The sequence below is a fragment of the Rhinopithecus roxellana genome, chromosome 6 (assembly GCF_007565055.1).
Source record: "Rhinopithecus roxellana isolate Shanxi Qingling chromosome 6, ASM756505v1, whole genome shotgun sequence".
Taxonomy (NCBI): Eukaryota; Metazoa; Chordata; class Mammalia; order Primates; family Cercopithecidae; genus Rhinopithecus; species Rhinopithecus roxellana.
The window spans coordinates 79582429-79701438 of NC_044554.1; the positions used below are offsets into that span (position 1 = coordinate 79582429).

General features: G+C 51.5%; 5 protein-coding genes across 11 annotated transcripts in view; 2 read left to right on the forward strand and 3 right to left on the reverse strand.

The window, feature by feature from the left end:
* Positions 1-11364: 11364 nt before the first annotated feature.
* On the forward strand, positions 11365-21696 carry AEBP1 (AE binding protein 1). Its single transcript, XM_010374554.2, has 21 exons — positions 11365-12001; positions 13723-14064; positions 14614-14685; positions 14804-14875; positions 14984-15106; positions 15183-15260; positions 16071-16148; positions 16269-16346; positions 16450-16503; positions 17165-17274; positions 17356-17495; positions 17876-17960; positions 18064-18208; positions 18305-18390; positions 18654-18777; positions 19001-19197; positions 19288-19467; positions 19704-20055; positions 20137-20276; positions 20398-20497; positions 20732-21696. The coding sequence occupies exons 1-21, from the start codon at positions 11749-11751 to the stop codon at positions 21394-21396; spliced, it is 3474 nt and encodes a 1157-aa protein (XP_010372856.2). The 5' UTR covers positions 11365-11748; the 3' UTR covers positions 21397-21696.
* A 132-nt stretch (positions 21697-21828) lies between these two features.
* POLD2 (DNA polymerase delta 2, accessory subunit) lies at positions 21829-30684 on the reverse strand. 2 transcript variants are annotated; one of them, XM_010374555.2, is made up of 11 exons: positions 30595-30684; positions 28922-29197; positions 25097-25218; positions 24773-24896; positions 24285-24399; positions 23969-24167; positions 23582-23662; positions 23259-23416; positions 22910-23037; positions 22445-22546; positions 21829-22084 (listed from the first exon to the last, which is right to left on the reverse strand). In XM_010374555.2, the coding sequence occupies exons 1-11, from the start codon at positions 30641-30643 to the stop codon at positions 21924-21926; spliced, it is 1515 nt and encodes a 504-aa protein (XP_010372857.1). In that variant the 5' UTR covers positions 30644-30684; the 3' UTR covers positions 21829-21923. The 2 variants fall into 2 exon arrangements, with proteins under 2 accessions (XP_010372857.1, XP_010372859.1); XM_010374557.2 differs by lacking the exon at positions 30595-30684 and adding an exon at positions 30074-30543.
* Positions 30685-46734: 16050 nt separating this feature from the next.
* Positions 46735-49192, reverse strand: MYL7 (myosin light chain 7). Of its 2 annotated transcripts, XM_010374558.1 has the most exons (7): positions 49161-49192; positions 48819-48932; positions 48569-48644; positions 48169-48273; positions 47651-47729; positions 47388-47436; positions 46735-46893 (listed from the first exon to the last, which is right to left on the reverse strand). In XM_010374558.1, the coding sequence occupies exons 1-7, from the start codon at positions 49161-49163 to the stop codon at positions 46792-46794; spliced, it is 528 nt and encodes a 175-aa protein (XP_010372860.1). In that variant the 5' UTR covers positions 49164-49192; the 3' UTR covers positions 46735-46791. The 2 variants fall into 2 exon arrangements, with proteins under 2 accessions (XP_010372860.1, XP_030789249.1); XM_030933389.1 differs by lacking the exon at positions 49161-49192 and having other exon boundaries at positions 48169-48644; positions 48819-48928.
* Positions 49193-51075: 1883 nt separating this feature from the next.
* On the reverse strand, positions 51076-98921 carry GCK (glucokinase). Of its 5 annotated transcripts, XM_030932872.1 has the most exons (11): positions 98391-98921; positions 61340-61502; positions 60020-60174; positions 58711-58830; positions 57722-57817; positions 57513-57612; positions 55423-55606; positions 54241-54396; positions 53375-53608; positions 53043-53158; positions 51076-52112 (listed from the first exon to the last, which is right to left on the reverse strand). In XM_030932872.1, coding segments are annotated over exons 1-11 (1371 nt in total). In that variant the 5' UTR covers positions 98436-98921; the 3' UTR covers positions 51076-52110. The 5 variants fall into 5 exon arrangements, with proteins under 5 accessions (XP_030788732.1, XP_030788734.1, XP_030788733.1 ...); XM_010374559.2 differs by lacking the exons at positions 51076-52112; positions 98391-98921 and adding an exon at positions 67141-67351 and having other exon boundaries at positions 52151-53158; XM_010374560.2 differs by lacking the exon at positions 51076-52112 and having other exon boundaries at positions 52154-53158.
* A 9181-nt stretch (positions 98922-108102) lies between these two features.
* YKT6 (YKT6 v-SNARE homolog) overlaps positions 108103-119010 on the forward strand; it is a 13917-nt gene continuing 3009 nt past the window's right edge. The window contains exons 1-6 of the mRNA XM_010374562.2: positions 108103-108418; positions 111727-111809; positions 113852-113952; positions 114850-114954; positions 115594-115659; positions 118752-118853. Of these exons, the coding sequence (XP_010372864.1) occupies positions 108315-108418; positions 111727-111809; positions 113852-113952; positions 114850-114954; positions 115594-115659; positions 118752-118853 (561 nt within the window). The 5' untranslated portion in view covers positions 108103-108314. The remainder of the gene's footprint in view (positions 108419-111726; positions 111810-113851; positions 113953-114849; positions 114955-115593; positions 115660-118751; positions 118854-119010) is intronic.

A 119010-nucleotide genomic window follows, 5' to 3' on the forward strand; every position in this document is an offset into this window, starting at 1 on the left:
CTGCAGCTATAAATGAGGAGACTGTCAGGGGCAAGGAGGTCACCAAAGGAGGAGGGCCCTGCAGAGGATGTGCAAGAACTGAGCCCAGAGCCTCCCAGAAATTGAGAGGATGGAGACTGAGAGGGACGGGGGGAAACCTGGGTCAGGATGGTGTCTTAGAGACCAAGTGGAAAGGCTTCTAAAGAGGAAGGTGTAAGCAACTGTATCAGATGTTTGATGGGTCACCTAAGACAAGGACTGAGAAGTGACTGGTCCCTGGAGGCTTGACCCGACAGTTCTGTTAGCTGGGGGCTGGAAGGAGCCTCCTGCCCTCAAGGTGTCCTTAGGAGCATGGCACTCCTTCTAACCTCTTATTTTTTTTTTTTTTTTTTTCTTGAGACAGAGTTTCACTCCTGTTGACCACCCAGGCTGGAGTGCAATGGCATGATCTTGGCTCATCGCAACCTCTGCCTCCCAGTCAAGCAATTCTCCTGCCTCAGCCTCCCAAGTAGCTGGGATGAAAGACATGTGCTGCCACGCCTGGCTAATTTTATATTTTTAGCAGAGATGGGGTTTCTCCATGTTGGTCAGGCTGGTCTCGAACTCCTGACCTCAGGTGATCCACCCACCTTGGCCTCCCAAAGTGCTGGGATTACAGGCGTGAGCCACCGTGCCCAACCAATCTTCTCGCTTCTTGAATGTGTTGCTTGGCTTCTGTCATCAGTTGTTCAAGTGACCTTACCAACCCAAACCCCCATTTCCTTATTTGTAAAATAAAAATAATGAGGCTCCTGCCAAACTGGACCCTCTGTGCTACCTGGGCATCTTTTGGTTACTAACGGTGGCTCTGCAGTCAGATTTGGATGACTAGCCAGGTGCCTGAGTATGCAGGTGACCTCAGGACCAGATGCTCCAGCCCCAACCCCAACCTCCCTTCCTGATGCTCTGGAAGACCTGGGAAAAGGGAAGAAGGAACCCCACATGATTGCGGTGGAACGGGGTGCTCAAAATGGAAATGAAACCACTCAAGGAAAAAGTAAGTTGCATTTCTGGCATTCTGAGTTTTTGGACTGAATTCACACACACACACACACACACACACTAAAATAATCATTTCATTTAAGTTTAAAATATTTAGCACAGAATGCTATCAGCAAAATCCAGACCACGGGAAACTCCAAAGGACAAATAGTCTAGTTTCAACAAACAAGTTGCCAGAACGAGAGAGAGAGAGAGATTGAGACAGAGCCTGTGTGCTAAAACAGATTTAATAGATGGATCAATCACAGCACATGGGCCTTTCTTGGATCCTAATTCAAATAAACAAACTATAAAAAATAAAATGTGTGAAGCAATAGAGGAAATGTGCACTCTGGATATTGGATATTAAGGAATTATAGTTGAGATCTGCACAAGTGATAGTAGGTTAAGAGAGAAGAGAGAGGGAGAGAGGGGAGGGAGAGAGGGAAGGGGAGGCAGATGGGGAGAGAGTCCTCTTTTGAGAAATGCACAATAAAGTATTTCCTGGTAAAATCATATGATGTCTGGGACTTGCTTCCAACTTATCTTGGAGAGGAGGCAAGGGTGGAACACAGATAACACAAGACAGTCTGAAAGTTGAACTGCAGGAGCGGGTGACAGGGCAGGCTGCTCAGGATGTCATCTTTCTGCTTTTGCATATTTGAAATTTTCCATAATAAAGTGTTTTTTAAGCAAATGCATGAGGCCAAACCTTGCTCCATGCTCTCTGCCAGACTGTTCTAAGCACTTGACACATGTCAACTCTTTGATGCCCAGGACATCCCCTGATGTCAGGGGATGACACTCCTCCCCATCTTGCTGGGGAGGAGATGGGGGCACAGAAAGGGCAAGCAACTTGCCCAAGCTTGCACAGCTGGTGAACAGCAGTGTTGGGTTGTGAACCTAGGCTGCTTCCATCAGGCTTCTCCAGGTCTATGTGCTTCCAAAAAAAATGTCTGGAAGATTATGTAACAAACTGTGATTATTCTCTCTGGGAGGTGGGACAGTGGAGTTTAATGAAACTTGTCATAATAGTTTTGTTATTTTGCCTGTGTTTTCTTATTTTTCTGCAAAGAATGTTTAAAAAGGAAGAGGAGTCAACAGACCCACAGTCAGTGACCATGAGCAGCATGGGCCGTGGAGGGGCTTGTGCTAGGTGGGAATTCTGAGCCCAAGGTCCCACCAGCTTGGAAGGGTGCAGGTGAGTGTGGCCATCAGTGGAGGCAGGCAGAAGTGAGGCTTGGATCCCACAGTGGGGAAAATGCTTTGCTCCTGGCAGAGCCTACTCTGGCGGGTCACAGCCAGAAGGATTCAGACCCTGCAGGGAAGTCAGCAGCATCGCCTGGCGTCCAGCCTAGTGCTGGGCACCTGGAGCCACTCAGGCATACAGGGTGTAAGTGCCTGTGACCCTGCAGGTCCCAATAGCACAAACTCATTTGGGGATGGGGGTGATGAGGGTAGGGCACAGTGGCCCCTCAAGGGGTGGGGGTAGGGCAAAGTGGGGGGAACCGCCTCACCTCTGATTCTTCCATCAAACTTGGATGGGCTGGGGTCACAACCCCACCCCCATCAGAGTTTTGGGGAATGTGTGCCAAGTGTTGCAGGCAGGCCCCAAACAGGTCCACCTCACCTCACTCCTGTGACTGCTCTTCTCTGGGCCTCTCTTGGATCCCCACCCACCTGTTCCCAACCAGACACCTCACTGGCTCCTTCCTCAGCTCTGGGGCCCAGGTCTTGTGGGCTCTGCCCCAGCATTGGCCCCAGTTGGTCCCACCCTCTTCTCAGCGCAGGCCACCCCACTCCTCCCTCTGCCCACAGGTTGGAACCCAAGCTCAAGGTGGCCCCTAAGGCCCTGCTCATCTTCTCAGGCCTCGCACGTGCCCAGCCCCAGCCCCCACAGTGTGCCCCTCCTTGTGCAGTCTGTCCCTGCCCTCTGGGGATTCGCCTGCTTCATCCCACTTACCCTTCCCTCCAGGAGGTCTGTGCTGGGCCCCAAGCCTGGACTGGGCCCCTTGTGAGCCCCCAGACCACTGAGCTATAGCTGTCTGTCTCTTCTGCTGGAGAGAAGGTCCCAGGCGCAAGGCCCTCTCTGTGTGGGCTGGGGTGGTCGCCCTGCACGCATCTCTGAATGTTTGCCGCCTAAGCAAGTCATCCTCATGGTCAGTGCATACGTTGGATGCTTGCTGCCCTCAGGAAGTGCTTCTACCAGGAGATGGCCCTCTTCCCTGTCCCCAGACCACAGCCATATCCTCCCAGGAGGGCTGAGGGTCTATCTTGGATGCACAGGGAATGGTGATCTCCCAGAATGTGAGTTCTTTTTAGGTTCTAGATAGTGAGCTCCAACCTTATGGACACAGTAACTGAGTCTGACTTCCTCACCCTTTGGGAAGGTGTTTTCCTGTAGGACTATGAGTGGGTGATTTTAAAGAGGGGGCAGGGGGACAGGCCTGCCATGGGCGAGGGTCAGCCATGTTATGGAGTGAGAAGGAACTAGCATTGCTAAGGCCCAGAAGTGAGGTGTCAGACCCTTGGGGTTCCAGGCTCACCCCAGGGCTGGAGGGAGGAGGGGAAGGTGGAGAGAGTGCAGGGTCTTAGGGGCCATGCAGAGGGTGGGATTTCCTCCTTGAGGAACACAGGGAGCCCTCCAGGCCCTCAGGGGTGGCCTGTGGATGGTGGACTAGAGGTGTGAAGAGAAACAAAACCCCCAGGCGTGTAGAAGGCCAGCAGGCCCAGCCCCTGCGGATGCTCGTGGTGACAGGGCAGCTAGACATGGTCCAGGCTAGAGGCAGGGATGTCGGAATCATTGGCAGGTGGGGATCTCTGCAGCAGGGGTTCATCCAGCTCCCAGGGAGAGAAGGCAGAGTGAGAAGAGAGAGGTGCCACCCCTGGGACCCCCACCAGGGAAGCGGGGGAGGAAGAAGAGAAGCCAACATGGAAGTGTGAGCAACCCTAACCCTAACCCTAACCCTAACCTTGGCAAGGGGAGGCGGTCACAAAGGGAGCTGCGGTGGCTGGCAAGGCCCGTTGGTCTTGGGTGATCCCTGGGGCCCTAGTCAGAGTGCCAGGTACAGAAACAGCTGCCTAGGGCTGAGGAAGTGGAAACTTTGAATGTGAACAACTCCTTTGAGAAGCTTGGCAGTTAAAAATGAGGTCAGAGATAGACACTGGGCAGGTACACATTCTTTTAGCATGAAGAACTCTGGGTTCACAGTGGCCTTGGGAGCATTCTGGCACTCCTCTGTAATGGCTGGAGCTGGGGCGCTGGAGGTGGGTGCCTGCCAGGAGCCCCTTCCTCTCACGCAGCTGGCTGCCCTCCTCTCCTTTTCCTTGGCTGGGCTTCCGATGGGGCCCACAGACAAACATGCAATAACGTGAATACCTCACACAGAAACTGGCCACGAAACTGCTGATACCATGATCCATGATTGCTTACTTATTCTTGTATTTTCCTGCTTTCCAGCTTTTACATCTCTCTTTACCAGACACTGATTTTTTTTTTTTACACCGTCCTAATACTTTAGTACTATTACCAGACATAAAAGCAAGTGATTCGGCCGGGCGCGGTGGCTCAAGCCTGTAATCCCAGCACTTTGGGAGGCCGAGACGGGCGGATCACGAGGTCAGGAGATCGAGACCATCCTGGCTAATACGGTGAAACCCCGTCTCTACTAAAAAAAATACAAAAAACTAGCCGGGCGAGGTGGCGGGCGCCTGTAGTCCCAGCTACTCGGGAGGCTGAGACAGGAGAATGGCGTGAACCCGGGAGGCGGAGCTTGCAGTGAGCTGAGATCCGGCCACTGCACTCCAGCACTCCAGCCTGGGCGGCAGAGCAAGACTCCGTCTCAAAAAAAAAAAAAAAAAAAAAAAAAGCAAGTGATTCTCCCACCTTACTCAGCCTCCCCAGTAGCTGGGATTACGGGCGTCTGCCACCAGTCCTGGCTAATTTTTATATTTTTAGTGGAGACAGGGTTTCACCATGTTGGCCAGGTTGATCTCAAAATCCTGACCTCAAGTAATCTGCCTTTCTTGGCCTCCCAAAGTGCTGGGATTACAGGCATGAGCAACCATGCCCAGCCCTACAAAGTGTTTTTAAAGGAATAGATTGTGTTCTACTATTCTCTTTCCTCCTTTCTGCTGACCGGGATGATGCAATGATGGCTGGATCTCAAGCGGCTATTTTGTGTCACAAGATAGAAGCTATACATTGAGGCTAGGGGAGCAATAAAATGGAAAGCCAGATGCTTACATTTGGATTTTGTTTATATGAGCAAGAAATACACTTCCTTTAAAAATATTATTATTTTTAGAGACAGGGTCTTGCTCTGTTGTCTATGATAGAGACAGGATCTTGCTCTGTTGTCTAGGATGGAGTGAAGTGTTGCAATCATAGCTCACTGCAGCCTTGAACTCTTGGGATCAGGTGAGCCTCCTGCGTCAGCCTTCTGAGTAGCTAGGACTACAAGCGTGTACCACCATGCCCAGCTAATTTTTAAGTTTTTTGTGGTGACAGGGTCTCACTATGTTGCCCAGGCTGGTCTCAAACTCCTGGGCTCAAGCAATTTTCCCATCTTGGCCTCCCAAAGTGCTGGGATTGCAGGCATGAGCCACTACAGCTGGCAAGAAATAAATTTCTATCTTATTTGAGTCATTGTTCCATTGGTTTTTCTATGAGTGCATGGCAGGATGCCTTATTGGGGCTCGGCTGCTTTAATGGGCTTCTCTTCTTTGCAGCCATGTGACCTTGAATGAGATGCCTGAATGGTGTGGAGCTCCTTGCCACTAGTTGCTTTCAGAGGGTGATCTCCCAGTAACACCTACACTGGAAGGTTTTTAATTTTTGAGACATTGACATAGAAAAAGTTGTACTCAGTATATTTTATTTACATTTCTATAACTTTTAATGAGGCCAGACATTTTTGTATCTATTGGCCACTTATGTATCTTCTTTTGTGAATTGCCTATTTATTTACTTAGTTCACTTTTAAAAGTGGAAACAAAGTTAAATTATTGATAGCTTTATTATTTAATTAATTAATTAATTTTTTTTGAGGCAGAGTCTTGCTCTGTCGCCCAGGCTGGAGTGCAATGGTGCACTCTCGGCTCACTACAACCTCTGCCTCCTAGGTTCCAGTGATTCTCCTGCCTCAGCCTCCGGAGTAGCTGGGATTACAGGTACGTGCCACCACCTCGGCTAAATTTGGTATTTTTCATAGAGGCGGAGTTTCGCCATGTTGGCCAGGCTGGTCTTGAACTCCTGACCCCAGGTGATCCACCTGCCTCAACCTCCCAAAGTGCTGGGATTAGGCGTGAGCCACCGCGACTGGCCTATTAATAGCTTTAAAAATGTAAAAAACTAGCCAGGCATGGTGGTGCACACCTGTAGTCCCAGCTACTTAGGATGCTGAGGTAGGAGGATTGCTTGAACCCAGGAAGCAGAGGTTGCAGTGAGCCGAGATTGCATCACTGCACTCCAGCCTAGGTGCCAGAGTGAGACTCCATCTCAAAAAAAAAAAAAAGGAAAAAGTTTTATTAATAGCAGCTTCCCTTTATCAAAGACTTACTATTTTTCAGGCATGACTCTCCAGATTTATCTCAGTGAATCCTTGTGGCATTTTTGCAAGGCATGGTAGTGTCATTATTATCCTATTGTTACAGAGGAGAGAAACTGAGGCTCACAGAGAGAAAGTACAGTGAGTATGGAGTGGAGGTTCATAGCAGATGGGTCTGAGGCCACAGCTGCTTCCTAAAACTACAGGAGGCCAGGAATGTTCACTCTCTTAGCGCTGCATTCTTTCCCAGTATTTTGTTTGCTCTTTATTTTCATTTTCAGTGCATTTTGATGTACAGAAGGTAAAAACTTTTATGCAACCAAAGTTCTCTGTCTTTCCTTGAGAGACTTCCCCATCAAGAATGTAAATACAGGCTGGGCGTGGCGGCTTCCGCCTGTAATCCCAGCACTTTGGGAGGCCAAGGCGGGTGGATTACGAGGTCAGGAGATCAAGACTATCCTGGCTAACGTGGTGAAACCCTGTCTCTACTAAAAATACAAAAACATTAGCTGGGCGTGGTGGTGGATGCCTGTAGCCCCAGCTTCTCGGGAGGCTGAGGCAGAAGAATGGCGTGAACCCGGGAGGTGGAGCTTACAGTGAGCCGAGATTGTGCCACTGCACTTCAGCCTGGGTGACAGAGCAAGACTCCGTCTCAAAAAAAAAAAAAAAAAAAAGAATGTAAATACAGGCCAGGCACACAGGCCTGGCCGGGTGGTGCATGCCTGTAACCCCAGCACTTTGGGAGGCCGAGGCGGGCGGATCACTTGAGGTCAGGAGTTTGAGATCAGCCTGGCCAACATGGTGAAACCACATCTCTACTAAAAATACAACAACAACAACAACAAAAATAGCCGGGCATGGTGGCGTGGGCCTGTAATCCCAGCTACTTGGGAGGCTGAGGCAGGAGAATCACTTGAAGTTGGGAGGTGGAGGTTGCAGTGAGCCGGGATCACACCACTGCACTCCAGCCTGGGTGACAGAGTGAGACTCCATATCAAAAACAAAAAAATAAATAAAACCTAAAAGAAACCTCACGATGTAAATAAAGACTCCATATTTTCTTGTAGTCCTTCCCTGGTTCTTCTTCTAACATCTACCTCATTAATCTGGAGTTAATTTTGAGGGAGGTGTGAGGTGGGGCCAAACATTATTTTTGCCACCAGACTCCATTTTGAGCGACCGCTCCTTCCTTCTGACCTAACACTGGGTAGATTGCTGCACCAAGTTGTCACATGCCCTATTCCCAGATCTTCGGGCTGCAGAATTACTCATCAGTGCTGGAAGCCTGCCCCTCCGCGCCTCGCTGTGGTGACCCCCACCCCAGCTGAGTCTCCCCACAGCTGGGCTTGCTGTCTGCCCTGTGGTGAGTGGAAGGAATTCAGCATGAACTCTGCTCACTCAGCAGCCAGGCCTGGGGAGCACCGGACTGTGGAAAATCACATATGTTTTTCAAGTTGTTGAAAACCAAGGAAATTGTTCTGCCAGTTGTGAAGGTGGCTAGACACTGTCTGGGAGGCCTCAGGTCCCATGGCTCTGGGAGCCATCCCATCTTGTGGGCCCAAACAAGCTAATCCCACTGGTAATATCCAGGCACTTGGGCGGCAGAGAAGGGGAAGTTTCTAGGAGCCTTCCCCAAGAGGGAAGAACAAAAAGGAAGGAGCCTAGCCTGGTCCTTTCTCCTTTGGTCCCTGGAGGCAGATCCAGGACTCCAGGGGAGACATGGAGGGGCTGACACCTGTGATCCCAATAGCCTACTGGCCAGAGCCCAGGCCTCCCAGACCTTCTATTGAGCCCCCTCCCCCAGATACACATGCTGGTGCTGGACAGCTAGGCTGTGGCAGAAGTTTATACAGAAAGGGTTTGCTGGGCCATCTCCGTACACGCAGCTTCACTTCCTTCTGAAGCCCAACCCATGTCTGAGCTGCAGCCATGGAGGTTCTGGGAGCCATGGAGGCCATGGGGCAGGTTGGGAGGGTCTGCTCCCAGCCTCCCAGACTCTGCCACTCCTGCCTGTCCCCAGGCCCTGCTGACCTCCCATCCTTCTGTGTCCTGCAGATCCCCACAGTCAGAACTCAGGCACACTGGGCCCTGCTGGCAGGTGAGTTTCCACCTCTGACCAGGCTGAGGTACCAGGCAGCTCTGGAGGGTCAGGAGCTACAGCCTGGGTCCCAGTGGGAGGAGGCTGGCCTGTCCCCCTCCTCAGCTGCACTACCAGGCCCCTGACCCAACCTCAACTTCTCTCTTGGGGTCTCAGCCTTCATGGCAGGGTTGATGGTCTTAGAGCTACATAGGGCCTACACACTGGGTCATGCTCCCTCTCTCCCTGTTCCCCGCAGGTCAGCTTCATCAGCTTCCACCCTTGGACAGTTCTGGCTCTCTCAACAACTCTCCTTCCCATTCCAGCAGCAGCAAGGGAGAGGGGACACCCTCCCCAGCGCAGGCCCCACCCTCCCCAGTCCAGTCCTGCTGCAGTGGCTGTCCCTTAGGGGAGGGAGATGCCAAAGCAGTTCCTGCCACATCCATGTGGGAAGCTGAAAGTGGATCACCAGAGTGTCTACCAGCCCCCCACTGTAGCCCAGGAGAACACTTGGATGCAGGTGCAGACCCTGCTGAGTGGCAGGGGTAAGGGACCCTGAAAGTCGCTAGGTGCTCTTGGCTACAAGCCTCCCATCCCCCTGACTGGCTTCCCTCTGGCAGCAGAGGGGAGAAGTCCCTTCACCAGCCCTGTAGCAGAGCCTGGGCACAGGGCTAAAGCACTTCCTGGTACAGGTCTTCAAGTGGAGTGGGAGTCCCAGCCCCACCACCCAAGGGGAGGCACATCAGCCTGGCATGGAGGGCAGCTGCCTCCCAGCCACCTGCCCAGACCCTTGGTGGCAGAGGGCCCCCAACCTCGTGGCCCTCCTTGCGGCCCAGCTCTCCATGAGGGCTTTTGCACATGTTTTTGTTGGTGACTCACTGTGACTGAGGAGAAACCTCCTTCTATTCCTTTTTTGTTTTCTTATGGCTTCTATTTTCCCTGGCAGAGGATGTTGGGCCTGAATCCAATCCATGTGTGAGTTGTTCCCAGGGAAGTGACGTGCCATGCCACTTCACCCAGCCTTGGGCCGCTGGGCTTGACGTGCTCAACTGGGGGCAATGGAGCAAATTCCCAGAACAAGTTTTGAGAAAGATGATTCAGAGGTTTGCAGAGGATGAGGAAAGGTGAGAGCTTGCGGATCCTTGCTGCCACCAGGACTGGCCTGGGGGCACGTGGCAGGTAGAGGCTGGCTCAGGTGCACAGGGAGGCCTGGGTGTTGGGGCTCAGGGGCTGCTCTGAGAGCCCCAATGGGTACAGCTCACGTTGATCTCTGAGGGCAAATGATGAGAGCTGAGAGGCAGCAGTGTGAGTGCTGAGAATGTGTGCTAGGCACAGCACATGCATGAGCCTGTGTGAGCCACAAGGAGAACAGGGACACAGATGGATGACACTGAGGCTATCTGCCGAGATGTGGTGCCTGGGAGATAGAGCTGGAACCTGACACAGTCCCACTGCCTTTTCAAGGAGATGCAGTGAGAAAGCAAAGGCAGGGTCTTGGCAGGACCAGGTGTGAGAGGAGGCTAGGCCTCCCTGTGGTCCTGCTCCCAGGGAGCAGCACGTATCCTGAGCCCAGCAGCCTCCACCGTGGCCTCCCTGGCTGCTGCCTGCTTCAACTCACGTGGGGCTGCTCTGGGGACCCAGGTGCTTCCTGACCTGCTTTTCCTCTTTCCTTTTGACCCCAGGTCCAAACTCTGCCCTGTCAATCATCCCAGGGGCTCCTAGGCTTCCCTACCTGACTACTTCACTGGGGCCAAATCCCCACAGACAATCGTGGCTTAGGGCTGTCTGCCTCTGCACTTGGCCCATGGGCTGCCTATGAGTCTTCTCTCGCTTCCTCATTCCTTTGAGGGAGAATGTTCTCGGAGCTCTGTCCTTAGCTGTGATGACTACTGCGGGGCAGCCAGCATTTGCTCTGGAGAAGCCTTACGGCAAACACCAGGCACCAAGGTGCACATCCCTGATGGATCCTGGGATCAGCTGACACTCAATCCACCTGCCCTCTGGGCCCTCTGGGTCCACACGGCAGCTGGAGGTATTGTAGACACTTTTTAAAAAATAGGTTCTGGTAAGAAGAAGGTGAGAAATGGCTATTTGTCCACATTGGGACTCAAAGGGGTGGGATGGCATGCCCTTACATGGGACTCCTACCCCCAGCGGGGCAGCTGGCCACTCTGAGGGCAGTTTTGCACCTGCCTCCCGGCTGGAAAGTGAGTTCCCCCTGTGCTGTCCTTCCCTGGGGCTCAGCACAGGGCCTGGCCCCACACAGACCTGAAAAGGTTGGTAGGATGACTGAATGAATTGACGCTGGGGTGCAGCAGGGCCCATGGGCAGAGGCTCCAGAGCCTGGGAAGGATGGGGTGGCCTTTCTGTGGCCCTCCAAATTGAGAGAGGTCTCAGACGCCTGACACTACGGCTTTCCAGCTTTCCATCCGGGTTTCCTAGTCACCCGCGGAGGGTTCAGCGCCCCGGTGGTCTTGGGGTCCCGCCTTAAGGGCGGTGCCTAGGGCAGAGGGAAGAGGGATGTCGGCCCCTTCAGAACCGCACCCCAGGCCCTCCCCACCACCTTTCCTTCCTTCAGGCCCTCTGCCTTCCCAGTGGCCCCGCCCCCTGCCCCTCTGTCCTAGGCGCAAGTCTCCGGGCGTGGGACGCTCGCCGCCAGCGCCCGCTCGCCCGCCCCGCCCCTCGCCCCCCGCCCCCCCGCAGCCCCTCCGTCCACTCTCGGCTCCTCCTTCTTTTCCTCCTTTTCCTCCCCGGGGGTGGGGAGCCGGCTCCGGAAGCCCTGGCGCCCACGCCCCGGCCCCCGCCAGCGCTTTGGAGACCGCTCTCCGCTCGCGAGTGCGCCACGCGGGGCCGGAGCGCCTATCGCCGCCAGGGCCTCGGAGCGCCCCGACCACCCCTGAGCCCCTCCGGCCTCGGAGCTCCCCAGCACCCCTTCCCGGGTCCCCTCGCCCACCCTAATCCACTCTCCCGCCCTTTCCCGGATTCCCTCGCTCACCCCATCCTGTCTCCCGCCCCTTCCTGGATTCCCTCACCCGTCTCGATCCCCTCTCCGCCCTTTCCCAGAGCCCCCAGAGCCCTTGACCCCTCGTGCCCTCCCCGGAGCCCCCCGCGCGTGCCGCGACCATGGCGGCCGTGCGCGGGGCGCCCCTGCTCAGCTGCCTCTTGGCGTTGCTGGCCCTGTGCCCCGGAGGGCGCCCGCAGACGGTGCTGACCGACGACGAGATCGAGGAGTTCCTCGAGGGCTTCCTGTCAGAGCTAGGACCTGAGCCCCGGGAAGACGACATGGAGGCCCCGCCGCCTCCCGAGCCCACCCCGCGGGTCCGAAAAGCCCAGGCGGGGGGCAAGCCAGGGGCGCGGCCGGGGGCGGCCGCAGAAGGTAAGAGCCCGGGGCAGGGCGGGGGCGTGGGGGTTGGCATCTCAGGTGGGAACAGGGGGATTCGGCAGGGTCTGGCCACTCCCCAGTCGTCCCAGGGAGGAATGGCTGGCTTACTAATGCGCACGCGAGCCCAGATGCCTGGAGGGACCCTGTGCCAGGCCGAGGTTAGCGCTGGCCTGTAGGCACATCCAGCACCCGGGCGGCAGAGCCACTTTTGGGGGCCGGTGGCTCTAGGGTTAGTGCTGTGGTTGTACAGGTCGCTCATCCCCATTCCTTCAGTATGCGACAGGGTCTAGGCTTGAGCCACAGGGGACTGTGCTGTGTCACCCCCTGCCATACTAATGGGTCCACTCTGCCTGTTGGTGGCACAGCTTCAGGTCGTCCCTTCCTCCTACCTTTGCCCTCCTACTCCAGGAGGACTCACATAGGTGAGAAGGTTGTTGAAGACCCCTTTTCCCACAGGGCTTCAGGTGGCGGTGAGCAGTGGGTGGTCCTGCATTAGTACTGGAATTAGATGAGGTGATGCATCACTGAAGCATTTAACCCATGGCCTCTTGCATAATCGGTTGTCAGTAAATCTTAGCTGTTTTCATCGTGGCCCTCTGGAAGGTGGCAGAGGGTCTTGTGATCCTTGTCTCCCAGGAGATTCCAAGGCACCATCCAACTTTCCTGATGTCAGCAGCCTCTCCTCTGCCACCCCAGCTCTAGATCTTTCCTGGCTGCTTCCCACACCCTGGGCTCCCTGTGCCCCTCCTGCCTCTGGCTCTCCTTCCAGGCTTGCTCTCCTGGCTCTGGGGAACCACTCTAGCAGCCCTGTGTCCCCTGGCTGTCTGCATTGGATAGCTTTCCTGTTTCTGCCAAACTTCCCTCATGCTCCCCACCTCTCATCAGGTTCTCAATAGCACTTCCAGCTCCTGCTTAGGGTCCTGATTCCCCATGGGAATCCTCACAACCAGTCCCCGCTCCCTCTCCCAGACTCTGAAATGAGTGAGCAGCCACAAGCTCCCTACCTGTCCTTTCTGTCCTGTGTGTGATCCCCGAACCACCCAGGACTCCCTATCCTTCTAACCAATTCCAAATCCCTTACTTCTCGAAAGGGGACCACTTCCTCTTCTTTGGGCTTCAATACTCAGCCAAGTCCAGGTCCCTGCCCAGATGTCCCTGGGCTCTGAGCCCATGGAGTTCCCCCCTGCCTTCTCCTGCTGGGGGCAGCTTTGTGGTAGGGCCTCCAGCAGCACAGTAGATGCTTTTCTCTGAAGCTTTTCTTGCCCCGTAGGAGACCCAGGGAAGGTCCTGGGTCCATGTCCCTTCCTTTGTATGGCAGTTGGCAGGGATGACCAAATGCTCCTCCAGGCCTGAATGGCTCAGTCATCTCTCTGCCCCTTCTGTGCCCAGCACAGAATAGTGGAGTGGATAGTAAGGAGCCCCTGTTGAGGTTTTGGCAGGTGGGGGGATGAGGGCCTCCCTCTGGGAACTGGGCACCCTATGCTCAGTCTTTAGAGAGGTTGAGATTGGTGGTCACAGACCCAGACTTGCAGACAGAAAACCCGGGTCCGGATCCCAGTTTGCCACTTGGGCAAGTGACTTAACCTCTCAGTTTGTTGATCCGCACCGGGAACTGACAAAAGTCCCTGTGCCCAGGTTCTGGGCATCTAGAGAGGGACCTCATGGGGGCACAGAGCTGGCTCTGTTCATTTGACACGAGTTTGCATCTTGGACAGTGCCTCCGGAAAAGACCAAAGACAAAGGGAAGAAAGGCAAGAAAGACAAAGGCCCCAAGGTGCCCAAGGAGTCCCTGGAGGGGTCCCCCAAGCCGCCCAAGAAGGGGAAGGAGAAGCCACCCAAGGCCACCAAGAAGCCAAAGGAGAAGCCACCTAAGGCCACCAAGAAGCCCAAGGAGAAGCCACCCAAGGCCACCAAGAAGCCCAAGGAAAAGCCACCTAAGGCCACCAAGAAGCCCCCATCAGGGAAGAGGCCCCCCACTCTGGCTCCCTCAGAAACCTTGGAGTGGCCACTGCCCCCACCCCCCAGCCCTGGCCCTGAGGAGCTCCCCCAGGAGGGAGGTTTGTGCCCGGCTCCTCTGGGGTGATGGGACTCTGACTGTCTGCTCTGGTGGAGGGAGGGAGTGGGAGGCAGGTTTCTGGGGCCCTGTTTCCTATAGACCTTCAGCTCCCCACTGATGGGACCTCACTTTTGCTGTAAATTTCACAATTTGATTGGTGGGCTCCCTCAGTGCTGTAGCCTCTTTTGGGTAGGGAGAGGGCTTGGCAGCCTTGTGGGTGGGACCTCTGTCCCCCAGGTCCCTGTCCAGATGTCCCTGGGCTCTGAGCCCATGGAGTTCCCCCCTGCCTTCTCCTGCTGGGGGCGGCTTTGTGGTAGGGCCTCCAGCAGCACCGTAGGTTCCCCAGAAGGTGGGCCCAGCTCTCTGGCCCCATGAGATGCCAGCAGGATGCTGAAGGCCAGAGGAGCTCAGTCCTCCTTGGAGTGAGCTTGGCCTCAGTAGGGTGTCCACAGGCTCTGTGTGGGCTCTGTGGGTGGCTGGTGGCCTGAGGTTCCCAAGGTGGTCAGAGCAGGCCTCCCGCCCACCTGCTTCTGGAACTCCTGTGTTGCAGGGGGGCCCCTCCCAAATAACTGGCAGAATCCAGGAGAGGAGACCCGTGTGGAGGCACGGGAGCACCAGCCTGGTGAGTGGCCATCATCTGCCTGGCCTCAGGGCCAGCTGCCCTGGCTGGTCGGACTGAGGGCTTCCCCAGAGTGGGCCTGGGTGGGGTTGTCAGGCAGCTACCAGCACTTTCCTCTCAGAGCCGGAGGAGGAGACCGAGCTACCCACACTGGACTACAATGACCAGATCGAGAGGGAGGACTATGAGGACTGTGAGTAGGGCCCTGCCAGCCCCGCCTGGGTCGGACCCCTGGCCTGGGGGATGCGCCGATGGGCCCATCCCAGCCTTGGGACCCACTCAGAGCCGGCCTCCCCCTCAGTTGAGTACATTCGGCGCCAGAAGCAGCCCAGGCCACCCCCAAGCAGAAGGAGGAGGCCGGAGCGGGTCTGGCCAGAGCCCCCTGAGGAGAAAGCCCCGGCCCCGGCCCCGGAGGAGAGGATTGGTAGGATGGGGGGCAGGAGAGGGGGTGCTGTGGCCACTGGTGCTCTGGCCCTCTCCTAACCTACCTGCCTCTCCAGAGCCGCCTGTGAAGCCTCTTCTGCCCCTGCCGCCCCCTGACTATGGTGATGGCTACGTGATCCCCAATTATGATGACAGTGAGTACCCAGCACCCCAGAGTCTGAGGGACATAGGCAGGTGGGAGCCGGGGGTGTGGTCAGGAGCCAGCTGGGGCGACTCATGCACCTTGCAACCCCACCTGTGCCTGTGGTTACCTCGCTGCCCTTGCTGTCCCCGGGTGCCCACCCCAGCCGCTGCCCAGTCTCCTCTGCCCTCAGGCTGGTCTTTCCTTGGCCATTTCCCTGGTTCCTGCTTGGCTGTGGCCCCCACTGGAGTGTCCCTAGGCACACACTCTGCCCTCTCACCCATGTGGGCTCCAGCCCTCCCAGTCCGGTGCTCTGGCTTCCCGCTGGCTCGTGGCCACCGCCCCGCTCTCTTCAGGGAGCCCAAGGGCTTTTACCTTCCCCTTGTTCATGCCCCTGCATCTCTGGAGCCCTCAGGTTCCCCTTTCTCCTGGGCGGTAGCCTGCGCATTGCCACTTCCTTGCCCCCAGATCCCCATCAGTGCCTCCAATGTCCCCCCATCTCACCCCCCAGCCTGCAATCCCAGGCACAGGTGCCAGTTGTCCCTCCAGGCCGTTCCCATGTCCTGGGCCTAGAGTCCTCCTTTCCCCGGGCCAGATGCTCCTGGGAGGCCTGGCTGGTGACTTCAGCAGGGTCTTGCTCAGCTGCCCCCGAGCTCGGGCTGCTCCTGACTCCTGCAGGACCCTCTCTCCCCACTCAGCTGTTCCCCATCTCCCGTCTTCCTCCCCTCTGGCGTGGTCCTGCCCTGCTGAGCTCCTGTGGACCCAGGAGCTGCGGCCCTGCAGCAGGGTCAGGGCGGCCTCAGCTGGCTCTCCCTTCCCGCAGTGGACTATTACTTTGGGCCTCCTCCGCCCCAGAAGCCCGATGCTGAGCGCCAGACAGACGAAGAGAAGGAGGAGCTGAGTGAGTGGGACCAAGGACTTCCTGCACCAGGCCTGCCCTGAAGGCCACCTGGGGCCTGCCTGACCCATCCTACGTGGCCCCCAAAGCCCTGACTGGGCCCTCCTACCTTGTACCTTCCAGAGAAACCCAAAAAGGAGGATGGCAGCCCCAAGGAGGAGACCGATAAGTGGGCAGTGGAGAAGGGCAAGGACCACAAAGGTGTGTGGCTGGGGCTCGGGGCCTGGGTCCCTGTGGGGCAACATCTGGACTCCTGATTGCCTCCCAGGCCCTTGGTGCCATGTCCTCCCTTCATTGTCCCTAGAGCCCCGAAAGGGCGAGGATGTGGAGGAGGAGTGGACGCCTACAGAGAAAGTCAGTAAGTGGGGGGCCCAGGGGGGTGAGAGTGGGGGCCACAGGATGGCGGTGCTGGGACAAGTGACTGGCTCAAGGCCACAAACAGGAGCCAGGCCCCTGAAACCCTTTCCTACTCTTAGATTCTTGGGACCCAGAAGGGAGGGGCCCCGGGAACCCAGGACAGCCTCGCTTGGCTGCCCTAGCCCTGGACCCCAGGCTGGCCTACTTCAGGAGGGTGGCAGCTCCCCAGGGCCCCTAGCGGCTGGGCGTGGTAGGGGGAGGACCTGAGGCCTTGGTGGGGAGTGAGGACCTCAGCTACCTTCACAGGTGTCCCTGCAGGGCCATTGTGCAGACAGTCCCCATCTGTAGCTGCACCCTGGGGGAGTTCTGTGATTTCACGTGTGTCCCCTGAGAGCTGGGCATGGTCAGCCCATTCTCCAGATGGGGCAGCTGAGGCCCAGGGAGGGGAAGCACAGGCTGGGATTGGAAGCAGCTCCTGGCCTGGCTTTGAGTCAATTCCAGGTGGGCTGGTGCAGGGCACCAGGGAGCCACCAGCCAACCAGAGCTGCCCTCTGACTGGTGTCCCCGATGTGCCAGGAGTGGGCTCTGGGCTCCTTGGTTCTGGGTTTGGTGGTGGGAAGGATGGAGCTAGTGAGCCACCAGTCTGGGGTACACGTCCTCAGAGTGTCCCCCCATTGGGATGGAGTCACACCGTATCGAGGACAACCAGATCCGAGCCTCCTCCATGCTGCGCCACGGCCTGGGGGCACAGCGCGGCCGGCTCAACATGCAGGTGGGCATTGGGTTGGGCCCATCTCCCAACTGGGATGATGACTCCTCCGCCCATGCTCAGCCTCCCCTGGCCCCTGGACAGGCCGGTGCCACTGAGGACGACTACTATGATGGCGCATGGTGTGCCGAGGACGATGCCAGGACCCAGTGGATAGAGGTGGACACCAGGAGGACTACCCGGTTCACAGGCGTCATCACCCAGGGCCGAGACTCCAGCATCCAGTGCGTGGCCAGGCTCATGGGTAGTTGGCAGGGGGGAGTGGCTCCATAGGCATGGCTCTGTGTCCTATTAAGGAGATTCCAGTGGGCCCTTCTTTGGCCCAGCCAAAGAAGGCCAAAAAGATCAGTGAGGGGCTGACCCTGCCCATCCCCACTCCTCAGCCATGGTCAGTCAGCTCCTGTGTCCTGATGAGCACATGAGTTTAGGGACAGACCACCTGCCCATGGCTATGTGACAGGCATAGGACCCAGGCTCAACACCTGGGCTGTGTGCCACTGCCCTGCTAGCTCTTAAATTCCTGGGGCTCAGAAGAGGGAGGCTCAGGCCACCTGAGGGCCTGGAAGGGGGAAGATCCTTGCTGTGACCACTGTCCACTCCACAGTGACGATTTTGTGACCACCTTCTTCGTGGGCTTCAGCAATGACAGCCAGACGTGGGTGATGTACACCAACGGCTATGAGGAAATGGTGGGCCCCATGCCCAGGCTCCTGCCTCTGCTCCCATTGTCTGGGCGGGGGGCGGGCTCTCAGAGGGGTTGGCAGTACTGCTCTGAGGCCTGCCCCTCCCCAGACCTTTCATGGGAACGTGGACAAGGACACACCTGTGCTGAGTGAGCTCCCAGAGCCGGTGGTGGCTCGTTTCATCCGCATCTACCCACTCACCTGGAATGGCAGCCTGTGCATGCGCCTGGAGGTGCTGGGGTGCCCTATGGCCCGTGAGTGTGGAGGGCTGGCAGGGGCTTGGAGGGGAGGTGGGGTGCTAGGGTGGGCCACCTGGCACCCGGCTAAAGACAACCCCCCCTCCCTTGCAGCTGTCTACAGCTACTACGCACAGAACGAGGTGGTGGCCACCGATGACCTGGATTTCCGGCACCACAGCTACAAGGACATGCGCCAGGTTGGGAACATCTATCCTGGGGCTGGGAGTGGGACCTATCTGTCTGACGGGAGTGTGTGCCTGGTGTCACAGGGCCCAGTCCCTACTGGTTCCAGGGACGCTGGCTGTCCCTCACCTTAGGAAGGAGGCCAGTACCTGGGGGCTGCCTGAAGGGGTCATGCCTGTCGCTTGCCATAGAGTAGGCCCTGGAAGTGGATGGAAGGGGCATGGTCAGCGGGGGGACGGATTGTGTGATTGATTCCATGTCCTCCCCTCTGCCCCAGCTCATGAAGGTGGTGAATGAGGAGTGCCCCACCATCACCCGCACTTACAGCCTGGGCAAAAGCTCGCGAGGCCTCAAGATCTATGCCATGGAGATCTCAGACAACCCTGGGGAGCATGAACTGGGTGAGGGTCTGTGGGGGCCAGCAGCTGGCCTGCGCTGCTGGTGAGCAGAGTTCACCGCCTCCCGCCTGTTCTGGAGCCCCTCTGGGGATTCTGGCTTGTCTTACAGGGCCCTAGGAGCCCCAGCTGTCCCCCAGACCCTCAGGTGTGAGGTGGGTCTGGGTCCTTCCTCAGCTCCCCTGGGCCTTGGGAGACTGAGTGCTCACTGAGGCTCCCGCCCTTGCAGGGGAGCCTGAGTTCCGCTACACTGCTGGGATCCATGGCAACGAGGTGCTGGGCCGAGAGCTGCTGCTGCTGCTCATGCAGTACCTGTGCCGCGAGTACCGCGATGGGAACCCGCGTGTGCGCAGCCTGGTGCAGGACACACGCATCCACCTGGTGCCCTCACTGAACCCTGATGGCTACGAGGTGGCAGCGCAGATGGTGGGTTGAGGGTGAGGCTGGCCAGGGGCCAGGCAGCCCGGGCTTGTGGGGGTGTGGGTGGCCCATGCCTACCCTGCTGGCTCTCAACAGGGCTCAGAGTTTGGGAACTGGGCGCTGGGATTGTGGACCGAGGAGGGCTTTGACATCTTTGAAGATTTCCCGGATCTCAACTCTGTGCTCTGGGGAGCTGAGGAGAGGAAATGGGTCCCCTACCGGGTCCCCAACAATAACTTGCCCATCCCTGAACGCTACCTTTCGCCAGATGCCACGGTGAGGCTGCAGCCTGGCTGAGACGGCAGGAGGGAGCAGCTGGACCCTGGGGTCCTGGTGTTCTGGGCTTGGGGGTGGGGCTGACGGTGCCTGAGCTCCAGACGCTGAGGCTCTGGGGGTTGGGTGACAGGGAAGCATGCGAGTACTGGTGTGAAGCTTCATGGAGGGTGATGGGCTAGGTTGGGGATGGTGGCTGGAGGCTGCAGCCCTGGCCTCACATGTGCTGGCCACTCCAGGTATCCACGGAGGTCCGGGCCATCATTGCCTGGATGGAAAAGAACCCCTTCGTGCTGGGAGCAAATCTGAACGGCGGTGAGCGGCTAGTATCCTACCCCTACGACATGGCCCGCACGCCTACTCAGGAGCAGCTGCTGGCCGCAGCCATGGCAGCCGCCCGCGGGGAGGATGAGGATGAGGTCTCTGAGGCTCAGGAGACCCCAGACCACGCCATCTTCCGCTGGCTCGCCATCTCCTTCGCCTCCGCCCACCTCACCTTGACCGAGCCCTATCGCGGAGGCTGCCAAGCCCAGGACTATACCGGCGGCATGGGCATCGTCAACGGGGCCAAGTGGAACCCCCGGTCCGGGAGTGAGTCAGCCTGGAAGGGGCTGTGGGCGGGGCCTGGTCCGGAGAGGGGCTGACTTTGGGTCTGTGTCTGTCCCCGGCCAGCTATCAATGACTTCAGTTATCTGCATACCAACTGCCTGGAGCTCTCCTTCTACCTGGGCTGTGACAAGTTCCCTCATGAGAGTGAGCTGCCGCGCGAGTGGGAGAACAACAAGGAGGCGCTGCTCACCTTCATGGAGCAGGTGGGGTGGCCAGGGCAATGTCTGGGGAGAGGAGGCTGCAGAGATTCCTGGACGGGCGGGAGAGAGCAGCGGACCACATTGGACCTTCCTCAGGACCAACAGCCCTCACCTGCTTCCCCAGGTGCACCGCGGCATTAAGGGGGTGGTGACGGACGAGCAAGGCATCCCCATTGCCAACGCCACCATCTCTGTGAGTGGCATTAATCACGGCGTGAAGACAGGTACCTAGTGTGCACATCTTTACCCCACCTTCCTGAGGGAGGACACTGCCAGAGAGGAGGGGGGCTTGGGGAACTCAGCGAGCAGGCTGAGTCTGGGGAGCCTGGGGGCGGAACCAGGGAGGCGGAGCCTAGGGGCAGGACTCGGGGAGGGCGGGGCCTAGGGGCAGGACTGAGTGGGAGGGTGGGGGCCTGCGAGGGGCGCTCTGGGGCAGCCGGATCGTCCTCCCTCCACAGCCAGTGGTGGTGATTACTGGCGAATCTTGAACCCGGGTGAGTACCGCGTGACAGCCCACGCGGAGGGCTACACCCCGAGTGCCAAGACCTGCAATGTTGACTATGACATCGGGGCCACTCAGTGCAACTTCATCCTGGCTCGCTCCAACTGGAAGCGCATCCGGGAGATCATGGCCATGAACGGGAACCGGCCTATCCCACACATAGACCCATCGCGCCCTATGACCCCCCAGCAGCGACGCCTGCAGCAGCGGCGCCTACAGCACCGTCTGCGGCTTCGGGCACAGATGCGGCTGCGGCGCCTCAACACCACCACCACCCTAGGCCCCCACACTGTGCCTTCCACGCTGCCCCCTGCCCCTGCCACCACCCTGAGCACTACCATAGAGCCCTGGGGCCTCGTACCCCCAACCACCGCTGGCTGGGAGGAGTCGGAGACTGAGACCTACACAGAGGTGGTGACAGAGTTTGGGACCGAGGTGGAGCCCGAGTTTGGGACCGAGGTGGAGCCCGAGTTTGAGACCCAGCTGGAGCCTGAGTTTGAGACCCAGCTGGAGCCTGAGTTTGAGGAAGAGGAGGAGGAAGAGGAAGAGGAGATAGCCACTGGCCAGGCATTCCCCTTCACAACAGTTGAGACCTACACAGTGAACTTTGGGGACTTCTGAGATCAGGGTCCTACCAAGGCCCCAGCCCAGCTCAAGCTACAGCAGTAGCACTTCCCAAGCCTGCTGACCACAGTCACATCACCCATCAGCACACAGAAGGCCCCTGGTGTGGACACTGAAAGGAAGGGCTGGTCCTGCCCCTTTGAGGGGGTGCCAACATGACTGGGACCTAAGAGCCAGAGGCTGTGTGGAGGCTCCTGCTCCACCTGCTAGTCTCGTAAGAGATGGGGTTGCTGCAGTGTTGGAGTAGTGGCAGAGGGAGGGGAGCCGAGGTCACTCCAATAAAACAAGCTCATGGCACAGACTGCTCACATTCTGAGGGGTCAGGGATGGGGAGGAGGAGGGAGACCGGCTGGTGAGTGCAGGGGCTATGGTCACTGTGGGTACCCCTGCAGGAGTCCTGTACCCAGAGTGCCCAGGGCTCAAGGCTCACATCAGCAAGTGCTCAGGCTTTATTTACAATGCCAACACTGCAGGGAATGAACAGCCTCCATCTGGGCCTCTCTGGTCAAAACCGCCTTTTTGAGTCAGGGGCCCAGCCCCACGCCTCCCAGGTCATCATCCTCTGCCCCGAAGCCCGAGAAGCTAATGGGCTGGCAGGCCAGGCTGCGCAGGTTCACAAGGCAGGCAGTCTGCGTGGCACTGAAGTCAGGGACAGTCACCAACAACACTCTCTGGTCCTCAGGACCTGCAAAGAAGTCACACAGGACCCACTGTAGGTTCCAAGTAAGTCCTGCCTCAAAGAGAAGCTGCCAGAAATAAACAGGAGTCCCCGTTGGCACACAGTGGGGCAGTGACAACAGGAGACCAGAGATTAGCCTTGAGGAGCACACAGGCTGGGAGCTGTTCCAGCCCCTGCCCAGCTGGCCAGGCAGCTTGGCTCCCACAGTGAAATAATGGCTGCACAGCAGACCTCAGCTGTCCATCCCACAAGAGCTGGGGGGACTCCACAATGCAGGTTTTCTTTTCTGTCTCCAGGTGAGAACCTTGTTCCCAGGTGAGAGTGAATCAGCAAATCAGGCCTGGGCCCCCAGAAGACAAAAATTACCTTGGATGATTTTGGAGCCAAAGCTGGGGGTGTTGCCACAGAAGTAGACATGTGGGCACTCTGGGAAGATGAATGGGTCGGTTTTGTAGAAGGGGTAACAACCTGGAGGAGAACAGGCAGCTCTGAGGAGGGTTCCAGCTTCAGCGCTAGCACTCTGCACAGGATGTGGGGCTGCAGCCCCTCCTCCCACTGCAGGCCAGTAGGAGACCCCCAGTGTGACAACAGGAGCACCTCCAGATACTGTCACAAGACCTTGGCCCTGCTGTTGCTGCCTGTCGGGGTGGGGAGCCATTGGCCTTAGAATTAAGATTCCAGAGTAGCTTCCAGAGCAGGTGCCAAGCCTCTGAACTCCTCAGCTCTCAGCAATGCTGGCAAGTGCAAACCCACAGGGGGACCCTGTGCACTTCAGGGTCCTGCCAGGCCTCCTGGCCCTCTGCTCCCACCCCGTATGGCTGAGCCTGTTACCTAGAGTGTCAGGTGCTGTGGGGCTGATGTGACGGACCCGCAGGGTCCACTCCAGAATCTCCAAGTGATCCTCCATGCTGCTATATCGGAAAATGTCACTCACGTTCTGTCCTGATGTCCCCAAGAATCTGCAAGGCAAAGCTCAGCTGACCCTTGGCTATGGGTGCCACCCATAGTGGTCAGCCCAGAGCTCATCTGGCGCGCTTGTGGGGATACCCCAGAGAGAAGGAACAGATGCCAGGTGGGCCTCTGCAGGCCTGCCACCTTCCTGGACCCTCCCTCCCCTCCCCTCTTTGTGCCTCCTGAGGCAAAAGGCTGGGTCAGACTGAAGTGTGGCTGTGCCAGCTACCTGACTCCATCAATGGTGGCCTGGTAGGGGTTGGTGACCAGCTGGAGCGTGGAGTAGGCAGTGGCCAGCGGGAACATGCAGGGGTGGAGGGGCTGCTGGGGGAGCGTGTAGTTGGTGGGATCAAACTCGCCTGGCATCACGTCCACGGGCACTGAGGCCTGGAAGGCACAGGGCAGGGAGAGCTCAACCCCAAAGAAGCCCCCTACCCCAACTCCAGCCAATCCCCCTGCCCTCCTGCCTGCCTTATGTTGCCCAGTGGCAGCTTTGAAGACTGCAATCCCCATCACCCCTCCAGCCATAAGAGTGGCCATAAGCTCACTCACACTCAGCTGCAGGAGGATCTCATCCAGCATCTTCACAGCCTCCACGCTGGCTGCCTGGGTTTTCTTGGTGAGGTATTTGGCCTGGAATAGAAGCCCAGGAAGCCATCAGGCCCAGGCGAGTCCCAGGCTCAGAGGAGAGCAGAGCCCCACCAGCTAGAAGATGCAGATGTTGTCCTATAGACCCTCATTCCCTTCTAGCCTCCCACCACCCTCAGCAAGGGCCTGGGCACGAGAAGCCCCAGTGCAGGAGGCCCCAGCGTCACTGCAGGGCGCTTCCCACCGACCTGCAAGACCCCACAGGGTACCCAACTCGCCATGGGGAAGGAGAGTCTTACAGGCTTGCAGCCTCCTGGGCTGGGGCTGAATGCAGCCAGGCGGGCTCCATACCTTATTGATAGAATCTCTGCTCTGGGTGCTGTGGCTGAGGAGGTTACCGGCGAGGATAACCCGGGAGACATGGGCGGCGCTGCACTGCTCCCCTTCGTCCCCAAGCTGCCCTGTCACCACATCCACCAGCAGCTGGGTGCCCAGCAGGCTCTCACCTCCACCTCCACCCAGGCCCAGGCCGGACACGAGCAGCACGAACCTATGGGAGAAGGTGGGGTCCTCCAGGGTGCCAAGAAGGGAGGCAGCCCCTCCTAGGTGCGACTCAAAGATTCCACTGACCATGAGCTGGTTCCGGCCCCCGAGAACTGCTGCTCACCTATCTGTGTCAAGTGAGGGTGTGGGCTTCTGGGGAGCAAGGTCAGCAAAGCAATGGTCCTCCACCAGAAACTTCCCATCGTCTCTCACGGAGCCAAACACAGCCAGGACAGTCCCTGGGGAGCAGTGGCATCAGGCCTGATCAGGGAGCCCCAGGTGCTACCACTCCTCCAGTCACCCCAACAGGCAAAACCAGTCAGTCCTCCACAACCACACTGGTGAATTCTCACCTAGGACTCCGGGAGGCATGTCTGCTTCCTGGGGTCACTGCCTTTGGATGGAGGTGGGGAGACCCATCTCCCAGCCAGGTCGCACCCAGTCTGACGGCCTCCGACCACCTGCAGCCTCACCTACCTCCTCAAGAACACATGTGTGCCCAGGCCACACCCCCCTCCACATCTCCCCAGGCTCCCCATTCACACCATCCCTAACACACTACTGCTGGGCTCTTCACCTGCATCACCCTCACCCCCTCATTGGGCTCCCTACCTGTAACCAGCTTTGACACATCAATGGTGCCTTTTAGTTTGATACGCTGCAGTTCATCTTCCAAGACCAGTTCATCATCTGGGTGTATGTATTTGCTCCGAGGAGGCTGGGGGAGCAGGTTGTGCTGGAATGCAGAGACAGGAGGTATAATCTTGAGGCCAGAGCCCATCAAGGCTCTGGTGTTAGTGAGCTGGCACCCCGGCCCCCACCCCTCTGGAGCCCATCATCTCTGAACCTGCTTCCCCACACCCCCACCCCCAGGGAGGTGTTCTAGGGGGAGGCCAGGTCTGCTTGGCGGCCCCGCCGTGTAGCGCCCTGCCTCACCTCCTCGCTGATCTCCCGCAGGATGGAGGGCTGCAGCGGCATGGCCTTGAACAGAGTGCCCACCACACAGCACTTCTCCCCAGGCTGTAGCTCACACAGCTTCTTCACCCCCACTCCACTGCCTAGGACACCAGGGGTACAGACTCAGAGATGAAGTAGCCCCACCCTGAGAGAGGCCATGGAGGCTCTGCCCAGCACTCCACGAGAGGCCAATCCCAGGGCCCTGGCTCTCGCCAGGAGAGAACATCAAGTGCAAGGACCCCCTGGACTTCAAGGTGACAGTAAAAGGTGAGTCAGCCACAGGAGACCAGGGACTCTAGGTGTGGTTGGGCCCTGGATGCCAAGTGTCCTCATGAGGAACAGAGAAACAGACACACAGACAAGAGGGAGTGTGAAGACGGGCAGAGTGGAGTGATGCGGCCACAAGCCCAGGAACGCCAGGGAAGAGGCCAGGAAGGACCCTCCCCTCGGGCCTTCAGAAGGAGCCAATCCTGTTGACATCTGGATTTCAACTTCTGGCCTTCAGAACTACCAGAGAGTAAATGTCTGTGTTTTTTTTTTTTTTTTTTTTTTTGAGACGGAGTCTTGCTCTGTCACCCAGGCTGGAGCGCAGTGGCACAATTTCAGCTCACTGCAAGCTCTGCCTCCGGGGTTAATTCCATTCTCCTGCCTCAGCCTCCCAAGTAGCTGGGACTATAGGCGTGTGCCACCACGCCCAGCTAATATTTTTTTTTTTTTTGTATTTTAGTAGAGATGGGGTTTCACCGTGTTAGCCAGTATGGTCTCAATCTCCTGACCTTGTGATCCGCCGGCCTCAGCCTCCCAAAGCGCTCGGAATAGTGGTGAGGCACCACGCCCCGCCATGTCTGTTGTTTTAAGTCAACCAGTTTGTGGTGCTTTGTTACGGTGCCTACAGGAAACTAATACAAAGTACTGCTTCACTTATACCTAAATTACAACACTGGTTCTTAAAAAGAAGCATGCCAAGTCTCAACGCGGCCCTGCCCTACAAATAACTGCCATTTTCTTTAAGACTTTAGATTCTTCCACCCCACCCTCCACCCCTACCAAATGCTTCACCCTCTGAGAGCAGAGATACTCAAAATGCAGACCTCAGATCCCCTCCACCCATTCCATTCCCGTGGAGTCAGGTGGCCTTGTTTACCCAGGGCACCTGGGCACCGTCTTCCCCAGCCTCTTCTCAGGATTCTGAAGAGGCTGTGAACAAGAACACATGGGAGGGGCTCAGCACTCTCAAGAAGAAAGGTATGGAGAGTCAGTGTGGGCAGGAGGGAGGAATACAGGTCCCCACACAGCACAGATCCAGGCCTGGAGAAAACACTGAGGAGGTGATAGGGTAACGCAGATGCCAGACCAGCCCCTTAGCCTAGCTGACTCCAGCACAGCCTGAGCCCCTGCTGCCTGGGAAGAACCGGGAACATTCGTGAGCAGACAGAGGTGAGCAACTCAAAACAAGACAAGAAGGATGCCAGCTGCAGACAGCAATGCAACAGACTCCACATCCTCACCTATCCCACTCTTACTCTCTCCAGGTGGCCTAAGCACTGTACATGTAACTCAGTCAACCCTGAAAACATGCCAGGAGTAGATATCATCACCCCACTGATGCACAGAGCAACGTGTCCAAGGGCACACAACTGGGATCCAAGTGTGTGCCCCTGAGCACTGGGCAGAATGTCATCCCTGTAACTGACAGCAGGATAGCAGGATACTCAGGCAATGTGCTGGCACCAAGATCGAAACTGGATATAGAGGCCAACACTTGCTCCCACTGAGCCCACTGGGTCTAGGCCGGAGAGCGACAGCAGGCCATAAACAAGTAACTCGCCACAGTGACAAGTGCTGTGAACACATGGTGAGCTGAGGTAGAAAACGGAGGCCCTCATTGGTCAAGGTGGCTGTAAGTGGCCCCTCAAAGAATATAATACTTCAGCTGACAGTGGGGCTTAGATGGGGTCATGGGAAGACGAGGGAAAGAGTGTGCCAAATGAAGGGAAAAGCCTACGGCAGGAAGGGCTGGGCCGGTTTGGGGAACAGGTGAGTGGAGGGACCACTTTGGAGAGACAGGCTGAGCTTCAGTGAGGACATGCAGAAGCCACATGTAGGTATTCAGGGTGAGGGCCAGCCTCAACCACCAGGCCTGTGAGTGAGTGCTACTGCTGCTACACCGCTAGCAACACATTCATATTGGCAGCTGTTTGGTTACCTGCCCAGTCTGTGGGCACAGTGAAATTGCTGTCGTCCATCACTGGGGAGCTTTTTTGGCAGCTCCAATAACTGGGAGAGAAATGTGCAACCAGAGGAGGTGCTGCCAGAAAGAATCTAGAAGGTGGCATTGACATTGGGCCCGAGTAGTAACTGAGCTCTATAAAGAGCCAAGGAAGGTGTCCCGAGGGCTGAAAGGAAAGTGAGGAAAAGCTACCAGAGCCGCAGGAGGGAGCCCCCGATTATGTGGGAGAGGAGAGGTGACCAGCACTTTTGTCTCAGGTAAACAAAACAGAAAACATCCTGATACGGTTTGGCTCTGTGTCCCCACCCACACCTTATCTGTGTCCCCACCCACACCTTTTCTGGAATCATAATCCACACGGTGTTGACAGAGGGACCTGGTGGGAGGTGATTGGATCGTGGGGGTGGATTTCCCCCATGCTGTTCTTGTGATGGTGAGTGAGATCAAACCATCACGTGATCTGATGGTTTAAAAATGGTTGGCAGTTCCCCTCGCTCTCTCTCTCCTGCCATCATGTAAACGTGCCTTGCTTTCCCTTCACCTTCTGCCATGATTGTTAAGTTTCCTGAGGCCTCCCCAGCCATGCGGGACTGTGAGTCAATTAAACCTCTTTTCTTTATAAATTACCCTATCTCAGGTAGTTCTTTATAGCGATGTGAAAACAGACTAATACATATCCCTAATGAATTTGATGTTCTAGCTAGATGTCTGGGCCCAGTGTTCTCCTGGCTGCCTATAATAAGAGTTGATCTTGGCTTGGTGTGGGATGAGATGGGCTTCTCAAAGCTCCTCAGGAGATTCCAATGTGCAACTAGGGCTAAGATCCATTTCGCCTGGTGCCAAGGACAGTAAAAACAAGTAAGACTGGTCTCACCTACAAAATCCTCAGTTTAAAAAGATAATAGGAGATGGATTTGAAAACTACCAGGAAAGCCACTCTTATGTAAGTGGTAGGAATGGGGGAATGCGGAAGCACCCAAAACTCAAAGGGGGAGATAGGGGGCCCTACTTTACCACCAAGAATAATCCAACTGCAGGAGAGATCACCGAGGAAGAAAGGGGGGCAAAGAACAAGGGTTGTGTTGGCCAGGCCACTTTATTAGGAAAGACAGAGAGCCCAAGGGACAGGAAAATTCATGGCCAGCAAATATAGGGGCCAGGAGGAGAGGCAAACAGACATGAGTGAACAGAGGGGGTCCCCTCGAGACCAGAGAGTGCATCCTCACCAGTCTTGCCACACTGAGGGGCTCTCTGGCTACAGCACAGGCAAATACTTGAGTAATCTGCACTGAAGATAGGAAAACCATTTTCCTCTGCCAGTGAAATAATCACCATCACCGCCAGAACTAAGTCCTTATCTCCAACCAGCCTCTGAACTAAAACTAACTTCAAATCCACAAATTACTTAATTTAATCCTTGTTACTATCTTAAGAAGAAACTGAGGGAAAAAGAGGTTAATTTTCCCAAGGTAACAGGAGGTGGGATCAATTAGAGAAATGTTCCCGTTCTCTTGCAGAACATTTCTAAGTTCTGGGCTGGTGTGGGGGAAGCACCTTCCCAAACTCTCACTTACCCCAGTGCTGCTGGGCCCGGTTCTCCAGGAAGGGTCTCATTTGGATGAGGCGGGTGGCATAAATGTGGGCATACTGCCGGCTAAAGCTGCGCTCTCCTAGCCGGAAGGGTTGTGAGGAGTTGGTGTAGGTCGCCACTGGGACCCGGGCAAAGGTGGCATTGTTGGCTGATGGTGGGGACAGCAGAGTGTGGGTCCTCTGGGCAGCCTGCTCAGAAAACATGGCCACACTCCTGGCTTGCTTGGTCCACACAGCTTCGCCCAGGCCAAGGAGGGTCACTGTGAAAACACAAAGGCATTCCTGCTGCCCCGGCCCATCCCCAAAGCGGCAGCTCTCCTGCAGTCTCACTGCACCCAAAGGATGCTGGGAAAAGAAGGGGAACAGCTGTAGTTGACACTAGACATTGTGTACACTTGGAAATTTATCGTGTCTGGATACCGATGTCTCACCCTGTAGCAGTCATCCAAAAAGAGAAAAGGAAAGCTAGGAGTGTTTCTCTCATCTGCAGTTCTCCCCGAACCCCAGACTCAAGTGTCCTGTTCCATCTGGACAACTATCAGGGTCTCAATCAAGTTCAGCGTGCCCCAAATGGAATGCCTGATCTGCCTCCGTCCAGCTCTCCAGCACCTGCCTCATCTCCAGACATGAGGCCTGCCTTATTAAATAAGCCTCCTGTGAAATAATAAATCTATTACTAAATAATAAAATGAACTAAGCCAAAACCAAAACATAAATCAGTCACTGCTCTGCTCAAAACTCTCCAAAGTGTCCTCATTTCATTAAATAAGGCCCCAAGTCCTTACAACTGCCTATGAGATCTGCTCCACTGGTCCTCTACCCTCCTGGTTCCCACTCCTCCACCTTGGGTCCCTCCCCAGAGCAGGAGGCCTCTGAACTCTTGCTTGCCCCTCTCCCATATACCTATAGGGCTCACTTGCCCATTTCCTTCAAGTTCTTTCATCTTTACTCAAATGTTACCTTGTGTCCTGCCCATCTGATTTACAACTGCAACCCTTCCCAGTACTTCAACTGTTATTGTTGTTTACAGCATTTACCTTCTAACAAACTATATTTTAAACGTATTGTCTGCCTGCTGCAATTAAACCATAAGCTCCAGGAGGGCTGAGATTTTTGTGTCTTATGCCACTACCCACCTGGGGCTACGAAGTACAGATGCGGTGAGTCCAACTGTGACGTTTGGGTTGGACACACAACAGATTTCCAAGAATAGTACAAAGAATATCCCAATAATTTCTTCAAATACAACTGAAATAACAGTTTGGATATATTTATGGATTTACTCCAACTGATTTCTGTTTCGTTTTACTTTTTTCGTACACCTACTAGGAAGTTAAATTCCGTAGCAGCTTGCAATCTATCTACACGGGACAGCACTGGCCTGGGACACAGGCTCCGCACACGTGTCTAACGAGTGACTAGTTAAAGAGTTTTCGGCTGGAACCTGTTTGATGGCGGTAGCAGCCAGGCCGCGCTGCTTGGGATGGGGCCGAGGGCGCCCTAGGGGCTACCCCAGTCACGGCGGGTGCCCCCGGCTCGGATCCACGCGGCAGCTGCAGAACGTCCGCCAAGACACCAGCCCACCGCCCCAGGAGCCCGGTCTCGCGGCCTAGAACCGCCACCCACAGCTTACCCCGTTTCCCGGGACCCTACTCACCGCGCTGTGCGCCGCATCCCGCCAATCTCCGCGCGCCTGCCCCGCCCATCACCGCAACTCGCCAATCCCCGCGCGACTTCCCCGCCCATCGCCTCAAGTCACCAATCGCTGCCCTCCTCGCCCCGTCCGTCACCAGGCGCCGCATCCCGCCGACAACCTTTCAAGTACCTGGACGTACAGAGAACGCGGAGCCCCACCCTCGGTTTCCTGGGCAACGCGGTGCTGGGGCTGGCAAGTGGGCGCCGCGGGTCTTGGGTTGGCGGCCGCGCGTGCAAGGGTTGGGCTGGCGGGAGGTGTCGTCCTCCAGTGGGCTGACCGCGTCACCCCTCCAGGCCCTACCCAAACCTCCCAGTGGCCGTCACCCCGCCAGGCCCCCCAGTGGTCGCCCGCCGGCCTCCTTGGTGAAGCCCCCAGCGTCCCAGTTTTCCCCGCAGAGCTGCCCACTTGTAGCGATGGCGACACGCGAGGAGGATCCCAACAGAAAGAAGGCCCAAGGCCCACAAACCGGGCCGGGGAGAAGTAACCCTTCCTGAAGGGATGGCGCAGGGTGTCGGGGTTCCTCCCGTCCTGCCAGCGTCTGCGCCCGGGAAGTGCATTGGCGGTTTCGGGGTCCTCACGAGCCTGCCGATAGCTGCACAACAGCTTCCAGCTCAACACTCTCCGATCTCCAGTGTTCTCGTTGTCCCCGTTATTCGTACTCGTTCTTACCACCACGTCTTTCTTGAGTGCTGTCTGCCACTTTGGGAATACTTTTTTTTTTCCATCTCCACTAATTTATAGAATTCCTCACCCAATCAAGAGGCGCTTCCCCACTAAGCTTCCCGGGCTCCCCCCGCCGCGCGCTGATTCTCCCAGGCGTCCTTTAGAGCTACTGTTCTGCTCCTTCCCTGGGCCTGTTTCCTAAGTCCAGGTCTTGTCTGCACAACAAGTGGATATTAACACTCGTTAATTATCACTTAATATTTTAATTTTTTGTTTTTGTTTGTTTGTTTGAGGCAGCGTCTTGCTGTGTGGCCCAGGCTGGAGTGCAGTGGTGTGATCTCGGCTCATTGCAGCCTCGAACTCACAGGCTCCAGTGATTCTCCAGCCTCAACTTCCGGGTAGCTGGGACCACAGGCGCGTACCACCACTCCTGGCCACTTTAAGTTTTTGTATGTGTGTGCGTGTGTGTGTAGAGACAGGGTCTCCCAACGGTGTCCAGGCTAGTGTGGAACTCCTGGGCTCAAGTGATCCTCCCACCTCAGCCTCCCAAAGTGCTGGGATTACAGGCATGAGCCACCACGCCCGGCCTTATATTTTAATTTAAAATGTGATATTTTAATTATTAAAATAGTGACACATTAATTCACCTGCTCCTCAAATAATCTTTTGGGTCAGACACAGTGGCTCACGCCTGTGTCCCAGCACTTTGGGAGGCTGAGGTGGGAGGGTCACTTAAGCCCAGGAAGCTGAGGTTGCAGTGACCTAAGATTGCACCACTGCACTCCAGCCTGAGCGACAGAGCCAGATGCTGTTTCAAAGCAAACAAGCAAACAAACAAAAAATCTTTGAAGCATGAACTATTATTTTTCTTCCACTTTACATGTGAGGAAATTGAGGCAGAGTGGGCAAGAGAGATCAGTAGCTAGTGAGTAATAGGTGGGATTCACACAAAGACAGCAGGACTATTGCTGGTAAGGTTGTGCTGTTCTGACCCTTGACCTGAAACATTGTACATGTATTGGGCAAACAAATAATTTTACTTCTTCCTTTCCAATTCAGGTGTTTTTATTTCTTTTTCTTACCTGATTACTCTGGCTAGAACTTCCAATACTATGTTGAATAGGAGCAGTGAAAGTGGGCATTTTGTCTTATTCCTGATCTTAAAGGAGAAGCTTTCAGGCTTTCAGCATTGAATATGTTGTTAGCTGTGAGTTTTGGGATTTGGCATATGAATTTTATTATTGGAGATAGTTTCCTTCTATTCTTAGTCTGTTGAGCTTTTTCTTCTTTCAAAAGAGTGTTGAATTTTGCTAAATACTTTTTTGACATCAATTGAGATGACCATGTGGGTTTTTTTCTGTTAATGTAGTCTGTTACATTTATTGATTATTATGTTGAACCATTCTAGTATTTCAGGAACAAATTCCACTTGGTGGAATTACAAACCAAAGTTACAATAATACTAGCTTTTACTGTATTCTCTTTTATATAATTAATTTTACTTTAGTTGACCCTGAATTTTCCTTTACCGTAGATCGTTATTTTTCCCCTCCAAGTACTGACCAGGCCCAACTCTGCTTACCTTCTGAGACTGGACACATTCAGGGTGGTATGGCCGTAGATGAGATCTTTCTTCCTTTATTCAGCTTTTTTTTTTTTTTTTTTTTTTTTTTTTTTTTTAAGACAGGGTCTCAGTCTGTCACCCAGGCTGGAGTGCAGTGGCACAATCTCAGCTCACTGCAACCTCCGCCTCCTAGGTTCAAGTGATTTTCTTGCCTCAGCCTCCCAAGTAGCTGGGATTACAGGCATGTGCCACCACATCTGGCTAATTTTTGTAGTTTTTGTAGAGACGGGGTTTCACCATGTTGGCCAGGCTGGTCTCCAACTCCTCAGGTGATCCGCCCACCTCAGCCTCCCAAAGTGCTGAGTTTATAGGTGTGAGCCACCACGCCTGGCCTCTTTATTCAGCTTTGAGTCACTGTCTAGTATCCTTTCATTTCATCCTGAAAGGCTTTCTTTGGCTTTCTTTGCAGGGCAGATCTAGTGATAATGAACTCCCTAAGCTTGTGTTTATCTGGGAATGTCTTCATTTTCCACTTTCTTTAAAGAACAGTTATGTCAGATATAGGATTCTCAGCTGACAGATTTTTTTTTTTCTTTTGGCACTTTGAATATATCAATCTACTGCCTTTTGGCCTCTGAGGTTTCTGATGAGATATCTTATGATCCTTTTTTTTTTTTTTGAGACAAGGTCACACTGTGTCACCCAACTGGAGTGCAGTGGTGGCACGATCTTGGCTCGGTGCAACCTCTGCCTCCCAGGTTCAAACAATTATCTGGCTTCAGCCTCCCGAGTAGCTGGGATTACAGGCGTGCACCACCATGCCTGGCTAATCTTTGTATTTTTAGTGGAGATGGGTTTTTGCCATGTTGGCCAGGCTGAGTCTCAAACTCCTGACCTCAAGTGATCCAACTGCCTCGGCCTCCCAAAGTGCTAAGGTTACAGGTGTGAGCCACCATGCCCAGCCAAGATATCTGATACTCTTTTTGAAGATCCCTTGTATGTAATGAGTCACTTCTCTCTTGCAGCTTTTAATATTGTCTCCTTGTCTTTGGCTTTTAGCAGTTTGATTATAATGAACCTCAGTATGAGTATCTGAGTTTTTCCTACTTGGAGTTTGTTGAGCTTTTTGAATGTTTATATTCATGTCATTCATCAAATTTGAGAAGTTTTCAGCCATTATTTCTCCTAATAATCTCTCTAGTCCTTCACTCTCTTCTTTTTCTGGAATTTCCACAATTGGTATTAGTCTGCTTGATGCTGTCCCACAGGTCTCTTAGGCTCTGTTTATTTGTCTTCCATCTTTTTCCTTTCTGTTCCTCAAATTTGATAATTTCTTTTTTTTTTTTTTTTTTTTTTTGAGACGGAGTCTCGCTCTGTCGCCCGGGCTGGAGTGCAGTGGCCGGATCTCAGCTCACTGCACGCTCCGCCTCCCAGGTTTACGCCATTCTCCTGCCTCAGCCTCCCGAGTAGCTGGGACTACAGACGCCCGCCACCTCGCCCGGCTAGCTTTTTGTATTTTTTTTTTAGTAGAGACGGGGTTTCACCGTGTTAGCCAGGATGGTCTCGATCTCCTGACCTCATGATCCGCCCGTCTCGGCCTCCCAAAGTGCTGGGATTACAGGCTTGAGCCACTGCGCCCGGCCTCAAATTTGATAATTTCAATGTCCAGTCTTCAAGTTTGCTGATTCTTTTTTTATAAATTTTATAATTTTTAAATTATATATATATATATATACATACATATATATATATATTTATATTCGAGACGGAGTCTCGCTCTGTCATCCAGGCTGGAGTGCAGTGACGTGATCTCAGCTCGCTGCAACCTCCGCCTCTCAGGTTCAAGCAATTCTCCTGCCTCAGCCTCCTGAGTAGCTGGGACTACAGGCACATGCCACCACACCTGGCTAATTTTTTGTATTTTTAGTAGAGATGGGGTTTCACTGTGTTAGCCAGGATGGTCTCGATCTCTTGACCTCGTGATCTGCCCGCCTGGGCCTCCCAAAGTGCTGGGATTACAGGCGTGAGCCACCGCGCCCGGCCAGTTTTTTTAAAAGATAGGGCTTTTTTATGTTGCCCAGGCTGGTTTCGAACTCCTGGGCTCAAGCAATCCTCCTGCCTCAGCCTTCCAAAGTGCTGGATTACAGGCATGAGCCACTGTGCCTGGCCAAGTTTGCTTACATCTGCCTTTGAAGCCCTCTAGAGAATTTATTGTATCCTTCAGCTTCGTAATTTTTTGCTACCAAGAAAAAAAATCCCAAAAAGTTTTCTGTCACTTTATTGGAATTTCTATTTGTTCATACATCATTTTCTTGACTTTGTTCACATCTTCCTTTAGCTCTTCAAGCATCTTTAAGACAGTTGTTTTAAAGTATTTGTCTAGTAAGTCAGCCATCTGGTTTTCCTCTGGTATGGCTTCTACTTATTTATTCTTTTCCTTTGAGTGGGTCTTAGTTTCCTATTCCTTTGTATGCCTTGTGATTTTTGTTGTTGTTGTTGTTGTTGAAAACCGGACATTTGCATCTCATGATGTGGAAACTCTGGAAATCAGGTGCTTTCTCTTTCCCCAACTTTGCTGGGTTTTTCTTTTTTCTTTTTTCTTTTTCTTTCTTTTTTTTTAGAGCTAGTGTCTTGCTCTGTTGCCCAGGCTGGAGTGATATGTTGAGTTTATTTTTGATTATGAGAAATGTAGCTCAGGACACACGTGGGTATAAGATCAAGGTGGTGGCCATCCTCACATTGCAGGATGATGAACATTATTCAAGACAGGCTTGAGATGACATGTGGACCCTGAAGTTGGGCTAACCCAGCTGCAGTTCAGTAGTGGCTGAAGGGCAGGTGTATCATTTGGTTGTGACAAATGTAAATGAAAGGCAGTTGATCTATTAGATGTCGGGGATGCACAGAAATGGTGGGAGTTTGGAGGATCAGGTTTTGGGGCAGATGGGAAGTATGGTTTCTCTGGAGGGCCAAAAAGCTGGAAGCAGAGCAGTCACCTCCTGTCTGGGATTCTCTGCATACCAGTCCTGGGATGGACCATCTCCAGTGTTCCCACTGCTCTTGGATGATGCTGTCATGAAATAGAATCTGGGAGAGGTGGCCTAGCTGGCCAAACTTAGCTTGGGAGCCTGTTGCCTGTTGTGTTGCTGAGGGTCTGGGTTCCTACACCCTGTAGGGTTGGTTACAGGAATTACCCTCCCACCAAACCCATACATAGTCTGAGAAAAGCAGTTCCCCATGGGAATCAGTGCTATTGGGAAGGGGACAGATACTGGGCTGGTAACTGATCCCTATTCACTTTCAGGCACCATCCACATAGGATGGAAGCAGACAGCTGCAGGTCCCAGAAGCCAGGCCAGGGCAGAAGCTAGAGTCTGCCTGGAGGTGGCACAGATGAGGGCAAGGTGGGCTGACTCAGAGGCTGGGACCCTGGCAGGTACCAGGTGGACCCAGGCCAGGAAAAACAAGGGGCTACTCTCTAGAGCCTGGGTTGAGGTGGGTGTGGGTCTGGATTGCAAGCCACAGAAGCTAACTGGATCCAACTCAAGCGTAAAGTGGGTATCATTACAAGGATACATCCCTGTGGGACCCAAGGACAGGAAGGTGGCCCCTTTGCTGTCTTTCCTTCAGCCTCAGGGAGGAAGCAGAGAGTTCAAGGGGGGTCCTGAGAGAAGCATGGTGGAGGTGTTGCTGACAGCAAAGGGAGCAGCAGGTTAGATAATATTCTATTTTGGACCTGTGTGGCTCTTTGTGTCAGTGGCACATCCTGGGGGACATTCCACAGCTGGGAGGGGCAGGGCTGAAGTACCTTGGGAGATGGAAGGTTAGAGGCTGCTCCAGACACCTGGGACAGTGGAGACAGATCAACGAGTCCCAAGGAAAAAGACAGTGAAGGGTGGACAGTGTGTTGGCAGCAGGAGGGTGGGGGGCAGATAGGCCAGAAAGAGGAGGTCTTCTGCCATGCACACGCATGCATATGCACACACACACACATGCATGCACACCCCCACCACATGCACACACACACACACCCCTGCTACATACACACCCCCAACTTCCCACCTGCCATACCACCATGCACACCACACACTTGTGTCCACGCTCCCACCAGCATGGCAGCAGACAGCAGGCCAAGGACAGGCTCCTTCTCACTGCATCTGGCCTCTGCTGTGCACTGCCTCGGGTCAGCAGGGTGGGCCCTGTGCCGATGGCCTTTGGTGGGAGACACACCTTGCTACCCAGAGATAAACCTCCGGGCATGACCTGCTGCAGTTGGCAAACTCCTCGGTCCTACAGCATCTATAAAGGCTCTCAGCTTTTAGCCTCTACAGGGCTGGAGGTTTGTCATGTGCCTTCACTCACTCATGAGACATTTCCAGAGCTTCTGCTCTGTGCCAGGGACAGAGGTTTTCCTATCTTTGTGTTTGCTCAAAGAAAGCCATGGTGTGAGAGTGAGCAGGTAGGCCAGGCAAGGAAGAATGTCGGCCAGACTTGCACTGGGGGATGGCTTCCTGGAGGAGGTGACTCTGTACTGAGGCCTGAAGCCCATGGAGGTCCGGGAGGGGCTGGGGGCAAGGGGCCAGAATGCTGGGACAGCAATTCCCCTCACACAGCCACAGCAGCAAAGCCTGGAGGGGCCAGAGTTACTCCAGGGTAGGAGGTTCTTGGGGAGGCCACAGCCCTGACATCCTGGCCAGAGCTGCACTCCTTTCAGCCTGGACTGAGCTCGACTTGACCTCAGTACCCAGCACCCTCCACTCAGAAGGGCTGGCCTCAAGGTAACTCTCACTGAGACTCACAGGCACTCAGGGACCAGTGAGCAGTGAGTCTGGTGGGGTGGGGTTGGGTTGGCCTCCGTTTCTTGTAACGAAGGGTCAAAATGAAGAAAGGAACCCCAGTTTTTGGTGAACTTTTCTTAAAACTTTGTCAATGCTACTGTTTGTCTACATCAGAACACGGGCTAAGATGAGGTACTACTCATCTATTGCTGCAGAACAAACCTGTCGAATCTTACCGCCTCAAAAAATGCAGCGGTTTCTTATTTCTCAGATGCTGTGGGCTGAGCCGGTGGCTCTTTGTCCCTTCTTGCCTGAGCTTGGAAGTGGTCATTTGACTGGGTCTGGGGGTCCATCAGAGTCTCCTTCCCAGGGGTCCAGCCTCAGGCAGGGTGGCAGCAGGCCAAGCCTGTCTCTCCAAGTGATCTTTTATCCTGGGCTTTGTCTTATGGATGTCGCACGGTGGCATTCAGGTTCCAGGAAAGTGAGAACTACAAGGCTGAGGTCAACAAACCACAGGCCAGCCCAGATCTGGGGAGCAGAGAAACAGCCTCAGCCTTGTGATGGAAGCAGCTCCACATTAAATGATATACTGAACTCTTTTTTACTCTTTTTTTTTGAGACAGAGTCTTACTCTGTTCCCCAAGCTGGAGTGCAGCGTTGCAATCTCAGCTCACTGCAACCCCTGCTTCCCAGGCTCAAGCGATTTTCCAGTCTCAGCCTCCTGAGTAGCTGGGATTACAGGCACCCGCCCCCACGCCCAGATAATTTTTGTATTTTTAGTAGTGATGGGCTTTCCGCCTGTTGACCAGGGTGGTGTCTAACTCCTGACCTCAGGTGATCCGCCCGCTTCAGCCTCCCAAAGTGCTGGGATTACAGTCGTGAGCCACCTTGCCTTGAACTGAACTCTTGAAGTATCCTGTGATGACTCCCCAGTGGTGTACACACAGGGCTGTGGCCTCCAGGGGCTCTGCCACTCTGGGAGGTTGAGGGCATCTGGGGTACCAGCCCACCCCCAAGTCCATCTGCACATTTAATTGAGGGCTGCAGGGTCACTGCCCTGTGGGTATGTCCAGTGGTTCTGAGTTAAATCAGCTTTGCAAGGGGGCTTGCCCTGGGTTGACCTCAGACGAGGAGGCTAGGAGGGTTGGGTTGGTGCTATGAAAAAGTTGTATAAGTCAGACATCTTCATTTTAAGCTCCTGGATATGTGTGGGACACAGAAACTTCCAGGTGCAAGGACTCAGGTTGCCCATGGGCTCTCCGGGCTGTGTGCAGCCAGTTGATTCTCCTGGAGAGGGAGCCCCAGACCTACAGCCTCGCTGCCTTGTGCTCTGCTCTGAGGTCTGTCTGCACAAAGGTCGATAACAGGCTCAAACCCAGCTTCACTGCCTCCCAGCTGTGTGTGACCTTGGACAGCTTGCTTAAGCACGTGGGGCCGATACTCACACTGTATTGGTTGAGGTTAGTTTCTGTTGTGAGAATGAAAGACTTCAAATGACAGAAGCTTCCATCAGGTGGAGTTTGTTCTCTTCATGTAGCATCCGATGGGAGGTAGAGTTGGGGTGTGACGCCCCATATATCAGAGACGCAGCCAGACTCGGCTCACGGCTCCCCCATCCTGTGGCTGTGGCCCTCATCTTCATAGCCCTAGGAGGCTGTGTGCCAGCTAGGTGCTAGCCAGCAGGTTGGAGGGAGGCACAAACATCTGTCTCTTAAGGAGAAAACTGCCACCACACATAGTCATACCTGCCAGTGAGGGAGGATGAAAGTGTAGTCTTTATTCTGGGGTCGGGAGTATAACTACAAACATAGTCACCATGGAGCGTGAGAGGGCACCGGACTGCCACGTGTGCACTGTGCCCAGCAGCTGAGTGCCTGGGACAGAGGAGCTCAATGACCATCAGGTGCTGTCAATATCCAGCCCAGCCCTGCTTCACAGACAGGAAACCGAGTCCCAGGAAGGCACACACACAGGGAAACTGGGCCTACTCCTTGACTTTGCCCAAGGCCTCCCTGAGCTGTCCTATCCCTGTACCTCCACACCCCCAGCTTTTCCATCTAGAAGATTCAAGACAGTTCACTGCAAAGGAAGAGGTGAGTGTGTGCAGACCTACCTATTCCTTATGTTTCTCCAGCTTAACCAGGCCTTTGCAGTCTTGTGCAGGAAAATCAGAACATGGGGGAGTCCAGGTTCAGGCTGGGGAGGGTCAGGACTGAAGTGGGCTGTGGGCTGGCTGGCGCCCATCAGTCCCTGACAGTTACACTGGACAGTTAAGCTGGAGAAGCATGTGGGTCACATATTTCTCATGCCAGGGCAGAAATTTAAGAGCCTGTCTTTAACCTTATCAGTGGTGTTAACTCAGCTAAAGAAAGAATGTGCAGAGAGAGAGAGGGCTGGCAGGCTGGGACAGCGCAGGGACTGGGGCCCAGGTTGGGGGCTCAAGGGGTTGCAGGATAAGATCAGAAAATACAACACAAGGCTGGGCACAGTAATCCCAGCACTTTGGGAGGCTGAGACAAGAGGATCCCTTGAACTGGCGTTCAAGACCAGTCTGGACAACATAGCAGGACCCCCTTGAACTCTACAAAAAAGAGAGAAAGCAACACAACAGGGGCCTGACCCATGCTGACCGGGAGGAAGCCTTTGGGGAGCAGCCCTTGCTGTGCACCTGGGCCAACTTGGCCAGCACTGTCCATGGCAGAGGCCACTCACCCGCATGCCCTCCCTGGGCAAGGCTGAGGCTCTTGAGGGGTGGAACATCAGGTATGTTGGGGACATAATCAAAAACAAAAATCTCCTGCCAACGCAGAAAACCCTTCCACAAAAGAAGAGAAAAAAAAGTTTAATTACTGAATAGACATTAAACAGATGGCGATGCTCATCACAGACAATCTGCTAAGAAATTGCAAAGGCAGAAGGAAGTCTTGCGCTTGTATATAACCAGGTGCAACCCATCCCGTCCATGTTCTCAAGGGAAATGTTGCGGGTTCTCAGGTAAGCGGACTTGACAGCACCTGTGGTCACACACAGGTCTCTGTAAATCCCCAGGTAACTGGGGTGGCCACGTGGGTTTGCTAATTGCCTTTATCTAAAGGAAAAAAAAAAATAAACTCATTCCTTTAAGACTGGAAGTGTGTTTGCAACTTGAGCCAGGCACCGGGCTAAAGTTAGGCTCCCCGTTGCCCACGGAAACTGGGAGATAAAGATGTATCTCCCTTGGTGATTACACTTCAAATGGTGCCTCCTAGGTCCTTAAGGAGACATTCCTGGGATGTGAAACTTGAAAGAGGCTTATTTAGCTTTTTAACAGATCTACATAAAAAAAGTCCAGGAAGGAACTTGCAATTATAGATTTTCTAAAGAAAAAGGAGATGGGAAAGTCTGTTTTCTTTTTTTTTTTTTCCACCAAGGAGAATAAACTTATACTCATTTTAAATTTGCATTTGCCCTTCTGGTGCCTCAAAGCTGGGGCGAGGGCAATTGGGCAGCGCAGCGGACCCCTGCCCTGACTAGAGGCTGTCCTAGGGAATAAAATGCAGATTCTGACTTGAGCCCCAGGTGAGGCCTGCACTGCAGGGACAAGGCTCTCTCAGGCCTTTGTTTGCATCCAGGGTCTTCAGGGGTGTTGGGGCAGGGATGGAGGAGGGGAAGGTCGTACTAATGGGATAATGTTTTTTTTTTTGCCTTTTATTTTATACTTTTTTTAATGTTAAAAAGAAAAGCATAATTACCACAAATTGCAAAGGACTAAAGAAGTCTAGAATAATGAACGAATCACTTCAGTCTGGAAAGCAGATACTGTCAATCCTATTAATATTATAATACAAGCGCCTTCAAGTATTTTACATTTCTTTTTTTTTTTGTCCTTTTATTTTATTGTTTTTTGTTTGTTTGTTTGTTTGTTTGTTTTTTTGAGACGGAGTCTCGCTTTGTGGCCCAGGCTGGTGTGCAGTGGCATGATCTCAGTTCATGCATCCTCTGCCTCCTGGGTTCGAGCGATTCTCCTGCTTCAGTCTCCCAAGTAGCTGGGATTACAGGCACATGCCACGACACCCAGCTAATTTTTGTATTTTTCGTAGAGACGGGGTTTTGCCATGTTGGTCAGGCTGGTCTCGAACTCCTGGCCTCAGGTGATCCACCTGCCCCGGCCTCCCAAAGTGCTGGGATTATAAGCATGAGCCACCGCCTGGCCTTTTTTGTCCTTTTAAATGTGATATCCTAGCACATAATAAGGATAATGTACTACGAGCATAAGGTAGGGCCTTCTCTGCAGTGACAGATGACAAGTTCGCTTCTTCAGGGAAATGGGCTGGAAGTTCTTACCTTCTCTGCCATCAGCATGGCTGAAGGGCGAGAGAGTGGGGAAAATCCAGGTACCAGTCCACAAAGGAGGCACTCTGGGTTCCTTTCAGGAGGGTGCCAGATGATGCTTCTGCTATCAGACTTAATGTGAGTTCTTGGCAGAAGAGGAGAAGGGGCAGAAACTGACGGAAGTCCCTCCAGAGAGATGGGAAGGCTCTGGACAGTCCCAGTGAGGGCAAGAGGCCTCCTCATGCACAGTTAGGGGGCTTGAGCCAGAGCAGGGCTCCATGGGGAGACGTGTGGCAGGGACACCCAAGACCAGGAGCTCTGGGACATCTGGAGCGAGCGCCTTGGCTCAGATGGAGGTGTCCTTAAAGTGGCAAGGCTTCTGAGGCTTCTAAAAAGACAGGAAAGATGAGGGGCGGTGGGTTTATGAGCAGCCTTCTGGTGAGGCTCCCCTTGGGGGCCCCCAGGAACAAGTAGGGTGCAGGGTTGTGGTGGTGGGAGTGTGGAGGAGGCCGGTCCTGAGCCACACAGAATTTGGGCACAGTGGGGGCATTTAGGCCCTTTGGGTCCTGCATTCTTCCTCCCCTCTTCCCTCCCTCCCTCCCTCCCTCCCTCCCTCCCTCCCTCCCTCCCTCCCTCCCTCCTCCCTTCCTTCCTTCCTTCCTTCCTTCCTTCCTTCCTTCCTTCCTTCCTTCCTTCCTTCCCTTCTTTCTTTTCTTTCTCACAAGGTCTCGCTCTGTCACCCAGGCTGGAGTGCAGTGGCACAATCATGGCTCACTGTAGCCTGGATCTGGCTCAAGCTCCCTGAATATCTGGGGCTATAGGTGCGCACCACCACAACAGGCTAATTTTTGTATTTTTTGAAGAGATGGGTTTTTGCCATGTTGCCCAGGCTGGTCTTGAACTCCTGGTCTTAAGCAATCCTTTCTCCTCTGCCTCCCAAAGTGTTGGGATTACAGGTATGAGCCACCACGCCTGGCCCTGTTGCATTTCTTTCTTTCTCTCTGTTTTTTTTTTTTTTCTTTGAAATAGGATCTCGCTTTGTCACCCAGGCTGGAGTGCAATGGCAGAATCCTGGCTCACTGCTGCCTCAACCTCCCAGGCTCAAGCAATCCTCTGCCTTGGCCTCCCAAGTAGCTGGGATTTCAGGCATGAGCCATCATGCTTGGTTACCTGTTGTATTTCTTTTCTTTTCTTTTCTTTTCTTTTCTTTTCTTTTCTTTTCTTTTCTTTCTTTTCTTTCTTTCAAGGGAGACTTGCTCTGTTTTCCAACTGGGAGCTGTTGCCTGGCAATGGCTGGTGGGACCCAGGCCAGGACCACACAGAGCTCATAGTGAGCAGGGCCCTGCAGGCCTGGCCAGGGGGCATCCACCTCCCCCAGAAGGAGCTTTCCTTTCAGTGGGTGGACAACATGGAGCTGGTCTTCCCCCTCCTGGAGCTCTCCCCAGCTATGCCCACCTCACACCACCTTCTGTCCAACATCCTCAGGTGTAGACTGTTAGACACTCCACTTACAGGATGCCTGAGATTCACCTGAGGAAAAAGTTTAGTCTCACAAGTAATTCGTATGATCTCTGCTTTCTGGAAACAGCCTTCTCTCCTTTCTGTCTGTACTGCTAGAATACTCAGAGGCAACCCCACCCAAATGAAATTGGTTCCTTTTGAGGACATCAAAACTGCTACTCACTGCTGCAAGTACTCTCTGCAGAGACGGCTAATGCCTGCCTCAGAGTCTCCCAGAAACTGCAGTCTTTATTTATTTATTTATTTTTATTCTACTTTTTTTTTTTTTTTTTTTTGAGATGGAGTCTTGCTCTGTCATCCAGGCTGGAGTGCAGTGGCTTGATCTCTGCTCACTGCAACCTCCCCTTCTGGGTTCAAGAGATTCTCCTACCTCAGCCTCCCTAATAGCTGGGACTACAGGCATGCGCTACCACACCTGGCTAATTTCTGTATTTTTAGTGGAGACAGGGTTTCACCATGTTAGCCGGGCTGATCTTGAACTCCTGACCTCAGGTAATCTGCCCGCCTCGGCCTCCCAAAGTGCTGGGATTATAGGCACGAGCCACCATGTTCGGCCGGGAAACTGCAGTCTTAAATAGACATACTACACAGTCTAACTCAGTGCTTTCCAACAGGAGTGAAAGCCAGAAATGCAAGTCACTTATGGAATTCTAAATATTCTAGTAGCCACATTTAAAAAGTGAAAAGGAATGGGTAAAATTAATTTTAGTAATAATCCAATATCCAAAACATTATCATTTCAACATATGATATTACAATGATATTAATGATATTAATAACAAAAGTTATTAATGAGATTTTGCATTCTTTTTTGTATGAAATCTTCAAAATATTGTGTGCAGTTTACACTTGTAGCATATCCCAACTCACACCACATCTCAAGTGGCCAGTGGCTATCATATTGGTCAGTGTAGGCTAAACTGATGTCCTGAGTCGATGCCCATCTGTTTATCTCTATCCTTCTGTCTCTCTCTTTTGTCTCTCTCTCTCTCTCTGTCACACACACACACACACCACATACACATACCATATACATTCTACCCTCAGTTTATTCCAAACAACACTAATACAGGCAGTTTTGGTGTGGAAAGGGCTAACCTTATCAGACAACTACACTAGCAGTGTGAAAGGATTTTTAAAGCAAAATCTTGAATTGCATACTAAGTGAACAACTGCCAAATATTTTATTTACTTGTGAATTCACGTAGGAATCAATAAGATGTGACGGCCCAAGGAGCTGGGCAGTGCTCATCTTGTGGCTCATTCCTGGGCCTGGTTCAGAGAAGAATTCAAAGAGCCAGTGCATGTGTAGACTGTTAGGAATGCCCAGATGAATTTGCTTAATATAGGCAAAGTTGGCTTCTTCCACAAAGAAGGGAAAAATCAATTGTGCTTCCACTGGACAACACTTATTTGCATGTTTATAGAGAAGAATCATTGCCTTGCTATTAGTTATAATTTACAGAGTTGTGGCAGGGCGCGGTGGCTCACGCCTGTAATCCCAGCACTTTGGGAGGCAGAGGCGGGTGGATCAATGGAGGTCAGGAGTTCGAGACCAGCCTGGCTAACATGGTGAAACAGTGTCTCTATTAAAAATACAAAAATTAGCCTGGCGTGGTGTGCACATCTGTAATACTAGCTACTCAGGAGGCTGAGGCATGAGAATCACTTGGACCTGGAAGGCAAAGTTTGCAGTGAGCTGAGATCATGCCACTGCAGCCTGGGTGACAGAGATAGACTCTGTCAAAGAAAAAAAAAAAAAAAAAAGGAAAAAGAAAAAAAAGAAATAATAATAATTTACAGAGTTTTGAAGCAGCTCAAAGACAACGAAAGGTTCAGACACCCCATCAAATCAGATAACCGGACACCTATGATCTTTCTGGTTCGTTTCAGTCTTTCACAACTTACACCTGCAGAGCTTGGATTATAGCATGATCCCTTACTTTATGAAATCAGCTTGTTGAACAAGCAGACTCATGTGGTAGAATCCTAATGGTACTTGATTTTGTTCACCCAGTGTCCCAGCATGCTCAGTGGAGTGGGCTGGTGGCCTGCTATTGGGGTGGAAACTCAGGCAGTTTGTGACTTTTGTAATCTGTCTAAGCAACAGAAAATACCATAATTCCAGAAAGTCTCAAGTTTCCATTTAGTAATTAAACTGCCAGACCCCATAAAATCAAAACTGAACACCTGTCTGGGTGAAAATGCCTTTCTTCTTGGGGCCTTCAGGAAGAGGTGCCCCTCCTTTCTCACTCACCTCCTCCCCACCAACCCCCAGGTACAGGGATTGCAGCAGGGCTTGTGGGGAGGAAAGGAGGCAGGCTGAGAGCTCTTACTGGGCAGTCCTGTAGGCAGGAAACTTTGTACGCTCTGGATCTGGCTGAGGTTTGAGCTGTCACTGCCTGTCTCTCTGTCTCTGTCTCTGTCTCTCTCTCTCTCTCTCTGGTGCTTTGGATGTCCCCTGCTGCTCCTCTGGTACTCATGATGAGGCTCACTCTCTCCTCTAGCTCCTGGGTTCTCAGATGAAGGGTGACAGGAGCACTAACTATTGTCTCCTGAGAAGTCATCTCTCTACCCTCCAGCTGTTTGACCCTCTTACCCCTCACAGCGCATGAGGGGCTCAGGAGGCATGATGCCAGGTTCTGGGCATTTCATCTAAAAATGTGCATGTTCCCTGGCCCCTCGTTCGGTGTCCATGTTCCTTGTGTCTTAGTGCCTTGCCTGTAATTGCAATGAGAAGCTGATTGTGTTTCAAATGGGTACCTCTCTGCAGGGCCCATGTAGGGAGGCACCCAAGCCAGTGTATTGAGATGGGGTGCGAGCAGTGGGCCAGGGGAGGGTGTGTGGTTGCATGTGGGGGTACCAGGGCCACTGCCCACCTGCTGGGCTGTTGGGCAGAGTTTGCTGAGTGCCCAGCAAGCAGCCTCTTCTCTGCACAGCCCCAAGTAGCTGGGCAGTGCCCACTTTGTGACTCATTCCTGGGCTTGGTGGAGGTGGTGTAAATCCCACCCTCTCCTCTTCTAGATGGCTGGCCTTGGCGAGATGCTCACACTCTCTGGGCCTCAGTGTCCTCATCTGTGAACTAGGCATGATCATAGTTCACACTTCACTTGGCAGCATGGGAGTGAATCAAGGTGAGCTGGCAAGGGGCCAGCTCCCAGGAGGTAGATGGTGGCCATGATCATGGTGATGTGTGCACTGGGACCCTAGGATCCCCCTTGGCTGGTCCCCAGCCCATCTGTCACAGAAAAGACACCACAGCAATTCCAGTTTGGCAACAGAGTTTATTGAGGTGCCCCCCCGTGGGCCTGGCCCTGCCCCTCATTCCTCTTTCTCATCTCCATGGGTGATGATGTAGCATAGTGACTTGTAGTCGATGTTCCCCGCCAGGTCCATGGGTGTCAGGGCGAACATCTGCTCCACCTGCAGGGGGCGGTGGTGAGAGGCAGCCCCCTAGCTCCTGGCCCAGCCGGGCAGAGACCTCACCTGAGTCCTGTGGCCCTTCTGCCTGCCCCTGCATCTGTGCTTTGTGCCTTAGCTTTTCAACCCTAGACCCCAGACTCTGGGTTAATGTTTTTCTGTTGGCTGACTCTGGGCAGAGTGAGGAGTCGGTGCAAATGGGGGCCAAGGGGCAAAGGTCGCCCCTCCAGCCATAGGCACAGGCCCACCCCAAGTATATGAAACCTCTCCCTATCTGCTTTCCCCCGGGTCTGTGCACAGTCTCCCTGCCTGGCGCAACCTGCTCTTTTCTGACTCCACATCTTTACCCTCTAGGTCTCAACAGAGATGGCTCCTCCTCCAGAAAGGCCCCCAGCTCACCCTTCCAGCAACTGCCTCACTGGTACTGGGCTCTGGGTCATGGGTGAGGCCCAGAGAAGGTGCTGGGGATGGGTATTGGAGGGGCTGGGCAGCCTCACCTCAGCTGGAGAGAACTTGTCTGCCTGGGTCAGGAGAAGCTGCTTGAACCTGGGGGGAGTGAGGAGGGTCTGAGCAGGAGACTGCAGGGGAGTGGCTGCACAGGGAAGGTGGGTACGGAGGCTCTCATGGCGTAGGGAAGGGTTGGCCACACCCCAAAGAGTAGTGTAAGGCCCCGAAGTACAGGCAGCCCCCCTCACAAGGGGCCTCACCCCCCTCTCTGCTTCCACCACTGGGCCCCTCATCTGGCTGGGCCCACACTTACTCTTCCTTGTTCACCACCCCTTTGCCGCTGGGGTCAAACATGCGGAAGGCACTCAGGATGGCTTCCTCGGGGTCTGTCCCTGGGAGGCCGAGGCAGCCATGTGAGCATCTATGTCTCCAGCATCCCAGGTCCCCCCTAGCAGGAACTGGGCTGCATGAGGAGCCCCCCACATCCCAGAAGAGGTGGGGTATTCCCTAATATAAAGTGTTTCTCGAGGATCAGTGGGGCTGGGAATGGTCATCCTCCTGAGGCGGGCAGCCTGGCTGGGAGATTGGAATTTGGGGGTGGGGGCTGAAGGCACGTTTCCTGGCCCCAAGTCAGCACTGGGGTGACCAGTGCACATGGGATTCTGGGGCACAGGAGGTGCTTAGAATGGGCCATGGCCAGGAAGAGTCCAGGTGGGTCCAGATGGGGTGCAGTTAGGGTTCAGGTGGGGTTCAGGCAGGGTTCAGGTGGGGTTCAGGCAGGGTGCAGGCTCCCTGCCTGGCCAAGGGTGCCCAGCTCTGTCCCAGGCTCACCATTGAGCTTCTCCCCAAAGAGCGTGAGGAAGACCGTGAAGTTGATGGGACCCTTGCCCTCCTGCAGCATGGCATCCAGCTCCTCCTCTGGGACACTCACCTTCCCTGATGGGGGTGGGGCATGAGGTACACACCGGGACCCTGGGTGTCCCCCAGAAGGGCCTAGGCCACCCTCCCTCCATCCTGGCTGCAGGGGCTGGAGGGGCAGAGGCAGCTGTGGGTCGGGGAGGTGAAGTGGAAGGAAGGCGTGACAAGGGGGGAAGGGCAATGTGAGGAGATGGGGAGGAGGGGAAGCAGGGGAGCGAGGCGCTGTCCCCCCAGCCACTCCCATCCACCAAGCAGCTCAGGGCAGGGGCCCCAGTGTGCAGGATGGGGCTGGATGGGAGGTGGGTGCACGCACCCAGCTGGGAGTAGGTCTCCCTCAGGTCTGCCTTGCAGATGATGCCATCACGATTCTGGTCAATACAGCTGAAGGCCTGTGGGATGGGGGCCTTTAGTTGGGAGCAGCCCCCAGCTCTAGGGAAGGTGGGAGGAAGGGGAGAGGCCTGGGTGGTGTGAGGGGCAAGGTCAGGATAGAAGGGGGGTGTGTATGTGGGGTGGGGTTGGGCGGGCCGGGATGGGGTCTGAGGCTGCTGGGAGTGGGCACTCACTTCCTTGAACTCCTGGATCTGGGCTTGTTCAAACATGGAAAAGACGTTGGAAGAACCACGTTGGGCCTGCTTGGTGGCCGCCACCTTGCCCCGGGTCCCCGCCTTCCTGCTGGCCTGCAACACCATGAGTAGGGAGGGGTCCTCTCCCCACCTCCTCAAAGTCTCCCCACCCCACCCACCATGCACCATCCCAGAGCATTCCCAGGAGAGCCAGGGCCAGGATCCTCTTCCTCTCCCTGGGGACCACCCTCGACCTAACGCAAGCACAGAAAACTCTGTTCCCCCAGCCTAAAGGCCAGCACCTGGGAGACCGCCAGCCTTTCTTCCCCAGCAGGCACTCACCATTCTCTCTGCAGAGGTGTGGCTGCTGTCATGGTGGCAGGGCCCAGCCTTCTTTATGTCTCAGGCTTATCACCTGAAGGTCCAAATAAGGAAAGGAACAGAGGACAGGACCAAACTTGGCAGCCCCAGCCTGGGCTGGGGGAGGACGAAGGCCCTAACAGATTCCAGCCACATTCCTGATGACCTTCGTGTCCTCAACGTGTAACATCCTGCTGTCTATCCATCCTGGCAGGGCCAGGCGCAATGTCTGCCCAGAGCAGAGCAGGCTCAAAGCTCTCACCACCCTAGGTCCTGATGAAGGGATCCAGTTACTCCCATATCTGACCACCCCTCCTTGCCAGTCCAGCCAGAACCCTGACCAGTGCAAGAGGACAGCTGGGGAGGGTCAGGGGCAGTGGGTAGTTCTGAGAATGGTCTGTGGCCTGAGACCCCCCCTGGGCTGCCCAGAGGTTTTGGTGACCCTAGGCTCTGACCTTTTGCCCCTCTGAACAAGGGGCAGAAGGCATCCCTGAGCTAGCTGTGACCCCAAGCAGAACATTTTGCTTGGCTTTGGGGTAACTCTGGAGGGTGAGGGAGCTCCATCAGCTGCCCTCCCATGCAGTCTGCCTTGTCCGCAGTCTGCCCTGCTGTTTGGAACCTTGCCTTCCTCAAGCCCCATCTCAACCACACTACTTCAAAAAGCTCTCCCTAACATCCTCAGCGGGGAGCTTCTGGGGCACGTTTCCCATTTGCCTGGTGGCTGATGTGTTTGTATTCCTGGCTTCTGTGCCTCTCCTGAACACCCAGCCTGGTTGACATCTGGATCCCCTGAAGGCCTGGTGCACAGTGGGCCGATGGGCAGGCCTGCGTGATGCTGTTCCAGAGAAGCAGTCTTGCCAGCTTCTGGGGCCAAGGGCACAGCAGAGGGGCTGGGGAAACAGGGGACATCCTGGAGGCAGTGGGAGTGGGTCACCCCAGGCTGGGCTCACTGGCTGCTGCCCCACCACTGGAGCCAGGCCCATGTCTGTCAGTAGCTGACTGGTAGAGTGCAGGAGCTCTCATGTGTCACACCCAATACTCTTTTTATGTAACAAGAGTTTTCTTTTAAATTTCTTAAATTCCTTTTTTTTTTTTTTGAGATGGAGTCTCACTCTCGCACAGGCTGGAGTGCAGTGGCGCGTTCTCAGCTCACTGCAACCTCCGCCTCACAGGTTCAAGCGATTCTCGTTCCTCAACCTCCCAAGCAGCTGGGATTACAGGCATGCACCACCACACCCAGCTAATTTTTATATATATATACAATTATTATTATTTTTTTTAGTAGAGACAGGGTTTTATCATGTTGGCCAGGCCAGTCTCGAACTCCTGATCTTAGGTGATCTGCCTGCTTCAGCCTCCTAAAGTGCTGGGATTACAGGTGTGAGCCACTGAGCTCTGTCACCCAGGCTGAAGTGCAGAGGCATGAGTAGAGCTCACTGCAGACAACCCCTGGGCTCAAGTGCTTCTTCCTGCCTCAACCTCTGGAATAGTTGGGACTACAGGTGCACACCACCCTGCCCAGTGTTTTTTTTTACTTTCTTTTTTTAATTCATTCATTCATTCATTCATTCATTCATTCATTCATTTTTGAGACAGAGTCTTGCTCTGTTGCCCAGGCTGGAGTGCAGTGGTGCGATCTCTGCTCACTGCAACCTCCGCCTCCCGGGTTCAAGCAATTCTCTTGCCTCAGCCTCCCGAGTAGCTGGGATTACAGGCGCCTGCCATCATGTCCAGCTACTTTTTGTATTTTTAGTAGAGATGGGGTTTCACCATTTTGGCCAGGCTGCTCTCAAACTCCTGACCTTGTTATCCACCTGCTTCGGCCTCCCAAAGTGCTGGGATTACAGACGTGAGCCACTGCGCCCAGCAGCCCCCCACTTTTTTTTTTAAGAGATGGGGTCTTGCTATGTTGCCCCAGGCTGGTCTCAAATTCCTGGCCTCAAGCAATCCTCCACCTCAGCCTCTCAAAGCACTGAGATTATAGGCGTGAGCCATCACACTGTCCCATAACAAATGTTTTATGACACTCCCTTTGTTATCTAGAAAAGAAATTCATTTTATCTATTTCAATTCAGCCATTTCAATTCAGACATATAACCTACCTACATACAGAATTTTAAGAATTAATACAGTGCCCTGAACTGTAATATAAAGGAGAAATAGAAAGCAATTGATATTAAAATGTGTTCCACTATGTGAATGCTTGAACATAACAGTAATGATAACAAAGTAATCAGATGCTTGCACTAACTTATAAGGACTAATTTAGACTCGAGAGCTAAGAAGATTCAAAGCAGTTCCACATGAGAAGTAGCAGATAACAAGAAATCTGAAGGGGGACATGACTTTTCAAAATCACAACTTTGGGTTAAGATCTGAAGGAAACAAAACAGTTGTTCCTGATTAGCTGGTAGTATCTCTCATCGAAAAATGAATGTGCATGAAAATCACACAAATATGTATCTATGTCACTGTGTTTATGCTGCAGAAAGATGGCATTAGGCCTACGCTTGGCTAACTCTAAATAGGCATTCCACCAACAGGAGCATCTGGTGGGACCTTAGAAATCCAACATGTATCTGGGCCCCCACTCACTGGCAAACCTAAGTGGCTCTGACTGGACAGGACGGTGCTGAGACTGACATGCAGTAGGACCAGCTTCATTCTCCCACTTCCCCAGAGCAGCACCTGGCCTGGCACTCTCTCTGCACACATTCCATAGGCAGGCAAGCAGGGGCACCGGCCAGGCAGTGTATTGTCCACTACTCTGCCATCCCCTGTGATACCCCATTCCTGTTCCTACAGCCTGGTCTGTCACTCCTCACACTCCCCTGGGCACGGCTGGCTGGAAGGAGCTGTCTGGAGGGCATGGCCGAGATACTGAAGTATCTTCATGCATGTGACGCTGACTCTTTATAGATTGTCCCCATAGTCCTTATGCACAGAAGTCAAAGAACAGTGGACAGGCCATGTTTAAACTTTTAACATTTTTAATTAAAAAACTCACACAGTCTCAGGTTGGGCATGGAGAGGGTGGCATGTCATATGATGGGGTGGTCCCTTGGGGTGTGCTGAATGCTGCTTGGGGTTTCTTCCTGAGCCAGTGCTGCGGGAGCTGAAAATGCAGGGCTGGCCCTTCTCCCCTTTGTGGGCCCCTTGGGGCAGGGGCTTGGGGGCTCTGTCTCTTGCACCTGCTGTGAGGGTCCATCCCAGAATCACAAGTCACTCAGGGATGGGGGTACAGGACAGAAAAGGTCTCTGGGGGTATTCGCAGCTTGGGACACCTCCTCCATGGAGCCCTCTCCCATTGCTCCCTGGGCCTCTTGAGCCTCAAGCAAGAAAATGGCCAGGACTGGGTGATGAGCAGCCCCTGGCTGCCCTTTTGGCCCAGGTGTAGGTCTGGTCAAGCTGTTGGAGCTGCTTCCCCACACAGGATGAGTTCCCAGGGAAGAGAGGCCACAGCAGGATCCAGAGGGCACCCCCCTCCCAGAGCCTGGGCCCAGGCGACACCAACAGCTCTGACAGTGTGGAAATGCAACAAAGTCCTGAGTGAGCAACTCCCTTCTAGGAAGTTGATTCCAGTGAGAAAGGTGGGGGCTTCCAGAGTCTCTGTCCCTGCTCCTGCCGCACCCCTGTTAGGGCCCTGGGGCTGTCCCACCGAATGACTGAGGGAAGAGGCCCGCTGGGTTCCCCAGCGGGATGGCAGGCAGCCCAGGTCCTGACAAGGCCAGGGCTCCTGCCCCGCCAGGCTGCGAACAGGTGTAGGGAGCACTTTCCCGTGGAGCCTGGGTGCTGTGGGGCTGTGGCATCCTCCCTGTGCTGGCGGTCACTGCTGTCATTGGCCCAGCATGCAGGCCTTCTTACAGGCCACCGCCGAGACCAGGGCCGCGCCCCGGCCACTGCCCTCCTCCGACTCGATGAAGGTGATCTCGCAGCTGGGCGTCAGCCTGCGCACGCTAGCGTGGAACCGCTCCTTGAAGCTGGGCAGAAGAGAAGCAGGGCTGCCCTCCCTCCTCCCAGCCCATCCTCCACATTCATTACCGGGCATCCTGCACGAAGTCGACCCTTCCCCCAAATCTAGGCCAAGGGGGACGAGAAGAGGATTACAAAATCTTGGAGCTTGGGAGCCACAAGGAACCTTGGAGCACGCGCTTTTTGGGCCCCACTTTACCAGGGAGAGGGCGCCGCGGGCTCACCTGGGGTGCAGCTTGTACACGGAGCCATCCACGCCCACAGTGATGCGCATTATGTCCTCGCTGCGGCTCTCGCGCATGCGGTTGATCACGCCCGCCAGCCCCGCCGAGCACATGTGCGCAGCACGTGTAGACACGCTCTCGCAGGCGCGGCGCACGATGTCGCAGTCAGTGGCCGAGGGTCGTAGCCCCAGCGTGCTCAGGATGTTGAAGATCTGCTTGCGGTCGCCCGTGTCGCTGCGGGGCGGGAGGAGGTAGGGCAGTCGCTGAGGTTGGCTCCGACAGTCCATCCCCCTCCAGCGGCAGCCTCTCCTTCTCCAGGGAGGGGCCCCTGCTAGCCGTCCCCCCAGCGGCGGCCTCTTTCCCTGGCTGAGCTGGGGCCCCTCTCTGGAGAAATGGGGCGATCCTGCTCACCTCAACCAGCCAAAGCATTTCCGCCAGGGACCAGCAGTAACCTGGTTAGTACTGCTCCCTCTAATTAAGCCCAGGGTCTCCGCCAGGGAAGTGAGGCCACAGCAGGATCCAGAGGGCACCGCCACGGCGGGCAGGGAGCACGGAGAGGACTCACGGATGGGGACACTGCCCGGACGCGGGCTCGCCCCCAACCATGCTCCTGGCATCCCTGTCTGGACCCCACCTCCTGCCCCTGGACTCGTCCCTGCCCCGCCTCGGGCCCCGCCCACTCCCCGCCCCGCCCCCTGTGCCCCGCCCCAGGCCCCGCCCACGCCCGGAATCCCGCCCCAGGCCCTAGTTTCCTGTCCCTGCGCCACGGGCCTGGGACTTGGCCTCTCCCTGAGACCAAGTCTGCAGTGCCCGGACTGGACGTCCCCAGCCCCTGCCCTTTGCACCTGCCCTTCTCCTCCGCACACCTCTCCACCTGCGACACGAAGCGCGTCTCGAAGGCTCCGCGTGTGCGCAGCTGCTCGGAGGCCTCCCCGTGGAAGAGCAGGTTTTCGTCCACGAGCCTGAGCAGCACGAGCCGCACCAGCTCGCCCATGTACTTGCCACCTATGAGCTTCTCATACCTGGACACAGGGCAGTTCCATTACATCAGCAGGCACGAGGGAGGGCCCCTCGTGCAGGTGGAAGCCGGGAACCGCCCCACTTTTCCCCGTTGAGGTCACGAGGCGGCCACGTGGGGCACTGTGATCCCCACTGCCCCATCCGGTTCCTGTCTTTCCCTCGTTAATGAGCCAGAGTTTAGAAACGTCAGAGATTAGGAACGTGCACGTCCAACTCAATCACGGGAGCAAGTTTGGCCTGCCCCTGGGCCCACTGCAGTGAAGGGACAGACAGATAGTTCAAAGACCCCATCCAGTCCCTCCGAAACCTTCCTTGCAGGAGGCCCTGCGCCGAGCACGGGACCTAGAGCTTCAGTCCTTTAGCTGCATCCGGAGCTGCTGTTCATCGGCCATTTATGGTTGGGGAAACTAAGGCTTGGAGGGTTAGTGCCCAGTCGGAGGCACGCACCATGCTGCTGGCACTTTCTTGCTTAATCTATGACCTTCCGTATTTAATTTAAATAAATGGAATACTACTGACCTATAATAATAGAGGCCTGCGAGCGGCAGAGAGGACGCTAATAAAATAATTAGCATAGGCCTGGCGCAGTAGGTGGTTAACAAGTGATAGCCATGATTAATGATGAGCTCTCTCTGGGTTGGTTTCCAAGCTGTGACTGCCAACCCGCAGCATTCCACAAAAGACTAATATTCTTTCTGCGAATGTGGCCAAATACATACTTTGGGGAATGTTGGGTTAAACCCAGAAACCTTACTGGGGGCGTCTCAGAGCCTCCTCTACATGCAGGATCACCTGTCAGAAGGAGAGAGGTCTGGGCTTATCAAATCACAACTGGGACTAACCCTTCATCTCTCACAGGGGCAGGTCATGACTGAGCAGAAGGGATGGAGCTTATGAAAGGATTGTCAGTTTGCTTTTCCCCAGAGTTGTTTAAAAACAAGCCCATTATCGGCAGTGGCCCGGCTCCCATCTGCAGCTGCACCAGAGCGGCCCAGGGCCTGGGCTGTGGGGGAGGGGGGCATCCTTACAGCTGCTGACCGGGGTTTGCAGAGCTCTCGTCCACCAGGCGGTCATACTCCAGCAGGAACTCGTCCAGCTCGCCCGAGTCCCCGAAGGCGCCCCATTCGGTGTTGACGCACATGCGGCCCTCGTCCCCCTCCACCAGCTCCACATTCTGCATCTCCTCCATGTAGCAGGCATTGCAGCCAGTGCCTGGGATGGAGGTCCGGGGGGACTGTCAGCAAGAGCTGCACTGCCGTGGAGTACGGCCTGGTTCCTGCCCACAGGAGCCCTGCCTCTCCCACTCCCCCATGCCTGTCTCTGCTTTGCCTGGAACGATGGAAAGGCGGGTCTCCCTGGGGCTGGAAGACCTGGGTTGCTTCAGTGGCTAGGGACAGCTTTCTGGACTGTCCTCTTTCCTAACAGGCAACAATAACACCTTCCCTGCCTGTTACCTAGGTGGTTGAGAGGATTGAGAGAAACAGTGTATATCAAAGAAATGGTTGTGGCACATTATCATTTTATTTTGTCTATGCACCACCCTTGTTTTCTGGCACTGCCCATGCACATATTTGAGCTTCTCTGTCATGAGCCATGTTTGCATGGCAACCCAAAGTAAGGCATGGTGTGGGCCCTTGGGAGCAGCCCAGACGCTCCTGTAGACAAGACCGGATGTGGAATTTTGTAATTTGCTGGCTCCTGTGCGGAGTGACAACATGGAGTCTTTTGTTCACAAGTTATTAATAGTTTCAAACTGGTGACAGCAGAGCCTCAAGCTAGCATGACTGTGTGGGCTGCACACCCCTAAAGCTGTCAGGGACAGCAACTCAAATGTTGGTCCGTCGAGCTGCCACATAAGAATCAGGGCTCATTGATGCCTAGCCTTCCAGTTTTTATTTATTTATTTATTTATTTATTTATTTATTTATTTATTTATTTGGAGCCGGAGTTTCACTCACTCCATCGCCCAGGCTGGAGTGTGGTGGCGTGATCTTGGCTCGCTGCAACCTCTGCCTCCAGGGTTCAAGCAATTCTCCTGCCTCAGTCTCCTGAGTACTTGGGATTACAGGCATGTGCCATCACACCCAGCTAATTTTGGTCTTCAACTCCTGACCTCAAGTGACCCGCCTACTTTAGCCTCCCAAAGTGTTGGGATTACCAGCGTGAGCTACCTTGCCTGGCTGCCTTCTAGTTTTTTATGAACAAACAGAAATCCAGACTTTGATGTGAATTCTCCTAATTTTCAGATCTTGGTAATTGTTATAAGCATGTTTTTGAACACTGAGCAGAGTCAAGAGTGTATGTGGGGCAGATGTGAGCCATGGGTCACTCCTTGCCACCTCTGCCCCAGGAGGGGTTATGCCTGGGCTGAGCAGCTGCAGCTTGGGTTGGTGGGAATTCATATGGAAGTGTCTTGGGGAGCCCCAGGCAGCTCCGGAGGAGAGGGTGGAAAGGGCTGGGGGGATCACAGCAGGGATGGCTGGGGCTCACATTTAGATGCTGGATTTAAAGACAATGTTCCTTCTGAAAGGTGAGAATGGTAGAGAATTATAGAACCACACGCCCATGTGCACAGCAGATACCTGATCTGATTGGATTGCTCCTCAGTGAAGGCTCGTTATAATGACCTCCGGAACTTCTGAGAAACGTCTGAGTTGGTGTGGAAGACCCCTCTGCTGGGAGGGGCGGGCTGCTGCTCCCTTTCCTGGTACCTGCCTTCACTTTGGGTGGGGGCAGGGGCAGGGACAGGCCCATGGAAAGACCATTCGGGTAAGAATGGCACCACTTTTGCTTATCCTCTTCCACTTGGACAAATCTGTCCAGTTGGTCAATTTACCAGATAAAGTGTTTTAATTATAATCCTGATGGGCAAGGTGGATGTGCAGCTGGCATACCATCTGATGCAGGAATGTGGCATCACGGTGTTGAAATGCTTCCTGCTGTACACGGTGCTTCCATTTTGATACCCCAAGACCACCCAGGCTCCAGCGCCAGGCTCTGCTCTGACGTCACCGGTTGTTAAGTACTTTGGTCCTCACCCCACAGGGCCCCGTAAAGCCTGTTGTACACAGGGGTGACTCAGCAGTCTGGAAGGGGCAGGGGTGCAAGGAGCCCTTACCCACAATCATGCCGACCTCGCACTGATGGTCTTCGTAGTAGCAGGAGATCATCGTGGCCACCGTGTCATTCACCATTGCCACCACATCCATTTCGAAGTCCTGCCAAGAAGCACAGAGGCTGCAGTGCTGGGAGCCAAGGAGAAAGGCAGGCAGTGCTGGGGTGGGTGGCCCAGGGCAGCCCCCCCGGCAGGCACAGGTGCCCCCTCACCCCTCTCCGTTTGATGGCGTCTCGCAGAAGCCCCACGACATTGTTCCCTTCTGCTCCTGAGGCCTTGAAGCCCTTGGTCCAGTTGAGAAGGATGCCCTGTGGGGAGAGGGAGGCCTCATGGCTGCTTGACATATGTTGGAGGCAGGGTGCTAGGGCCTGTCACTACCTCCTGCCTAGGGCCACAAGCATATGCACCCTACTTTACAGCTGAGGAAACAGGCTCGGAGCAGCCCCATAGCTTTGAGAGGTGTTGGGAACGATTCTGCTTGAATATCTCATATTTCGGCAGGGCTGAGTCCCGGCCCATTTAAGAATGTTGTACTGCACAGCTCTGAGACATCATCCCAGAGTCAAGGCAGGGCCTGCAGGAAGCAGCTCGGTGTAAAATCAGGATTTCCTTCCTGCAAGGCACCCCACTGCATGCACAGGTGCCACCTGTCCCTCTTTGTGTCTCTGTAGGGACTGGGGCTGGGAAAACCACATGAGATGTTGCTCTGGCTGCTGCTTCTGCTGTGAGTGAGGAACTGGCTTTCTCCCTGACCCAAAGGTCTCATGTTTTATGTGTGTGCATAGATGACTGTGTGTGTGTGCATGCACAGATGTAACTGGCAGGCCACCTTGCTAGGTTGCAGGGAGGGTAGAATCTCAGTTCCCTCACATTTCTGACTCAGCTAGAGGCAGTGTGACATGACCGTGGCCTGCAGGTGACCCGGAGCCCGGCTGCCTGAGTTTGAGCCCCACTCCACTGCCAGCTGCTCTTTCCACTGGAGTGGGGTGATCACAGCTGGTGCCTCACAGGGTGCAGAGCCAGAATTAGCTAATGTGATGCTGCTTTTCCACAGCATTAGAGGTGGCAGGTGACATGGCCACAATTTGAATCCAGATCTCCCTTCTGAGCACAGGGTATTGGGGGCTGCATTTGAAGGCAGAGTTCCTCTGGGGCGCCTATGCCTCCCCTCATCTGCCTTCTGTCCCTCCACCTGGCCCACCTTATCGATGTCTTCATGCCTCACAGGAAAGGAGAAGGTGAAGCCCAGGGGCAGCTTCTTGTGCTTCATCTGATGCTTGTCCAGGAAGTCGGAGATGCACTCGGAGATGTAGTCGAAGAGCTGGAAGATGCATGCCACGGTCACCATCTGGCATGGGGGGGTGTGCCAGCCTGCAGCCCTCCCCAGGGCCTCATGCCAAGCTATTCCTCAGGGAACACTGCACCTCCTGGCCACTGCATGCCAGGCCTGTCCGCAGTTTCCCTCTCCTCTTCCGCTGCTGCTCATTGGGCTCAGGCCCTAAGCCTCCCCCATGCCAGAGACCTGCTGACAGTGGCCCCCAGGACAGGGCAACACAGGGCAGGCTGGTCCCCGGCCTGGCTGTGCTCTGTCAGCCTAGCCCTCCCAGCTGAACCTTGTAAAGTCCAGTCTCAGGCCTGGCCAGCTGTTCCTGAGGCTCCAGATGGAGGCACATCCTTGATTTCTGTCTCCAGCACCTGGAGTCTCCTTTCCTACTTCCAGGTGTCCTGGCCACCCATCCTTGCCGAAGGCCAGCCCTGACTCCCCTCACTCGGGCCTCTCCACGGAATTGGGTACTGCTGAATGCTCTGTGACTGACCAGGCTCCTCACTGGCTGCTGGGGCCAGGAAAGTCCCCACATCATCCCCACTGCCTTGATTCACGCCCAGCCCATAGACAGATTAGCAAGCCACAGGGGTGTGAGGACGGGCAACCACGGGCAGCCTCCTGCCTCGGAGCCCTGCCTCTCCAGGAACTGGCCTTGGCCACGTGCTTGGCTGCACCTGGGGCTCTGGCCTTGCCCAGCTTCCCCTAGGCCTCATTCTGCTTCTGTGTCCCCTGCACCCCAGTCCTCCCCATGGTCAGGGGTCTTTGCTGCCTGGGTCGACATTGTGATTGCTGTCACCCCACTTTCTGTGCATGCTGGTGGAGGGCGAGGGGTGGCCCTTGGAGAGGTGGGGAGTGCATTGGCTGCGGGGTCACATTTCTGTTCTTACACATTGGCTTTTCCTCTGGTAAACTGGACAAAGTGTGACTGGCTGGGGCTCCTCTTGCCACTAACCCCTCCTCAGCCCGTTCCCCCCTCAATGCTGGTCAGATGGTGACTGTGGGACTTGGGGACATGTTGGCCAGTCCTGTTCACCCAGACCTCCAGCTGCCTCTGAGGCTGGGTGGTCCTCCAGCCCCCGCTCTCCCCACCCCTGGTGGATGGGTGGGACCTCCTGTCAGGACTAGCTGGGCCCTGAGATCCTGCATGGCCTTGGCCCCCTGCCCTGGCCCCTGTGCTGCTCACCATCTCAGCAGTGCCGGTCATGGCGTCCTCGGGGATGGAGTACATCTGGTGTTTGGTCTTCACGCTCCACTGCCCCTCCTCACCTTCTCCCACCTTCACCAGCATCACCCTGAAGTTGGTGCCACCCAGGTCCAGGGAGAGGAAGTCCCCAACTTCTACAGGCACAGAGAGAAGTATGTCAGCCTCAGGGGCACCCACAGGCTGGCCTTGGGCTGGGTGGGCCCTGGGTGACTAGCCCAGATATTACAGAGAGGAGGAGGGAAGGCACAAGGGGACCAAGGGAGCTGGACAAGGGGCCACCAGACACCTGGGGACACCAGCGTCAACTGTGGAGGGGTCAAAGGTCAGCTGGGGAAAAGTCGATAGGAAACTCCTGCCCTAGACAGAGTCACCGAGAGCCCAGGGACCAACTGAGGACCTAGTGCAATGGCCAGTGCAGAGCCGGGCTGGGCGTTCCCTAAGTGCCCATGGGGAGCAGTGAGGTTTTTATTTTTTTTCTGAGACAGAGTCTCGCTCTGTCGCCCAGGCTGGAGTGTAGCGGTGCGATCTTGGCTCACTGCAAGCTCCGCCTCCCAGGTTCACGCCATTCTCCTGCCTCAGCCTCCTGAGTAGCTGGGACTACAGGCGCCTGCCACCACGCCTGGCTAATTTTTTTTTTGTATTTTTAGTAGAGACGGGGTTTCACTGCGTTAGCCAGGATGGTCTCTACCTCCTGACCTTGTGATCTGCCCACCTCAGCCTCCCAAAGTGCTGGGATTACAGGCGTGAGCCACTGTGCCGGCTTTTTTTTCTTTTTTTGAGATGGAGTCTCACTCTGTCACCCAGGCTGGAGTGCAGTGACGTGATTTTGGCTCACTGCAACCTCGGCCTCCCGGGTTCAAGCAATTCTCGTGCCTCAGCCTCCTGAGTAGCTGGGACTACAGGCATGCACCACCATGCCTGTATAATTTTTGTATGTTTAGTAGAGACGGGATTTCACCATGTTGGGCAGGCTGGTCTCAAACTCCTGACCTCGTGATCCGCCTGCCTCAGCCTCCAAAGTGTTGAAATTACAGGGGTGAGCCACTGCACTTGGCCAGGAGTGAGATTTAAAAAGTCAGTTTTCCTGAGGTTTGCCAGCTCCAGGGTGAGCGCGAGTGCCCCAGGGCCGGACCAGAGGCGCCAAGGGTAAGAACTGGCCTCACAATTCGAGGACTTCATTGCTCCCCAGGAGATTTTGTCTTGGACTGGCTGTGAGTCTGGGAGTGCCTGGGGTTCTTTTCCCAGCTAGCACTGAGCCTACAGCTGCTTCTGGATGAGGAGCCGGTTCCCATGTGGTACCTGAGCCTTCTGGGGTGGAGCGCACGTAGGTGGGCAGCATCTTCACACTGGCCTCTTCATGGGTCTCCAACCTCAGGCCACGGTCCATCTCCTTCTGCATCCGTCTCATCACCTTCTTCAGGTCCTCCTCCTGCAGCTGGAACTCCGCCAGGATCTGCTCTACCTGCACAAGGAGGGGGATGGGAGCAGTAGGGCTGGGGACTCAGGGTGGGGCTGTCACCAGGCACCCACACGCCGAGGGGCCTCACGGGCCATCTCCCCCACACGCCACTGGCCTCCTTCTGTCCTCTGACCCCGAGTTCAGGATGACCCATCATCTCAAACTTTACTATAGGTAAAACCAGCTGGCCAGTCAGAAGAGCAGAGTCTGGGACTAGCCACTCAACAAATGCAGCCCGGGGCGTGTTGGAGGGGTGAGCAGCAGAGGGCAGAGTGGCTTCTGTCCCTGACTATATCCCTGTGGCACAGCGTCCTGTAGCACCCTGCTTCGTCCCTCAGGTCAGAGCCACCAGGGAAAGGAGGGACTAACAGGGAGAGCTGGCGAGATGGGGTTTGAGCCGCCTGTCTGGAGGGCGCCAGGCAGCTGGCATTGCTGTCAGAGAGACCCAGTCCTCCTACTTCTGGGATTTACACCAGAAAATAAATGGGCCAGTCTGCACAGGTGTGCTAAGTGCCAGCCAGGAGTGAGCGTGAGTGTCTAGAAGGAGGTGTCTGCTGACTGAAGCCATCTGTGGCATGGGCACACTGGGCCACAGAAGGAAGAGGGTCCCTACGCACTGACATGAGAGACGCCTGGGCACACGAAGCTCAGATCCGATACTACCACTCCCGTGAGCATGGACGGCCCATGGTGTGGCTGCTGGCTCTCCACACGGCAGTGTGAGGATAGACTGTGAATGCAGATGTGACTCTGCCTATGCATACCCAGCAAGCTGGTGTGTGGACAGCTATGTGTCTGTCCCCTGGGCACCTTAGTGCTATTCATGGAGTAAAGGCCATGTTAATGTGCTGGTTATCTCTGGGCAGTGGTGAGAAAAATAATCATAAGGATATTTTCATCTTGAATCAAAAAGAAAAAGGAAAGATGCTCTGATAAAAGCTGTGGATCCATTCCACAAAAACTCACACACTTTTGCCCACAGTCTTACGCATAAGCTCAGGGGGTTGGGGATGATCTGAATCCCAGACAGGAGGCAACATGGCGATTTTCCTCTTCTTCCTCAGTTTTTAGAACTCAGATTTTGTTGGTGTGGGGAGCACATTGCGCCATGATTAGTCTAAGGTAGGCACAGCAATTCTCTACTTCTCTTACTGATGATTGGTTAGAGTTGGGCATGTCACCCAGTTCTGGCCAATGACAGGTGAAGGAAAGCCTGATTTTAGCAGGAGGAGGAGCTTCAGTGTCCCCCTAAATTTGTAGACACAGCTGTGTAACGATGTGATAACCAGCGCTGTGATAGCTACCCTGCAACGATGAAGAAACAAGCCCGGAGGTCATACTGCGAACGTAGGGAGGAGACAGTAATGCCAGATTCACCCTCCACGTGCGGCTTATGGGAGCAGACAGAAACCACTTATGCCACCGTGAGTCAGGTGTTTGGCTTCCTGTAGCCCAAAGCATTCCCAATAGATACAGATCTTTAGTTAAGAACCATGTCTCGTAATGAGGACCCACATGTGAATTTTAAACTCAGGCAAGGTCAGAAAGGGATGGGGCTGATAAAGTCTGTGACAAAAGACACAGAATCAACACCCATGTTGGCTGAGCAGGCACTGTTCCGAGGCTCCGAGAATGGGTGGGAGTGCACGCCCTCCCCGACCCCCAGCCCTCCAATCCAACTGCCCCTGCGGAGCACACCCCTGGAGATGTCCTCAGGGCTCTGTGGAACAATCCAGGCTGTCCTCAATGTCCCACAGCTACAACCTTTGCCTCCTCTGTCTTTCTTTCCTACACCCACCAATGTAGAGAATGCCAGGAACTAACTGTGAAGGCATCTGCCATTTGCTGAATTCCCCCATATGCCAGGCCCTGCATTAGGTGCCTCACATAGCAGCCTCACACACTATGCCCTGTCACCGCAGCACTGGGGAGGAGGTGCCAGCAGCACCCATCTTGCAGATGAAGAAAGGCTTACAGAAGTCATTTATGCAGGCACAGACAGCCAGTACACTGTGATGAGGCCAGCACGCAAATCCACGCACACAGTGGCTACTGGCAGGAAGTCCTGGGGAGCCTGCCTGGCATCTCCTGCCAGACAAGATTGTTCAGAGGGACCCAATTATAAGATACCTGCAGGCTCTCAACAAAAATGATGCTGCTCTTGCAAAGGTCCAGCCCTCACACCTGCCTGGTATCACCCTTGTGCCTCTCTCCAAGTGGCCCATCCTGGCGGCCACAGACCTGGACTCTGGTCCTTTGGCCCCAGGTTCTTCATAGGAGGAGCCAACATTTCAGTCTGAGGTCTTGGCAGAGGACAATGACATGGAGCCTGTGCCCAGGCAGCTGATCAGAGTGTGGCTGTATTGTGAGACAGTTAGGGCCCTTGAGTGATCCTCCCTTGCAGGGCTGTGGGGAGAACTGGCCCAGCCCTTGGAGAACAGGGAGAGCGAGGTACAAGGTGGCTGCTGTTTCTCTTATCACATGTTGGGAGGCTGGGCCCCGTAGGGTGTCGAGGAGGCCCAAGTCTTCCCCCTCTGTATCAAGGCCTGTGTGTGGCCCTGCCACTGACTGGGTGAAGTCCCGGCTCTACTGCCTTCTAGGCCAGAAAGTTCTCCCCGAGGAATCCCGGCATTGTGTGATGTCAAACTGATACCATCTGTTCAGAGGGCAATTTGGAGTTAGTTTCTCTAAGTTTAACTTTGATCTGACAGTTTCTCTCCTAAGAATCTGTTCTGCAGCAAAAGGGCTGCAGGCATTTCTAAGATACACAGGGATGTGTCCCCTTGCTGCAACAGTGAGGACCCCCATATTCACCGTCAGGGACTTTAAATCAACTCCAGGATGCTTACTGTAGGGCCTCCTGTGGCCTTTCCCGTGAAGGAGACACATAGGCATAAGTGAAAACGTGAGATGGGACCTGAGGTAGGACCTGATTCCATTTCTGTAAATAAAGTGACATCTGGCCTGCGAATCTGATTTGTCCTGTATAATATTCTCAAAAGCTTAAATTTGCTGCCACCACTTAAAATCTATTTAAAATAGAGACACTTTTACACAAAAATCTGGATTTCTGTAAAAGTAGGTCTGCATTCTCTGTGGGGCTGCAGGGAAGCGGGGGACATGGGGTGGGGAGCTTGTCTCCCCACAGTGGCAGAACCAGCCAGGGTCTCCTGGCCCAGGGCTCTCATCTGGGCCCTGCCCTAGCCAGATGCTGCAGGGTCCCTGCATTGTCCACATCGCAGGACCTATGAGGACCCCTCACACACTTCCCAGTGGGCATGGGTTGGAGGATAGATGCTGTCAGGTTCTGAGGCTGTAGTCACCAGTAGACCTGGGGGTTCACCTCTTACATGGGGAGCATCCTCCAAAGGTGAGCCTTGTTCTTGGTGGGAGCAAGACCCTTCCTCAGGGTGCACCTGGGCCTGCAGAAGTCCCCCTCCTGGCACTTGGTAAGCATGCAATCCTAGAGGAGGAAGCCCTGACCCAGCTTGGTCTCACAAGCCTGGGGGTCACGTTGTGGGGTAGAGGTCTGCCTCACAGACACCCAGGACAAGCCCAATGGCAGGGACTGAGGCTGATGCACACTTCCTGTGTGCCAGACCTGCTCTGGGCATGCTTCCCTATTATTGGTACAGCCACTCGGGGACATGGGTATGTTTATTATCTCCATTTTTTATAAGAGAGGAAACTGGACACAGAGGTACAAACCCTTCCCCAGGCCCACAGAACCACGGGCCATGGAGGGGTTTGAACCCAGGCACTGGCTCCAAACTTTCCTCTCACCCAGTCAGGCTGCATCCTGCCTGACTTCAGGCCCAGCACCGAGCTATTACTTGTGCCCAGACTCCAGCTACAAGTGTCTCTCTGGCTAGCCTCTTGCTGGGTGTCTATGCAAGCTTACAGGGCTTTCCCAAGCAGCCTAGGAAATGTGCTGATACCTGGGGAGCCCCGAGAAGCCTCCTGGCCCCCCAGGTGTAGCCTGGGGCACAGGCAGAGCCTGTCTGTGAGGCCAGAAGAGCACAGACAGAGCCTGTCCTTCCCCCTGGCAGCCTCTGGGAGGCAGCCCCAGCCGGCTTGCAGAGGTTTCTCTTACTGACCTCACCCGAGAGGTCACAGGACACATAATCGGGGCTCACCGTCAAATGTACAACTTTTTTCGCCTGAGGACGCCCCACACTCCCTGCAGGGCATCTGACCCTCATCTCTTCAAAAGATGCCCACTGAATGCCAGGTGTGGCGTGGGGCACAGAAGCAGAGTTGACAGCAGGACCAACTCCTCTGAAGGGTGGGGATCTGCAGGAAAGAATCTCAGTCAAACTGGGGACAGGTTGGGAGGTGAAGGAATGGGGACAGATGAAGCAGGGACGAGGTCGGGCAGCTCCTGTCAGAAAATGGGGGCAGGGGACCTGCACTGAGGCTGGAGCAGAGATGGGGAGGGAGGGAGGGAGGCTGAGCTGTGAGCAGCAGGAGGTGAGAAGCCTGGAGGCACCGGGCTGCAGAGCGGGGGCATCTTGGGGCAGGGTGGAAGCAGGGAGTCAGGCTGTCCTAACAACCCCTGCGCAGGGATGGTGGGTGCAGGCTTGGTGAGAGGGGTAAAAGTCTAGACTTACTCTGAAGGGAGGTGGGAGGGGCTGAGGAGAGGAACAGAAGGGCCTGGGAAGAAGAGGTTCCACCTGACCTGGGAGTTGGGTTGTGGGAGTCAGGATCTTGGTCTGGGCATGTTAACACATCTGTCAGCCAAGGGGCAATTTGTTCCAAGTAGCAGTTGGCCATGTGAGGCCAGAGTTCAGAGGAGGGTCTGGCTGGAGAGGTAGATGTGCAGCCTGGACATGGTCACCAGGGTGTACAGGTTGGATAGCAGGGGGAGAGGCAGAGCTGGTTGGGCAGGGCTGCCAGGAGCAGGATGCTGTCCCTTTTATGCAGCGAGCAGTGCGTTGTGGCCCCACCTCCAGAACGCAGTACAAAAGGCAGGATGCCTTCTAGGGCCGCCTTTGGCAGATGTGGACTGAGGAGCTGTCTATTCCAGCACTGGGAGGGCCTGGTGGAGGAGCTCTGGGTCCCCGAGGACACGGCCAAGGGCCAGGGAAGGGCCTGGGCAAGCGCTGCAGGCCTGGGGGCTCCAGAGCCCATCCCAGTGCCACATGCCCAGCTGTAGCCTGGTCACCCCCAGTCCCGGACCCTCAGGTGGCTAAGTCCACAGAAGTGAGCGACCTCAGGCTGGTGCCCACATTCTCCAGAGGGACCAAATCCCTGATCCACCAACCCCTGGAAATGCCATGCAGAGCCCCCAGACAGCCAGACAGCCCTGGGCAGCCAGCCAGCTCCCCCCATAAAAGCCTCAGGCCAAGCCCCAGACACCAGTGTCCTGGGTCACTGTTAGCTCCAGGAGCAAGTACCCTAGAACCCCTCGAGACTCTGGACAGTGGGCAGCCACAGTGAGGAGGGGTGGTGGGCGGGGGGGGGCAGTGGCAGGCACAGCTGCCCTAGCCAGGACCCCTGAGGCCCGTGTGCCTCCTTCCAAGGTGCCCAGAGCCTGCCTTCCCTGCCCCCAGCCTTGGTTTTGGTAATCTGCAAAACCAAGGGCCCTGCGCTGGGGGCTGTTCTCCCAATGCGAAGTCCCTAACTTTGGTGTGACCTTTACCAGAGTCAAGGCTCTCTGGGCCTGGCTCATCATGGCATCCATCGCCATCTCTCCGAGGGACTAAGAGGTAGATGCTTTGGGAAGCAGAGATGCTCCTGCCTGCCGAGGCCTAGCACATGCTGTAGCCTTGGAGCATAAGGCCCCCCCTGTGGCAGCAATCGCTGCCTGGATGGAGAGCTGCCTGAGGCTGGCAGCCCAGGGCTTCTGCACTGAAAGGGCTCAGCCTGGCAGCTGCTGAAATACTCTGCCCCTGCCATGGGGTCAGAGGCAGGGCCAGAAAGGGAGGGGAGGCCCATGTGGGGTAAGAGTTGACAGGGCCATGGGGAGAGAGCCATGGGGCAGCTGGCCACACTCTGTGAACATGGGGTTGGGATTGCTGCCCAGCAGGAGGGGGTGTGCAGAGCCAGCCTACCCACCTTCCACTCCCCAGCCTTGTGCTGGCAGAAAGTCACCAGGCTGCCTTGGGGACAGAACACTTATTGAAATGCCTTCGGACAAGGAGGGGGTCCTAAGGGGGCCTGGCCCTCGCCGGTGCAGGTCTGGACTTGCTCTTGGAGGCAAGGGGATCCCCAGTGGATTTTCATCTGCAGAGAGGTTTGATTTGCATTTCATACAATCCAGGGGTCTGTATGGCACTTGGGGAAGGGGTAGTGGAGGAAGGCGGCCAATTGACCAAAAACAAACAAAAAACTGGAGCTATCATTCTTAATTTTGTGACTGCAAAGTCCAGGCCTCCGGCTTGCTCTGGGTGCCTCCGTGGGCATAGACCATGACTCCCGGGCTCTGGCCCAGACCCCTCCTTGGGCTCACCTGGGAGTGACATCCACATGCCATGTACTTGCTGGCACCTGCCAAAGCCTGCTAAAATTAGCTGGAGCTGGCAAGTGGGCCAGAATGATCACTCCCAAGAAAGCCCTTGATACAATTGATCCCTTTCCCAAAAAAGAGCAGAGGTGGCCTCATCAGACCTCATGTGACAGGCCACTGACCCCCACAGCCCCCAGCTCTGAGCTACTGTTTGCTCATGGGGACAGGGCTCACACCCAGGTTTGGAGTGGCACTGGGGCGTTCTTCTGGTTCAGCCAGGCCAAGAAGCAGCTACCCAGCGAGACTTGCCCTTCTCCTGGGCCAAGCACACAGCACAGGGGAGGAGAATCTAAATTCAGTTCTCAAGAAAGGCTGAGGATGTGTACAAAGGCTGAATCTGAGGCAAGTGGGCCCCCTTTCTGGGTTGGCTGAACTGCAAGTGCCCTCTCTAGCCTGTATTTAGAGCCACAGGCATCACCTAGAGTTCCTTTCTGGGGGCCACCTGCTGATACTCATTGGCATCTGTGAGGCCAGAAAGGGACCCAACACCCCTACTTCCCCACACTGTCTAATTCTCCAGGACTAGATTCTCATGACTCATGCCAGCCCTCCTGGGCACCCACCCTTGTCCTGTCTCAATGCCCCGTCTTCAGGATAAGGGGTGACACCAACAGGTCTGTACTGCATTGAAGTTGAGGGTCAGTGTAGCAGGAACAGTTCCTGCTGCTTTCCAGGAATTTTGGAAGGGCAAGCCTGTCCAGAACCTGTCCAGAGAAGAGGGACCAAGAAGGGGAGGGAATCAGAGATGATGATTCATGGAGGATGTCCAGAACGTGCTTAGAATCTTCAGTAGCTCAAGGGCTATCCCGAGGAGGATGGATGAACATTGTTTCTGCTTAGAACTTTCTGAAAAGATAGAACTGTGCAGATGTGGGCTAGAATGTCTCAGTAGATAGTGAACTCTCCATTTAATGGGGAGAGAAAGAGAAGAGCAGAGTCAGAAGGGACCCTGCTCTATGTCCCAGTGGTATCCCCATTTCTTAGTTGCTCAGGCTTCTGATTGACAGGCATGACTTGATTTTCTTTTTCATTCATCACAAGAAAATAATATGACAAGTTTGGTGATGGATATTCAAAATGATTAATTCTAGTATCAAAAAATGAGACACAACCCACATATCCAACTGCAGGAGGTTGGTTAAACAAATTATGCTACGCTTATATGTGGTCATTAAAAATGTTAAGATTCATCTGCTCCTGTTGGCATGGAAAGATATTCATGACATACTGTTGAAAGGGAATGTGTAACCACCCTTGAAGCTGGCCTTTAATTAGCCCTGCTTCTGGTATTCACCCCATGGTATAGTCCCTTCCCATGCAGAATAGGTCTAGCCTGTGTAACTAATATGATAATGCAGAAATGGTGGAGTATGACTTCGGAGCCTAAGCCAGAAAGACACTGTGGCTTCTGCCTTGTCCTCTCCTGGACTGTTCCTTCTGGGGAAAGCCAACTGCTATGCTATGAGGATGCCTACAAGAACTCTGGGAAGATCCATTGAGAAGAAGTGGGGCCTCTTGCCAATAGGCAGCTCCAACTTGCCAGCCATGTGAGTGAACCACTTTGGAAGCAGCTCCTCCAGTCCCAGTCAAGCCTTCAGATGATGCAGCCCCAGCTAACACCTTGACTGCAGCCTCAGGAGAGACACCAAGCCAGACCACCCAGCTAGGCTGCTTCTGAATTCCTGACCTACAGAAACTGTGTGAGATAACAAAGGTTTGTTGTTTCAAGCTACTATGTTTTTTTAAAAAACATTTTATGAAATAAAATTTTGCTATTACAGGACAAATAAGTTTAGAAACCATTTTCTATCTTTTAGCATATGGTCCAGATATAGGACAGTGTTATATCACATTCTTGTCATCATAATACATGGAAAGGTGAAGCCACTAAGTTTTGAGGCAGTTTGTTATACAGCAATAGATGACTAACACAGGGGAAACATAGGAAACATAGTATGATCCATTTTTGTCATAATATGATATAGATAATATATGTATTTGGAGGAAATATACCAAAATGGTAACAGTAATTATCTTGCTGATGGTGGTATGAGTGATTTTAATTTATTTTCCTTTTTGCTTATCTGTATTTCCTACATTTTCTGCAGTAAATGTGTATTAATGGAATAACGTTTAACAATGAAGTTAAAAAAAGAAAGGTTGAGCCTTATCTGCCATTTTGCACAGAAGCAAGCCCGAAGACCCAGATTCTAAAGGATAGAGGTTCACAGTTAAATGAGCCAATCTGCTAGACCCCATATGCCATTGGGAAAGATATTGGGAGCCAGGAAGCCAGGGAACACAAAGTGTCCGCCCTTCCACCACTGGCCTGTTCCCTGATACCCTCGGTACCAGCTGGGAACCAAGTGTGGGCACGCTGATGCAACAGGGCCTGGAGGTCAGCATGATGTTGCAAGTGTTTGCTTACAGCAAGGTAGACTTGAGACTGGCTGTGCTCTCGTGCTAAGGGGCAGGCTAAGGGCTTGGTGAGTGGGAGGGTGTTAGGCAGTGGGTGATAGCCAGGATGTCAGGGAAAGAGGTAAGGGGAGAGGAGCCGAGAGACAGTAGGGTATGCCAGGATCAAACGACCACATGTGGCTTCCACATGCCAGGGGATGTGCTAGACCCTTTAGATGGATTGCAACTGGCCTGTGAGCTGAAGGCTGTCATTTTATATGCAGGGAAACTGAAGCCCATGGGAGTTAAGGAACTTACTAGGATGCAACAGCTATGAGCGACTTGGCTAAGATTCTCCCATGGTTCACTCTGACTCCGGGATTGTTAACAGTTTGGTCTTCTCGACTAGATGGGGAGGGCTTCAGGGTCAAGCATATGCTGGGGGACAGGAAATGTCCTTTGGGGCTTCTTCCATGCTGGAGATGTTCAGAGGCTTCAGCTGAAGCTGGTGGAGGTGGACACAGTGGTAGCCACAGAGGTCGGTTTTGTCCCAGTGTTTGCCTCTGTCAACAGATGGAACGGAGCCTGGGCTGGGTGTCGGGGATAAAGCCTAAAGCTAGCACTGTTGGGGAAGAAGGGCAGAGCATGAGTAAGGGTGCAGGGAGTAGTCCTGTGCATTGCCTAGTGAGGGGGTAGGAGAATCATCCAAGATTCCGTGCTGAGAGACAGGATAACACAGAACTGTAGGATCTCCAGCCTCAGTCTGAAGACTGCCTTTGCCACTCACTAGCTCTAGGGCCTTGGGCAAATTCCTTAATGTTTCTAGGCCTCAGTAAGGGGCAGGCAACAATTCTACTACCTCACAGAGCTGTTTAGAGGATTCAATGGGATCATGCAGATAAGGCTCTTGGCACATACAAGTTGTTCAATAGTTTGTAGCTGTTGTTGCTACCAAAGAATATTTTAGCCCTTGGGTCAGAGTTTAAGACATGGGCTGTCCCCAGCTCTTGATTTATGGCAGATCTAATGCCAAACTCCTACCTGAATGCGTACTGATTATTTCGGTGTTTTAAGGAGACAGACTAGGTGGCATAGTCTCTTTGATGCTAGTCCTACAGTAAGTCAATGAAACTTTTTGTCTGAAAAGAGAGTTATTAGGGAATGATGTCATGAAACTGGCAAAAATAGGAAACTTCAGGAATTGGTTCCTCGATCTAGACAATCATTAAGTTAGGAGATAAAAAAATCCTGTAAGAGTCAACTATTTCAGAATTCTGGAACCTGATTGGACACTTACAGCAACCATGGGAGTGCTCGATGAAGGGAGAGGCATGCTGATGGCTCATAAGTGAGTGGTGTGGCAAACCAGCTACCATCCTGCATTCTTCACCATTCCTGTGGCCATGGGAACAGTAATTGTGTTCCTAGAGCTGCTGGCTGGAGCTGGAGTGGGCAGAAAGGACCTTGTCTTCCAGAAATTTGGAGAATCAAATTTCTTTTGTTTATCTGGTGGTTCCCTGAGGGCTCAGAGTAGAGCTTGCCTTTGTTTCCGCCCCTTCAGGCAGCAGCAGCTTTCCAGGTGGCATCTATCAGAAGATTTTTAAAAAGGTACATGCTAGGTTTTTTGTTTCTTGGGTTTAAAAAAATCTAGGCATTTAAGGAATACTTCCAGGTCATAGGCTGACTGCAGAGACACCAGAACAGAAACATCAATGACCAGACACAGTGGAGAATACATACTTTGCAACAATAGTTTGGAAAAGTCACTATACGAATGGACAACTGCAGCCCTCAACAAACAACAAAACCAATCTCAAAGGAGGGGGAGAATCTGGCTTCCAGAATTACCACATTATACTACTCAAAATGTTAAGTTTTCAACAAAGTATTACAAAGCAAATAACGAGGAAGATATGGCTCTATAACAGGACAAAAATAATTTAAAAGAAGCTGTCCATAAGGAATTTTAGACATTGGAATTACTAGTCAAAGACATTAAGTCAACTGTCTTAAATATGCCTAATGAACTAAAGAAAACCATGGACTAAGAACTACAGGAAATTGGGAGAGCAATGTATGAACAGATGGGGAATGACAATAAAGATAATTTATTAAAGAGGAATCAAGTAGAAATTCTGGATCTGAAAAGTACAATACTGAAATGAAAAAGTCACTGGAGGGGTTAAATGGTCAATTTCAGCAGGCAGAAGAAAGAATCAGTGAACTTGAAGAAAAGGCAATTGAAGTTATCCAGTCTGCATAGCAGAAAAAAAGAAAGAAGAAAAATGAACAGAACCCAAGAGACCAGTAGGATGCCATCAAACATACCAATGTAAGTATATGGGAGCTCCAGAAGAAGAGAGATGGAAAGGGGAAGAAAAATATATTTGAGAAAAGGTGAAATAATTTCCCAGATTTGTTGAAAGACAAACACACACATCCAAGAAGCTCAATGAAATCCAAGTGGGATAAACTCTAAGAAATCCACACTGAAACACATTATAGTCAAATTGTCAAAAGACAAAGACAGAGAGAGAATCTTGGAAGCAGCAAGAGAGAAATAACACATAGCATACATACCAAGGATTTGCAATAAGTTTAACAGATGATTTCTCATTTAACCAAGGAGGCCAAATGGCAGCTGTAATAATAATTACATTTTAGGCCGGGCACGGTAGCTCATGCCTGTAATCCCAGCACTTTGGGAGGCCAAGGTGAGTGTATCACTTGAGGTCAGGAGTTCGAGACCAGCCTGACCAACATGGTGAAACCCCATCTCTACTACAAATACAAAAATTAGCCGGGCATGGTGGCGGGCACCTGTAATCCCAGCTAACTCGGGAGGCTGAGGCAGGAGAATTGCTTGAACCTGGGAGGTGGAGGTTGCAGTGAGCAGAGATTGCGCCACTGCAATCCAGCCTGAGTGACAGAAGGAGACTCCATCTCAAAATAATAATAATAATAACAACACTTTAATAATAATTGAAGTGCTGAAAGAAAAAAAACTATTAACTAAGAATCTTAAAACCAGCAAAACTATTCTTCAAGAATAAAAAAGAAATTAGACATTTCAGATAAAAAAAACCAAAGGGAATTAATTACCAGCAGGCCTGCCCTGTAAGAAATGCTAAAGGAAAACATTGAGGCTAAACTGAAAAGACACTAAGTAGTAATTCAAAGACATCTGAAGACATAAAAGTACACTGTTAAATGTCACTATATAGGTAAATATAACAGTGAATATTAATGTAGTTTTTGTTTGTGATTCTCAGTTTCCTATATGATTTAAAAGGCAAATGTGGAAAATAATTATAAGTTTATGTTAGTGAGGATATAATGTATAAAAACACAATTTGTGGGAATAACAATATAAAGGAAGTAGGATGGAGATGTATAGGAGTATAGTGTTCATATACTATTGGAACTATTATTCAAACTAGCTTCTTATAAGTGTAAGATGTTAATTACCATCCCCTAGGCAATCACTGGGAAAATAACTGAAAAATATAAGAAAAGGAAAGTGACACAGGAGTTTTCCTTGGTCACTTTGCAAGCTGGGGACCTCAGTGATGCCCCGCCCAGGCCTCACTTGGCCATGCTACCTGCTGCAGGAGATGGCCCACCCACCCGTGCTGCCCAGACCAAGTCTGGTTTGTGCACTGGTTCCCAAGTTCTTGTCCTGCACCCAAGAAGAATGAGGATACACTGATAATCGAAGAGAGAGCAAGGTGAGAATTTCACTGAGTGTTGAAAACAGCTTTCAGCAGAGAGGGGATAGAGAGGTGGTCCCCCTACCTGAAGTTGGCAAAGTGCCCCCAGTGTGGCTGATTCCAGGGTTTTTATGAGCTCAGAATGGGGGAGGGGCAGGCCATAGGTAGTATTGGAAAAGGCAACATTTGATTGGTTAAAAGGGATTATTCAGAGGGCAGGCAAACAGGAATGGAAGTTCTCACTCTGGATTGTGGGTTTCATCTGGGACCAGCAGTCTGGTCTTTTAGCCTTGAGGCTATTTTTTGGCTCGAAGATGGAGTTTCATGGGGGACAGGCTCTTATCTGCCAGGCATCTGGTTGCCTCCTGTCACTATCAAAAGGAGAAAATAATCAAAATGTAACAACACACACACCAAATCAAGAATTAAAAAAAGAATTCAGTAATGGACGAATTGAGAAACTTAAAAATGTGTAAGACACACAGAAACAAATAGCTCAGTGGTGGAAGTCCTTCCTAATCAGTAATTATTTTATATATAAATAGATTAAACTCCAATTAAAAGGCGGAGATTGGCAGAGTGAATAAAGAGAACATTATCCACCTGTATGCTATCTACAAGAGGCTCACTTTAGATATAAAGATAGAAGAATTTGAAAGTAGGATGGAAGAAGATATTCTATAAAAATAACAACCAAAATGAGCGTTGTGGTGGCTGTATTATCAGCCCAAATAGATTTTAAGTAAAAAAATAAAAATAAAAATAAAAAGGTCTCAAGAGACAAAGAACATTATATGTTGATAAAAGTTTTGATCTATTAAGAAGATATAAAAATTATAAACAACAGAACACCAAAATACATGAAACAAAATTTTGCAAAATTGAAGGGAGAAATAGAGAGTTCTACAATAGTAGCTGGAGACTTTGGTACACTACTTTGTTTTTTTTTTTCTATTTGTTTGTTTTTGTTTTTTCTCGAGACAGCATCTTGCTCTGTTGCCCAGGCTGCAGTGCAATGGCGCGATCTGAACTCACTGCAACCTCCGCCTCCTGGGTTCAAGTGATTCTCCTGCCCCAACCTCCTGAGTAGCTGGGATTACAGGCATGCGCCACCGTGTCTGGCTAATTTTTTTGTATTTTTGGTAGAGACGGAGTTTCACCACGTTGGCCAGGCTGGTCTTAAACTCCTGACATTGTGATCCACCCTCCTTGGCCTCCCAATGTGCTGGGATTACAGGTGTGAGCCACCGTGACTGGCCACTACTTTGAATAATGGATTAAACAACTAGACAGAAGATCAATAAGGAAAGAGAGAACTAGAACAGTACTCTAAACCAATTAGACCTAACAGACATATACAGAACACTCTGTCCAACAACAGCAGAATGTGCATTTTTCTCAAATGTGCATAGGAATTCTCAAGGATATTTTAGGGATAAAACAAGTCTTAGTAAATTTTAAAAATTTGAAATCATATAAAGTATCTTTTTGGATCACATGAAATAAAACCAGAAGTGAATAACAAAGGGAAAACTGGAAAACTCACAGATATAAAAATTTAAACAAGACACTTTTAAACGACTCTCAATTGCAGGGAGAGGGAGAGAGAGAACTCAGATGATCAAAATCAGGAATGAAAAAATGAAAGAGTGAACGTTATTACTGACTTTACAGAAAAAAAGGATTATGAGAGAATACTATGAACAATTTAGTATTGTTTGTTGACTTAGACAAGTTAGATAAAATGGAATTTAACTTAGGTAAACTTGGATAACTTAGATGAAATGGAAAAATTCCACACAGGAGCTACTACAACTAACTCAGGAAGAAACAGAAAATCTCATTAGACTAATAACAAATAAGGAAATGGAATTAGTACTAAAAAACCCACCAACAAAGAAAATCCCGGGACCAGATGTCTACACTGGTAATTCTACCAACCATTTAAAGAAGAATTAACACCAATTCTCTCAAATTATTTCAAAAAAATAACAGAGGAAGTAACACTTCCTGATTCATTTCATGAGGCCAGCATTGCCTTGATACTGAAGCCAGACAAAGATGCTACCTACAGGAAAAGAAACTACAGAGTAATATTTCTTGTGAATGTAGATGCAAAATCCTCAACAAAATACCAGCAAATGAAATTCTTCAGTATTAAAAAATTGGTTTTTAGGCTGGGTGTGGTGGCTCACGCCTGTAATCCCAGCACTTTGGGAGGCCGAGACGGGTGGATCACAAGGTCAGGAGATTGAGACCATCCTGACTAACACGGTGAAACCCCGTCTCTACTAAAAAATACAAAAAACTAGCTGGGTGAGGTGGCGGGCACCTGTAGTCCCAGTTACTCGGGAGGCTGAGGCAGGAGAATGGCGTGAACCCGGGAGGTGGAGCTTGCAGTGAGCCAAGATCGGGCCACTGCACTCCAGCCCAGGCGACAGAGCGAGACTCCAGCTCAAAAAAAAACATTTGTTTTTAGAGATGAGGTCTTACTCTGTTGCTCAGGCTGGAGTGCAGTGGTGCGATCATGGCTCACTGCAGCCTCAATCTTCTGGGCTCAAACAATCCTCCTGCCTCAGCCTCCTGAATAGCTAGGACTAAAGGTACACAACCACCACATCGAGCTAATTTCCTTCCTTCCTTCCTTCTTTCCCTCCCTCCCTCCCTCCTTCCTTCCTTCCTTCCTTTCTTCCGTCCTCCCTCCCTCCCTTCCTTCTTGACGGAGTATTCCTCTGTCGCCCAGGCTGGAGCGCAGTGGCACTATCTCCGCTCACTGCAAGCTCTGCCACCTCCCGGGTTCACGCCATTCTCCTGCCTCAGCCTCTGGAGAAGCTGGGACTACAGGCGCCAACCACCACGCCTGGCTAATTTTATTTTTTGTATTTTTAGTAGAGACAGGGTTTCACCGTGTTTGCCAGGATGGTCTCAATCTCCTGACCTCGTGATCCACCCACCTCGGCCTCCCAAAGTGCTGGGATTACAGGCGTGAGCCACCGTGACCCGCCGATTCTTTTCTCTCCTCTCCTCTCCTCTCCTCTCCTCTCCTCTCCTCTCCTCTCCTCTCCTCTCCTCTCCTCTCCTCTCCTCTCCTCTCCTCTCCTCTCCTCTCTCTCTCTTTCTTTCTTTCAGATGGAGCTTTGCTCTTGCTGCCCAGGCTGGAGTGCAATGGCATGATCTTGGCTCACTGCAACCTCCATCTCCCGGGTTCAAGTGACTTTCCTGCCTCAGCCTCCTGAGTAGCTGGGATTACAGGCATGCACCACCATGCCTGGCTAATTTTGTATTTTCAGTAGAGACAGGGTCTCTCTCTGTTGGTCAGGCTGGTCTTGAACTCCTGACCTCAGGTGATGTGTCCACCTCAGCCTCTCAAAGTGCTGGGATTACAGGCGTGAGCTACCACGTCCAAAAAAATTTTCAATTTTTTTGTAGGGGTGGGATCTTGCTTACTTGCCCAGGCTTTTCTCAAACTCCTGGTTTCAGCCTCCCAGAGTGTTGGAATTACTGGCATGAGCCATTGCACCCAGCCTCTTCAGCATATCTTCAGGTTATGGTTATGGATTATATATAAAAGTGAAATTTATCCCAGGAATACAAGAATAGTTCAACATGCAAAAATTAATGTAATATACTACAACAATGGAATAAAACAAAGAAACTACATGATCATATTGATTGATGCAGAAAAAGCATCTGACAAAACTCAACACACTATCATCATCGAAACAAGAAGAAAATTTCCTCAACATGATAAAAGTCATATATGAAAACCGGGTAGCTAATGTCATACTCAATGGCAAAAGACTTAAACTTTCTTCCTAAGATAGAAACAAGACAAGAATGCCTACTTTTCCACTTCTTTCAACATAGTAGTGGAGCAGTTAGGGAAGAAATTTCTAACCAAAGCAATTAGAGAAGAAAAATAAATAAAAGGTATCCATATTGGAAAGTGCTATAGAAAATTCTTTGTGTCCCCCTCAGAATTCATATACTAAATCTGCTGTGTGGTGATATTAAGAGGTGGGGCCTTAGGAGGTGACTAGGTCATGAGGGTAGAGCCCACATAAAAAGAAAAAGAGCCCTTATAAAAAGAATCCCAGAGGCCGGGCATGGTAGCTCATGCCTGTAATCCCAGCACTTTGGGAGGACAAGGTGGGCAGATCATGAGATCAGGAGATCGAGACCATCCTGGCCAACATGGTGAAACTCTGTCTCTACTAAAAATACAAAAATCAGCTGAGCGTGGTAACAGGTGCCTGTAATCCCAGCTACTCAAGAGGCTGAGGCAGAAGAATCGTTTGAACCAGGGAGTCGGAGGTTGCAATGAGCCGAGATTGTGCCACTGCACTCCAGCCTGGTGACAGAGTAAGACTCTGTCTCAAACAAGCAAACAAAAACCAAACCAAACAAACAAACGGAATCCCAGAGAGCTACCTTGCTTTTTCCACCATGTGAGGACACAGCTAGAAGGTGCCATGTATGAACCAGAAAGCAGGACTTCATCAGACAGTGAATTAGCTGGTGCCTTGATCTCAGACTTCTCAGCCTCCAATTTATGGCATTTTGTTACAGCAGCCCAAGTGGACTAAGACAGAAAGAAGGAAATAAAACTATCTTTATTTCAGATGACATGATCTTATGTAGATAACCATAAATAAGCCACAAAAATATTTGAGCTAATATTTGAGATCAAATCGAGCTAATAAGCTAACTCGGCAAAGTTCCAGCACACAAATAACAACACACAAAAATCAGGATTTTTTTATACACTAGCAACAAATAACCCAAACAGGAAATTAAGAAACACTTAATTATGTGAAATTAGGGAACACTTCACACAGTCATTTAGGAATCCAGGGTTCTTCTACTTTATGGCTCCACCCACCCCCTAACGGTTAGCATCATTATCTGCAGCTAACCAACAGAAAAGTGAGAAAGAATGTGAAGAAGCCATCCTCTTCTTAGGAGCCTACACCTGGAAATGGAAATGGTATATGTTGCTCCACTGAAATTGCATGGAGACATCTCACTGCAAGGGAGGCTGAGAACTACAGAACAGCTGGCCAGCTGTTGCTAGCATTGTCATCACTGTGGAGAAAGAGGACATGGGTTTGGCTCTAGAACTAGGAAGCTCTGCCATGTTCACTGGATTCCTAAATGACTGTGTGGAGGAGAACCTCCCAGCTGATGAAGAACTGCATTTGACTATTATATGGGCAAGAAATACAATTCTACTATGTAACTCTATTTCATGTTTTGCTGTATTGGTTACTGCAGTGAAGTGTTCCCTAGTAACTACTCAGAATGATGGTATCAATGACCAAAAATATGTTGGGAAGGGGATACTGGATCACTCATTACTCAATGTTTCTTGAGAACCTAATTTGTGCTTAGTCTGAAGTTAGAAAAGTGATTAGTTTTTAGTTTCCAAGGAGCTTACCATCTAGCAGAAGAGACAAAAGAACAGCTTAATACAACCAGATAAACAGCGTCTTTGGGAACATAAAGAGACTGATAGGTTTGGTTTTGTTTTGTTTTCTGAAGGCAACAGGGCAGGATTTCTTTGATGCACTAGGGGGAACTGGCCAGGAAGGGAAAGACATTCCAGATAGAGAGACCAGCAGGACAGTGTCAGGGGTGTTTGGAGAAACACAAATATTTGAGTGGTTCAGACTTAAGGCACCCCAAGGGAACACCTAGCAAATGAGGCTGAGGCAGACGAGAAATAAACAGAGTGGAAACCAAAATATTCTGTCTGTTCAGAAAGAGAAAAGTGCTGCTGTAAATAGCATTTGGGCCAAAGGGGAAATCTGCATTGCATTACAGACCATTTATAAATGAATAACCATGAATGTACAAAATATTAAAAGTATGACTAATAGCCAAAGCTGTCTCAGAAGAACATTTACACCCATAAAGGCACTTACTATAAAGTAAATGGGGCTGGGCATGGTGGCTTACGCCTGTAATCCCAGTACTTTGGGAAGCTGAGGCGGGAGGATCACTTGAACCAAGGAGTTCGAAACCAGCCTGGGCAACATAGTGAGACCCCATCTCTACAAAAAAAATAATAAATAAAATATTAGCCAGCTGTGGTGGCGTGTGCCTGAGGTCCCAGCTACTCAGGAGGCTGAGGTGGGAGAATTGCTTGAGCCCAGGAGGTCAAGGCTGCAGTGAGCCATGATTGCACCACTGCACTTCAGCCTGGGCTATCAAGCGAGACCCTCTCTCAAAAAAATAAATAAAATAAATGGGAAATCAGTGAGCAAAGCATTTCTCTCAAGATGCTCAAAACCTCAATACACAGATAAAGTAAACAAAAGGAAAATCAGATTAAAGGAATTGATAGGCCGGGCATGGTGTCTTACGCCTGCAATCCCAGCACTTTGGGAGGCCGAGGCGGGCGGATCACAAGGTCAGGAGACCGAGACCATCCTGGCTAACATGGTGAAACCCCGTCTCTACTAAAAAAAAAAAAAAAAAAAAAAAAAAAAAAAAAAAAAAAATTAGCCGGGCGTGGTGGCGGGCGCCTGTAGTCCCAGTTACTCGGGAGGCTGAGGCAGGAGAATGGCATGAACCTGGGAGGCGGAGCTTGCAGTGAGCCGAGATTGTGCCACAGCACTCCAGCCTGGGTGACAGAGCGAGACTCCATCTCAAAAAAAAAAAAAAAGGAATTGATAGTGATAAAAGCAGAGACTAATTATACAGAAAACAAACAAAAGCCACAGTAAACTTGATTGACAAATCCCAAACCCAGTTTTTTAAAAAGGCTAACAAAATAAATGAACATTTTTTTTTTTTTTTTGAGACGGAGTCTCACTCTGTCATCCAGGCTGGAGTGCAGTGGCGAGATCTCAGCTCACTGCAAGCTCCACTTCCCAGGTTCACGCCATTCTCCTGCCTCAGTCTCCAGAGTAACTGGGACTACAGGCGCCCGCCACTATGCCCGGCTAATTTTTTTGTATTTTTAGTAGAGATGAGATTTCACCGTGTTAGCCAGGATGGTCTCGATCTCCTGACCTCGTGATCCACCACCTTGGCCTCCCAAAGTGCTGGGATTACAGGTGTGAGCCACCACGCCCGGCCCTAGATGAACATTTTTGACGAGATTTGGTAATCTGATCAAATATAACAAAGAAGACACTAATAAACAAATAGAGGAAATGTCTGATTTTCAACATATAATATATAAATTATCAAAATTGACTCAGGAGGACAGAAAAACCTGAACAGATGGATAACAATAGAAGAAAAGTTAACAGATGTGGAAAAATCTTCCTCTAACAAGAGTATCAAGTCCAGCTAGTTTTTTTTTGAGATGGAGTCTTGCTGTATTGCCCAGGCTGGAGTGCGGTGGTGCTGTATCAGCTCACTGCAACCTCTGCCTCTCAGGATCAAGCAATTCTCCTGCTTCAGCCTCCCAAGTAGCTGGGATTACAGGTGTGTGCCACCACGCCCGGCTAATTTTTGTATTTTTAGCAGAGATGAGGTTTCACCATGTTGGCCAGGGGCTGGTCTTGAACTCCTGACATCGTGATCCACCTGTCTCAGCCTCCTGAGTGCTGGGATTACAGATGTGAGTCACTGCGCCTGGCCAACAGCTAGTTTTTAAAAAACAAATATGGATACAGAAATGTCCAATGCAAGGCCCCAGTCAAGGACGAGGCAGAGTCATGGCTTATTGAATGAGGTGGTGACAGACAAGACCTGTGGGCTGTCAGGGAATGTATGTGAGGGACACAGAGCTGGGACACTGAGTCCTGCATTCATGTTTATGACAACACAGAAACGATGGGCTGGAAGAATAACATAATACTTTGTGCTCATGTATACTTTGTGCCAGGTGCTGTGCTGTCCTAAGCTCTTCTATGGATTAATTTATTGGATCCTCACAGCAGCGCTATGGAGAGATAAAGTAAATTTCCCTTGTGACCCTTGCTAATACAAGGTCCAAACCCTGGCACTCTCTCTTCAGGGCCCGCCCTGCGTCACTGAGCCATCTTGCCTCTGGCTAGCTGGAGGGAGGGACAGACAGGCTGAAATGTCATAGAAGGAGCTACAGTGATGGGTAAGGGGTACTGCTGGGTGGTAGGTAGTGGGAGGAAAGGGCTGCGGACTCAGCTCACAGACACAAACAGGGATGCAGGTCCAGGGTGCTTGTTAGGACCAGGGTAGAACCAGTCTCACCTCTTGGCAGACACATACCTGAATAAACATCCAGAATCTTCCAACTCAATAAGGAGGTAACAACCCAATTTTTAAAAACTCACAAAAAAAATGCCCACTAGGCATACAGAAATATGTGCAACATTATTATTAGTCAGTTGTAGAAATGCAAATTACAACCACACTAACATATCAGTACACAGTCACCAGAGTGGCTAACATTTAAAAGATGGATGAAACCGAGTGTGGGGAGGAGGATGTGGAGCAACTGGAATCCTCAAACACTGCTGATGGAAATGCAACACGATACAGGCCACATTGGAAAACAGTTTGGCAGTTTTTCTAAGTTTAAATGTACACTTAACCACACGATACTACTCCTAGGTATTTATCCCGCCAAATGAAAACTCCTGGCTACACAAAGACTTGTACTTGAATGTTCACAGCAGCTTCAGTCATCATAGCCAAAGCCTGGAAACAATCCAACTGCCCATCAGCTGGTGAATGAATAAATGAATGAACGCACTGTAGTACAGCCGTGCAGTGGAATACTCACGGCTCAGCAATGGCAAGGGAGGGAGGATTGACACACTGCTGAGCTAGGCATTACATTAAGTGAAAGAAGCCAGACACAGGAGACTATATTCTCAGTGATCTCATGTATAGAACATTCTAGAAAAGGCAAAACCAAGGGAACAGAAAACAGATGAGTGATTCCAGTGGCTAGGGTGGGAGAAGTGATTGACAGCAAGGGGTGGGGCTGAAGGAATTATTTGAGTGATGGGAAGATTCTGCCTTAATTGTGATGGTGGTTATATAACCATATACATTTGATAAAACTCATCAAACTGTATGCTTAAAAAGTAAATGTTATTGTATGTATATTATATGTTATTTTTATTTTTTTTGATGGAATCTCACTTTGTCATCCAGGCTGGAGTGCAGTCGTGTGATCTTGGCTCACTGCAACCTCTGCCTCCTGGGTTCAAGAGATTCTCATGCCTCAGCCTCCCGAGTAGCTGGGATTACAGGCACCTGCCACCACTCCCGGCAGGTGACAGTGAAGCCATTGTTCCAGCTCACTCAGTGGGACTTGGGGCAGGAAACAGGAGATCTGGGGAGCTGGTGGGACTCTTACTAGCTACCTGACCTTGGATGAGTGATTCATTCCTCCAGAGCTTCTGTTTCTTCATCTATGAAATGGGAGAAGATGCCACCTCATTCCAAGGAGCTGCATAGGGATTAAAGGAAAAATCTTGACACTCAAACCCAATTTTCTGTTGTTACAGGGCCAAGGAGATCTGGGCCTGAGAGGGGAAGAGTCTTTCTTCAGGTCAGCATTGCCCAGTATTATAGCTGGATGTTTGTCCATGCGAACCTCATGTTGAAATTTGATCCTCAGTGTTGGAGGTGGGGGCCTAATGGGAGATGTTTAGGTCATGGGGGCAGATCCTTCATAAATAGATTAATGCCCTTCCTTAGGAGCAGGGGGTGAGTTATTTCTCACTCTATTAGTTCCCAAAACAACTTATTAGGAAGAGCCTGGCACCTCCCTGCCCCCTCGTGCTTCCTCTCTCACTATGTGATATATGCACGTGCAGGCTCTGCTTCACCTTCCGCCATGAGTGGAAGTAGCCTGAGGTCCTCATCAGAAGCAGTTGTTGGTGCCATGCTTCTTGTACAGCCTGCAGAACTGTGAGCCAAATAAACCTCCTTTCTCTGTAAATTATCCAGCCTCAGGTTTGCCTTTATAGCAGCATAAATGGACTAAGACATCGGGGCTCCCTGAAAATCAGCAAGGTCATTGGCAAAAGCAAAGCTATCCAGCACGAGCCTCTGCTTCTCCTTTCTTCTTCCTTCTTTCTTTCTTTTTTTTTTTTTTTTTTTTTTTTTTTTTGAGGCGGAGTCTTGCTCTGTCTCCCAGGCTGGAGTGCAGTGGCCGGATCTCAGCTCACTGCAAGCTCCGCCTCCTGGGTTCCCGCCATGTCTCCTGCCTCAGCCTCCTCAAGTAGCTGGGAACTAAGGCGCCACGCCACCTCGCCGGCTAGATTTTTTGTATTTTTAGTAGAGACGGGGTTTCACTTGTGTTCGCCAGGTATGCGGTCTCGATCTCCGACATTGTGATACGACCGTCTCGGGCTCCCAAAGTGAGGGGTTAAAGGATGGAGGCACACAAGAGCCCGGCCTCGTCGGACTTATGTCATCTACCCTACCGCGCAGTACATTAAAGAACGAAAGCACTAGAGAAGGGAGGGGGAGGAAGGAGGGAAGGAGGGAAGGGGGAGGGAGGGAGGGAGGGAGGGAGGGAGGGAGGGAGGGAGGAGGGAGGGAGGGGAAGGGCGGGCGGGGGGAGGGAGGGGGGAGGGAGGAGGGAGGGTAGTAGACTTTATTTATTCACTTCTTTTAACCTTCCTTCTTTTTCTTCTTCCTCTCCTTCTCCACCTTCTTCCTTCTTTTTACTCCTCCTCCTCCTCCTCCTTCTTTTTCTCCTCCTCTTCCTCCTCTTCTTTTTCTTCTTCCTCTCCTTCTCCTTCTTTTCTTATTCTTCTTTCTTCTTTTTTGAGACAGGGTCTTGCTCTGTCACCCAAGCTGGAGTGCAGTGGTGTGAACATGACTCACTGCAGTCTCAACCTCCTGGGCTCAAAAGATGCTCCTGCCTCAGCCTTCCAAGTAGCTGGGACTACAGGTGTGCACCACCACACCTGGTCAATTACAAAATTTTTTTTTGTAGAGCCAGGGTCTTGCTACATGTTCCAAGCTGGTCTTCAACTCCTGGGCTCAAGCAGTCCTCCCACTTCAGCCTCCCAAAGTGCTGGGATTACAGGCACAACTATCACACCTGGCTGCTTCCCCGTCTTCTTCAGGTTTCAGCCCAAAGGTCACTTGGAGAGCATCACTGTATTAGGCTGTTCTTGTGCTGTTATAAAGAAATACCCGAGGCTGGATAAATTATAAAAAGAAGAGGTTTAATTGACTTACAGTTTTGCAGACAGAACAAGAAGCATGGCGTTGGCGTTTGCTTCTCGTGAGGCCTCTGGAATCTTAAAATCATGGCAGAAGGAGAAGGAGGAGCAGGTGTCTCATGCAAGAGTGGGAGCAGGAGAATGAGAGGGGGTCAGACTCTTTCAAACAACCAGCTCTCACGTGAACTCACCCATCACCAAGGGGATGGCACTAAACCAGGGATCTGCCCCCATGACCGAGACACCTCCTGCCAGGCCCCACCTCCAACATAAGGGACTACATTTCAACATGCGATTTGGAGAGAACAAATATCCAAAGTATATCAGTCACTATTGGAAACCACCTCATGTTCTATTTGTTTACTGTTAATTGTCTTTGCCCTCTAAGAGGCAACACCCAGGAGAGCAGGAGCCCAGTCTATCTCGTTCAGGTCTCCAAGACCCAGGGCCTGGTCCGTCGTGGGCTCTCACTGCTCAGCAGCTGCTCTATGACCTGCAGGCCAGTGCAGCCTTGAACTGTTCCCTGAGTCCAGGCTCTGGTCTCACTTTCCCAGCGTCCTGTTACTCAGCACTGGCAAGGTCTCTGGGCCAGCTCCTGGACAGCAATAGGGGCAAAAATGGGGCAGTTGTTCATGGGTGCTCCTAGGGGTGGGGTGGATACATTCTTGCCCTCCAACATCCAGTTCCCATTCCTTCTTGCTCATGGAGCCTCCGTTTTATTCAGGGGTCAAGTAGTAATGGACTCAGCACTGGGGGCTGAATGCCCCCGACAAATTCACCCTGCTCTCTTCTGCTAGAGCTGGCTTCAGGACAGTGAGATGTGAGAAGGGAGGCCTCTGGGGAGATATGGTGGGGGACCCCTTCCCCTCTTGTTTCCAGAACATTGTTGGGTTTGTTTGTACCTCCTGTGCTTGTGGCAGCATCTGGCAGATGTGGGGAAGGCTATGATAATCTGGAAAGCTGACCCAGAGCCTGATACCAGGCTGAGAGCTGCCTGCCTCTAGGCTCTTTCTTATGTGCTTTGACAACGCCTCTTGGTGAATTCAGGTTAGGGTATCTGGTACAGCCTAGACAACCCTAACAGACACGGTGGGCTTAACAGTTTGTTCTGTTCAGCTCCGTGTGAGAGGTGCTCCAAAGAGATGGAAATGAGGCGTGGTAGGTACAAAACGTAGTTACTGTTTACAGGGTGGGGTTCGGAAAAGCAGGTGAGGCAGCAGCTGGGGAGGTGGAGCTCCCAGCCAGGTGACCAAAATCCAGTGCTGTGCTAGAGAAGGGTTAGCAACTGGCTGTCCAGGGAAGCAGACCTGGCTGGCAGCGTTTGCTGCCTTCTGCGTTGTTGGCACTTCACCTGATGTCACTCCAGGGGGAGTGGAGCAGAGGCCGCACCAGGGCCCCTTCTGAACCACAGCTTGGAGCCCTGGGTCTGTCATAGAATCACCCGATGCTTCCCTGCTCTGCCTGCCTCCAATCCAAACATTTCCTCACATCTGATCCTCCTGACCTACCCAGGCCAACTTGCCACCTCTGAGAGGCTGCAGTTCTCATGGGGATTGGTTACAGATGCACCCACTGGCTTGACGTGGTGGGCTGGGCTGTGTCTGAAAGGACTGAGGGAAGCAAACCATTCCATGCATTGTCTTTGTCCAGCATTACCTGCCCAACCAGCCAAATTCAGGCCAACGCTGCCCTCCTGGATTTCCTGGGAGGGTGAACCACATGCATGTCCTTAGCAGCCACATTGAAAAGGTATTGGAGAGCTAATTTACTGATAGCAGGATCACTCTCTAAGATTACAATCTCTAGGGTTTTAAATGAAAAAAAGTATGATGCCCATCTGAAAACTCCATCTAGTCCCCCCAATATCACAAAACTCTCCAAATATAGCAATCCACAAAGGACTTTTGCATAATGCAATGCATTTAAAATACCAGCTACCTAATTATATAATCCCTGAAGAACTCAGCAGTGGGTACATTTGTATGTAGTACGTGATGACTCTGTTCATTTCAGATGCTGTAGGAGATGCTATGGGTGCCTGCTGGGCCCCTACGCCTACCCCTAGCTGCCCAGGGTTGAAGAGAAGAGCTGGACTTCTTTCCTGGGACTTACTCCTGATCTACAAAGTTACTTCACCTAGAAATAATTGGGAAGTTATGCCCTTCCTAGGGCTGGCAGAGAAAACACATTATGTTATGCACAATTTGGGACATATACTAAAAATTGATTTGTTGTTTATCGGAAATTCAAATTTAACTGAGTGCCCTAATTGTTTATTTGCTAAAGCTGGCAGCCCGAGCCTTTCCCCAGGGGCCTCCAGCCAGTGAGTGACTCATGTAGGGGCACAAAGGCTGGCCCCTGCCTCAGAGGGACAACCCTGTGATGTCATTTACATTTGAGAGCTCCCTGCTGGGTCAGACCGAGGCTCACCTGCTGCTGAATCTGTACCTTTGCCTATTTCTACCCCATCTCATCCTGAGAGCACCCTCCTACTCAATCACAGATGCCAGAATCCTTATCTCAGGCTCTGCTTCAAGAACCTAACACAGTCTACCAGGGGTGGTCCTAGAAATCAGCCTATGAGGGCAGGACTCTGGAGTTGGATCACTTCCAGCTGGATACCACCTCACTGGTGGTAGGAGTACCGGCAGTCCCTGACACATTGCAGCAGTGGATCACCAAGGCCCTGCCCGTGGGGAGTGGGGATGGAGGTGGACAGGGAGGTACTTGCTTACTCAGTGTCTCTGGCACCGAGGGTGTGGGGGAGATGCTAACCCGAAGGACTATGAGACCTGTTGATCAGTGGAGCGATGCATGGAAAAGAGAAAATGGCAGGCTCAGGTCTATCAATTTAAAGCCAAGTCTGAGAGCCAGAGGGTCTTCTCAGCTGTGTTTAAAGAGACGCTTGTCTCCTATAGTAAGGCAGGCAGAGCTGGAGACCAGGCACAGGACTCAACTGTAAGAGCAGCAGCAGAACTTCAGCAAGGTCTGAGTCCTCCACCAAGGCAAGCCAGGGCCCTGATGGGAAGGAGTATACACTGTGGTATGCTGGGAAATGGCTAACAATCTGTTGTCTAGAGATGCAGGATGCCCTGGTTTGTAGCATTTTCTGATTTTCATGGTTTAAATACACCCACCATGGCCCATTTCCAGCTACCGACATGGTGTCACTGAATGAAGATTTGGAAAGAGATGTGCACAACTGGTTTTCTAATGTGCTAGTGGGTGCGCTTGAGAATTTTGAATTCCCAGATTCCCACAAGCCACCTGCACCTACAGAAGTAGTCTTGCTGTGAGAAGGAGGCCTTTTCTCTCTTGAAAAGTATGCAGATGTCTGAAAGAGACAAGTGCCCCAGGAGACAATGCATGCCTTCCTCAAGATTGGCCCCCACCTTCCCTCCTGGCCACAAGGAGGGTCAAATCTCAGCATGGTCCAACTTGGACCTGTCAAGGAAGAAAAAAAATTGTATGCCAAAGGAACTTCAGTCTTTGGCTAACAAGTACTAGCAGGAAGTGGGAGACTAGATCCCAAAGGTGCTGGATCTTATGCTTGAGATGGTCCCAAAGGTGCTGGATCCTGTGCTTGAGACCAGATCCTGAAGGTGCTGACCGAGGCAGGTGGGATATCAAGAGGATAAGGGGACTTTGCTGATGTGGGGGCATTCTCCTATGATGCAGGATTTAACACCCTGGCACAGGTCCCAAGAGAGGGCTCTGATACATTGCTGGGGTGGCTCTTGGTAGCTTGGAAAAAGCAACAACTCGATTAAATGTAGTAGAGATGCTTGAGTTTATGTGGTGGACCAAGAGGAAGTGATCAAAAGGATAAAATAAATGGGGCAAAATATAATTGACCTACTCTATAAGATCAAAAAGCCTGTAAGCTGGCTATGTTCCCTGGAAAGGCGTGGAAGACACTCTGCTTCCCAGGTTGTAAAGAATCTGCTGGTGTAGGGCACATGGCTAAGGCTCAGTAGGGCTGTCCTCTGTAGACCAGAATTGATGGGAGACATTTTGCAGAGCTTCTCCCCCTGATGGCAGTGGGGATGATAGATCGCTTAAGGGCAGAGACCAGGGGCAGCACTTAGCAGCACATCAGAAGCAAAGTGGGACTAATTATCATATTGGGCACCAAGGTCAGCCTAACAACCAGAAGGGATTAGCCTACAGGGGTCTAAGGAGAAGGCTAATAGAATGTTGGGTTCTTAGGGGCCAGAAAGGATGAACAGAAGGTCAAGGTCAGTCACCCCAGTGGAAAGTTATGATGGAAAGGCACAGTTTCCAAACCTCAGCCAGTTCTCAGAATCAGAACCCATTGATTGAAAGAGGGACTGGGTTCCCGTGGGAAAGACTCTGTAGCACCACAGCACGTGTGTGTAATAGGAACCTATGGCTATTTATATTTGACCACACTGAGTAAGGGTAATACTCAGATCTTTTGATAGTGATTTCATAGCAATTCACACTTTTTTTTTTTTTTTTGAGATGGAGTCTCACTCTGTCACCCAGGCTGGAGTGCAGTGGTGTGATTTTGGCTCACTGCAACCTCTGCCTCCTGGGTTCAAGCAGTTCTTCCTGCCTTAGCCTCCTGAGTAGCTGGGATTACAGGCACCCACCACCACACCCAGCTAATTTTTGTATTTTTTAGTAGAGATGGGGTTTCACCATGTTGGCCAGGCTGGTCTTGAACTCCTGACCTCAGGTGATCCACCTGCCTCAGCCTCCCAAAATGCTAGGATTACAGGCATGAGACACTGCACCCGGCCAGCAATTCACACTTGTATCTAGTGTCCCAAAGTGCTATCATGGCTGTCCTAGTTGAATGCAGGCTTATTGGGGTAAGACGACAAATATAGTTCTGGCCCAGGTATGTCTCACGCTGGATCCACTAGTTCTATGTATTCACCCAGAAATCGTTTCCTTGGATCCTGAATAAATCATTGGAATGAATATACTTAACCATCAGAAGAGCCCTTACAATGGTTCCTTGATTTATAGAATAAGCAACATTTGTAATAGCAAAGGCAAAGTGAAAATGCTGCACTCCCGCCCAGTCAAAATAGAAAAACACAAATCTGGAGGGATGGCAGAAATTATTGCCATTCTCAAAGACTTAAAGGATGTATGTAGAGTGGTGGGTCACATCATATCAACCTTTCATTCTCCAGTCTGATCCCTGCAATAACTGGTTGGATTAGTCCTGACCCTTAGGCTATGTGATTGGCAAATCTAATGATACTCTGCATGGAATGTGAGATTAAGCCCCAATAGGAGTCACTGTCCAAACCCCTAGGGCTCTGGACCAAGGTCATGCCATCAGCAGCAGAGAACCAAACACCTCTTGTAAAGCATTTCCTGGCATGCCACCCAGCAGAGTATAGTGACCATGTGGCCATAACTGCCCATGATGAGTTTAGTGCTGTCAGACCCACTAGGTCATAAGCCATCCAACAAGATGGAACTGGTATATCTGGAATCAGGCTTGAGCAGGTCTAGATGACACAGATAAGCCGCAGGGACAGGTGGCCCAGACCCACCTGCCATCTACCACTGTTGCACGAATATTGGCCCCTGTGCCTCTCTTCACTCACATGCACACGTGGCCTCCTGGTGGGGGGTGTCTTTTGTCTAGCTGCTGGAGGAGGGAAAAATCCACCTACGCATTGATCATGGATAGGTTAGTTTGGCATGTTGACGCAAGCTGGAAATGGACTTCTGCTGTAGTTCAGTCCCACTCAAGGTGGCCCTGAAAGACACTGGGGAGAAGAAATCCTCTTAACAGAGTTTTGGAGGGTGCACCTGCTTATTCACTTTGTGTGGAGAGAGATGTGGCCTAAGGTAAAGATAGACTCATGGACATTAGTGAATAGCTTAGCTCGTTCTTCAGCAGCTTGGAAGGAGCAACATTAGAAGACTGGGGAAAAGCAGTGGCATGGGGGAAAGTTATAGAGATAAACCTGTGTGAGTGGGCACAGAGTATGAGACATTAATGACAGCCAGAAACCACTTCTTATGGAAGAGGCAATAATAACCCAGTGGATAGGACGGCCAGGCAGCTGAATGTTGGCCACCATGAACTCAGAAACAGATAATCATGGGGTCAGAGAAGGAAGCTATGCCTGTGCCCAGAGCATACATTCCCTCTCATCAAAAAGTGACCTAGTTTTGCTGCTGTTGGATGTAGGAACTGCCAGCAAGAGTGACTGGTGCTGAATCCCTGGTATGACACTGCTCCTGGAGGAGACCAACCAGCCACTACTGGGTGACAAGTTGACTAAATCGGGGCCCTTCCAACCTGGAAAGGGCAGCATTGTCTCTTGACTTGGATTGACATGTATTCCAGCCAGCAATGAACTTGCCTTTCCTACCCTCAGTGCATCCTCTTGGAGGCACAGTGGAGCTGTCAACTTGAAGATGACACCCATGAGGAGGGCCCACCGTCCTCCAGAATGCAATAACACTCTAATGGCTATGGGATGAGGCCATGTTCCTGAAAGGTAAAATATGTGGATTCGGGAACCAAGAGCTCTTCATCACTCTCCATGATCCACTTGAGAAATCTGTGCTTTCACCATTCACAACTCTAGGTTTTGTGGGTCTAGAAGTCCTGGTTCTCAGAGGGGGTCCTTCTATCAGGTGATACATTAACACGTTCACTAAATGTACAGCTACAGTTGCCTCCTGGTCATGCTGTGCTCCTTGTGCCCGTAGCCAAGCAGGTAGAGAAAGGTATTACCATCCTGGCACAAGCAGTACAATGTGGCAGTTTACCCTTGTCATTAAGAGGTAGGACTACAGCTACATAATGGAGCAGGAAGAATATGGCTCACACTCAGATGATTTGTCAGGGTGTTTCTTGGTAGTCTCATGCCCAGTTGCAATTGGGAATGGACAACTTACAACAATGATAGACTGATAAAGGAATCCAGGATTCAGATGCCTCAAGGATAAGGGTTTGGCTCCTGCTCTGGGCAAGCCACTTAGACCAGCAGTGTTAGCGAAGGGGAAGGGGACACTAGAATGGACGGTGGGGGTGGGGCATGATGGTGAGTATCAGTGACAGTCTTACGATCACCTGCAGAAGTGGGCATTGTAGTTCATCCCTCTGTTTTTCCAGTTGTAAGTTTTCCCAGAAGCTGTGCCTGGACGCAGAGAGCTTAAAGTGGAAAGCAGTAGATCTGAGCAGTCAAGGGGTGGACTGTAGTACCTGCTATCGGCACCTCACTGGCCAGCTGGCCTGCACACCCAGCCTCTAGCTGCAGTGAGCAGCAGCTGCAGACTGCTCACAGCTATACCCTTCTCCTGAGAGTTTCCTGGAAATGCCTGGAAGATCTTCCCTCCCAGCTGGCCCTCAGCTGATGGTTTTGATACAGGTACAACAGGAAGGCCCTCTCCCAGGATGAACAACCGTGTGATATTTTTCATGCATCAGAGCCCAGGTGGAACCAGATTGAGGTGGACTTAAGCTGGACCTGCCTCTTTGACTTGCTTCTTACCTCTCATTTTCTGTCCCCCCAACTTCCTTACAGCTTCTGCTGATAGTGCTCCCGCAAACACCATTTTCCAAGAATTCCAATCTCAGGCTCTACTTCTTGGGAACCTGACCTAAAACAGATACAAATCATGTTTTCCCTTCCTACTGCACAGGCTAGCAGCAGACAAACGATGCAGGCAGGCAGTGATACTGAGATTGGGTCCTCCTGGCGGAACAGCTGCGATATGATGTCTATACCCTCTCCCAGGACCCAGGTGGAACTGGAATACTGATTCATGATACTCACTTTTCATTTGGAGAGTGAATTTTGGGTAAATGACTTTGCAATCCATGAAAGTGAATACTGAGAACGTTTTCAGGTAGCAGAGGATCCCTGTACTTCCGAGACAGAGTGTTCCTTGAGATCAGCCTCACAGCCATGCCCTCTGGGTCACAGCGCAGGAGCACAGAAAATCCCACTTCTTGGTCTCTCCAGCACTCCCCTCTCCTACTTGTTTATTGGCAGGGCTGATAGTTGCTGGTTGTCTACAACAAAGATCCCACTAGGAGAGGCTCATGCTCAGGTATTGCCAGGTAAGGAATGCTGTGAATATCACTCCAGGTCACAAGTGCATGTGTTAGGGGACTCCTGGGACTAAGAAGGGTTCGGTAAGAGTAATCTGTGTTGAATCTAGCCTCGTTTTCTTTTTCTTTCCTTTCTTTTATAGTGTTTAATTTTTTGGTAATAGAGAACTTCAAAGTCAGTAAATGGGACAGTATGATAAATCCTGATGTACTCACTGCCTGATATCAATAATTGCAACCTTAATTCATTTTAGTATATTTTTACAAGCGTTTCAGACTGAAATAAAGGGAGATTGTTCGGCCTCAGGTGTAGAAGCAGTGAGACCATTTCCCACCACGGAGGAGGATGAACAGCAGGAGAGGCTGGCAGCTCCCAGGAGCAGGTCCTCTGCCCCCACTGCAAGGCCCCTGTGTGTTCAATAAACTGACCCTTGTGCAGAGACTAAGGCTCACTTACTGGAAACCATTATTGTTACAGTAAGTAATTAACAAGTGATGCACAGGGCTGGTCAGTTATGTGACTATACGTGCGCATGTGTGCACGCACGAGTGCATGTTTGGGTCATTACAGAAACACCACCATTTCTTTGTAATCAGCTGAAATCACCACTCATTAGTGGGCCTCTCGTGGACTATAATTGATTTTACAGCCACCTGTCATTTCTTTTTTCTTTACAACTTTGTGCGTTTGTGTTTTTCATGGTATGCTCATGGTACACTATGTTCTGCACGCAAGCAGGGGGCTGCACGGGCTCCATCTTCCCCTCTCAGGCACGTCCCTCTTGATGTAATGTGTAGGATGGAACTTCTTCCCATGTACTCTGTGAAGGGGCCCCACAGCTCCCCAGCTGGGACAGCTGCTCTGCAGCCTTTGGCAGGGCTGGGCACCTGTGGAGCCTGAGGCCAGACCCAGGGAGCCACACTGTGGGAACCACGGGGCACCTGGAACATGGGTTTAATCTGAGCCTGTCTGTGGGTAATAGTGTCACAGTGGGAGGGCAGGAGGCAGGGTGAGTCAGTGACCCCTAGAAAGGAATCTGTTATGACTCACACGGCATTCCTTCTCTCATCCTTCTATCCTTCTACTTGCAGGACTTTCCTACAATTCTGTCTGTGCTGGTGCATGGTTATGTAGCATAAGGATGGGGTTCCTTCTTTGCTCAGACCAGCGAGAGAGAGAGAGAGAGAGAGAGATGGGGGGGGGGGGAGAGAGAGAGAGAAAAAAACAGGCACACAGAGAAAGAAACAGAGAGAGAAATACAGAAAGAGAGACACACACGCAGAGAGACAGACACAGAGAGAGACAAAGAGAGAGACAGAGACAGAATGACAGAGACAGAGACATAGAGAAGTTCACACAGCTGAGAGGGGGCTAAAGGAGGAAGTGTCCACTCCTGAGAAGGGAAGGGAAGAGAAAGGCAGAAGGAGGGGCCGGGCCAGGTGTCCCAACACAGGGAAAGGAGCACACAGGGGACATGCCTGGGCTGCCTCCAAAGGCCTGGCTCAGCTGAGGAATGATAGACCCCACAAGGGGATTCCCACATCAGATGGGCCAGAATGTTCCCCTGGAGATCACTAAACAGGAGCTCAAATCTCAATCTCTCTTCCCTTTGGGTGGCTTCAAGACAGATGCCAAGGGCACTCTGTGCCTCCCTCCATCTGTCCCCTCTCCTCCTGGGGGTCCTGCTGTGGGCAGGTGCAGGCGTGGGCCTAGTGGCATCAGTCAGAGGGGCTCACGCTGGGGCTCCTGTGGCCCACTGATCCCCTGGATCTCACTAAGATGTCCCCCTTGGCTTGCTACTGCCCTGGGCTTCCCAGACATAGCTACTCCTTTTGAAGGGTCCTCATCCCCAGAGGCCTGGGCCACAGGCAGCAGAGGGCTTCTCCTGGGGACAACCCCCACTCTTGTCACCTCCCAGCCTGGCCTGGCCTCCTGTCCTGGCTACAGCAGGGGCACTGGGGTTGTGACATGGCATCTGATGGATGGCCCAGCCCTGGTCCCACAGATGCAGCCCCAGCCCTCACCCCCAAACCAGCGGCCTGCCCACAGCATGCCCATTCCCTGTCACTGCTCCCCTAGGCCTTGGCACTGCCTGCTCCTCCCACACTGGTCCCTCCTCCCAGCACACCCGCTTGTGGGCCACCTGGAGCTTTGCACTCTGTACACCTGTCTCAGAGCAGGTGCCATGGCAGTATAGGGGCCATCTCTCCTACTGGGGCCCAGGACAATTCCTGCCAGGGATGTGGGTAAGCATGACGGAGTACACCTTATTCCAGCCTCATTCCACTTCTAAGCCTGCTCCTTCAATGGGGCAAAGGTGCCCAGGGCAGCTGGAGACCCTGGAGGGAAGAAGGTCAGTTCCTCCTGGCATGCCCTCCTGGTGTTATGGATTGAATTGTGTCCCCCCAAATTCATCTGTTAAAGCCCTAACCCCAGTGTGATGGTATTTGGAGATGGGAACTTTGGGAAATAATTAGATTTAGATAAGGTAAGGAGGGGGAGCCCCCATCATAGGATTAGCATTCTTATAAGAAGAGACACCAGAGAGCTTGTTTTCACTCTCTCTCCACCATGTGAGGGCACAGCAAGAAGGCGACTGTCTGCAAGTCAGGAAGAGAGCCCTCCCTGCAACCTGACCATGCTGGCACCTGTTCTTGGACCTCCAGCCTCTAGAATAGTGAGAAATAAATTTCTGTTGTTTCTAAGCCATCAGTGGATGGTATTCTCTTATGGCAGCCTAAGCTGACCAATACACCAGAATCTCATCTTTCCAGGCCACTTCCTGAAAAAGGGTCACCAAATCTATCAGGCAAAGTTAACCAGACTCACTCATCTGTCCATAGTGAGGTGAGAGTGAAAATATAGACCAAAAGGTCCCCAACAGGGGTGCCCAGGGCCCAATTTCAGGCCACCCAGAAGTGGTGACCCAGTAAGGGATGGATCTTGATGCCAAAGGAATAAGTCAGCAATGGTGGGGTACCAGGCAACCACAGCTGGTAAGAAGGGGCTTATGAGGGGTGGGGGTGGTGTCAGTGGAATCAGGCTCGCCCCTAAGGAGCTGACATCCGCATGGAGAAGTCACTGGGCGTGGGACTGAGGCCACAGGCTCCTGCAGATTATAAAGGAATGACCACAGGTAAGATCTGGAAGGTTGGTACCAGCAAGATGGTTGCTCTTGATCAGAGAAGTAGTAAGAGGGAAACCAGCAACAATTTAGTTTCCTCCAAAGCAATCAAAAGGAGAAAGAAGACAGTTCCTCTTGGGAGTCTGCACAGAAACAACCACAGCTGACATCCTGGGACAACTTTGAAAGTGCAAGGAGGGCGTTGCTCATTGCTCCAAGGTCAAACACTGGCTTGGGGTGGGGGCAGCGCTTCCCAGAGACACAGGACTGGACCTGGGTGGGCCTGGGCAGCCAGCCCACTTGGAAAACATCAGATCCTTAGGATGACCCTAAAACCAAGCTAGGTTCCCCCAAGACAAGGACCAAGTCCTCTGTGCAGCCAGAGCAAGCAGACAGGGTGGCCATTGCAGCTCCACGCTTCCCTCATCTGGGCCTTGGCGCCCTGCGATCTGGGCACTAGAAGAGGGGTAGATGGGGTGGAGACAAGTGCAGAAACCAGTGATTCTCATCCTGTCTTTGTGCAGAATTTGGTATTTTGTCCAACATAAATTTTTTTGCATTCATTTTGATTATTTAAAATAGCATATATCTTGATGATTGATGTTTCTGGTGACCCCTTAAAGTTTGTGCCCAAAGCATTGTCTTGCTCCACTCTTGGCCTTGACAAGAATGTCAGTGACCGCCCAAGATTCCGGGGTTCACAGCTGGCCCTGGTCAGGACCAGCACCCCCTCACACGTGGAGCAGTTACAGGATGGGGCATGGGCAGCTCCAGGGTCTGAGACTGGATGCCCAGCCCAAGAAGGTGGTTCACTCACATGCCACTGTGAATGCAAGTGGCTCAGGGACAGCTCTGCTGTGGCCTTTATTAAAGTGATTCCCTGTGCACACATATGTGCACATGCATGTACACATGCAGGTATGCACAGGTGCAAACATGCACACATAGCACATTCACACATGTGCACACACACACACGGGCAAACTATGCTTTCTCTCCCCGTTTGGGGAAAGTGCTGGATCTCCACAGCCCACATGTCCACCTCTCCCTAGCTCCGAGCCATCTTTCTGGTCATGCCAAAGACAGCCGTTTCCTTCTCCCCGGGTGGCCTGAAGGGGCCCCTTTGGGCAGGATTTCTCATCCAAACTGCTGCCATAGCACCAGTGAGAGGCAGATCGGGGACTTGGTTGGGGCCTCGGCTGGTCCGGCTGTCAGGCTGCGCACCCTCTCACTTGGGTTGGTTGTTTTCCTCCTAACATCATTAGCTCTGCCAGAAGCAGAGCCAGCCCAGGGTTTATGCTGACTTGGTCATTTCACACAGAGGCGAGAGGGAAGCATGCCCAAAGTAACTGGCTCTGCTCACTTACCCCTTCTCCCCCACTCTGCCTGGGCCCCCAGCTGGGGTGATGCAGGCACATTCCCCGCAATGTTTCACAGCAAAGTCCCCTGTCTCCAGCTCTCTCCTTGCTCAGTGCTGGGCTCAGGGCTGGCTCAGAGCATGCCTGGATTTCTCTTTGTTTTTGGAAAAAGTAACTGCCCTGCACTCCTCAGCAGGCCACAGCAGCCCTCAGGCTCCCTGCGAAGTGATTCCTGCGAGGAGGCAAGGCATCTTTGACTTGTCATCATGTCCACTGAGTGTTGTCTTAAAATCAGGTAGTAGGCTTTGCCCACAAGACCTCACATCCCTAACCCCCGCATCTAGGGTTCTAAATTCTCCAGAGCCCCTCCCCAGTGGAGGCCACTGCCTGGACTTCTTGGCAGCCTGACTTCCAGGTCGCAGGGCCAGAGTCCAAAGCTGGACGGGTCTGCCAGGCAGTAGGGGCCTTCCTACCCCAGAAGGCACCCCTGGCAAGACCCTTCTCAAAGAGCCTGTGCGTAAAATCAGATTCTGAGGCTCAAACAAACCACGGAATGTTGGGGACAGGCAAGCAAACACTCCCAGAATACCCAAAGGAGGGTGAGCTACCTTCTCCTTCTTGGCGGCCTCCATCCTGGCTCTGTCGTCCAGCATCTGCACAGCAGCCAGCGCAGGGAGCTGGGACCCCTCAGCCTTCCCCAACAGGCTTCTGAAGCAGAAATGTCCAAGGCTTCTCCCCCGCAGGGGTCACGGCCCGCCCTGGGTCCCCGAGAGAATGTGGTCCTCCTCAGGCTGGTTTGGGGTTTGAGGTTCAGTCACAGTTTCCTCCTTTTCATTGTTCTCCAGCGAGTCGGCAAGCATTCCCTTCCGGACCCTTCCTCACTGAGGCTGGATGTTCTCCAGGCAGGGCCATAGCTTGGCGCTCAGGTGGCGTCCTTAGCGCTTTCTCTCCAGGTTCTGTTGAGCTGTGGGACTTAGTGTCCTTCAGACAGACTCAGTAGGAAAGGTCCTCTCCCTCCTGTGGCCTGGGGACAGCTTTTGAGTAATTAGGCTGCAGGTGACTGTGTCTCTCACACCCTAGCCTGCTTCCCCGGGGCTGAGGTGCCGCTCGGCATTTCCTGCTCCAACCAGGCGTGGAGTGGGGGATTCTCCTGCCAGGGCTTACTGTGCTCCTGAGAGGGCCTGTGGTTGTCATGGTGACCAGAAGTGGACTCAGCAGGGCTGACCGTGCTGTCATTAGAGCTGCCATGCATAAAACTGGGACTGGTGGCAAAGAGCCTCCATCCCCATCACCATGGTGACCACTCAATCACCTTGTCACTGAAGTGACTGCTAGCCTGTTAAGCCTTTGCCACCTGTTCAGGTCCTGTGGCAGTGTCTCAGGGTCTCCCACACTCCTGTTCTGAGGAGCAGAGGACCCTGTGAGTCTGGAAGCAGAGGAAAGGGAGCAGGCAGCTTGGTGTGGCTCAGGCGCAGGCCCATGGGACCATTGGAGGGCTTTGGCGCAGCCTGTCCTGACTATTGTCTTGAAATCTGAACCAGAACAGTAAACCTGGCCCACACAAGCCTGGCTGAGTTTGAAACTGCCAGAACAGAGGCCCACAGGGACTGGTTCCTCCTCTGGCCCTGCTCAGGAAGCTTCTGCCTGGGATGCCATCCACTCCCTCCCTCGCAGCCCAAGCGCCCCTGGAGAGGTTGCCCTGTGCAGTTGGGAGGCCCAGTGAGTGGATGGAGCAGGGGGCCAGGGTGCTGGAGCCAATTCAGCGGCAGGCTCAGTCAATAGTCTGGAACAAAATGTACTTCTGCCTAAGATACCGAGGTCTTGTGTGTGTTTCCCACTCACGGCCCTTCTCAGTTAGGATCGGCCACTTTTCAAGTGTTCAGTGTGACTGGTGGCTACCATATTGGGTAGTGTTGGGATAGACCAAAGAGGGCTTAGGACCCAGCTCCAGGCCACCTATACTCAGAGATCCAGCAGAGGGGTGAGGAGGAGTGGCCAGTGCGATCTCTCCAGACAGATGTGCTGTAACACTTTAAAATCAACTTCCTATTGATGGTCATTGAGGCAGTTTCAGATTTTCACTATTACGAAGGAGGCTGTGGCAGAAGTCCTTGAATTTCACCAGAGTAAGTGTGTGTCAATGTTTCTTCTGGTTGGCTCCTGTAGGCTGAATTGCTAGTTCAAATGCTACACACATTTCACATCTTGGTAGGCAGGACCACGTGGCCTCCTCACATGGCTTCACCAGTTTCTTCCACCAACACGAGAAGTTTGGCTTTATCCTGGCCAGTCCTTCAGATGATAAATCTTCATGAGTTTTTTGCTGATCTGTCACCTCATTGTTTGAATTGCAAAATGCTGGACACCTTTTCATGTGTTTCTTGGTGATTGCATTTCTTCTTCTAAGGATGATTTGTTTATATTATTTAACTCTGTTGCTGTTGGATTATCTTCTGCCTATGGATTTGGAGAAACCATTTTATATTTCATCTGTAATATCTATCAATCTTTTGTCTGTTAAATATACTATGATATCTCCCCTAGTCTATTGCTAAACTTAACAACTTGATTAATCGTGTCTTTCATCATACAGAAGTATCCAGTTTTTATGAATTTCAATCTTTGTTTTCTGTTTTGGGGTTTTTATATCTTGTTAAGAAAACCATTTCCAATCCCCAAATTGTAAAAATGTTCTCCCACATTTCCTTCTAATATTTTTCCAAGTTTTCTATTTGTTCAGTACTTTAGTCTTTCTGCAATTGCTTGTGCTGGGTGCGCCGTCATTCTAAGGGCACATCTCACATCCTCGCCTTTCTTCTCATTCCTCCTTTCTGCTCTCCTGGGTCCTGGGAGATGGTGGTTTGGGTATGGTGCTAGGGAAGAGTCTAATATGGCTATTTGGTGAGGAAGTAATCCCTTCCCCACTGCTCTGGAATGTTGGCTGCACCCACAGTTTGTATTCCATTATTTCTCATTGTAAGGGAACAGCTCTGCTCTGGTCACCTTCCAGGTGTACCCAAAGGCCACACAGGCAAAGCTGGGAACCACAGAGAGCTGAGTCTTGTCAGAACACTGTGTGATCCTGCTGGAGGCCATATCTCACTGCCTTCCTCACCTCCCTGGGAAGGTCAGGAGAGTTCCTTTTCGTCTCCAGGTTCTCGTGGGACAGATGTGAGGCTCGCAGCTGCAGTCTAGGGTTGGCTCCGCAGCAAGGAAAGACACTGCAAGCATCTTGCACCTTTGGCTTTAGTGTCGCCCTTTTTAGAGCACAGGAGAACCCAGGGGCCTGCATCTTGGGTTACCCTTTCTTTTGCTGTCTGTGTTGGTAATAACTTATCTGAATATAGAAGTCACTCCTTATACTTCACCTGCCGAGTCAGGCAGGCCCTGGCCTTGGCCTTGGCTTTGCCTTGCACACTGCATATCTCATTCCTCTGCTGATACTACGCTCTTTTGGTTTGTATAATGTTTTAGTTTTTTAAATTATCTGATGGGGGTAGGAAATTGTTTTCTTAACAAGATTTTTTTTTTCCACAAAATTTTCTTTGCCGTGTGCCTTTTATCTTTCTTATAAATCTTAGCACTACTCATCCCACTTCAGAAAATAATGCTGTTGACAATTTCATTGGAAATGCATTGACTTTGTGGGTTTAGGGATTCATTTTAGAGAACTAACCTCTTTATAATATTGAGTTTTCTCATCTAGAAATACATGTTGTTTCATTTATTTTGGTTTTATTTTATGTCCTTCAGGTGAATTTCATTATTTTTCTCATATAGAACTTACATATTTCTCGTTAGATTTATTCCTAAAGAAAGGCAATACATTTATTAGGAGAAGGAGCAATTGTCATTATAACTAATATTGATGAAAATATTTATGATTCACAAAGTACTTTTGCATTCATTCTGTCATTTAATCAGACAATCTCAGTGCAGCAGGCAGTGGTATTATTATTATTATTATTATTATTATTTTATTTATTTATTTTTTTTTGAGACAGAGTCTTGCTCTGTCACCCAGACTGGAGTGCAGTGGCTCGATCTCCATTCAATGGAACCTTCGCCTCCCAGGCTCAAGCAATTTTCAGGCCTCAGACCTGAGAGTAGCTGGGACCACACGCATGCGCCACTGCACCCGGCTAATTTTTTGTATTTTCTTTTTAGTAGAGATGGGGTTTCACCATGTTGGCCAGGCTGGTCTCAACTCCAGACCTCAGGTTCCGCCCACCTCTTCCTCCCAAAGTGCTGGGATCACAGCAGAGTGGGGAGAGAGCGGCTGAAGCAGAAGTGTGGAATGTCTGGCCACCACACCTTGCCAGTGGTAGTATCATTACCACCACTTTCTAACTAAGGTCACTGAGGCTGGGGAGGTTAAAGGGTTGGCAGGGATGGTCTCCCCACCTTAATGTCTCCCTAAAGGTTCCTTACTATAGCTTCCTGAAAGGACAGGGGCCAAGGCAGTCCCTCACACAGAGGTCCCAGGTTCTGCCACGTGGCCATGCCCTCCCTGGCCACAGTTGATTGAAACGTCACCTGATCCAAGGGCAGCCACACTGCACACTGGCCAGAGCCTAGTGTAGCTGAGCATCTCAGCTTCAAAATGCATTTTAAGGCGTTTTTCTTTAGTCTTAAAATGTAGCCTTGAAATGTACTTTGAAACTCTGCTTCTCTCCCTTTCCCACTAGACACTCCTTTGCACCATGCCCACTTATCTAACTATATGCTTACTCAGGAATTCCAGGGGCTAATCTTAAAACAAAAACCAGACATGGAACCCCTACGGAATCCTCCAACTTAGGGGGAGTCGGAACCATTTGTCCACCACCATCTGGACGAAGTAAAGATAACCCCAACCAGACCTCAGGATAGGTGATTACTCAAGACAGCCATTGGCTCAAGACACACAGACCCTGTAGCCTGCACCGCTCCCATATATCTCCCATACCAAGTTTTCCTTTAAGAATCCTATGATAAATTTTAAAATTTGAGATAACAGAATGCTTTAAAACAACAATTCACCATCTTCTTAGTTTGCTGGCTCTAGTTAAAACTACTTTTCCTCCCACCAAACCTCTCTGCTTATATTTGGCTTTTAAGCGGTGGAATCTGAGTCCAGTTACAATGGAGGATGTTTACCCAACAGGGACTACTTGAAACAATGAGTAGTTTAGTCGGGGACTGCAGAGTGGCAGAATCTCTGAACCATCCAATGCTGTCAAAGGAAAGTTCTCCATCGTCCTCCCTGGGGTGGGGTGGATGGTGCATTCCTGGCTGATGAATTGGGGAGCAGGTGGGGAGGGAGCTGTCCTCCCCAGGTATAGCTTCTTCAGGATGCCCCTTGCCTTTCTGGCCCCATCCCTCCAGACACTCGACACTTCTGCTTCAGCCCCTCCCTCCCCCTCTGCTGGTCCCTGCCCCTCAGCCAGTTGCCTCCTAACTTCACACCTGCGCCCCTCTCTCCCCCACCACCCTTGGTAGCATCTCTCATTTGCGTCACCTTGCAATTGTTCTCCCCATGCCCTTTGTCTTGTGTCATTATAGTGGAGCATATTTGAGAGGGAGTTCACATAAACACATATAATTAATCATCCATGTTAACCCAAAGTTTGTATGTATCCTGCTTGGGGTTTCCTGACCCTCTCCAATCTGTGCCAGTTTCTTTGCTTCTCTCTTCTTGTCAAAGAAAGTCCTGGGCTTTGCTCTGATTGGATGGCCTACTGATGGCCAGCTGATTGGCCTGTTGATTGACTGAAGCTTGGATCAGGTGCTTATCCATAGACCAATCGCTGTGGCAATAAGGACCACTGGTTCATAGGCTGGGGCCTGGACACCACGTGGCAGGATGCGGGATCAGCCTCTAGGTCATGATGTGGTTTCCTTATGAGGACTTTCCCTGTGTGCTCACTGCTGTTGTCTGTTAGGTTGTGTTTGGTGTGCCCAGCCTTCCCAAGGGCACAACTTGTGTACTTGCCCTTCCTCTGCATCCTTCTTTCTGCTCTAACGTGGGGCCTACAGCCCCGAGGATGTGGGAGATGCACACCTGGTTGTGGAGCAGGGGACTGCCCTGCAGGCCTTCCCATCTGCCCCTCCCTGACAGCTCTGCAGACTTCCTCTTGCTTTTTCTATGGGGCAGCCCCACGACTATCAGGGTACCATCGAAAGGGTGAGCCACTGCCCTAAAGGACCATTTGCCCTCATTCTAAGTTCCTGGCATTCATCCAGCATGGCTACTGATAACTGATATGGTTTGGATATATGTACCCACCAAATCTCATCTGAACTGCAATCCCCAATGTTGGAGGTGGGGCCTGGTGGGAGGTGTTTGAATCATGGGGGCGGATCCCTCACGAATGGCTTGGGCCATCCGCTTGGTGATGAGTCAGCTCTTGCTCTGAGTTCACACGAGATCTGGTTGTTTAAAAGTGTGGCACCTCCTAGTGCCTCTCTCTCTCTCACTCTTGCTTCCACTGTGTGATGTGCCTGCTTCCCCTTTGCCTTCGGTCATGACTGTAAGTTTCCTGAGGCCTCCTCAGAGGCTGAGCAGATGCCAACACCATGCCTCCTGTAAAGCCAGCAGAACTGTGAGCCAATGAAACCTCTTTTCTTTATAAATTACCCAGTCTCCAGTATTTCTTTATACCAAGACAATAATGGCTTAACACAGATACATATCCATCTCTAGCCCCTCAGCTGCAGAGGGGTGTCTTAGGACAAATACAGCTTCTGGGAAGCCCCTGCTGGGGCACAGTCTCAAAATCAGGGCACCTGGTTCCTCTCTTCCTTGGCTGTAATCCTTTCCTGCCCACGTATACCCCTGTCCTGTCCCTCCCTTGCTCTGACATCACCTATTGCTTCATAGCCAGTGGCAGAGCTCAAACCTTTGGTGGCAGACTATGTCTGTCTTCTCTGTGGCTTGGAGAACCCAGAGTGAGCCCAGGATGCCTTGGTGTCGGGTTGTAGTGGGGAGCAGTGTTCCTGGGGGCTGGGTCTGCTGACAGATCCTGATTGATGACATCAAGTCTGTGCACCTGAGGCTTGGTGACCCACTCAGGCCATGGAGGCCTGACCACATTGGTGGCCCCTTTCCACACTCCTTTCCTGTAGGAACTATGGAGGCAGCTCAGCTGCCATGGCCTTGGCTGACTGAATGAGGTGTGGGGGCAAGGGCCATTGTGTGACTGGGCTACCCACCTGGACTGGGCTTCCTGGGGGTATGCTCCTTGATAGGCTTTTGCCCAGCTCCCCAAAGGTTCTGTTGTACAGCAAGGGCTGGCACCTTATGTGAGCTGGGCAAGGCTGCAAAGGTGGGTGGGTACTTGTTTTGCTCAGTGGGGCAAACTTACAGGGCCTGGGCCATTTATCTTGGACAGTGTTAACTCCAGCTCTGTCTGCAGAGAGGCTTTTCTTCTAGGTCCCAGCACCCAAGAGGGGAGCCTGGACTAGAGAACTCTGTTACCCACACTCCTATGCAGGCTTCATTCATAGCCTTAGTGCGGTCCCTGCATTTTCCATTCTCACAATGTTGTACTTGCAGAACAGTTGCAAGAACAATACAAGAAATTCCCAGATACCCTTCATCCTGATTCCTGTATTTGCTTTATCATTCTCTCTCTCTCTCTCTCACACACACACACACACCCTGTAAGAGTAAGTTGCAGACACAATGTCCCTTTACTTCTAAATTCTTGTGTATATTTCCTATAAACAAAGCCTTCTCTTATATAACCATGGCACAGTGATTGAAAGCAGGAAATAAATAGATACAATACTATTATCTAATCTAGAGGCCTTACTGGGGTTTTAGCCTATCTTCAAATCTCTACTTCCCATAGATGCCTTCAACCCACTATGATTAACAATCTTTATTTCATTAATGAGAAGACAAATAATTATCACTGTTAACCTGTTAAACATCAGCAATGACTAGAACTTGTAATATTATGTTTTATTATTCTCAACAACATTCCTATGGAAAGAATATTTTTCTAGTTTTATAGATAAAAACAAAAGGAGACTCAGGGAGGTAATGGTTTGCTCACTTTTGTGATTTTGTGATGTGTCAGTGCTGGGATTGAATCCAAGTTGGGTGACAGCCGGGGTGATGGAGCAGAAGGCAGGTCTTGCTTTTTGGTAACACAGTGAACTTGGGAAGTCTGCAACCACATGACTATGAATGAGGCTTCCTGGACAGTACAGGCTGAGTGAGGTCAGAGAGGAGCAGGAAGAGTTGCCAGGAGTGGAGCCAGTCTGCATGACAGTTTGTTAAGCATTTCACTGTTGACATCTGAACCCCAACTTTGTCCCTTACTAACAATCTCCTTAAACGGAATCTCAGTTTCTATGTCTGTAGGGAGGCAATAATATCTTTCCCTAGTTTTTGTGAGGATTAAATGATGTGGCACATGGAAAGTACTTGGTGTAATGTAAACTTTGGGACAGCCCCTATAATGTGTCAAGTGAATACACTGAAATTTATTCCATCCAAGCACCGTCTTCCTGATCTTTTTGCACAATTTTCAGTGGAAGGAAGAGGGGCTCCAGAGATTTTCCTCAGAAATGGCTCTCACGTGCCTCCTATAGGGAAATGGTGTCAGTGCAGGCAGATGAGCCTGGACTGATAACACCCAGCAACCCAGCTTGTCAGACTACTGTGTCCATACCTGTGGGTGGCTGAGCCTAGCCATGGCCAATGGCTGTTCCTAATGTTTACCACCAAAACAGGGGAAATGTGGAAAAGCCCTTTCCACCCTCTGTACTTGGAAACACCCAGGGAAGAGGGTTGGTGAGAGAGGTACTAAGTGAGTAGGCAGGTGGTGGGAACTTCCTTTCATCACAGATTATTTAAAGCAATGTTTCTCAGCTGGGCATGGGGGCTCACGCTTGTAATTCCAGCACTTTGGGAGGCCGAGGTGGGTGGATCACATGAGGCCAGGAGTTCGAGACCAGCCTGGCCAACATAGTGAAATCCCATCTCTATTAAAAATACAAAAATTAGCCGGGTGTAGGGGTGCATTCCTGTAATCCCAGCTACTCAGGAGGCTGAGGCATGAGAATCACTTGAACCTGGGAGGCAGAGGTTGCAGTGAGCGGGATCACACCATTGCACTTCTGCCTGGGCAACAGAGCAAGACTCTGTCTCAAAACAAAACAAACAAACATATATATATATGCAAAGGAATGTTTCTCAAAACTACTGTTCCCAAGGGACATGTTGACATTTTTGATTGTGCAGTGGGGAGGGGGTAGGTTGGTACTGACATTTAGTGAGTACACAATACACAGGGCAGTCTTCCAACAACAAAGAACTATCCAACCCAAAATGTCAATAGTGCCAAGGTTGAGAAACCTTGATTTAGAGTAATGTTTAAAGTGATGCTGTTGTTTTTCCAATACATCATCTCTTTCCTATAATCTCAGATGCGGCTGCTTCTAGCATCACAATTTTGTGACCTTACTGACAACTTCCAAAGACCAAGTTCCTTTCAGATGTATGTCTTGCAAGTTCCTTTCTGATTACATGTGAAACTGTGCCCGACAAGGTTAAAGAAACTAGTAACTAACAGAAATCTTGAGCTTTTCTAGAGGACAGCCGATAAGGAAACAGTCTGCTATAATCCCCTCTGCTTATACAACTTCCTGAAACAGGTTGGAACCAATATGGCTGACTGGAGCCTGTACAAAATAGACTTACTAGCCCGAGGAGCGGCCCTTTGATGTCACAGCCCGGATTTCCAGAGCTTGTTTTAAACCAACTCCTGAATCTGCATGTGATCCTTGAAGCAGCATGAAGAAGCAACAGCTCATGGCCAAGAGATTTTCTAAACGCTTCTTCGTTTCAGCCAATCACTGGCCAGCCCGAAACTCCAATTCCAAAATCTCTCCCTTAAATCTACTGCTGTGAAGCAAGTATTGGGAGACAGACTTGAGCCCATCTTCTGTCTCCTTGCAAGGCTGCTTGGCAATACATCTTTCTTGCTACAAAAATCCAATGCTTGGGTGTTTGGTTTTACGTTGTGCGCAGGCAAATGCAGCCGGTTTAGTTTGGTAACACGTGATGTCACTTAATACACAAGAAAAGGGTAAATTATGGCATCCTCAGGGAACTGTGCCTCACTCATTCCTATCCGTAGACTTGCCTTCTTTCAACAACGCAAGCAAAAAGTAGGGTTCAGGCCGCTCTGGGAGGCCCAGCACCACCCAGCACAGGGCAGTACAGTGTCCCGCTGAGCGCCCGACTTCACCTGGCGAGCAGGGAGGGACCAGGCTCACGCGAGGCGTGGAGCCCCGCCCCTCGTGGCATTGTACTTCCGTCCGCACATTTCTGCATCCGGGGTATGAGAACCCACAACCAGACTGACCGGATCCGGAAGTGGGCTGAGAGCCGGGAGGAGGAAGCCGGCGGTGGCCCCGTCAGCAGCCGGTTGCTGAGAGGCCGGTAGGCGGCGGCGGTCTCGAGGGGCGGCGGCCGCGCTGCTCCCTGAGAGCGGGTCCCGCGGCTGGGCAGGCGGGCGGCCTGAGGGCGCGGAGCCATGAAACTGTACAGCCTCAGCGTCCTCTACAAAGGCGAGGCCAAGGTGGTGCTGCTCAAAGCCGCGTACGATGTGTCTTCCTTCAGCTTTTTCCAGAGATCCAGGTGAGCGGCACAGGCTGATCGGCCGTGGCGGTCGGGCGGAGAGGACTGGGGTGGGAGTCCGAGTCGGAGTGGGCCTGGGGTTGGGGGAGGAATCAGGGGAGGGTCAAGGAGGCCGGAGGGTAGGGGCAGGGCAGGGTGGCCGAGTGCCCGGAGTCTGAGAAGGCTGGGGTCAGGGGCGGGGCGGGGAGGGCCCGGGGTCTGCGGTCCGGGCTTGGTCCCTATAGTGGACTGTACCTTTGAGGAACCATCCAACATTCTCTCTTAAAGAGCTGATACCATTTTAGAACATAGTTCTCTATTGAGTGTTTTTCAAATTTCTGTCGTGTAAAATTTTTAAGGGGACTGTGAAATAGTGTAGGTTTCCAAGCTTCATGCCAAGATGTTCTGAATTAGTAGATTGAGGCCTCGAAATTTATATTTTAGACCAACACCTCCCACCCAGTGATTCTGACTCTGGGAGCCTGGGTGCCGCATCTTGAGAGCCATATTTTGATTTTCTAGCGGGGCTTCCGAACAATTCAGTATGAGAGATACTGATATGCTTTTTGTTTGTTTGTTTTTGATGGGTGAAGTCACTGAGGTACCAAGAGGTTATATCACAACCAGCTAGAACTAAAAGCCAGGTTTAACGCATTTTAGTCGGACACTAGTAGTACAAAAGGATTCCACACTGAACATTCAAAGGAAGCATGGGATCTGTAGGGCTTACAGGTTTTTACTTGTTTCTGGGGGTGCTTTAATTGCTGGAACGTGTTAGAAGTAACACAGACATTTCCAGACCATTCGTGGGAGGGAGTGGGGTGACTCAGGCATGAAAGAAGAAGGACCCTACCTGATCGGTGTCTATGGTCATCTTGTCTCAAAGTCCGATGGAATCTGCCGTTTGGATTCTGTTTTCCCTGCTTCAGTGCAGCTGGTTCTTGATGAGAGTTCTTTGTCAAGGACTTGCTGGATATAAAAAAAAAAAAAATTGTTATTTTGTTGAAACTTTCTGCTCCTTTGAGTTCTTTTTTAAAAAATTCTTAATTGTGGTAAAATGGCACACAAAATTTATCTTCACTGTCTTTAAGCGTGTAGTGAGTGCAACGATACGAAATAGATGGATAGTGTTGTGCAGCCATCACTGTCACTCCTCTCCAGAACTCCTGTTTATCAAACTTTTACCAAACACCAACTCCCCATTCCCTTCTACCCCAGCACATGGCAACCACCTTTCTAATTTGTCTCTGTGATTTTGACTTTTCTGGCGACCTTAGATAAATGGAATCATATAGTTTTTGTGTGTCTGTCTTATTTCACGTAGCGTAATGTCCTCAAGGCTCATGCATCTTGTTGCACGTATCAGAATTTCTTGCCTTTCTAAGACTGAATAATCCATTGTGTGTATTTAGCACATTTTGCTTATCTGTTCATCTGTCAGTGGACACCTGGGTTGCTTCCACATTTCAGCCATTGTGAATGACATTGCTATGAACATGGATGTACAAATACCTCTTCAAGAACCTGCTTGTATTTTTTTGGTATTTACCCAGAAGCGGAATTGCTGCATCATCTTTTAGCTCCTTCTTGGAGTTCTTGGTCCTTGCGGTCTTTACCATGGCCTACATTCACTGCTCTGTGTTGTTGCTTTTCTCAGATGGAACTTTTGGTGCCAACTTGGCTCTGATTCTTTTTCCTTGTTCCTTCCCATTAGCACTTAAGATTCTCAGAGATTTCACTTGTAGGACTTATACCTCACCTGCTTGGGATACCCACACTAGTTTCCAATGACTAACAGCTACAACACTAAAGGGACATCTCTACTAATATGTCTTAAAACAACACATGTTTCAGCTGATTTTTTTTTTTTTTTTTTTTGACGGAGTCTCGCTCTGTCACCCAGGCTGGAGTGCAGTGGCACAATCTCAGCTCACTGCAACCTCCGCCTTCTGGGTTCAAGCAATTCTCCTGCCTCAGCCTCCCAAGTAGCTGGGATTACAGGTGCGCAACACCACGCCCAGCTAATTTTTGTATTTTTAGTAGAGATGGGGTTTCAGCATGTTAGGCAGACTGGTCTCGAACTCCTGACCTCCGTTGATCCACCTGCCTCTGCCTCCCAAAGTGCTGGGATTACAGGCTTGAGCCACCGCGTCCGGCCTGAGCTCATTTTCTTGTAAGACCTCCTTCCTTATGTCCTTCGTGCCCCATAATTACCAGATCCCAAACTTGAAAAAGTAGTTTCCCAGCTTTTTTGGCCTTTGTATACATGCTGTCACAATGCAGTTCTTCCTTTGTCTCTTTATAACCGTACCTCAAGTGCTATCTCTTTAGGTTTACTTCAAAGCCTTCCTTGTTTGAGGTCTTCTTTTCTGAGGGGTTATTTTGATCACTTCAGTCCCTCAAGATATTAACAGGTGATACTGTGTGTGCAGGCATTGTTGCAAGTGCTTTACACGTATTACCTCATTTAACTGTTGCACAAATCTTGATTTTTTTATTGTGGAGGCACAGCACACAGGCCCAGAGTCAGGCCTTCAGTTACCTATATGTCTCTGCTGGAGCCTGCTGCAGACTCGTGTTTGAGCACCTTGCTCTGATGGCCCTGGCTGCCCTTTATATCACATCCCCAATTGGAGGCTCCTTGTCAGCACCTGTTCCTCTGGCTGTACCATCTCCTATGATTGTTCTGTTCTGGATAGATCTCTGTTGAGCCCATGATGGAACTTCTCCCTTTCACTCTTTGTCTGAGCCGTTTCCCACTTTTTTGTCTTGGATAAGCAGTTTGCTTTTATTCCATCCAGAGTGCCTGGCGCTCGGTCTTTGGACGAACCCCAGCAGACCTGAGCTAGCATTCACTATGGGCGTATATGGCATTGCAAGGGTCTGTCATGTGGACACAGCCATAAATGGTTGTGCATTTCTGCCTGACAGTTTTTGCACTACTATTTTTCTAGTGCAGTTCTTATTTGTCCTGCTTCTTGGAAGTTACTGGGACCTTGAGAGCAGGACCTACCTCTTGTTTTTCCATTGCATCCCCAATTATACTCTGACCAAAATGTAAAATTGACTGTATCCTATGGAAAAACCCCCAGAAAATTCACCTGTTTTGGTGAGCTAGGTAGCAAACAGATGTAGCTTTCATGGTGATGATTATTCATAATTATCAGTAATTGTGCTCGTTTATAGAGTGTTTGTTACTAGGGGTGGGAGGGAAAGGAATGAAACCAAGAAGCAATGTCTACTTAATGTATAAGCCCAGAGGTCACTTTCCACTGTGTTGAGGACAAGGTGATAAGAAGTAGGCAATAAATACATTTTGTGTTTCTTAGCGTTCAGGAATTCATGACCTTCACGAGTCAACTGATTGTGGAGCGCTCATCGAAAGGCACTAGAGCTTCTGTCAAAGAACAAGGTAAGAAGACCCTCCAACTTCTGTGCGTGTGCTGGCCTGGCTGCCATGCCTCACCTCACACAGCACCCAGCTCTCTCCTTTCTACTGGGACCCCACTCCTCCTCTAGCTTGTTCTCTCTTTCCCCCTTCTTCCTTTTCCTATTTATGCAGAATTTTGTGCCCACTGTTGAAATCTGAGCTTCCCAGATAAAATTGCCCTCAAACTTAGACTCATTTAAGATTAGGGTCGGCTGGGCGCGGTGGCTCAAGCCTGTAATCTCAGCACTTTGGGAGGCCGAGACGGGTGGATCACGAGGTCAGGAGATCGAGACCATCCTGGCTAACACGGTGAAACCCCGTCTCTACTAAAAAAATACAAAAAACTAGCCGGGCGAGGTGGCGGGCGCCTGTAGTCCCAGCTACTCGGGAGGCTGAGGCAGGAGAATGGCGGGAACCCGGGAGGCGGAGCTTGCAGTGAGCTGAGATCCGGCCACTGCACTCCAGCCCGGGCGAGAGAGCGAGACTCCATCTCAAAAAAAAAAAAAAAAAGAAAAAGATTAGAGTCTGACTCTTTTGGAGCAGTAAGCAGCCTTCACGTTGTATTCTTCCCTATCCTCTCCAGAGTTGCAGACCCCTCAAAAAAGAATTTCCAGCTAGCACTGTTGAGGTACTATATGCATTCTGTGCATCACAAATTTTTTGACTAGGAATCTGAAAAAACTATTTTTTCTTTCTAATAATTCAGGTTTAGGCATTTATTTAGATGTGTATGTTATACAGACAGATCAGGAAAGAGTTACATGAGTTTCATTAGGTAGAGACAAAGATCATCTCACACATACGCTAACCTCAAGTCACGTGACATAGAGTTACTGAATTGATTATATAAATGTCAGTTATGATACAGGCAGGATTGAATATATACACTTTATGTGGGATCTCTGTGCTGTTAACATCACAGAAGTGAAATATTCAGTGTTCTTGCTCTGTTCTCCTTCAAACTGTGTCTGCTCTTCCCACATTTATTACTTAAAGACGATTCCCCCACTGACCAGGTTCTCAGTTTCTTTGGAGGGTATGCACTTTGACCCCATGTTTGAGTCTTAATTGGGGATGGTATACAAAATCTGGAGAGCATTGGTGACAATCCCCTGTCCTCTTCCTCGTCCTCATTCTTGTTCTTATTTATCTCTGCTCTTTTCTGATTTCAGGGGCTCACCATCATTCCCTCCTCTTTTATTTGTTTTTCTGTTGTTTAGCATTGGAATCTTCTGGGTCAGATCTTTAAGGACAAGAAGGTTCTTATTCGTAAGCTGTAATCCTTACATTTCTCTTTCCTTGGGGAAATGGTTAGCTGTATCAACTCTGAATCCTTTCAAAGTGATGAAAATGAACAATCCTGTGGATTGTGAATATTTTGCAGAAGACCTATACAACTGTACCTTTCAATCATATAAGGATTTTAGCACAGTGCACTGGAGGCCTTAGCTGGCAGTGGCTAATCTTTTTCTAGACTAACCCCCTTATTCCCAGTCACCCACCAGAGTGGAGCAAACCCAGCAGGCTGCTATAATATGGAAGACTGAGGCCTTGGGTGGTAATTTCCTGTCTTTCGGCTGCTCTGAAAGGATTTTTTAAGAAAGCAGAGGACTCTTGGCTTGTCCAGGGTTCCCTAAGTTTGGGAGCAGCACAGAGCCCCAAGGGCTCCGAATCCCCAGGATATAGCTTGGCCTGACCTGAGCTCAAGGAAGACACTTGGAAATGCTCCTGGGGACATGTTGTCTAGGGTGTGTTTTCTGCAATGCTGGCTGTTCCTTTTAAGCCCTGGCTTTGCATACTGAGCCTCTGGGTATTTACTGGTCCTAAAGCAGGTGTTGGGCCAAGCTCCTCTGTGTGGCCCATTTGACTGTGCTGCTAAGCCTGTCCACGAGACTTGCCCAGAGCTATTGAGCTTCAGAGTGACTTCATTTGGCCTAACATTGTGATGCTTTGATTTGGGGGGATTAAAAGAAGTCTGAAGCCCTCATGTCAGTATCCATGTGTCTGATCTCTTGTCTCCCTAGACTATCTGTGCCATGTCTATGTCCGGAATGATAGTCTTGCAGGTGTGGTCATTGCTGACAATGAATACCCATCCCGGGTGGCCTTTACCTTGCTGGAGAAGGTGAGTTTTTGATTTGCCTCTACTGGACTTGGATGATGAATGGGCATATTTATGGACTGGGACGGGGGTGATGGCAGCGTCTGAGGCATAAGGGATGAAATGATGTGTCCAAAGTCAACACGTTTTTCAGCCCCCTTCCCTGCAACCCAAGAGACAATTTGGCCTCCCTGCATGGGTTTCCTCCCCGGTGCTGTCCCTCATGTGACCGGGGTCTAGGCCCCTGAGTCACAGCATCTCTGGGATGGGACCCTTGGAGACAGCTGTGCCTCGTGTTCTCGCCCCCTGTGCTTCTGCTCAAGAAGTCTCCCTCTTGAATGCCCTCACTCTCCACATTGCCTCCTGCAGTTGCTGCATCCCTCTACCTTGATGTCAGTCAGTTGCACCACAGAGCTTAGCACCTAAGCATTCTTTAATTATTTGTGTGTACAGTGCTAATTACTAATATAAACTCTTTGAAGTCAGAGGCTTCGTCCTATACCCCAGAGCACCAAAATACCTCCAAACACACGGAATCTGGTGGTTTCTTAAATCCAGGGGACCTAATTCTCTTTTAAAAAAAAATTGCTTTGGAAAATTAGAGGGCCAGTGCCCTTTTTTTCTGGAAATCTGTAGTTTAAAATTCAAATACCTTTATTACTCCCCAGGTGAGGTTCATCTCAAGCTGGGCATACTTTTGATTCTCAGAATATTTAGGATACATTTTAATGATAAAAATTTGGAAATAACTTTAGCCTACATTTTCTCTGTTGCCATTATATGTCCCCCTCATTCCTCCTTCCTGGCCTCTGGGGGCCAAGGAGCCTCATTCAGGGTGAGGTGCTCAAGGGTGAAGCCCTGTCGTTGAGACTACTGGTGAGTGCAAAGTGGGAGGCTTGTTGAGGCTCCTTTGTCTTGCAGGTACTAGATGAATTCTCCAAGCAAGTTGACAGGATAGACTGGCCAGTAGGATCCCCTGCTACAATCCATTACCCAGCCCTGGATGGTCACCTCAGTAGATACCAGGTAGGGTTAGAAGAAGCTTCATGCAGACACCATGTGGCCCAGAATCCATGTGAAACTGAAAAAGCCAACTGCCCTTATAGTTCTGGTCTGGTTGCTTCTGACAGCTTCTGATGCTGGTGTTCTCTCTCAAGCCTTCTGTTTGAAAAACAGAGAATCCACCTTCAGACCTGGGAACCCAAGCTGTAGGCAGGCTTTGGGTTTCTGTTACATGTTAAACAGGCTGTGGGGTTTTTTTTTTTTTTTTTTTTGAGATGGAATCTCGCTCTGTTTCCCAGGTTGGAGTGCAATGGCGCAATCTCGGCTCACTGCAACCTCCGCCTCCTAGGTTCAAACTATTCTCCTGCCTCACCCTCCCAAGTAGCTGGGATTACAGGCATGCGCCACCACGCCCGGCTAATTTTTGTATTTTTAGTAGAGACAGGGTTTCACCATGTTGGTCAGGCTGGTCTCGAACTCTTGACCTCAGGTGATCCACCGGCCTCAGCCTCCCAAAGTGCTGGGATTACAGGCGTGAGCCACTGTGCCCAGTCTAGGCTGTGGTTTTTAACCTGTGAAAGCTTGTCCAGCTTCCTCGGTTTTGGGCTTTGTTTCCAGGTAGCCACTTCAGTCCTGACTTTATTATTTTTCACTCTTTCCTAGAACCCACGAGAAGCTGATCCCATGACTAAAGTGCAGGCCGAACTAGACGAGACCAAAATCATTCTGGTAAGCAGGAAGCTGGAGAGCAAGCCCAAGAACTGAGGTGGGGGTGCGATTTGCCACTGGCCAGGCATGCACAGATCCATCCTCGTTTTAATAGAATAGTAACTACGGCACTCTCCAGGAAGTGGGATTGCCCACCCCTTCCCTCACTGCGGGCATCAGACTCTCTTCTATACCCTTGTCTTGGTTAATGGCACCCATTGTTTCTAGGGAACCAAGCTGGGAACCATTGGAACCCTCAAGTCTCCCTTCCCCATGGCTACTGCCTGTCTGGGCATTTACTGGGTTCCTAGGGTTTGGCCTCTGAAGGCCTGGATTCCCACCCTGGTGGCTTTGTTAGGGTGTCAGGTGCCTCCACACGCCACAGGTGCCTCCCCTTGCAGGGTTTGCATTGAAGGTGAACAGATTGAACCACAGTACACTGACCACAGGGCAGTTTCTGGAATACGGGCCCAGGGTTGTCACATAGGCCCATTTGAAAAGAGCCGGAACCTTGCATTTTGAGCTGAAATCTCCTGATTTGTAACTGCTGCTTCAACTCCCTTGTTTTTTTTTTTTTTTTTTTTTGTTTTTTTGTTGTTTTTTTTCTTTAGTTTTTGCCTACAAGTGGAATGTAAGCAGCCATCTGCTTTTCTCAGGTTTGGCTCTTACGGCCTTTGCCTCTAAGTGGTCCCCTTGCTTCCTGCTCACCTCCAGTCTGTCCACCAGACAGTAGTCATTGATCTGCACAGCAGCTCTCAGATCCACCCCAGGATAAAGTGCAAACTCCCTAACTCACAGTCTCCTGACTGCACCCTGTTCTCTCTTATACCCTTTGCTGCCCAGCTCACACACAGACAACTGAAGGTTGGGCCTTTCTGGTCAGATGTCAGTTTTGTTACTGCTTGTTTACATGTCTCCCTGACCAGCATATGAGCCCTGGGACATCTTTCCATCCTACTCATGACGCAGTGCCTAGTTTATACCGTGCTCAGCAGTTGATAGATACCTGGAGTGGATTGAAGCCCAAATATAAAGCTTTGCCATTTACACAGGCATGGCTTTAGTGTGTACATCAGCGTCTCCTGGGGTTGGGGTTGTTGGCCTGGGGTGGAGCCTGGGAATCTGCATTGTATAAAAAGCATCCCAAGGGGCTTCAAACACATGTCTGCTGACCGCACTCCAAATAACGTGGCTTTGGAATGAATAATAGACGTGAAAGTCTCATGGTATCTATGTCTTTTGAAACCTTGTGAGCTTTTTTACCACCTAGGTGGCATTTCTCTGTTTTCTCCTCAAGCCGTCTCTTCTGTTGCTCAAGTCCTAGTCTGAGTACCATGACACCTGGGACACCTGCTGTTTCTCCTCTCCGGTGGCGTGTGGATGAGTCCTATTAGCACAGCCTTATCTAGCTGCAGTTGTAAATCTAGATGATTGGTGTGCATATCTGAATCAGTTAACTTTTTGTGTTAAAAATTTGAATTGCTCAGCTATGTGTAGGGATGAAGGACATTCTTGCCGGCTTCTCGTTCTGTGGCGCTTTATGTGTGCATCCAGCTGCTGCAGCAGTGGCCATATGGGGAGAGAAGTGAGCTGCTGCTTCCTGAGGGCCCTGGTAACAGAGCTGCTGGCTCTTGTGAGGCCTCCATCTCTAGACCCCTTCCCATGGCGTCAGCGTTTTCATTTCCTAAGTCAGAGTTCGTAGTGATGACATTTAGGACATAGCCCGTTTAGAAGGCAGGACATGTTCTGTCATAGTGTTGTCCGGTATACATTTGAGGCATGTATGTAACTTAGAATTTCTTTTTTTTTTTTTTTTTTTTTGAGACGGAGTCTCGCTCTGTCGCCCAGGCTGGAGTGCAGTGGCCGGATCTCAGCTCACTGCAAGCTCCGCCTCCCGGGTTCCCGCCATTCTCCTGCCTCAGCCTCCCGAGTAGCTGGGACTACAGGCGCCCGCCACCTCACCCAGCTAGTTTTTTGTATTTTTTAGTAGAGACGGGGTTTCACCGTGTTAGCCAGGATGGTCTCGATCTCCTGACCTCGTGATCCGCCCGTCTCGGCCTCCCAAAGTGCTGGGATTACAGGCTTGAGCCACAGCGCCCGGCCATAACTTAGAATTTTCTAGGAGCCATATTTTGAAATGATAAAAGGAAAATAAGTAGAATTTAATTTAATTATATATTTTACTTAACCCAATATATCCAAATACAATTTTTCCAACATGTAATCAGTATAAAATTTACTATTTTTTTCAGTATAAAACTTATTAATGAGGCATGCGTGAGTTTGCATCTGAAGTCTGGTGTGTCTGCATTCAGAGCAGAGCGCTGCTCAGTTTGGACTCACCTCACACGAAGTGCTCAGTAGCCATTTCCCACCACCTTTGTTTCCTGTGGCTGCTGTCAACAGATACCCTCAGATATTTGCTATTAACAAGTAGCCCTGTGGGCCTGGCTGGTGTCTTTTGGGGCTCTGAGGGAGAGTCTGTCACAGGCCTCTCTCCAGCCTCTGGTGGCTACTGGCCATCCTTGGCGTTCCTTGGATTAGAGGTGCATCACTCCAGACTCTGCCTCTGCCGTCACGTGACCTTCTCTGTGTGTGTTTCTGTTTCTTACCAGGACATCAGTCATGGAATTAGATGCAACCCTAATCCAGTATTACCTCTTCCTAACTAGTTACATCCGCCAAGACCGTATTTCTAAATAAGGTCACATTCAGAGATTCTGGGGATGTTAATTTCTGGGGCACAGTTGGGACGGGGAGGTGGTGCGGGTCACTCTCCAACCCAGTACAATCATATAGTGCCAGCTACTCTTTTTCCAAAGCCCCATGCACACACACACGTGCGCACGCACACACAAGCCTGTGCTAGGGACAGCTTTTTGGGAAGTCTGCTGCATCCCAGTTAGATCTTCTAGATTTCACGGGAATGTCACCAGGTTCTGTTCCATCCACTTGGACAGTAACTTCTTGGACCGAGTCTTGACACCTAGAGGTGAAGTTTGTGTGTGTTGGAGTGGAACCCAGGTTAGGCGCTTTCCCTCATGACTGAAATACGAGGGGCTCATGTCGGCACGTACTGAACAGAGCTGGGTTCTCTTCTCTCTTTTGTCCAGCACAACACCATGGAGTCTCTGTTAGAGCGAGGTGAGAAGCTAGATGACTTGGTGTCCAAATCCGAGGTGCTGGGAACGCAGTCTAAAGCCTTCTATAAAACTGTGAGTACCCAGCACCTGCTGCCTCCTGGGTGTTCTCTCCAGAGAGCAGTTGCAGCTTGCTGCTTCTGGCACTCTCCACTATGAACGGGTCTTTCTTAGACTATTGAATCATGGTGGATGGGGATTTCATTCCTTGTGCAACGAGAGCCTAAGACGA

Bases quoted from the DNA above. Each gene is read 5' to 3' on its own strand.
- AEBP1 (XM_010374554.2), top strand. From the start codon at position 11,749: ATGGCGGCCGTGCGCGGGGCGCCCCTGCTCAGCTGCCTCTTGGCGTTG. The intron at 15,107-15,182 runs GTAGGATGGGGG...CTGCCTCTCCAG, and splicing joins GGCCCCGGAGGAGAGGATTG to AGCCGCCTGTGAAGCCTCTT. The intron at 20,277-20,397 runs GTGGGGTGGCCA...CTGCTTCCCCAG, and splicing joins TGCTCACCTTCATGGAGCAG to GTGCACCGCGGCATTAAGGG.
- GCK (XM_010374559.2), bottom strand. From the start codon at position 67,188: ATGGCGATGGATGCCATGATGAGCCAGGCCCAGAGAGCCTTGACTCTG. The intron at 58,831-60,019 runs GTGAGCAGCACA...TGCATCTTCCAG, and splicing joins TGACCGGCACTGCTGAGATG to CTCTTCGACTACATCTCCGA. The intron at 57,818-58,710 runs GTGGGCCAGGTG...CTCTCCCCACAG, and splicing joins GGCATGAAGACATCGATAAG to GGCATCCTTCTCAACTGGAC.
- POLD2 (XM_010374555.2), bottom strand. From the start codon at position 30,643: ATGGGCGGGGCAGGCGCGCGGAGATTGGCGGGATGCGGCGCACAGCGC. The intron at 24,897-25,096 runs GTGAGGCAGGGC...TCTGCATTCCAG, and splicing joins TGCGGGAGATCAGCGAGGAG to CACAACCTGCTCCCCCAGCC. The intron at 24,400-24,772 runs GTAGGGAGCCCA...ACTGCTCCCCAG, and splicing joins TGTGTCAAAGCTGGTTACAG to GGACTGTCCTGGCTGTGTTT.
- MYL7 (XM_030933389.1), bottom strand. From the start codon at position 48,499: ATGGGAGTGGCTGGGGGGACAGCGCCTCGCTCCCCTGCTTCCCCTCCT. The intron at 47,730-48,168 runs GTGAGCCTGGGA...TCGGCCTCCCAG, and splicing joins CTTTGGGGAGAAGCTCAATG to GGACAGACCCCGAGGAAGCC. The intron at 47,437-47,650 runs GTAAGTGTGGGC...CACTCCCCCCAG, and splicing joins GGGGTGGTGAACAAGGAAGA to GTTCAAGCAGCTTCTCCTGA.